At 49.8% G+C, this 140,794-nt stretch overlaps 5 protein-coding genes across 16 annotated transcripts; 2 read left to right on the top strand and 3 right to left on the bottom strand.

Annotated features, from left to right (window-relative positions):
• Positions 1–24,754: 24,754 nt before the first annotated feature.
• Positions 24,755–26,810, bottom strand: PIGM (phosphatidylinositol glycan anchor biosynthesis class M). The gene has a single exon (XM_029228839.1). It carries the CDS (start codon positions 26,276–26,278, stop codon positions 25,007–25,009), a length of 1,272 nt encoding a protein of 423 aa, XP_029084672.1. The 5' UTR covers positions 26,279–26,810; the 3' UTR covers positions 24,755–25,006.
• A 5,703-nt stretch (positions 26,811–32,513) lies between these two features.
• Positions 32,514–65,272, bottom strand: KCNJ10 (potassium voltage-gated channel subfamily J member 10). Of its 2 annotated transcripts, XM_029228842.1 has the most exons (3): positions 65,061–65,271; positions 36,828–37,712; positions 32,514–35,956 (listed from the first exon to the last, which is right to left on the bottom strand). In XM_029228842.1, the coding sequence occupies exons 2-3, from the start codon at positions 37,710–37,712 to the stop codon at positions 35,933–35,935; spliced, it is 909 nt and encodes a 302-aa protein (XP_029084675.1). In that variant the 5' UTR covers positions 65,061–65,271; the 3' UTR covers positions 32,514–35,932. The 2 variants fall into 2 exon arrangements, with proteins under 2 accessions (XP_029084675.1, XP_029084673.1); XM_029228840.1 differs by having other exon boundaries at positions 32,514–37,712; positions 65,061–65,272.
• A 493-nt stretch (positions 65,273–65,765) lies between these two features.
• Positions 65,766–81,665, top strand: KCNJ9 (potassium voltage-gated channel subfamily J member 9). 2 transcript variants are annotated; one of them, XM_029230572.1, is made up of 3 exons: positions 65,766–65,982; positions 74,982–75,888; positions 78,516–81,665. In XM_029230572.1, exons 1-3 carry the CDS (start codon positions 65,968–65,970, stop codon positions 78,845–78,847), a joined length of 1,254 nt encoding a protein of 417 aa, XP_029086405.1. In that variant the 5' UTR covers positions 65,766–65,967; the 3' UTR covers positions 78,848–81,665. The 2 variants fall into 2 exon arrangements, with proteins under 2 accessions (XP_029086405.1, XP_029086404.1); XM_029230571.1 differs by lacking the exon at positions 65,766–65,982 and having other exon boundaries at positions 74,061–75,888.
• A 529-nt stretch (positions 81,666–82,194) lies between these two features.
• Positions 82,195–89,380, bottom strand: IGSF8 (immunoglobulin superfamily member 8). 8 transcript variants are annotated; one of them, XM_029230463.1, is made up of 8 exons: positions 88,437–89,380; positions 87,324–87,991; positions 85,670–86,047; positions 84,493–84,954; positions 83,755–84,162; positions 83,127–83,540; positions 82,645–82,775; positions 82,195–82,471 (listed from the first exon to the last, which is right to left on the bottom strand). In XM_029230463.1, the coding sequence occupies exons 2-7, from the start codon at positions 87,433–87,435 to the stop codon at positions 82,660–82,662; spliced, it is 1,890 nt and encodes a 629-aa protein (XP_029086296.1). In that variant the 5' UTR covers positions 87,436–87,991; positions 88,437–89,380; the 3' UTR covers positions 82,195–82,471; positions 82,645–82,659. The 8 variants fall into 8 exon arrangements, with proteins under 8 accessions (XP_029086296.1, XP_029086295.1, XP_029086301.1 ...); XM_029230468.1 differs by having other exon boundaries at positions 82,196–82,471; positions 87,843–87,991; positions 89,143–89,380; XM_029230462.1 differs by having other exon boundaries at positions 87,324–89,380.
• An 18,002-nt stretch (positions 89,381–107,382) lies between these two features.
• On the top strand, positions 107,383–136,349 carry LOC114898643 (sodium/potassium-transporting ATPase subunit alpha-2). 3 transcript variants are annotated; one of them, XM_029228528.1, is made up of 24 exons: positions 109,898–109,934; positions 115,109–115,213; positions 115,398–115,457; positions 116,622–116,813; positions 116,935–117,138; positions 117,638–117,751; positions 118,005–118,139; positions 118,838–118,955; positions 120,647–120,915; positions 121,808–122,006; positions 122,142–122,251; positions 122,393–122,527; positions 123,255–123,444; positions 123,560–123,735; positions 127,476–127,612; positions 128,069–128,219; positions 128,308–128,476; positions 128,713–128,867; positions 129,478–129,601; positions 129,811–129,956; positions 130,162–130,292; positions 132,797–132,898; positions 132,995–133,086; positions 134,061–136,349. In XM_029228528.1, the coding sequence occupies exons 5-24, from the start codon at positions 117,112–117,114 to the stop codon at positions 134,087–134,089; spliced, it is 2,709 nt and encodes a 902-aa protein (XP_029084361.1). In that variant the 5' UTR covers positions 109,898–109,934; positions 115,109–115,213; positions 115,398–115,457; positions 116,622–116,813; positions 116,935–117,111; the 3' UTR covers positions 134,090–136,349. The 3 variants fall into 3 exon arrangements, with proteins under 3 accessions (XP_029084360.1, XP_029084359.1, XP_029084361.1); XM_029228527.1 differs by lacking the exons at positions 109,898–109,934; positions 116,622–116,813 and adding an exon at positions 107,383–107,407; XM_029228526.1 differs by lacking the exon at positions 116,622–116,813 and having other exon boundaries at positions 109,822–109,934.
• Positions 136,350–140,794: the final 4,445 nt, after the last annotated feature.

Genomic DNA, 140,794 nt, shown 5'->3' with positions numbered 1-140,794 from the left:
GGGGAGCCTGGCTCTTGGGCAGAGCCTGAAGCCCTGCCTCTCTGCATGCTTATTTCTCCTCAATCCCCAACCCGTCCCATAAGCTCAGCCTTACGCAGTGTAGGCAGGCCCCAGCACCCTGTGTTCTGTGGCATCAGGGCCACTCACGCCCTTCCCTCCCTCCTCACTTGGCTTGTTCCTGCTTGCCCTTGGAGACTCACCTTCCCAGCCAGGCCTGTCCTGCTCTGCCCTGCACACACCTCACAACTCCTGCCACCCTGCTGGGCAGACTTCTAGTCCAGCAATTGTCACTGTGTGCCAACGGTCTATTTGCTTTTTTTCCCCACCTTTGAGCTGCCTGAAGGCAGGGACCGTATGTTACTCATCTGTGTACCCAGGCCTGGCTCCATAAAGGCTGAAAGATGAAACCATAAATGAACACAGAAATGAATGTGGTAGCAACACTTCCCCCTGCCTCCCACCAGAGCCAGCCTAGTGAACGGACCTAGGAGAGGCCAGAGGGTGAGAGCCGCCTTGGTGACCTCAGTGGTGGTCAAATAACCATCACCGAGTCCTGGGATCCTGACATGATGGATGGACCTGTTCGTTCTCCACACCCCACGAGGCTCACAGTGTTTTCCGGGATGGGAGGGGCTGCTGGCGCCTGCCCAACGCCACCTGGTGGGCAGAATCTCCACTGCATTCCCCACCCAGGAGCCCAGCAAGCCTCCCCCACTACCACCCTGCCCCACTCCCCGCCCCTCCTGGGGGAACACCCTCGAAGGCCCCAGCCCCGATCGGGCAGCCTAGAGGGTACAGGCGCCACCCCCAGGATGCCAGGCAGTAGGGCGTGGAGTGTCAGAGCACAGTGTCACTGGCTGGAGAGGGAAGGCTGGAAGAAGAACCCCCCCTTCTTGCCCGCCGCAAGAGTTCCTCTGCGTCAACCAGCAAGGCTTGCAATTCACCCGGGAGGTGGTCTCCTGTATCCTCTGAAGTCCAGGTAGAGACACGTGCTTGGAAACCTCAGAGCTCCTCCAACGGTCACTGCCTGAGGAGGCAAAAGTCGATTCAAGCTACTAGTTTGTCTGAAGCACTGTTCTCTCCGCACCCCTACCCCCAGCCTGTATGAGGGGAAACGTCCAGTTCCCCACCCTGTGCCCACCAGTCCAGACGTGTGATGTCATACAGATTGCAAGGCGTTTTGGAGACCACAGCAAGGGGTAAAACGGTCCATTTATGAAGATTTGGGAGGCAGGTCAGAGGCTAGAAGCTCCTGGCTGTGAGGTCAGGAAGGTCTTTGTATGACCAGTTTTGTCATTTAAAATAATTCGTAGACGCCCACGCCACCTCCTTTACAGTCAGTCCGAGCCCACATGGGCTCAGACTTCTTCACCCGATGTCCATCTCAGGCCCCAGGCCAGTGTTTGCCCTCCGGACAGGGATTCTCCTCCTCCAACTTTCTCCCTCTCACCCAACAGTCAATTTAGGACTCCCAGAATTTGGAAGTATAACTCAGGGTTACATTACGACTTTCGTGGGCCCTAGGCAATTTGGTCTTTGTCGGCCCCTTGTTCCGTTAAAAAAAATTGTAAATTATATTTCACAACTGTCAGTATAAAAACAAATGTAATCTAGGCTGGATTCATTATTGTATATTCATTGTAATTATATTTATTTTTTATTTTGATTTCAAAAGAAATTAAATTCAAATCATGTTCATGAGCTCTCCCCCCCCCAAATATCGCGGCCCCTAGACACTGTGATTCCCGTGCCTATAGTGGTTAAATCGGGCCCCTCGGGACTGAAGCCCGAACTGCACAGGTGCGCAAACCGGCCTTTTCACCGGGGCGCCCACGCCTGCGCCCTCTGTCGGCAGCGGCCCCAGCGGACATCGAGGAAGCCCAAGTTGCTTTTTTTTAAGGGACCAGTGACCGTGACTCTAATGGCCTCTCTGCTTCTCCCTGAATACCATGGGCACCCTTCAAAGTAGCCAGAACATCATGAGTCTCATCATACCAGTCCTTGAACTGTTTGGTTCCATGATCCAGAGGTTTCTCTGACTCTGGATTATGGAGCACGCGGAGTTGCAATGGGATTCTATCATAATAAAATTGCATTTCCTTGCAAATTACTATTTGAAATCTTAGGAATTCTGAGAAACAGAAGTTAAATGTTAGTGTAAGGTGGATTTCCATAGGAAGGTAAAACGAAATTTACATTACATGTGAGGAAGAGATCCACAACACTTTGAATTATTCTTTCAATTAATAATTATCAAAGCAAAGAATATCATAAGGCCACAGATCCATGAATTCCCATTTCATTAAAGCCTCCACTTGGCAGCCTACACAGCTAGTCAGTGAATGTGAAAGTTCCCAACCAAAATCCTGCCAAATCAGTTGAATCAAAGCATTAAACCTGTGGCTGAAAAGTTATGAAACCATTTATATTTATTTATTAAATGATGTTTTGACTGCATTAACAGAATCATTAGTTAAGCACATCCTTTGTTTCAATTTTCCAGACTTGTTCTGGATTACTTTTGTAAGCCGAACAAATAGAATAAAAATTAAATTTAAAAATGAACTATTTGGCATGTTAGATCATTAAGTGAAGAATTGTTTTGCATTTCATCAGTTTTATAAATTCACATGGTGACATATCAAGTTTCCCCGAGTAGGGAGGGAAGATTAGAACCAGCATGTCCTGTTTTACATAAATAATTATATTGTGTTATGAAATTGTGAAACTCAGAGAACTACTTAGCCTCTTAAGTCCCAGTTCCCACATTTTTTAAATGGAAGCTTGGACTAGTCTGTAGTTTTCAAACGATTTTAGCTATAAAAACATTTCTATCAAGTGAAATAATCATAGTTAATAATAACAGGCAATGTTTGTGTTTTCACTTTTCGTCCTCACAACACCGTATGACCAGTGTCCAATTTATATTGCAGTTGAAGAAACAGAGGCCAGAAGAGGTTAGCTAACATACTCAAGATCACACAGCTAACCACAGAGCTAGAATTCAAACCCAGTTCTCTCAACCTCAAGTCTCATGCTCTTTAATCATTTGAAGCCCTCTCTGTGAAGCAAAGAGGGAGGCTTTGCTGACTGAAGAGCAAGCGGGGGCTCCCCAGAGCCCCACTAACTCTACTTCTCATCCTAAGAGTTCAGTTTAGGAAGTGCCTGTTTTTTTCCTTTAAAAAAAAAAAATTTCAACTAAGAGTTTTGCCTTTATATCTGGTCAAATTACTAAAAAAATTGTTCATCATGATTAAAACAGATTTTTTAATTCTCATAGCTCTCTTTGGTCATCCGGTCCCACGTCGTCACCCCTCCCCCCCAGCTCCCCCATCTGCCTTCTTCAATAGATTCAGGGATTCCCAGGAGTCTGCAGACCCGCAATTAAGAAATTCAAGTAAAATTCAGGCGGAGACCATATACAGAATATATGGCATATAGTGACATCTACTGGTAAGTTGTGGTATTGCATTCAACTTTCTCTTACCGGAAATGAGGATCCCACGGCTAAATTCTACCCAGTTGCAGATGTAAATCAAAATAGGAGAAATTTCTGTCATACAGAGAAAGCAAGGGGGAGATCTTGGAATTTCCCAGCACAGCTAAAAGTCCAAGTTATGGTCCTGACTTTGCAATCAATACGCTTGGTGCCTTAGCTCCAGGACCTCACCTTGAATCACCTGGGCTTTACCATTGTGCCCCCAAAGCACTAAGGGTACCCCAAGGGGCCATGTCAGAGAGGCAGAGCCAAGAGAGTGTGGCTCCTCTCCTCCTCCTAATCTAGGCACTTCTCTTTTTATCTCTTCATATGCTAATTTTTAAAATAATGTTCTGTTTTCAAAAAGAATTCCACATCTCTTTTCAAAAGTTTCTCAAAATTCTGTTTGTACTCTAAAGACCTGGCCAACTTATGTCGGCATTTACTGTGCCTACCACATTTTAAGGTCCTGTACTAACTCTTTATGAGCTACAACATAGGAGTCCCAGCCCGCTTCTCTTAAAGAGCTAACAGGGACTTCCCTGGTGGTGCAGTGGTTAAGAATCAGCCTGCCAATGCAGGGGGCACAGGTTTGATCCCTGCTCCAGGGATCCCACATGCCGCAGAGCACTTAAGCCCGTCCACCACAATTACTGAGCCTGCGCTCTGGAGCCCACGAGCCACAACTACTGAACCTGCATGCCGTAACTACTGAAGCCCGTGGGCCATGCTCTGCAACTGGAGAAGCCCGCGTACTGCAACGAAGAATAGCCCCCGCTCACAGCAACCAAAGAAAGCCTGCGGGCAGCAACAAAGACCCAGCGCAGTCAAAAATAAATAAATAAAATAATTAATTAATTCTTAAAAAATAAAGAACTTACAATACAATTGTGGAATAAAACAAGCACATAATCTGTTCCTTCCTTAACTAAGCATTTTTGTCAAACCAATTAGGATATTTTTTCCATGTGAGCAGAGAGAGAATTCTTTTTATAGTCAATCTTGCTGGAAGGCGTCTTTGCTATAAAATGAGTGTTTCAGGAGTCTCTTGGGAAGAAACCGTTATGGACTTGAGATCCACTGTCATTACTATGTAACAGTGTTCCTTCTCATGGGAAGTGTATCAGATTAGAGACTTGGCCAGTAGTGTGTTTTTCTTAAGAAAAGTACATAAGGCTCTGAGGTTCCCAACCCAGACAACAGGCTATATATCTGCAAATTTCCCATTCAAAGTCCATTTTCATTTTATAATCAAGTTGTTTGATTTTTAAACAGTTCTATTAAAGAATAGGGAGAAATATACTACTCAATGATCCAAATAAGGTAATAATATTATAAATTATTAGTGTTGATTAAATACTCACTCTGGCCCAGAAATTGTTCTAAGAGCATTAACTTATTTTATCCTCACAAAATCCCTAAAAACTACACTTTCTTCTTATCATCATTTTACAGAGGAGGAAACTGAGGCACAGAGTCATTAAATAACAAGGAAGTTATCATTGTCTGACACCACTGATCCAGACTTCCTGCCCTTAGGGAAGTTATAAAAGGGAGTCAGACTAGCTCCATCCTCCCCGCTAGCCCACTGGTTACTCTCAGAGGCCTTGCTGTGGGCCCCCTGCTGCACCCAGCTCTGGGCTCTGGTATTATCTGGACAGATGAAGAATCCCACCTTCTGCCCAGGGCCAGCAGTGGCATGGGCAGTGCCTGAATATTGCTTAGCATTGTGTTCAATAAGGAAAAGGAAATTTAGAAAGAGAGAGTCAAGTTTTTGGACTGTCTCTATCTCTTAGCATCCTGTATAAGTCTATATTCGATAAGATTAGATTGATCAGATCTAATCCTCCTTTAGATTAGACAAAGAGGATTATCTAATCCTTTTCAAGTTGGGCCCCCTTGGATGACATTTAAGGCAAAAAGATGAGAGTTTCAAGACTCTAATGGTCATTAAAAAATCAGAATTATTTTACTTTCCCCTTTTTCCTCTATCCAAGAAAATCCAAGAAGTACTTGATTGTAATATGTATAGTTTCCAGATCTTGGTTGAAGATGAGATTTTCTTTTCGAGAATCTGAGAACTCTCTGTAAGACTACCTTCCCTACTCTATCCTATCCTGGCCTTGCAAGGAAAAAGACCCCCAAACCAACTACAGCCAAGCCCTGTGGGCACCGTAGGATAACTCTCAAAGGGAAGTGTTCTCACCTTTTCATTATTTTCCCAACAGCAGGAACGATCAGCTGGAAATTCCCATTCATAACTCACTGACATCGCAGAGCAGCTGACTAGACAGGTCTGCTCTGATAGATACATTATGTGTCAAGCAAGGAACAAAGAAACCCATCATCGCTATGTGTTTTCACCCTTCTTGTAATATGTATAATTTATCTTCTTTTGGAAAGGTGCATATAAATTTCAATACAACTTGCTTAAGAATAATAAAGTCACAAGTTCGCTACTCCCATTTGTTTCTCAGGAGAAAGGGGAAAACCTTAACTTCATGATGAGTATCAAGGGGACTTCAGGCCCATGATGAGATCTCCCCAAAGGGGAGGCATCTCTGATATGTTACGTCCTTAAAACAATAAAAAAAAAAAATCGATGTGATCCCAAGACAGCCCCATCCTTCACACACTGACTAAGAAGCCTTAGGTGACATTGAACAAGGAGGCACATATCTCAGGATTTCAGGATTAGCGAGATGGATTCCCCTTAACAGCAAATGAAAACACCAGGCACAGAATTTCTGGAAACGAAGAGTATTAAGGACATTGTCTAACAACCTCCCATCCAGTGTATTTTTCCCTTCCACAATATCCTTGGCATATGGTCGGCCCTCCTTTTTGTTGTCCGGAAACTGAGGAAAAGGCTATCTAATTCAACATTAGAGACAAATGCTTATCTCCTGGGTGACTATAAATCCCAGGCAGCCTTCAGGCAGTAACCTGCTGAATAGGCTACAATATTCTCAAAGTGTGGACTGGAAAACAGAAGCTGCCTATCCATCTCTGTCCTCCACGCCGGGCTCTGAGAGACCTCATAGATGCACAGCAGGCCCACTTTTCAATCTGAGAGTCAATGCAAGTGAAATAGGTAGTGTTTCCAGTCCAAAATGACAGTCTGAGTCAATAAATTTAACACTGTCCCTTCATAATTCCCAGATGAAGTGACTTCTGGGGCAGAAGAGGACACTCAGTGCCTCAGTGTGACATGGACCAGAGATGAGATGAGGAATTTGTGGAGGGTGGTACCAGATTCGAACCCCACAACCTCCTTGAGAAGAGGACAGATGCTGGAGTTCTCAAGGAGGGGCAGGTGGCCAGAGGTAGGCCCAAAGCTTGTTCGCAGCACAGAAAGCCTGAGAATGGAGCAGAGGCACTGATGAGGTCTGCTCTTGGTGCGGGCCACCGTGCTAGTTGGAGAGATACAGCTGCCTTTTCAGCCTCAGCGGCCACAGAAGGAACCCTTGAGTCAGAGGTGAGACTGGCTGCCCTTGGCCACCTCTCTCTCACCCTCACACAGCATGAAATGTCTAAGGTGATTAAAGTCAAGAAGATGTAAACTTGTTTCCTTTGCTGAAGGGACACATAATCTCTAACAGAACATCTATCCTTTCCCGTATTGGACAAGCACAGACCTTCTTCTTTAAGGATGAGAACATGGAGGGAAATTACCAGATGTAGAAATAAAGGGGCCACAATGACGAGTGCCAGGCAAATTCAATAAAATAAGGCTCATGAGGGTATACTCTAAGCAAACATTGAATGTCAAAGATAAAGAAAAAAGGCCTATAGCCATCCAGGTAGAAAGCAAAACCAACGGGCTATTTATACTGAAAAGCAGCAGATTTCTGCTTTGGAAACTTAAATGCAAAAATGTCATTCGGTAGCTGAACAGATGATTCATTTGTGTAATGGAAGAAGATACTGCAGGGAAAATAAGTGTGCTTCAGCTATACCTTTGGCACAGAGGACTCACACTCATAATATGGGGCAAAAGGGGTTTCATAAAAATACAGTATGATTCTATACATGTAAAGATCAAAAATAGTCAAACTAAACACTGTATTATTAAGGATACAAATCTCAGAAGTAAAACTATAAACAAGAAAGTGAGATTACATTAACTCAAAATTCAGGATAATGGTTCCATTTGGGGAACAATTAGAAGGATGCCTTTGGAAACTTTGGGGTGTTGGTGAAGTTCTGTTGATATTCCTTAGGCCAGTGGTACCTTCATGGGTGTTTGCTTTATTATTACCCTTTAAATTGTACAAATACATGTTGTACACTATTCTGTATATATAACATGTTTCAAATAAAAATTAGGAAAAAAAATACATCTAAAATAGAAAGTAAAGAAAATGTATAAATGAAAAATTAACTTTTTTAAGATTTAAAGAATGTATCAGTTAATGCAATTTTAAAAAATGAAGCATGGGCAGAAGTAGGAATATTATATAAAGTATATTTTAAGAAAAAAGTCTGATAAAGCACCAAAAAGAGAAAGAGAGGAAGACTACAATGGATGAATCTCATTTGTGAAAAACAGATGAAAAATTCCTAATAGGTTTTTTTAAAAATAGTAAATTAGACTAAGAGGCATATTATTAAGGCTAATCTGGTACTGTTAGGTACTGTTAGACTTTATAATAAAGATATGCAAATGGTTTGACACCAGAAAATGTCTTATACTGAATTCAGAGAAATGTCTCAGGATAACAGTAGATGCCAAAAAGTCATTCAATCAAATTCAACACATTTTACTTATATTAATAAAAAGTCAAAACATCAGAGAACTATAAAAGTATACATCTTTGAAGTCAAACACTAGGGGCATTCCTACTAAAATCCAATATAATATAAAGATGTCTGCTATCATGACCATTATTCAAAATTATTAGGAAGTTTTAGGCAAGTGTAATAAGGTAAGAAAAAAGAATAAAGAAGTATACATATTGGAAAAGACAATTATCATTTTTTGCATGATGATATAATTATTTGAAAAATCAAGAAAGAAAATTAACGGAAAAATGATTAGTACTAATGAGAGAGTTCTTGTGTTGTGTTCAATTGCAAAATAAATGTACAAAACTTAATAGTAATGATCACAACCTCAAACACCTTCAGGCAGACAATAAAAATGAATGACGCAGACTGGTGGGGACCTTCTGTGACTATAGGAGACAACAGCTTCCCAGCTCCCAATTCATTCTTATCAAGAAAGAAAGTGACCACAGAGTTGCTAGATATTCTGATTTTTCAAGAGAATTTGGAAAATTATATTTTTGTATAAAATTTTCTGATTTTTTATGTATATAACTAATTCAAAAATTACATGAACTAAATATATCCATAGGCTAGATATGACCATGGGCCTCCAGTGTGCAACTTTTGATCAGCATTTTCCTATATAACTATTCTGCAAATATAATGGAGGGAAATGTGAAATGGGACAAAAATTGATTAACTTTTCAATAGCTCACCATTTGAAATAAATAAAACGAAATTTCTACTTCTAACAGCACACCAAATAAAGCCCGGAGGATAAAGATTTAAATGTAACATAAGAAACACAACAAGCACTAGAAAAAATATAAAGCTGAATATTTACATAATCTTGGTGTGGGGAAGGCTTTCTAAAACTAACAATAAATAGAGAAATTATAAAAGAAAAGTCTGACCTTGATTACATATACTTTTTAAATATTTCAGGTCTCAAAAACTAAAAAGCTGGTGGCAGACTAGGAAAAATATTTAAAACACAAAGGATCAATATCTCTTATATGGAAAGACTGGTCTTACAAATCAGTAACAAGCACCTTCAGAAAATATCAAGCACAGGATGTGGAAAAGCAAGTTGCAAAATAAGAAATGCCAACAGCCGATGAATATATGGTAACATCCCATGTCACTAGTAATCAAAGAAAGACAAATAAAACCAGTGACTCAATGCAATTTTCCCCTACTGACTTGACAAAGATTTTGTAAAATTGTTTTTGAGGTCCAGTATTGACAAAGACATTTATTGTTGGTAGAGGTATTTTTGAATACAGCTTGTAGAAAAATCTGGCAATATGTGTCAGAATGCTTTAACTCAGCAAGTCCATTGCTGGAGGTTTAGCCTAAGGAATTAAGAATATATACAATAATTCAGTTGCAAAAATGTCATTATTGATATAATAGCAGAACCCCAAAACAAACAAAAAACAGAACAATGCAAACACTAATTGAGAAATAGCTAAATTAGTACATTCATACTGGGAAATTCTTCACAGTCAATTTAAAGTCTGAAGAAGTCCTGAATACATTGCTAAGAGTTTTGGTTTTTGTTTTTGGTTCTTTTTTGGGGGGGAGGGATATGTCTTTTAAGTCTCCTTTATTTATTTATTTTTTAAAATTTTTATTGGAGTATGTTGTGTTAGTCTCTGCTGTACAGCAAAGTGAATCAATTATACATACACGTAAAGCCACTCTTTTTTAGATTTCCTTGCGAAGGGTTTTTTTAATTTATTTTTAATTACATTTAAAACATAAAATTAAGTCTATTTTTATTTTAGATTAGTGTGACTCCAAACTACACAGTGTATGTACAGAGATCAGAAAGGATATATCTCAAGATGTCAACATTAGTACTAACAGAGGTTATCTCTGGCTTGTGAGCTTATGATTATTGTGTTCCAAATTTCCTTTTTATTTTTTTTATTTATTGTTTTTTATTTTATTTTTTTGGCCGTTGGGTCTTTGTTGCTGTGCATGGACTTTCTGTAGTTGCATTGAGCAGGCTTCTCATTGCAGTGGCTTCTCTTGTTGCAGAGCACAAGCTCTAGGTGCGCGGGCTTCATTAGTTGTGGCATGTGGGCTCAGTAGTTGTGGTTCGCAGGCTCTAGTAGCTCTGGTTCGCAGGCGCACAGGCTTAGTTGCTCCACGGCATGTGGGATCTTCCCGGACCAGGGCTCAAACCCGTGTCCCCTGCACTGGCAAGCGGATTCTTAACCACTGTGCCACCAGGGAAGCGCCCAAACTTCCTTTTTTAACATTTTGTTTTTCTATAATGAGTATCCTGTTTTGATAACAAGGGGGAAAGCTTTATTGTTAATTAAAAAATAAGGAAACCTGGGGGTACCAGGTGGACTAATTGATTATTATAGTTACATAGCTATAAGTATTAGAAGGAGCTAGATAGAGTTCACATAGTTCAGTTTGCTCTGTGTGTGTGTAAATATGTATACTGTATATAATCATCAGGCTCACCTTTCTACTTATGTTTTGGTTAGACTGCTTTTTTAAAAATAAATGTATTTATTTATTTTTGGCTGCATTGGGTCTTTGTTGCTGCAGCACGCGCTCTTTCTCTAGTGGGGGCTACTCTTCGTTGCGGTGCACGGGCTTCTCGTTGCAGTGGCTTCTCTTGTTGCAAAGCATGGGCTCTAGGCATGCGGGCTTCAGTAGTTGTGGCACATGGGCTCAGTAGTTGTGGCTCGCGGGCTCTAGAGCACAGGCTCAGTAGTTGTGGCGCACGGGCTTAGCTGCTCCGTGGCATGTGGGATCTTCCCGTGCCAGGGCTTGAACCCATGTCCCCTGCATTGGCAGGAGGATTCTCAACCACTGCACCACCAGGGAAGCCCTAGACTGCTTTTAAAATAAAGTCATTTGCTAAACGTTGGTAAAGAGAGCCACCCCAGAAATATGCAAAATGCCATAAGAGAGCTTAGGCAGGATTTAATGTAACACTCTGAAAAATTAGAATTTATGGCAAATAATCCACAAAGTGGATTTTCTGCATGTGGTTTATTAGAGTTGCCTATAAGAACCTGGTTTATCCCCAGTAACTTAATGGACCTTAGACAAATATTTACAGGCCCAGAGAGAGATATACTGGCAGACTTGGCCTTCCTGCCAGGCCTAGTTAACAGTGAATTCCTGCCAATCCCTCAAACACACATAAAGAATCTAGAAATATCTTGCCAATGATTTAGGCAAGGAAAAGTGTGGAGCTGTGAAGGGTCTGACATTTACCAGATAAATCTGTAGTGTATTCATAAACAATGCAAGTGTCCAAAATAAACTAAGTGCGACATGGAGAATGTACAAATTAAAAGCCTGCACTTTAAAAACAAAATGGCATTTCTCTGACCTCACTGACCACTCCCTGTCTCCATTGCCTGTTGCTGCCCAGCTAGACTTTGTAATGTGACAGTGCCCAGGGCTCGGTCTTAAGTACCTCCCAAGTGACCTCACCCTGCCCCTTGTTGTAAGTAAAGCCTGTAATCTGGTGGCTCCCAGATGTACATCCAGCGGCCCCCATGCTTCCCCACTAAGACATCCGACCCCTCAAACTTGACACGAGATTGATCGATTCCAAACTCCATCTTCCTCCCTAAATCTGCTCCTTCTCTCAGTCTTCACAGCTCAGTAAAGGACATTACTGTCCTTTTAGTTGCTCAAGCCAAAAGCCTAGGATGTGATTTGGATTTCCCTTTTCTTCTCCCTGACCTCAGTTCCATCAGCAAGTCCTGTCAATTCTCTCTCCAAAATACAAAAATACATGCTGAATCCACCCCCTTCTCACCCTCTCCAGTACCTACCCCTTGATTCAAACCACCATCACCTCTCATCCGGATTATTGCAATAACGTCCAAGCTGGTCTTTCTAGAATCCTTTCTCTATCACCAAACTGAATTTTTTAAATGTAATTTATATGTGCTTAAATCCCTCCAGTGGCTTTCTATTGTACCTAGGAAGAAAAAACCTGAACTGCCCACAAAGGCCTACAAGTTCTGTGAACGCCCTTCCTCTACGCCCCACTCCTTGCAAATTATTCTCTAGCTACAAGGGCCTTCTTTCTATTTCTGGGATTCCAAGTTCATCCTACCAGAGGGCCATTGCACTGTTTGTTTCCTTTGCCTCAAAGTTCTCCCACCCAACTCCCACCCCATTCCCATTCATTAGTTTTTAAAACAGTAGGAAATTAAGAATATGCATTGAGGGTACATAGTGGTAACTGTCAAATAGAAGACCTGGGTACTTGTCTCCCATTATTTTCAAGGTATAACACCTACCCCAAACCAATAGTGATAAGGACTGCAGTCAGCAATAACTGAGGAAATACCTTGGCTCACGGTTTCCTCTTCTCTAGGACCAGTATCAACAGTTAGCTTCTCTCTTGGAAATTTAAAACCTGGACCCAGAGATCTGCAGACTGGAGATCACTGGAGCTGGTCACCAGCTGTGGAAGTCCCCAAACTGCCCAGTTTCTTGAGTTCCCAGATTTTCTTGTTCAGCTCTTTCTTCGGAGTTTATGAACTATCCAGTACTCTCCAAATAAGTCCCTTGGCTGACATTTGTTTCTGTAACTTACACCTGAATTTTGACTAAAATAATGAAGGACTCCATCTTAATTGCCTACTCTGCTTCCTAGAACTCAGCCTCACAGAATTCTTCTTTTACAGGTGACTATTGGCTAACCCAGGACATCCTTGGAACCCAAAATCAGCACTGATGTTGGCATACTTGGACAAGTTAATATTCATCCTGTCCCCTCTGATACATACGTGCATACACACACACACACACACACACACACACACACACACACACGATCCTGAATTCTCTCCAGGTCCTCTCATCATTCTTTCTCCGGCATCCTTGAGCATGGACTCTGCTCTGCCTTGATGTTTGCTCACAGCTCATCTCTCCACTGCATGCTTGTACATGTACATGAAGGGGCCTCATGCAAACACAGCAATAAATCTGAACTCTAAGAAGGAAACAGCTCTCTCCTAAGAGGAATTCACTTCCCTTGCCTTTTCTGGTTAATCTTCTATTTCCTTTTCCCCAGTAGTTATATTTTCATCTCCAGGGGAGTGGGCTTCACTTTTTGGAAGTCAAGGACCCCTTTGATGAAGTCTACAGACATTTCCCACAAATAAATGCGCATCACCCCCCTGCGCACACACACACAGTTTTGCGTACAACAAAAGTTATTAGATTCCTGATTGAGAACTTCACTAGGAATGGTACTTCTGTGACATTCCACAACCCCACACACACACACACCACTAATTCCTACCCTTCTCTACCAATGACTCATCCATGCCTCTGCTGCCGGAGATACTGATAAATTGAACGTGGTTCCTCCCTTCTAGAGTTTATTCTGCTGTAGGAAAAAAAAGCATGCAAAGCATCCTTAACAATTATAGGCAGTTAAACTCATGAGTCATCAGAAGCTTCCCCCTTTAGAACACTTCCCCGTGACAAACATTTTAAAATTTCCTAGATTACAGTTTATCTCACACAAGTTACATTTTAAATGCTTTCTTTCAATGAGGAGGCACTCTTGGACCCTGGCTGAGAGTAGGAGACAGCCACGTCTTATCAGCAGCACACTTATCAGGAATTTCTTAGATGGGTTATTTCCTGGGAAGATTACCACAGTAATTACTCTCATCCATTTTTTTTTGTTGCTGTCAATTTCAGAAGGTGACATTTTTGACCTTGTTTCCAGATTCTAGGGATGTTGTCAGTTTGAAACCTGCAGCTTCTTATATAGTGACTCTACCTTCTAATCAGAAAAGAGGTCTGAAAACGTTGGAGTTTTCTGGGTTGCCTTCTCCAAGCTAAATTAGAGTCTGCTGAGGAGACGAAAAGTTGGAAAAGAGAAGAAAGATGGAATGAAGAAAGACTGGGTGAATGCAGTAGAGAAAGAACCATAAGATCGGAGGCAGGTCAGGGACTGGGCAGAAGAGTCTTGTTTTCTCATTAGAGCCAGTAGCTCACGATTGGCTTCAAGCCCCTAAGACATCTCTTCAGCCTGGTTAGCCTCCTAGCAGATGCATTTACTTCGTTTGATTTCTTGCTTTTCAGTAGAGTCAACATGGTCTAGAGTGGGGTTTCTCAACCTCGGCTCTGTTGACATTTGGGGCCAGAAAAGTCTTTGCTGTCAACACTGTCCTGTGCATTGTAAGATGTTTAGCAGCATCACTGGCCTGTACCCAGTACAGTACCCAGTACATGCCCAGCACCCAGTAGATGCCAGTAACACCTCCCAGTTGTGGCCACCAAAAATGTCCCCAGAGTGGAGGGCAAAGCTGCCCCTGGCTGAGAATCACTCAATAGAGGACAGTTGCAGAGTCAGATTTAGGTTCCAACTCTAGCTCCATCCCTTACAAGCCTATGACCTTAAAAAAAAAAAAAACAACAAAAAAAAAACTATTTACTTGAGTCTGTTTTCTTGTCCACAAATAATACTTATATAAAAAGTTGTTTTGAGGGTTTCCCTGGTGGCACAGTGGTTGGGAGTCCACCTGCCGATGTAGGGGACGCGGGTTCGTGCCCCGGTCCGGGAAGATCCCACATGCCGCGGAGCGGCTAGGCCCGTGAGCCATGGCCGCTGAGCCTGCGCGTCCGGAGCCTGTGCTCCACAACGGGAGAGGCCACAACGGTGAGAGGCCCGCGTACTGGAAAAAAAAAAAAAAAGTTGTTTTGAGAATGGAATGAAACGTGTGAAAACCACACATTATTAAGTTCCCAACAGGTATTCAATAAGCATTTGTTCCCTCCCCATTCCAGCTTCATTTATTTAACAAATATTTATTGAGAATTTATGCTGTATACTAAGGATACAAGCACAAAACAATTCTTGTCCTCCACAAGGTAACCAACTCCGAGAGAAGACAGATAAGCAAACAACTATACTAGACCAAGTGCATTAATAAAGTCTACCAATCTTACAATTCTGGCCCTATTTTTCTTTCTTCTCTTAATAGTTAATGTCTCTCCATAAGCTCACCTTGCATGCCTCCTGGTAGAGGAAGAGGCCTGTGAGTTGGGTCTTAGAAAATGAATGGCAGTTCATCTGAAGAACGGGAGGAGCGCACATGGCAGAGAGACAGCATGGGCAAAGGTTCAGTAGCGCAGTCATTTCAGGAAACTATGTATTACCCAGCGGGCTAGAGTGAGGCTGAGGAGGAGAAATTGGCACAAGATGGAGGATGCTACAGAATTTAGACTTTTTCTCGCAGGTCACGCCTGGAGTCCTCTGGGCTGCTTTTATCAGGATGCTGACAGGATCAGTCTGCTTTGGAAAGCATACTCTGGCACCAGTGGGGAGGGTAAATGAGAGGCGCAGTAAAGGGTGGGAGAGATGGGAAGCACGAGGACCAGTCAGGAGCCAGATGAGAGATGATGAGGGCCTGAACTGTAGAATGGCGAGATGCCAGCAGGCTCCAGGTACATTACAAGGTAGAGCTGACAGCAATCAGTGACTGATTAGATGGGAAGGCAGGTGGCAAGGGAGGAAGAAGTAATAGGAGGTGATTATAAGATCCTAGCTTAGAAAATCAGGTGGATACCGAGGGCATTGAGAAATGACAGGCACCCAGAAACTGCTCCCTTTCTTTTTTGCAGCTGCCACCATTGACACTGGGCAAAGAAGCTCACTTTCCCCAGTTCCCACTTGACAGATTCATGTACAACTCAATTCAACAAACCTAGGAAAGTATGTGGCACACCTAACAGCTTGATGACATGGGTTACTCCCGTTCATCTTTGCTTGGTTCTGGGAAAGCCCGAGGAAAATAATATCAATGACTAAGAAATAATCACTATCCCTAGGGAACTCACAGTCTAGATAGCTCAGACACACAAATGGGAAATTACTGTGCAATGTTATCCACTCTATATAATAGAGGTACTAAATTAGAGAATGTTTCATTAAGGTAATCATTAAACTGAACAGGAGGGACTTCCCTGGTGGTCCAGTGGTCAAGACTCCACACTCCCAATGCAGGGGGCCCAGGTTCGATCCCTGGTCAGGGAAATAGATCCTGCATGATGCAACGAAGATCCCGCATGCGGCAATGAAGATCCCACAAGCCGCAACTGAGAAGAAGAGCAGACAAATAAATAAATATCTAACAAATATATATAGCTGAATTAGGAGCTGGTAAGAGAGACAAGGGGATGAGAAGGACGTTTTAACCAAAGAAACGGCAGATGCAAAGGCATGAAGAGGTGATGTGATTTGGTATAACTATAGGGTGGGGTGAGGTAGATGAAGCTGGAGATATAGGCCAGAGCCCCAACATGAAAGGTCTTGGGAGCTAAGCTAAAGATGCTCAAAAGTATAATCAATCACCTAGTGATTTAAGCAAGGGAGTTTCAAAGAAAGCCCTCAATATTTACTCAGTATAAAGGAAAACAGGTAAGGTAACAAACATCTCAGTACGTAGCGTTAAAAGATAAACCAAAGCATATTAAAACTTTTAAGAGTATTTGAGCAAAAATTGATTCGAATTGGGCAGCATCAAACTGGAAGTGGTTAGGAGGGCTCCACCGACAGGAGCTAGGGAAGAGACTTTTATAGGGAAGAGGTAGAAGCAAAGCAAAAATTATTTGATTGGCTATAGCCGTTGCATTATTTAGAAAACCTACTTGGTTGTTCATGATTTGCTGTCCCTAGGTTTCGGTTTCTTAACCTTTGAGAGGTTAAGGCTTTTTTAACCTTTACAAGCTTAGGTTTTGGCTTGCTTATGCAGGCTGCTAAGGTATTGGAACCATCTCGGTCTAATGGCCTCCTTGTTTAATTAATTTAACACTAGTATGCACCATGTTGTCTGCTAGCTTTGTCAAATGGATGGATTAGTGAAATGCTCCCAATTACTTTATTTGCTCTAGCCATTGTCACACTGAATTATAATCACTTTTCCATCTGTGTCCTCTATTAGACACTGTGAGTTCCTTGAAGCAAGGATTGTTGTCATAATCATCCTCATACCCACAGCCTAGCTGAGTGTCTGGAACAAAGTAAACCCTTAGGAAATGTTTACTAAATGAACCAATGAATGATCTGTTGGAAAACTTTTCCCCAAACTTCCTACCTTCTAGGGTCAGTATCTAAATGACAAGCGTAGTACAGAGAATGGAGTAGTAAATTTTGCTCCAGAAGATATGGGTTCTGGTCCCATCTCACGTACTAACTCTGACCTTGGGCAGAGTGCATATATTCTAAGCCTTAGGCTTCTCATCTGTAAAAATGGATTTAAGACAATCCTCAACATCTCAAAGTAACATGTGAATGTACCTTGTAACACTGCTCAACTTAGTTGTTTATATATATTTCATCTTCCTTACAAATTAACATGTGCTCAAACGTCAGGAAAAACAGGTTGAGCTCAAAGTTATTCTATTACAGGCCAATAAAAATACTAATGTTGATTGTATTTCTCAACTAGCATTCATGTTCTACTGGATACGGTAAATTAGATTCTAGGTGATCCTTGCTCACTCCAACCAATTATACTCCCCTTCCTGCTGTTATTTAAACATGCCAAGCTCTTTCCTATCTCACCTTTGCACTGCCTTCCACTCAGTAAGGTATGCTCTTCCCCAGAGAGCTGCATGAATGTCATGTCTTCGTTCTTTCAGGTCTCTGCTCAAATGCCACCTCAAGATGCCATCCCCAATGGCTTTATCTACAACAGCACCCACACCTCTCCTCACTGCCATCACTGCTTCCTTAGCTTACCTTATTTTTCTTTATGGCAATCGTCACAATCATGTGTTTGCTTCTTCTTTGCCTCCCGTGGAAATGTAAGCTTCATGAAGACAGAGTCTTTGCCTCACTCAGAGCTGCATCCACATTGCCCAGAACAATGTCTGCCACATAGAAGATACTCGGGGCATTTTGTTAAATGATTGACATTTGGTAAACAAATGAAGCCTTTCACTGTGATCACATGCATCATATGGAATTAAGGAGGACTTGCAAAATATAGAATTAGAATCAGACCTACTGTTTTCTAAGAGTAGGCCTACAAGCTGTGTGGCCTTAGAAAGTCACTTGCTTCTGAGCCTCGATTTTCTTATCTGTAAAATAGGAATAGTAATACCTTCTACTGCCCCATTTTACAAATCACAGGATTGTGGTGGAACTTAATGAGGTCTCATATGGAATTTTATTATATTAATGCTTCTGTCCTTACTGTCAGCTCTTCAAGAGCGTGGACCTTTTCTTACTCATCTATTATAGGACTTGGCATAGGCCTTGGATTTATAAATAATCACCAAAAGAATAGAGAGCAAAGAAGGTTAAAAATTCCCTTTGTGAAATCACTGAGCTTCAAACATTCATGATCCAAATTATCTTTAAATAGTCACTATAAGTGTCATTTCATTTTATATAGCAGACGTAACAATTAGCAAAGTGTCTGAGCAGCTAGAAATATTCCCATTTAGCCTGTTTTTTTTTTAGGATAATGAATATGAATGCTGTTTTGACTAAATGAATGGTTCCCCTGGATCAGCGCTGAATAAATGCTTGTGCTATTCTGATGACTCTGATCTAGGCAGAGGACATGTGCTTCCATCAACAGAGAACCAACCCTTGAATGACCCCTCAACACAATGGAAAAAAGAAGTGCTGTGTAACTTAGGGGCAAGAGCCAAACCTCCACTGCGTAGAGCCAGCCAATGTATGACAGGAATGCACAAACACAAAATTGTCAAGCCAGAACTAGACATTTAAAAAACCTGTGCATACATTTTCACGTATAACTACTATCTTCTCAGAGAACCAGACCAAAGTTTAGAATAAAGTTTATATTAACAGAAGGAATAAAGTTTATATTAACAGGTAGTTAAAACAATTATTTAGAAGGAATAAAGGAATAAAGTTTAGAAGGAATAAAGTTTATATTGACAGGTAGTTAAGACAATTATTTAGCACAAATGCAGGTTCTTTTCCTAAATCCTAGTAAATTGGGAGGAAAAGGCTTAAGCCTGAATTCCAAAATGAGCTCCTTCCTTAAAGGCTTGTAAACAGATATTAAAGCTGGGGAGGTGATAGGGAACGGCTTGTCCTGGGCCAGCATAAGCACTTTGGGTTTATTAACTCATTTAATTCTTACAAACAGTTCTATGAGTATTACATTATCATCCTCATTTCACAGATGGAATACTATTTCATCTAGATAAAAGAATTTTGTCCAAGGTTACACGCTGGGATTTGAACCTAAACTATATGAATCTGTGCTCTCTTATGCTATACTATCAGTATAGGACATGAGTTTTAACTGTATGAATGCACACTGCAGAAGGTACATTGTAGAGCAAGAGAAATTTAACAATAATCATTTGGAAATCATGGTCACATAATTTCCATAGCTTGATTTACAAATAGATGGGCTAACACGTGGTTCAGCAAGTCGGCTTCTTAGACCAGGCTATGGAGGGAAAGGGCATTGCAAAGTCAGCAGTAACAAAAAAATTATACAATTCGGTGAGAGGGTTTGGATGTGGGAGGGGGTTATTAAAGGTCTGGAATTATTAAAGAGAAAAGTTTGGGGATGACAGAAACTTGCACAACTGCAAGGGACTGCCCCTCAAGCAAATACCTAAAAGATTAAGGACAAATTGATTGGCAAGACATTTGTTAGAGTGGTGATGAGTTTCATTTATTTTGCCACAATCTTTAATCATTGCAACTGGGCACTTTAGAAAAATCCAAAACCTAATATAGTGGAAAGAATATGACATTTAGTAAGGCAAAATTTGCTTCAAATTCTAGCCCTGTCACTCATTTGTGCCTTTGAGCCTCTTTGTTCACCTTTGAAATGGAAATACAAATATCAACTCTAAAGTGTTGCTGTGAAAACAAAATGAAACCATATGTGGTAGAATAGGTACCCCAACTCATATAGTCATGAAAAGCCAGAACTTATAATCAAGATTTAAAATCAGTTAATCACCTGTTGTTGGAGGAGAGGGGTAGGTGTTAAGAATCTAAACGTGGGACTTCCCTGGTGGCGCAGTGGTTAAGAATCCGCCTGCCAACGCAGGGGACACGGGTTTGAGCCCTCGTCTGGGAAGATCCCACATGCCACGGAGCAACTAAGCCCGTGTGCCGCAACTACTGAGCCTGTGCTCTAGAGCCCGTGAGCCACAACTACTGAGCCCACGTGCCACAACTACTAAAGCCCGTGCACCCAGAGCCCATGCTCCGCAACAGAGAAACCACAGCAATGAGAAGCCCACGCACTGCAATGAACACCGAAAACAGCCAAAAATAAATTAATTAATTTTTTTAAAAAAAGAATCTAAACATGGGGAGTTCCCTGGTGGCCTAGTGGCTAGGATTCCGGGCTTTCACTGTCATGGCCAGGGTTCAATCCTTGGCCGGGGAACTGAGATCCCGCAAGCCGTGCCGTGTAGACAAAAAAAAAAAAAAAAAAAAAGAATCTAAACATATGTAACCTTTTATTTGGAAAACTTATTAGGGATGATTACCACCCTGTATTTTCTTAGGAGGGAGACAGAAAGATTTGCACAAAAAAATTGTTTGTTCAACTTTGATGGAAGGTAAATCCCTTTAGTTCTCACTTTGTTTTAAAGATCAGGGAGGGCTTCCCTGGTGGTGCAGTGGTTGAGAGTCCGCCTGCCGATGCAGGGGACACGAGTTCGTGTCCCAGTCCGGGAAGATCCCATATGCCGCGGAGCGGCTGGGCCCGTGCGCCACAACTACTGAGCCTGCGTGTCCGGAGCCCATGCTCCGCAACGGGAGAGGCCACAGCATTATACCGCAAAAGAAAAAAAAAAAAAAAAAGATCAGGGAAAGTTCCAAACTTCTTAATCATAGATTATTTATAATCTCTTTCTTTCATGGAATCTTTGAGATCCAAGAATGTCTATTCTTTAAAGTTAAACACAAAATAATTGGAGAGATTTGAAAATGGACAGGATGTTAAAATTATATTAGATAACAATATACTAGTTTTGTAAGAAAAGACTTTTTAGGAGATGCACGCTGATGTATTTAGTGCTGAAGTTCAATGTTGTTTGCAACTTTGCATGGTTCAGAAAAAAATTATATATAAATAAATAAAAATTATATAAAGCAAACATGGCAAAATGTTAATTGTTGAACTTAGATAGTAGGCATATGGGTAATGTTTAAAATTGTTCATAGTAGAGCATTGGGGGGAAAAGAAACAAACAAGAGGTTGCGTTTAGGGACTGTCCCACGTGAAATTTTCCATTTTTTCCGTTTCCACTCATTGCATAGATGGTTGAGGTAAGGGTGGTTAGAATAGAAAACAGCTGGAGAAATAACAATATATTCAGCCACAAGTCAACTAACTAAAAGACAAGTCCTACAAAACTTTTGAAACAATGTTATGTCACTTACAGAGTCATTCAGCTATATAAGTCAGTAACTGAAACAACATGGTTTTAACAAAGAGATTAGCCTTTCCAATGGACCTAATCTAGGGACTTTATCTAGGGATATGTAGGGACCACATTTTGAAGACATTAAGGCAACTACAGAAGAAAATAAGTAATGCAGTCCCTCTGTTTAGAACACAGACCATCTTGAGAACCATGCTTCATATGCTAATAATTAATGCTTATCTGTAAATGGGTACATTGATCTTAAGAGGTGGCATAAGAACAAAAAGAATCATATAGGAAATAAGCCAAAGTGCTATGCAATTTTAAAGTGTTATTACAGGATGAATAAAGAAATCAAAGGACTGCAAGTGAAAAGAAGACAAAAAGATTTTACAAAACTGGAACACAAAAATAAATGAAAAAAATTAAAAAACCCAAGAGACCAAATGAAATCATTTCTTGAGTTAATTTACTAAATGTCTCACAGCATATAAGCTATAAAATACTACTCTCTGCATCTTTTTTTTTTGTTTTTTTTTTTTTTGCGGTACGCGGGCCTCTCACTGTTGGCGGCCTCTGCCGCTGCGGGGCACAGGCTCCGGACGCGCAGGCTCAGCGGCCATGGCTCACGGGCCCAGCCGCTCCACAGCATGTAGGATCTTTCCGGACCGGGGCATGAACCCGCATCCCCTGCATTGGCAGGCGGACTCTCAACCACTGCGCCACCAGGGAAGCCCTCTCTGCATCTTTTAAGAAACACCTGCAGTTCTTTGGTAGAGAATTTCTTGTAAGGCAGGATCTGCAGTTCCCTCCAAATATCCCAACAGAACTCCACCGACTTCTAAGAATGTTAAGGGAGTGACCTAAAACATGCAAAATGTTTAACGTCTTATGATGCATTTACAACGTGAACATCTGCGTGACAGAATATTATTCAGCAATTTCAATGTAAGTAGGAAGAGTAAAGCACAACAAAGAATGTTAAAGTAAAAAAACAAAAATAATAAGGAAATGAATAAGTAAGTACACTTGTGACTATTGAAAGACTAGTCAGGGGGGCTTCCCTGGTGGCGCAGTGGTTGAGAGTCCGCCTGCCGATGCAGGAGACACGGGTTAGCGCCCCGGTCTGGGAGGATCCCACATGCCGCGGAGCGGCTGCGCCCGTGAGCCATGGCCGCTGAGGCTGCGCGTCCGGAGGCTGTGCTCCGCAACGGGAGAGGCCACAACAGTGAGAGGCCCGCGTACTGCAAAAAAAAAAACAAAAAAATTAGTCAGGGATACCAAAAAGACAATTATAATGAGATGTTGGAATTCTATTTCTGTTTCCATTTTTCCACTAGTTCTACCAGAAAAAATTTTTTTTAATTATCATTATAAAGGAATGAAGGGAAAAGAACGGTAAGAATGCCTTGGCTGGAAGGCCACTAATGAACAATCACATACAAAGAGCCCTTAAGATAATACCTAATGTGGGATATGAAAAAAGATGTTATAAGCAAGGTCACCATCCTCAACAATTAATTGTCTCTGCTGTTTTCACCCTAACAGCAATCCATACAAAGCCACCCATTCATCCCTTCTTTCCAATGGTGGGTCCTAAAAGGTATCCATCTAAGAAGTGCTGCCAGTAATAGCATTCTTAATTGTGACCTGCCTACAGACATCTTATTCTCAGAGGCTTTTTAGGCCTGAACTGACATGAAATATACTACTTCTCTGGAGGTTTTTGTTATTCTGTTTAACTGTGAAAGAACAATGTTGTTAAATTACTCATCTTTTAATATCAAAATAATAAACTCAAACTCACTCATTGCTCATGCATTTTAGAGTGTTAGGGAGTCGCCACCTAGATAGGCTATTTTTTTAAAATTATTTTTTAGCTTGCTTGTTTGAAACTCACAAAGCATTTTTTCCTAGAAATATTATAGTAATAAGGTAAATGGATCTGGCCACCAAAGCCTCATTTCCACAATCTCTCCCTCAATTTCCTGGTCTAAAAGACTAATGGCTATTAGAATGCTTCTTATGCTTTCCAGGAGCCTCCCATGCAGGCCTCCATTCCTATCATGGAATTTCACAAGTAAGGTATTTGTAAGCTGGGAAATGCCTTATTAACAATTTAATATTTTACCACCTAAAACCTACTAATCATTTTTACAACACTGATAACATTTGATTAACTTAAACTCTAAATGAAAAATGTTTTTTAGCAACCAGCAAATTAAAAACAAAGGGGTAAAAGCGAGTTCTAAAATGTCCTTACAGTGTGTGACCTCAAACATATAAAGCAAGATGCTATTTTAAAATACGTTGAAAAGTTTAAAGACGGATGAATTTAAATTTAATCCTTTTTGTAAAAAACCAAACAGCAGTCTATTACCACTGGGACTAAGCACTGAAAAACTAAGTTATAAAACAAGTACATGAAACATGACTACAATTTAAATTCTTTGGATTCTTTATCTTCTAAGCCCCCACTTTTAATACAGAATTAACTTTCCCAACCTAAGCACAGCATCATTATTTAACACTTCATATCTAAAAGCTGTACTTTAGGAACATTTTATGAGTTTTCAGTTATCAAGAAAGCTTCAGAACGAAAAAGTGGGAGTTAAAAGATAAGACAGCTTCAGATAGTACCACAGTATAAATACTGGAACAAATACTGGCTTAGAATTTTATGTTTTTTGACTTTATGTTTCCTCTATTTTCTACAAAAACCTTTTAGCATCTGATAATTTCATCAGCCCTTCTGTTTTTTTAATTGCTTTTTAATTTAGCCTAATAATTTTTTTTGGCTGCGTTGGGTCTTTGTTGTTGGGCGCAGGCTTTCTCTAGTTGAGGTGAGCGGGGGCTACTCTTCGTTGTGGTGCACGGGCTTCTCATTGCGGTGGCTCCTCTTGTTGCAGAGCACGGGCTTTAGGCGCATGGGCTTCGATAGTTGTGGTTCACGGGCTCTAGAGCACAAGCTCAGTAGTTGTGGCACACGGGCTTAGTTGCTCCGCGGCATGTGGGATCTTCCCGGACCAGGGCTCGAACCTGTGTCCCCTGCATTGGCAGGCGGGTTCTTAACCACTGCGCCACCAGGGAAGCCCCAGCTCTTCTGTATTCAAACTAGTAACCTTTACTTCCCATCATGTCCCAGATAAATGAGTCCTGAGATTTCCTAAAGGGTGGACCTCAGTTACTGAGTCCCCTTTATAAGGCAAATATTCATTTAAATTTGTTGGAATAGGGTTTTATGCTCTAAACTGAAGTTTCACTAGAGTGCTTAGGATGTTCAAAAAAATTCTTTCCAAAGCTCTCTTTGGTCCATTCATAACAATCAGAACGCAAGTTGCAGAAGAACTGGAGCATCTATCAGTCATATTTGGTTCTGTCTGTCAGGGGTTCCTCCTCGTAATGGGAAATGATTTGAATGAGGATGGAACAGTTGATAAGGAGGAAGAACAAACCAGCTAACCAGATAAACAGAAAGGTGTTCTTTCCTTGAAACTCAAGAACATAAGCAGGAGCCAGCCATAAGGCCTGCCCTATGAACCATAACATCAGGAGAACCACAGCTCTTCTCCAAGGCATTCTCACTAGTGGCATCACAAGAGGCAGGAGGCAGAGGTACCAAAGAAAGTACTGGGAGGTGCAGACTTTGTTAAATGTCACAAAAATAGACGTATGAAGAAAACAACAAAAGGCAAGGTCTCTGTAATAAGCGAAAGACACTGCTGAAAGCAAGATGAATTGCGGCAGGAATGCAGCAATTCCCAGGGAAAAACTCCACTTGCTCTCTGCGGTCAAATACAGCATGTAGAAGTATGGAGAGAAGTTGTGACGGATATCCCGCCTGGTCAGGTGATAAAGGTAGGTGTGCTCCAAAAACTCCCAACCATATTTGTAGTAAAAACCGAAGCTCAGGGCAAAAAACGTGAGTCCAGCAATGGCTACGAAGTGCAGCACAGCCCGATTACACAGCCTCTTCAGGAATTCATACAGACGAGCCTGGGAAGAATACCGGGATTGACGGAGGCCTTCGTCACTGTCGCGTTCCGGAAGCAAGTGGAGTGCTATGGGAAGGATATAGGTCACCGGATACATCTTCAAATGCACTGCGAAACCATAGAACACAGCGGCACACGCGACGAGCCTTTTTTCTATTAGGTACAGGGTCATAAGCACCAGGGAGGAGACGATTGAGTCCGCATTGCCTCGGCTGGACACCGCCATAGGTAGGGGGTTAAGAAGCCAAAAGACACAGTAACCGCAAGCCTGGCGGCGACCCAGCCCCTTAAGAAGCAGTAGCCGGTATACGAGGTAGGCGGTGAGGAGGTCGAAGCTGACGAAGAGAAACTTTCCAAAGAGTTCATTGAGATAGATATTGGGAGTGAGGAACCACCCCAGCAGCGGAGTGTAACGGTACGTCGCCCTCAGGTAAGGGGAGCGCCCTTCCGTGACGAAACGCGCGGCGTCGGTGAAGACCTGGTAGTCGATGTCTGTATACCTCACGAGCAGGGTCCGGTCCTGGAAGAGCCCATAGAAAACCAGGGCCACTCGGGCAAGAAAGGCCACACCAAATACCCCGGCGGGGGACACCCACAGGTTCAGGAACCACTCTCCCGAGGGCGTGGTCGGGCTCATGATCTGACTGCACCACAGCAGCTCAGTCCCCAGCTCTAAACTGCCTTGGAAGGTCTAACCTTAGCTGCGGTTCCTTGCTTCGGCTTGCCGGCACCACTCCCACCAGCTAGACTGCCAACCGAAACAACTGCGGGACGACAACTTCCGGCAGGAAGGCCCGCCCCCGTCCTGTTTCCGGTCGCACGCTAGGCACTGGGTTCTTAGTGGCCCCAGCGGGAGAATTAGCTTCCTTCTGGACAGGCTATCTCGCGTCCTCTCCACCTCCGGCGAGGGCGGGGTTTCCGGTCCGGCGACTTCAGTTTGCCCGGAAGGCCGGCGCTGGCAGGTATTTTCGCAGAGCCGGGCGCGTGTTATTTGTGGGTGACCCTCTACTTCCCCCGCCTCAACTCCAGTTGATGGAGACTGACCCCTGAACCGGAACGAGCTTCGAGCTTCATCCCTCAGGCCTGGGCCGGTGACCCGAGAGTGAAAAAAAATAGGAGTGAAGGAAAAATAAACCTGTGATGGTTTCTCATGCTTTACCTCGTCAGCTCGTGGGTAATACCGGGGGGGTTTGTGGGCTCGGGGGGCCGAGCTAGGATGAATTGAAGGGGGCCCAGAGTGTGTGCGATATTTGGGACATACTTGTATTTTGAAATTATTCGTTGTTTATCTAAATTTGAATTTACCTGGGCATCCTGTATTTTATCCCGCAAACCTTGATGGAGGGATGGGAAGGGAGAACAGGAAGCTTCGTAGGGTTCCTAAACTATATCACGCCCTCATGCCTCAGTGTCATTGTACTTGGTATTCTTTCTGTCAACGTTACCTTTCCCTCCGCAGTCACTACGTAACCCTTCAGGCCTCGGCTCAAGTGTTAACTCCTAAAAGTATATCCTGGCTCTCAGCTCACTTTTTCATTATGCACTGCGATATAGATGCCTTTCCGCTAACTGAGGGTAAACGAACAGAGACCGAAGGGCTCTAAGCTCTAGAAAATCACTCACACAGAAGCCCCTGCCCTTCTATGTAAATATAGAGTCCTGTCCATTGACTGCCCTCCCATTGCTCCAAAATTCCCTTTTGGAATGCATCCCTATATTATAGCATTTGTCAGTGATAACTTTTTTGTTTCATTTTCCTAGTTTTCTGTCAGGGCATTTTGAGTTCTTTGAGAACAGAGATTGTCTTGTTTTCTGTACCTCGGTATATAACACGTTACCAGACACAGGAGGCATTCTGTACAAGTTGAATTGATTTGTGAGGTTCCTCTTACCAGAATACCTCTGGAGTGGCATCTTTGGGGTGCTCCCAACTCCCAGTCCTTTCCTCTTTCAAATATCCTTTATCTATTTCAAGTTCTTCCCCCTTCACCCATCCCACTCCAACCTTACGCCCATGAATTTCTCACCAAGGACTCTAACCCATTAGCTCTTTCCCTTCTGTGGGCACTTATTGAACTTACAGTCTGCAATTCAGAATTTCATAATTTATTTTAGATTGTATTCATAATCCTTTCAATGAGATTGTAGGGTTTTTGAGGTTAGGGGTTATATCTTATCCTTAATTTTTAAAAATTACTCATAATTTATTGCAGTCTTAGGCACATGGTACATGTTCAGTAACTACTGACTTACTTGATTTTACAGATTGATCCTGCTTCCTAGGGGACGTCTTCTAAACTAGCATCTACTAGAGTAGATGACTCCATCCAGTCTGAACATGCAGCTCCCAGGACTACCCTCTCCATTCATCCATCATACAATTTACATTCATCCTTTGTATGAACCAAGTTAATCTCACACATTCCATATTCATATTCTCATATCTCTTTGTCTTTATCTGTACCTTGGTATAAGTATATGCCTTATGTTGATAATTACTTTTAACCGTTTTTTTTGCAGTACAGTAGCCATATATACAGTGGCAGCACATCATCATTCAAATAATGATGATGATTTCTTTTTTTTTAAATGCTATTCTCACATTTAGAAATCAAATCTTAAAGACTCATGAAAGCTATAGTTTGTTTTTTTTTAATTTACTTATTTTATTTATTTATTGATGGCTGTGTTGGGTCTTTGTTGCGCACAGGCTTTCTCTAGTTGTGGCGAGCGGGGGCTACTCTTCATTGTGGTGCACAGGCTTCTCACTGCGGTGGCTTCTCTTGTTGCAGAGCAGGGGCTCTAGGCGCGAGGGCTTCAGTAGTTGTGGCTCGCGGGCTCTAGAGCGCAGGCTCAGTAGTTGTGGCACACGGGCTTAGTTGCTCCGTGGCATGTGGGATCTTCCCGGACCAGGGCTCGAACCCAGGTCCCCTGCGTTAGCAGGCGGATTCTTAACCACTGCGCCACCAGGGAAGTCCATGATGATGATTTCTAATAGCCAGCTTTGTTGAGAACTTATTTGCAGTGTGTCAGTCACTGTGCTAAATACTTAACCATGTAAGGTAGATATTCCCACCTTCACAAATGAAATCAAGGCTTATGGAGATTAAGTAATTTTCCGAAGTCATATAGTCAACTAGTGGCAGAGCTGGAACTCAAAAGCAGGTCTCTCTGGCCCAGAGTATTCTTAACTACTATGTGGCTAACCTGCAAATAAAATGTTGATGATGAGTTCTAATTTCCCTCTCTGCCTCCTCTCATTGATCTCTTGTTTGAATCTTTCTGATATTTTCTGTCACTGTGATTCTATATATTTATTCTTTTCTTCTGCCAGTGATAGATAAGTGAGGGTTAGTCCCAGAAGGTAGAGAATATGGGAGGTAGATGTCAGAGGATTAATTAAGTGAGGGTTCCTCTGGTTGGGTTGGTTTAGGTAGTATGACAGAAAGGCCTCAGCTAATTTGTCCCTATAGAGCCTACCTAGTAAATTGGTGAGAGGCACCAAATTTGGGCAAATAAGGAAACAGTAAGCAACTAATCAAAAGAAACGAAGCTTGGATCAAAATGAGATGTAGATAGTGTTTGTGGGACTGAAGAGGGGACGGGAGTCCAGTAAAATTAACTGGACGTGGTATGCCAACTACTGTTGCTATTTCTAGGCGAGACAGAAGTATCACGGGGTCTAAGGACGCCATATTGAGCTTTTTGCATTGGGTGTAGGGGTTCTGTTTTCTCACTTCTCCCTGAAAGGGCTACATTTTTTCAAATGCTCAACTGTTCATTACCTCTTGAATTATTACTTACAGCCCTTCCTCATTCTCCCTTTCACTGTCTGTCTCTAGGTTTCCATTCTTTTAGAGCCAGTGGTTAGGGAAGGCACACACATGCATACCTCATCCCTAGCATCCTTAGCCAGGACCTTGGCCTTGGTCACTATGCCGTATATGCTGTCATTACCTTTTTAGATCCGTTCGCCATCTCTTCTGCCCTCTTCTGTGCATCATCACGCAGTCTCCCTTGCCCTCTGGCTTCTCATTAGAGCAAGCCAGTGGCAGGCACTAGCAGATCTTCGGCAGTGGCTGAGTTCCTCTACCTAAGGCCAAGGCTACTGCTAAAGCTGTAGCCCTCTCCCTTCAGAAACTCTCACCAGGTTTCAATGATGGTCCCTCCAGCTTTAATACTGGTAAAGGCTTCCTACCGTTGCAAGTCCCAGGGTGCTTCACAAGCCCTTGTTGGTTTATTGACCCTGCCCACACCTTTGTAAATACTCCCTTCATTAAGTCCTGTCCAATTAGCCCTTTGAGTGTACCATCTGCTTCCTGCTGGCACTGTAATTCAGTCACCTTCTTTTTTCTTTTTCTAGATCTTGCTTATATTTCCTGCTTTGTAATTTCTTTTGAATCTATCCCTAATTCTTTTTGGGCTCAGCATCCTGCACCTTAGTCCAGACTTCAACAACTCAATTTGATTACAGTATTGACACCTGTACTCAACTAGGATCTGTGGCAATTACCTTTCCCCTAAGGTTTTGCAAGTCTCTTAACTGGTTTAGTGTCTCCTGTCTCTCAGTTCTACCGCCAGATTGTTATCCATAAACAGTACTATAATTAGATGCTTTCCTTTCTCAAGCATCTTCAATAGCTCCCAAGCCTGTGGAAAAAAATAATAATTTAGACTGACATTTAATCCCTCCATGACCCTGCCTTTTCAACCTGTTCACCTAGAAAGCCCTCTGTTCTAGGTTTTTTCAATTTAATTTTTATTTTATATTGGGGTATAGTTGATTTACAATGTTGTGTTAGTTTCAGATGTACAGCAAAGTAGTTCAGTTATACATATACATGGATCCATTCTTTTTCAGATTCTTGTCCCATATAGGTTATTACAGAATATTGAGAGAGTTCCCTGTGCTATACAGTAGATCCTTGTTGATTATATTCTAATATAATGGTTAGATGGTTAATCTCTTAAATATGCCTTCTGCTTTCTTACTGTGGTACTTTTGCCTGTGCTGTCCCACCTACAAAGAATCCTATTTCTCATCACTTATTTGTATACTATTTGTCTCTCAATGCTAGGCTCAAACCTGAACTCTCTGGACTCTTCCTAAATCTTAACTAGTGGAGATGATCTCTCCCCAAAAACGTTGGTGTTTATTGTCTGTTCTATTTTTTTAAACAGTTAATTTTGTCACGCCTTATGAAATATGTTGTCTAAATCTTTTACGGTTATTTAACCAATATACCACCTCCACTGCATACTAGCTGTGTGAACTGTAGGCAAATTCCTTCCCTCCCTCTTTTCTTCCTTTCCTTCCTTCTACATTTATTGAGCATCATACATGCAGGTGCTGTGCTAAGTGCCCAGCTGTACTGGTGACCCAACACTGACAGGAATCCCAGTTACAATTACATGGCACTTAAACTCTAGTGAGTGAGGCAGACATTAGTCAAATAAATTCACAAGTAATATAAAATTGCATCTGTGACAAGTGTAATGAAAGAGGGGTACATGATGCAATCACAGCTTTTAACAGGGTTTGGTCTAAGATGGGCATACTGAGAATTAACTTGGGAGTTGGCAGGCAGTACAGAGAGTTCCCCAGAAGGAATAGCAGGTATAAAGCCAAAAAAACCCTGTACGTACCTTGCTGGCATGTGTCATGTCTTCTGTTTCTTTGTCACTTGAATGGTACATTTCATGTAATGGGAACTCCGTTGATTTTTCTTGAATCCTGTGTCAAATGTGTTCTAACCAGACCTCTTAGATTGATACCATCCCTTGCCTAGTGCCTACCCCTGGGGAATGTTTTCCACAGAGATCTCACTGTTTAGAACGTGTTGTTAATGGCATATCTGGCCCTAATGTATGCTACTTGTTATTTTATCTTATTTTCTTCACAAGTTGGCAAGTTTCTTCATATGTTATGGGACTGTATATTTCACATATCTTATATATCTCTCATGTCTTATGACTCATCCCTAAAAAACAGTGTTTCCCAAATGTTGTAGATAAGTATTCACTGACGATGGTAAGAGACCCAATTTTCTCCCTCTGTCCTTCCATTTCTGGGGAACAAGAGTCAGTGACCATAGGGGTCTGTTACTTCAATTCAGGGCTGGATATTGATAGCCAGGCCTTTTTCAGGCTATTGATAGATAAGAATAGAAGAGAAACCCACTTCTTTGTGAACTGGGCCAGGAAATGCCCAGTGATTAAATGAATAGGCATATAGAGCCTTGAGGATATATAAGGAACGACCTGCACTGTAGTGTGGCAGGGAAGTTGGGTGCATGATCACTGGCTGAAAGGGACAGTGCCTGGGTTCCAAAGCAACTTGACTTTCCTGGATTAACCTGAGCCAATTTTCAGATGTCTAGGTCTTAACTTTTTTTGTAATCCTTTAAAAACTGAGTTTAAAAGGTATTTGCTACAGGACCCTGAAGTTAATGAGGGGAGGTGTGGGAAGGGAGTTGGGGGAATGCATGATAGCACCAAAGGGGAAAGGCCTGGCTGTGTGGTCAGAAGCTCTTCCAGCACAGCTCAGTTCCACCCTCCTTTCCCAAAGGTAGGTCAGTGAGTTCAGGCCTTAGTAACAGGATTAGTTTTGTTTTGTTTTGTTTTTAACTTTTTTTTTTTATTATTATTTTTCTTTGGCTGTGTTGGATCTTCGTTGCTGCGCGAGGGCCTTGTCTAGTTGCGGCAGGCGGGGGCTGCTCTTCATAGCGGTGCGCGGGCTTCTCATTGCGGTGGCTTCTCTTGTTGCAGAGCACGGGCTCTAGGCACGCGGGCTTCAGTAGTTTGGGCACATGGGCTCAGTAGTTGTGGGTCACGGGCTCTAGAGAGCAGGCTCAGTAGTTGTGGTGCACGGGTTTAGCTGCTCCTTGGCATGTGGGATCTTCCTAGGCCAGGGATCGAACCCATGTCCCCCGCATTCACAGGCGGATTCTCAACCACTGCGCTAACAGGGAAGTCCCCAGGATTAGTTTTCATTTCTAAAAGAAGCTAGAGTGAAGAACAGAGATTCAGCCATTTTATTTAGTAACTTGTTCTGAACAGACAAGAATAAAATAAACCAAAATAACTCACATGTCTTTTTTCCTAGGTACATTTGACCTGGTTTAGTCTTTAATGCAATGAATGGAAAAATCATCCCTAGATATTTCTGCTTCAGTAGAGTTGGCCATTACTGAGCCGGAGCCCAGGCTAACTTTACAGCAAAGGTAGTGTGTTATTTTACAAATAAGCTAGGTTAACTAGCAAGGGTAAAGGACCAGGGTAGCAGCCTTGGGAGGGGGCAGTGTCCCTGGCTTGTAGCAATAGTATAACTGGCTTCCTTTCTCTTCTCGGGCCTCAGAGAGAAATCCCTGGATGGTCTTATTAGCTGACAGGTTGGGGTAGGAGGTTGGGCAGGTAATGAGGTGAAGCACAGAGTAGGGATTTCAGAAGCCTCTCCCCATCCCCTAGGGCAGCTGGTACCCGCACTCCTCATTTTCATACAGAGATACAAAGCTAAAGCACCACGCCCTCCCCCATGCTCAGATGCCAGGATTGGGACTCTTCTAGCATAGAGGGCATTCTCTTTGGGCTGCTTGCAACCATACAGAAATCTGATCCTCTGCCTTGGGAGTATCTTGGGCCCAACAGCTCTTTAGTCCTGGCATTTAGATTCTAGAGTTGAGGCTTCCCTTTAGTGCCTCCCGCACACTGAAGTGTTCAGCTTCTTAGTTGAATAGCCATCACCTCCCGGGGCTGGAGCTGCAGTTGCCCCACCCCTGCGGAAGAAGGGGAAATACAGTGTACCTTAAGAGAGGGAAACAGGATTTTTTTTTTTTAAGTGCTACAGTCACAGGACACTGCTGGGGATGGGAGCGCACAGCCTAAGTAGTAGATTCTCCTAGATTTCCTCAGATGGAGTGTCTCCCTCCTCATGTTCCTCTTATCTCCCCTCTTCCTGGTCCTGTCAGCAGCACAGGGTTTGTCAGAAACCTCATTGGAAGCCTCTTTATTTCTGAAGAGCAGCTTCCACCCCTCCCTTTCCCGTCATCAAACCTGAAAGCCTTAGTCAGGTATCTCACTTCCATGTTGAAACCAGGATCACTGGCTGTAAGTCTGGGAATCTGGGGAGTCCTACCCCCAAACCAGAGCAAGATATCTGCCCCCATGCTAAGCTCTCTGAATACTTTCTTTCTGTACATTCAGTATATTTGGTCCTATATACATCTATATACATCTCTCTACATATATATATATATATTATCTGTTTCTCTTTCTTAGATAAACCTTTCATTTATATATCATAGCTTAATTCCCTGAGCCTCCACCTACCTCTTACCTGCTAGCCCAAGTAACACTCAAGGGTTTCATTGATTTCACCAGATCCCGCAGCACCACCCTTCCTCATCTTCATACCCTGAGTATCCTCCCCCATCAGTTGTGTTGCCCGTCCTCTGAAATCTCCTCCCTTAAGATCTGTGCCCAGTGCTCTCCTGACATTCCAAGTCCATGGTTGGTGTGGTCAGGGATCCCATTTCTCATCAGACCTGGCTGCTTCTAAAGCTTGCCTGATAGCCTGAAAGATGATTTCAGCTCAGAGGAGAGGGGGGCTGTAGTCTAAAGAACCACTTAGGGTTGAGGGAGAGGGGCATTGCTCTCTGATGGGGCTTATGGGAGAATAAGCCAGGTTGTATTAAGAGGAGAGTATGATTTAAAGTGCAATTTAAAGGAAAGTGTGGAATCGTGCAGGAGAATCAAAAAGGTTAAGTCAGAAAGTGTTCTCATTTTGTTATCCAAGAATCTGAGGATTCTGGAGGCTTGGAATAGACAGCAGAGGAATGGGAAGAGAGTGTTTCCCTCAGGAGGGAAGCAGCTCTGTGCAGAAGAAACTTGATGGAGGATAACTTGCTAATGGATAAGAAGATACACACACACACACACACACACACACATACACACACACACACGTTGAAAGAAATCAAGTGAGTCTAACATTTGAATAAAGTTGAGAGCCCAGAAGCTGGCTCTTTGCCTTCTGTTCTCTGTCTCAGATTTTCAAGTTGTTCCGGTTCTTGTTTTCTTGAGAGCTAGGTAGTAATGGTGGGGTTTACAGTAAGTAGGGAATGAAGGGTCTTCATCTTCAAGATATAGTTAGTTGAGTTCAAGGAGAGATCAATGTAAGAGGATCTTGTGCAGTTGTAGTAAATGGTGACCATGGGTCCAGCCTCCAAATTTCGTGGGTTTCTCTGTGAGGCTCTGCACACAGATGCAGGTACTCATTCTGGATAAATGTGTAGCTTATAACAACTGGCTGGTCCACCTTAAATAAACTGCCACTTGATTCATACAGGGACTCTGTGCCAAACCATTTGGGGTGGGGGAGAGTGTCCCTTGGTACCTAAATGAGAACAGGAAGCACTCTTGGGATTTGGAGCTTTAGAGAAAGTTCTGGTGCCCATACACCCTTCCTGACCCCATACCACAGTCCCCATCAGGGAACAAGGAGTGGCCTGAGTCTGATCTCGTAAAGTATGCCTTTTAACTTGCCTGAAACTGGCTTCATAGCAGAGGAGAGGAGAGATGAGACTGATATTCATTTTATACTGTCTCAGGAATGGCTGAGGGAGACCATGGTTATTTGATCAGGAGGTATAATTTCCTTCCCTCCCAGCACTGCCTAACAAAATAGCTGGCACTTTTCAGAAGGGCACTGGGAGGGGTAACAGGGTGAATAGTATCTGCCAGCCACAGAGTCCTGCCTCTGCCCAAACCTTAACAAAGCATTGCCAATTCCCAGAAGCTCTATACAGCCGTCTGGAAATCGGAGAATGTACTCATCCCATTTGGTTGGTTTAACTTTCCTGGGGACTCCGTGCCCTGTGAGTCTAGTTTTAGTGGTAAGAGAGGAAGGCCCTTGCATTTTCTCCCCCTTCCTCCAAAGTTGGGTTTAGGTGAGAGTGGGCTGGGCAAGAAAGAATCAGAGAAGCCAGGGACAGTGTAATCTGGAACACCATTTCCAGACCTTTCTGTGGGGCCTGGGCGTTGGATTTTTTCCAGGGGAACATATGGGGGAAGGTCATTACTTTCATGGGACACAGGGAAACAGATCCCCCCCAGGGCTGCCTGGAGGCCAGGTTCAAGGTTTTAGACAATAGCTCTGCATTAGTCACCCCACAATGAAGAGTTCAGTATTCAGGTCAGGAGCAGGTGTGGTGGCTGTGCCTGTGTGCTTTATATCTCCCGGGTCAACTTCAGTTCTCTGGGAGCAGAGGCATCTATGTGGGAACTGGGTATCCTAAGAAAGCGTCCACTTGAGAAACTAGAAAGAGGAGAACAATGGGGACCAAGGTCCCAGGTTATAGTCAGGAGTTGCCAACAGAAATTAACTACACCATGAAAAACCCTGGCTTCTTTCAACAGGTTTTGGTAGAGACTTCAGAATAAAATGATTCTGGACTCCTATATTTCTGAGGGCACAAAACCCAAAGGGACCATCAGAGAGAGCGTCTTGCCTTAGGGAACTTGCTAAGTGGAAAGATAGGGAGGGGACTCCAGCCTCAAAGCACCAAACTTTCTGGTGGTGGTGGTGAGAGGTGGCGGGGTGGGGGGAGCCTATCCATCCAACTGCATGGTCCTCCTAATGTGAGTCTCCAGGCATGGCTGAGGCCTTCTAAGCCACTTCAGCCTAATCTTCCCTCTCCTTCCCCCATCCTGGCTTAAGGGACGTGTGCATCTTGGGGTGGAAGTGCGGTGAGGTGAAGGGAACAACGGGAGGAAGTCCAGTTGGCCTAGACTACTACAGGCCCACTGGGTTAAAGAAGAGGGAGCGGAGAAGGGTGCTTCTGGGGCTGTCCAGTAAGCCTGGGTAATATCCCTCGCCCAGGATGCCAAAAGAGGAAAGGAGACCCGAAGTGTGGGGAGGTGGGACCAAGCCGTCAGACGTTGCTGACGCGCACACTAACGGCACTGCCCTCCTTCTCATCCTGCTCCCTTAATGACTCCTCCAACTTGAGCTTTTCAGGGTCTCTGTAGCGCACACTGGCGTCACGGAGGCCACTCGGAGAGGCTACTTTCACAACTTGGTCAAAAAGGCTAAAGTCTGCTATGTATTTGCCACTGGCTGACAGCGAGATGGCGGGTGTGAACTCGTAGCCCCAAAGGATCTCCTCCGGCAGATAGGAAGTGCGCACCTGGCAGGTGGCGCTGGTGGATTCCACTGTCCCACTTAGGATCAGCACCAGCTCGAAGTCACCCTCACCACTGCGGAGGGGCAGGTCTTTCAAGGGACTGGTCTCATCCACCACATGGTAGAAGGTAAGGGGCAGGATGAGGAAGGGGCTGTCAGAAGCCGTGTCCACTTGGAAAGTCACATTGACCTGGTTGAGCCGGATGTTCTCACCCTCCTTCGTCTGGTGGGTCTGAAGCAGTTTGCCTGTCACCTGGCAGCCAATGAGGAGGCTCTTACGCATGTTGGCGACTCGGATCATAAGACAGGGCTTTCCATTGTGTGCAGCTACAACCGCATGCTGGCTGAAACGGATGGTCTCCGCCCGCTTCTTGGGCCGGGCAATCTTTGCCAGGAAGGTACCCGTGATGAAGATTTCCAGGATGGTGGTGAGCACCAGCTGGGCAATAAGAAGCACGATGGCCAGTGGGCACTCCTCACTGATGTAGCGGAAGCCATAGCCGATGGTGGTCTGGGACTCAAGGGAGAAGAGGAAGGCCCCGGTGAGCGTGTGCACCTGTACCACACAGGGGGTATGGTTGGCTGGGGGTCCCAGCTCCAGCAGGTCCCCATGGGCTACAGCTACCAGATACCACACCACACCAAAGAGGAACCAGGTGCCTGCAAAGGTTGCAGAGAAAAGCAGAAGCTTGTAGCGCCACTGCATGTCAATGAAGGTTGTCCACAGGTCCTTGAGGTAGAGGAAGCGCTTGTCAGCAATGTGCTCCATTCTCACATTGCTGCGGCCATCTTTTGTCAGGACTCTCCTCCGTCGTATCCCTGGGCCCATTAGGGGCCGGCTTTCTGTCTGAGTGGTTTGGCTGTAATACACCTTGGCAACCGACGTCATCTGCAGAGAGCAAGACAGCATAATGAGCGGTATTGCAAAAATCCAGCAACTCCCAGCCACCATCCAATGGGAAGGAAGAAGAAACATTCATTTTAGTGCCACTGATTTGTCCTCTTATTAGCAAATGTTTACTGAGCACTTGCTATATGCCAGGCACTGTAGTGCAAGATGCTGGAAGGTCAAAGATGAATCTGACAGCATCGTTGCTCGCCAAGAACTCACAGCATAGTGAGAAAGATTCATGTTCAGTAAGCAAACAATTGCAGTACAGTCTGACATTTGTGATTCTTAGGAGAAGCAGAGAAGAAAGAGTAATAAGCTCACAGTTCCTTGAAGGTGGGAGTGAGACTAAAGAGGGCTCTACTGGTCTCCATTCACCACAAAACCAGTTCCGTGAAGATCTCTAATTCTGAAATAGGATCCCTCCCCACCCTCAAGAATGGCAGCAGCAAGAAAGACTATCCTGTTGAACTCTTTCCAAGCCAGTCCCCCTTAACACACACAGGCCCTTAATTTCTCCATTCTGTCCCCTACCTCCACGTCAGTACTCACTGGTGATACAAAGATATTTGCCTGGCTCAGAAGATAGCAGAAACTACCCATTCTTCTACCCCTTAGGATGTTCTCTAAGCACCCTGCCCATTTCGCTATTATTATGATCATTGTCATTATCATTATTATTGTCATCATCTATTTGCATCTTCTGGGGAAATTAGGTCTGGGTTAGGGTCTGGGGTGGTGTTGGGAAGAGCACAGACAGAACTGAGCAAAAATAAACGAGTGATGGTGGGGGCTTCCCTGGTGGCGCAGTGGTTAAGAATCTGCCAATGCAGGGGACACGGGTTCGAGCCCTGGTCCGGGAAGATCCCACATGCCGCAGAGCAACTAAGCCCATGTGCCACAACTACTGAAGCCTGCGCGCCTAGAGCCCGTGCTCAGCAACAAGAGAAGCCACTGCAATGAGAAGCCCGCGCACCACAGTGAAGAGTAGTCCCTGCTCTCCGCAGCTAGAGAAAGCCCGTGCGCAGCAATGAAGACCCAATGCAGCCAAAAATAAATAAATAAATTTATTAAATAAATAAATAAACAAGCGATGGTGGAGGAAAAACATCAAACTGAAGCCTCCTGGCAGCATAGGAACATTTTCCCAAGGACTGGGAGAAATGCCAGGTTGTAGGTGGCAAAATTGTCTTGACTGAGTGAAGTAGAAGAGTTAGGAGTGTATGTTAGTTTGTGGCTATGTCTGCACAAGTTCAAATTCAGGATTGCTATTTACTCTGATAGTAGAAAGTGGGACAAGGCTCTGAAATAGGAGACAACTCACTTAATACAAAGTGCCTGGCACCCCTGCCCAAGGAATAACTTGTACTTTTCCATCAGAGAAAGAATTGCAATCACTTGAGCCCTTGGACTCTGGATCTGATGGCCAGACCTTCTGGGAAGGAGCAGGTGACCTCTGGGGAATTTTAGTTCTTCTTGGAGAACACAGAGTGGCTCATCACGTTCTCCATTCCGAGAAGTCTATACCACTGCATTTTATCATTCTCCTTCACCCTGCCCTTATTCTATATTCCCATGGCCTTACCCCTGGGAAACTCTAAATTATTCGGGCCCATTCATATATCCACCCAAGCAGACACTAAATTGGAAATCACCAACAGACGAGAATCCCAGAATATTCAGAGGCAACCTGAAGCCCATTTTACACCACCCACTTGGAACTTGCATACACATGAGACTCCTTGGCCAGAACTGGATGCCATCCACTTCCCAATATCCTTGGCTACTTTGGAGCAAGAGGGAGGCTTTGTAATTCTGAAGTTTGAAGAATTCTTATTTAGAGCCCAAGTGAAGCCCCATTCAGTACTCAATAGTAGTAATATTAATAAAAGAAACAACCACCACAAAGCTTGCATCTATGTACCATTCAAAGTTTACACATTAGCATGCCTTCTCATTTGACCCTCAAACTCGCGAAAAGATGTGAAACCTCTACAGGAGATTTTGAGGAACAGGGGAATCTAAAACAGATTCTAGAGAACAAAGGAAGTGCTGGAAAGTTGTGGATAAGTGAACATAATTTTAATTTTCAAAAAGAAAAATGAAGTACATTTCACAAACTACAGACAAACAGATAAGGTATCAACCGCAGGCAAGATTCTAGAACGGAACATTAAGATAGTGGATTCTTGGGCAGAGTGGGGGAAAGGTAGTTATCAGTAGGACCCAGCCTGGGGTTACTAAGAACAAGTAACATCTCATCACGCTAACTTAATTTCCTTCTATGACAAGGTTACTAAATTGGCAGATCAGAGAAAGTGCATCTAAGCAAGATTTTAACAAGATCTCAAGTTAGGTCCTTGGGGATACGACAGAGAAAAATGAACAGAATGCTTCTCTAATTAGGTGACTTAAAAAATCAGGGCTTCCCTGGTGGCGCAGTGGCTGAGAGTCCGCCTGCCGATGCAGGGGACACGGGTTCGTGCCCCGGTCCGGGAGGATCCCACATGCCGTGCAGCGGCTGGGCCCGTGAGCCATGGCCGCTGAGCCTGCGCGTCCGGAGCCTGTGCTCCACAACGGGAGAGGCCGCAGCGGTGAGAGGCCCGCGTACCGCAAAAAAATAAATAAATAAATAAATAAATAAATAAAAATTAAAAAATCAGTGTTACTGGTGAGTGGATCATGATAGCCTGGAATCAATTTTCTAGCAATGTACCACAGAGCATTATCTTTGGCCTTGCCCTAGTCGATGGTCTTAACACTAATTTTATTCAAAAATATGGAACACATGGCCATCAGTTATGCAGATGACACAGAGCTGGGACGGACTGCAAATGAAAGGTCTGAGGCAGAATTAGGATCCAAAAGGAGCCAGAGGAGTGGGCCAAATCGAGCAAAAAGGATAAATGTTGGATTACATTTGGGTCCAAAAATTACCTGAGCAAGTTCTGTGTTGGAAAGATGTGATCTCGTAAGCAGAACCATGAAAATGAAATTAGGCATTTTAGCAGAAAGTAATCCAGTGTGAGTTATCTACATGTTTTGGTTGCCAAAAAAAGCAATGCAATCTTAAGCTGCCTTAGTTGAATTAAAGTATCTAGAATAAAATAAGGATTCAGTTGATTCTGCTCTGTTGATCCCACATCTGCAGTATTGAGTCTCAAGGAGCAATCAGGACATGAGAGGATTCAGAACCAAATCATATGAGACGTGTTTGAAGGAAACGGGGAACTTTACTTGGGAGGAGAGACGATCTGAGGGATATGAAGGCTATGTGAGAATATTTGGTTTGAAGGGCTGCCATGTGAACAAAGGTTCGGATTTGTTCTTTGAGCTCCAAGGGGAACAACCAGGACCAGTGAGTTCAAACCCCTGAGAAAAAGATTCCAGACTGATATGAAGAACATTGTAACAAATGTAGAAAGAGCATCTCAAAAGGTAGAGAGTACCCTGCCCCCAGTGGTGTTCAAGGACAGGTTGGACGAGCGCTTTGCAGAGATTCTAGAGAGGAGATTAAAGTTTTGGGTGGGAAGGTTAAAGATTGTTTTTAAGTTTCCAACTACATTCATAGAGGATCAAGATGCCTGCCTCCTCCCCATCTCTACCCCGCCCCTTCTACCATGACATCCAGAGATCCCACATCAAAGCCCTAGCTTTGTTTGTGCCGAAGAGAGACTCTGTATATCTGGGGAAATGGAAGCTCTTGGGGCCCAAGGAAAGTCTTGCTTATCGTTCCCAAGATAATAGTCTATGATTATATATCATTTTACAGTTTATGAAACATGTAATTTGACCCCCACACCATGAGGTAAGTAGGAAAGGCATCATTAGAAACTAAGGTTCAGAGAGATTTGCTCCAAGTAGTTTTGGAACCAGAACTCAGGTCTTCTGGCTTCTGATCCAGAACTTTTAAATTGTAGCAACTGCTTCTGTGCATCCCAGGTTCATTCTCACAGTCTCTCGGTTTCAGGAGGTGCCTCTGTGGTCCCCTGTATAGAGGATCACAGCTGAGACAGAGAAGACAGAGCCCGGAGCTTCCAGAGCCCAGCGTTAAGGCTACAGATTCGGGGCACCGGAGATTTTGGTACTGGCTAGACCTCTTTGTTGTGATTGCCACCTCCAGCTGTGTGCCTGCTGTTGCCAGCCTTTGTATCTGCCTCCTCCAGCTATTATCTGCTGCTCCCAGCTGCTGTGCCACCTCCCAGAGCCAGGCAGCTTTGTTCTCCCCGGTAGTGAGAGTCAGCAGCAGATAAACAATCAGCCACACTCCACCCCCCGGGCCCCTGGGAAGGGAGCAGGCCAGAGTTCTGGAAATGGTTTGTTGCTGCCCCACCTGAAACACACAAACTCTCTCCTCTAGAGGGTGCTGTTTCCCCCAAAACAGTCCCAGCCAGATACCAGGGACAGTAGCTGAAGAATTCTGAAAAAAAAGCAGCCTCTGAGTGGTCAGAAGAGAAACAGACACAATCACCTTCCTTCTCCTCTAAAAATTAAACTAACGAGTCCCTAAAACAAAAGCCAGTCACACCTACAGTGATGTCCAGCAGGTTCCCTCAGCAAATAACTCTCCCTCCTTCTGCTTCCTGCCTGCAGACTGACCTAGAGCTTTCTTTCTTTACCTGAGTCATTTGTTCTCCAGAATGAATGGATTTATCAGAGCCCTTCTTGAGTACAGGACTGCTCTGCAGTACAGACACTCCTCTTGTGAGTAAAACTGATCCCCGGCTCCCCACTGCTCTGAGCATGGCACTCAAGGCCCTTCATGATTTGGTCTCTGCCTCCTTCTTGGCTTTGGTCTTGCCACTCTTCCACACGTATCGTAGACTCCAGCTCCACAAAGCACCTCGCTGTTCATCCCTTCTACCCTTGGACCCGCTTTTGCACTGGACCCGCTCCGTGCCCACCTGATGACCTCCAGCTTATTTTTCAAAACTCACTCAAGTGTTAGTTGCCCCTTTGGAAGCCTCCCTGACCCTCGAAGAAATAGCTCATCTTCTCTACCTCCCCGCCCCCAGCATGGGTTTACTAAGCATGGTTTGTACACATTCCTATTTTCAAACATCATCATGCTTTGCAATGGTTTGTTTACCACTGTTTGCCATCTGTGAGTTCTCAATTTAAGCCCACAGACTGTGAACGTCACCTGTTTCCCCAGTACCAAGTGCAGTTTGTTAAGAAAGTCTGAGTAAAGGGATGACTGGAAGCCTGATTTAGAGAGACAGAGGCCTGAGTCAGAGCTGCAGCCTTGGTCTGCCTCACGGACTCTGCTCATGTGCAAATGTTTGCGATTTCTTTTTTCTAAAGATGGGAGAGAGCAAGCCCCAAGGCACTGGTCCCAGCTCCCTCTGGGTTCGCTGTCCCCTTTGCTGGAAGATGAAGGAGGAAAACAAGCCTTGTTTGGGAATAGCTGTGGGCATAGGGGCAGACTCTGTCAAATTGAGTGACCAGAAAGGATGCTTCAGCCCCTCCGCGGGGCAGTGGTGGAGGGGGCAGGTTAGAGCTGTGCACCTTCTCCTGAAACCTGTCAGGCTGGTGTAGGGAGGGGTGGTGGGCAGGGAAGCAGCCCTGAGCAAAGAGCTTTATCTGTTCTCTCTGTGGCAAGAGCAACCTGAATGAAGAAGCTTTGGGGCACGAATCCTAAATGCATCCACCTCCACGTGTGAATGAATCCTTTCTTCTCTACCCCTGCCTCTCTTTGGTTTCGTAAATAGTTAACGGTGCCATCATCCTTTGAAAATCTAGGGATTATCTCAAACTCCCCTCCTTCCACATCTCATCTCAATATTCATTGGATGCCACGAGCTGTGGATTTGTTACTTGTGTCTCTTCCCCTTCATTTCACTGTCTTACGTTAGGTCCTTCACACCTTTTTGCTGAATCATCATTCTCCTACACATCTCCTGTCTCTATTCTTTCTCTCCCCAAATCCTTCCTACGCTACTACTGGATCACGCTTCCTCAGTTACACCTCTGATCACAAATCAGTGCACATGTATCCACCCCTTCACAAAGCACTTTCACATTTTATTCTCATGGAATTCCTGTAAGGTATTAAGATTACAATCCTTAGTTTATGAATGAAGAAACTGAAGCTCCGAGAGACGATGTGACTTGGTAAATCGAGATCTTCGGCCTCCCAAACCTCTCTGCCTCCAAACTCCACTTGTCCTTATACTGTAACTATCTCAAATCCTTCCCCAACTCAATCCCTTCTACCTTTGGGTTTAGGTTTGACAGGTAATGTGTCCACTAGCTATCAAAGAGAAGCCAAACTCAGTCTGACACAGTTGCATGGTCTGCTTCTACACCTCATTCCAGCCTTATTTCCTGCCTCATCTCTACTATGGCAAACTTCAGACAAACCAACTGTCCCCTGCTCCCTGTCGTATACACCCATGCTTTCCTGCTTTCACGTGATTGTTCATGCTTGTCTCTTTTCCCGACCTCCCTTTCTCCTTGTCTCTACATAGCCATGACATCTTTCAGAGCCCAGTTCAAATGACTCCTCTTCCAGGAAGCCTTCTCTGATCCCCACAGCCTTAAGTAAGGCCTCTCTTTTCTGAATATATGTATTATATATATCTCCATCTATATCTCTTATGGCACATCTACTTGGTATAGCATGTGTCTTCTACTACAAAGAAGCTTACTAAAATAAGGATTCAGCCATAATACGTTTTGATGAGTCTGATATACGATTAACACAATGTATGACACATAGTAGGTGCTCAAGAAGTAGTTTATGAGTGAATAAATGAGCAGAAGGGGGCTCCCAAATCACTCCAGGTGTAGGGGCCAATCTAAGAGCACTGGGAACGGACTCCATCCTCCAGGAGGACTAAGGATATGTGGAAGCTCTTGGCCTGGGTACAACAGATGGAACTTCACTCTGGTCCAGGGCCTCTCTCCCTCTGGGGCCTTCTCACTCCCCCTTCTTGTTTGTGTCTTCTCTTGATTTTTCTTATGATGTTTTCTCTTTTTCCTTGTATCCACAGAAACCCCAATAACTAATTATAGACACTAATAGATATACAAACAAACCAAATGCCCTCATCTGCAATGATGCTGCCCACCACACAGGAAGATCCATGCAGTCTCAGTTGTATTTTCATGCATTTATACAATAAACATTTACAGGGTGCCAGATTCTAAACAAGACACTTGAATTATGGAGGTGAATTAGGTGTGGATTCTGGCCTTGAGGACCTTACAGTCTATTAAGGGAGACAACCACATAACAGGCAAGAAGTGATAAGTGCCGTGGAATAGGGACCCATGAAGTGCTGAGGGACTTTGCAAAGCGAAAGGTGACATCTAGCTCAAGGGGGTGGGGCTGAGAAGGTAATGAAGTGTACTGATTGAGAACCTGTTAGGTGCTAGGCACTGGGCTAAGTTGTTGGGGATATTTTAATGTTAGCTCATATAATTCCTCAAACAACCCTGTAGGAATGTTATTATCCCCACTTATTACTAGGTTGTTATGAGTAAGTAACAACCAGGAGTTGAGTTTTTTCCTCCATACCTGACTGTCTCACTCAGGGGAGATTATATAGAGGAAGGTGGCATTGGGACTGGGCCTGAAGGATAGGCAAGATTTGGACCCTTGGAGACTGGAGTTTGGGGGTGTCAAAGAGCAGGCACCTCCAGGGAAGGGAGCAGTACAAGCAAAAGGTATAGCATTGAGTAGATTCAGGGCCAGCAGGGGATAGGAGCCAATCATTTTGGTTGAAGTGTTGGGAGCACATGAAAGACTTAACAGGACAAATCGGGAAAACAATGATGGGCTCTGATCCCACAACACCCTCCTGCCTTGTGGCCACTAGAATGAAGGGTGAGAGCCACACGGCGTGGGTGTGGAGCCCCATGCCTCCCACAGGGATCAGATGCAGGGACTTGGCCTCCTCTTCATGGTGCTCTAGCCGCATACCCTTTCACAGAGCCACTGGGTGAGTTTTCTCTTTTGACCATGGAGTACTTCTTCCTGATGTTTGGTTCAAGGAAATGGAAGAAGAGAGAAGGAGAGCAACTATCATTTACTGAATGCCTAGTTTAGACCAGCACTTCACATTTCATCTTTGCAACAACTCTGGGGAACAGAGTTTTTATCTTCACAGTTACTTATGAAACTGGGGTTCAGAGAGCCCAGGCAATGCAACATACAAGGAGCAGAGCTGAGATTAGTACCTAGTTCTGGCTGCATTACAAAGTCCTTTCCACTATAGCTTCAGGTTAGTACTATATACTGAATTTGCCTTTGATGAGCAAATTCCACACTCCACAAGCAGACAAGATGGACACCTAGCGCATGATAGGGGTCTAGCAGGAACCAGCCAGGTGTGAAGAATTCACCAGCAATGACACCCAGGGTGCATCTGATGGTTAGAGGTGATACTCTTTTGTTATGATTGTTCCATCTCAGTGCTCCTCTCCTAGGTTTGCATGGCAGGTCTTTATCCTCCTCATTTCCTTCTCTTGGGCTCTGCTCCCAAGTCTCTTCTCATCTCTTCTATCATCTACACTGCCTTGCTCGTATTTCATGCTGGCCGTTACCAAAATGTGTCTCCCTGATTCTATCCTCCTTTTCACTGTCCTCTTTGTCTTTTCACTCCCTGCACATCTGTCTGGATCATCCCTTCTTCCCCTAAGAGTTTTTTCAGCCTCCTAGAAATCTGATTTTGGAAGATGGTGATACGGAAGAATACTATGCTATCCATCAAATCGCAGCTCTGACCTTCAAATTCTGCGTCACGCTGTACCTCCACCCATAACCCGAAGCCTAGGTGCCCACATTAGTAAAGGCATTCTAAGCCCTACAACCTTCTATTCTCCCTGCTTCTTCCCTCCAGAAAAGAGCTTCTTCATTTAGGGGTTTGGAAACAGGATCAGAAAGGGAGGCAGTTTCTAGGAAGACAGGAGGTGTTCCCACTATAGCTATGAACTAATCCGATTATTTTAGGTTTGAAGGTACGGAAATACCTGAACCAGTCACTGCGGGGTAGAGATAGAAATAGAAAGTGGTAGTACCAGCTCATTCTCTGTCCCAGTAACTTCCCGTCATGCTCAAGTGCTACGTTTTGAGAGAGCCCTGCGCACAGAGGGGTTGTGGGCACGACCAGCCCCCGGGCCTGAGGCTGGGCTGGTCTCTAAGCCCACACTCATCTTAGACAGCTGAGCTAAGTACCTGTCCAAGCCTAGCATCCTGGAGATAGAACTAAGAAGGCAGCATTACCTGGTGGAAAGTGGGCTCGACTGGGAAGCAAGAGACTTAGGTGCCAGCCTCAACTCTGCCTCTGACTAAAAGTGACCTTGGGTAGGTGTCTAAACCTCTTCAGCCATTATACCTTTAATTGTGGAGAAAGGGCATTGGATTAGCTCCATACTTCTCAAAGTAGTGTGCCAGGAAGTGCTCAGAACCACAGGATTAAATTTAATGTATTTTCCTGAGCTATCAATTTTACTCAAGGGTTTTGAGGGAAAATCTTATTTTAATATTAATCAAGTGATGTCTGATAGAGTAGAATGAAAAATTTACATAATTTAAAAGACAAAACAGATTTCAAGGATGTCCAGTGTGTGGGAGCTTATGGCCCATCCCTGTGTCTTCTGGGGTAAAATTCCCTCTGCCCTTCACAACCTGTTTCTGGGTCAGGTTGGGAGGCTCTGTGCTTGAGGGTTTTCAAGGTCATTTCCTGTTTTAAATGTCCACATGCAGCCTGTGTCCCTCCCAATACAGATTCGTCTCATCCCTCCCACTGGCCTTGGTGGAGACAGGAGACTGCTACTCAGCCCCCTCTCACCAACCATATTATCTCTGTTTGGGATACCAACTCCAACTTGAATAGCGGCCTTGGAGGCCTCCAGGAGGAGATCAGCTGCACTGGGGACTGAAAAGGAGCATTTCTGGGCTTTCAAGTGTTCTTAATGAGAGAGGGGGGAAGAGAGGAGAAAGGAGAAGGGTGTCAAGGAAGGCCTGGAAGAAAAGCACTGCGGGATTATGTAAGCCCTCAAGGTTGGGAGAAGAATGGAGTCGGGTTTGGGGTTCTTTTTAAACTTGATGGCTTTGTTCATTAATCTCCCTTCTGTCCTGCCCCAAAGAAAACAAACAAATAGAAACAGAGCCAGATGCACACAAATCTTGAGGTGGGGAAAAAAAGGGCCGTGTGTGTGTGTCGGGGAGCCCTGCCTTGCCAGCTGAGTCACTGCTGCCTCTGCCTCTCACCCTCCAGTCTCCTTCCCCTTCCCTCCCATCCTCTAGCCTCGGCCTGACACAAGGCCCTGGCCCAAGGAAGAATAGGCTTTTCTTCCCTTGTGTCAACGTTTGGAAAGTTCTCATAGACTGATCAAAAGAAAGGATAAAAGCCTTCAAAGCGTTTCCTGGGAGCCTGTGACCTCCATCTGGCCCTTCTGACCCCCCTGTGTGTTTTCCGGTCAAGAGAGGGAAGAACACAGAGATGGGGCCATGTCAGATGTTTGCCTCTGTCCAGACACCACCCGTCCTGTCAGTGTGGGCTGATTAGGACCACTGCCCCTTCTTCCGCCCCAATCCCCAGGCAGTGCCTCTGTGCCCTGTGAGAAGGGAACAGTGTTCCTGCAGAGAACTGCCCAGAGTGGGTACCTCAGGGACCCCCCTTTCCCCAGCTGGAGAGGGAGGATGACTTCCTGGCACACGCAGCCCATGGGGACTGCCTCTTTGATGCACCTGCCTCCTCACCCTCCAGCCCCCCCACCCCCCCAGCACGCTCCCTCTCTGAGTCACCACAGCGGCCACAGCGCCTGCGCCTACCCATTGTGTAGGGCTGCAAGACTGCACATCCTGGTCCTGTCTGAGAAGCTTGGCACTGTGCAGAGTTCAGCTGAGGACAAAGGATGCACCACTGCCTCCTCAGCCCCAGCTCCAGCCATCCCAAGAGCCTGCAGGCCTGGCCCCATCTGGGTCCTCACCCCAGAGGAACATCTCAGAGACATTAACCCATCCCTCCTCACCTTGACCGAAAAGCCAGAAAAATCAGTCCAGGTGCTAAGACACGGCTGGAAGCGATGGCATTAGTACAAATAACTTCTGTTGTCACTGTTATTCTACTGTTATCAGTAAGACCTGCGACACTGAAAGGGTTCCCAAGCATACTGGGGGAGATTTCAGAGGGGCTGGGCTGGCGATGACCAAGGGGTCTGTTGAAGACCTCTTATTCGTGTGTCAGCCTGCTCTGACTATTTAATCAGTCACCACCTGGCCTAGGCTCCTGGATTCTCCATAGGGGAGAACCCAACTGATCCCCAAAGATACTGGTTGAGAGGATCACCCTAGTTGAGAGGTTAGAAGTATTCTTCCAGACAGAGCCCCCTAGGGAGAGTTCACCCCCATGCCCAGCTGGACTTAGTGGAGAGGGTGCTGGCAAGACTACAGATGGCTGGAGGGGAGCGGAGGAGACGAGAGGGACTCCTGCAAACTTCAAGCCTCACCGATCCTCAGCCTGGTGCTGAAGATTACCTCCCCGCCACCAGGGGGCAGGGCTCCCCAGCCCCATGGGACTGCCCTTGCCCTGGCGGCTTGCCTTCTTCCTGTCCTCTCCTGCCCACCGACCTCAGCCCACCCCTTTTTACTGTTAGGTTGAACCATATGAAATTACCAGTTTTAAAGAATGGGTCTCATGTCAGCAATATAAGTGGTCCAATTTACCAATATTTAATACCAATAAAAATAACAGCATCAGCCTCCTTCAGACTACCAGACTCTGCATGATATGAAGCACATTAGATGCAATTCCGCTTGATCCGCACAGCCAGCTGGTGGCAGTTAGAGCCGCAAGAATCTCTCTCCAAGGTCACAGCTAACCTTCCAATCATCAAAGCCAAGGGCGTTCTCTCAGTCCTCGACCCCAGCAGTCTCTCTGCGTCATGTGAGACTGATGGCCAGCCTGTCTGTTCTGGACACTCTGTCCTTCGGTTCTTATTGAGATGTGGTGGGGATCCACTGATTTTGGAGACCTTGATTAGCTCATTAGTGGCCCTGCCACTTCTAGGCTTTGGGATTTGGAGCAAATCACTTAAACTCTTTGAGTTTCCTTTTCCTTTACCTGCAAAAAAAAAGGGGCCTAATGATATCTACCTCACCAGAGTGTTGGGAGAATTAGATAAGTGCACAGACGTACCAAGAGCGCTTGGTGGGGTCAGCACTAACAGGGTGCAGAGTCTCACCATCACTCTCTGGCATGGTCCTCCAGGCTCTCTCCTCCCGGTCTCTTTAGGTTTGGTCCATCTCTCTTGCTGTGGTCTCTCGCAGGCCCTGAATTGTTGGTGTTTCTCAGGGATCCCCCTTGGCATCTCTAACCACTCTGCTCTCCCTTCCTCGGCTGTTTCAACCACTCCCACAGATTCCCCTCACCTCTGCCCTGTACAACCAACACTTACTTACAGGCTCCCTCTAACTGGAGAGTCTAGTTTTAACGTGTTCAGACTGATATCCTCTCTACTCAGAAGGGAGTCTCTCCTGTGCTTCCCCTCTTGTTCCCAGCATCACCATCCATTCAGTGCCCAGGCTGGAAACCTTAGAGTCGCCCTCGGTTTCTCTCTTGCCGCTTATCCAGCGGGTCACTGGGTCTTATCAATTCTGCCTTTGTGGGCTTCTCTCCAACTCCTTTGAGGCTGCCCTAGTTCTCTTTCACCTGAAGTGCTGCAATGATCTCCTGTCTTCCCACCCCCAGCCTCGCCTCCCTCACCTCCACCCCCTCAGCTGCCACAGTGCCTTTCAACAACACAGTTACATCCCATCGCTCTGGCTTTCAATCCTTCAAGGAGTTCCACAGCTTCTGTAGTAAAACCCAAACTTCTAGACGTGGCATTCAGAACCCTTCACCATCTGATGCCACCTTGATTTCCAAAGCCTCTCCTTTTGGTACTTTTCCCTATGGACCCCATCTTCTAGCCATATAGAATTGCCACTGGCTCTTCGAACGCAGTCTGCACCCCACTTGCACGGCCCCATGCTTTTACCAAGCAGGTCTCTCTGCCTAAAATGCCCTCATTACTCTCTCTACGTTCCTGGGACGTTTTGCCACATCATCGATATAGCACGCCTCTGTCCTTGAGAGATGGTGAGCTCCTTGAAGGCAGAGACTACACCTTAGTTCTCTTTTCAAGCTGGTGCCTTTGAATTTAACCTAATTGATTAGTATAGAGGAAGGACTTAGACATGAAATCCCTGGTCTGATTCCAGGCTAGGGATGCCAACCAACTGCGTCTGGGCCGTCATTTACCCCACCTCCTGCCCTTAACAGATATCACTAATTCATCACAGTACTTTTTTTCCTCACTGAACCTCAGAATCTTTCTCAGCATGGTGATACAGAGAGCCATTTTCAATCCAATGCAGTTAGCCTTACAAATGAAACCTATTTGTTATCCTGGCAGGTCTGGGTCACAGCCAAAGTTCCCTATCTATCCTTCTTTCCCACTATTTGCCATCCAGATCTGTGCCATCTACTTGCTATGGGAACTTCAGTCAATCTCTTCATCTCTCTAGGGCTCAGTTTCCTCACCTAAGGAGGCAATAAAACCTTCCATTGTTTGGTTGGGATTACAGGAGATAAAAGTATGTGAAATCTGTAAGGCCTGTATGCAAATATAAGATATTATTATTAGCCTACTTTGCAGATGAAAGAAAAATATCTAGCAAATTAGAGAAACTAAGGCTCCGAGAGGTAAAGTAACTTGCTGATGCTCATTTAATGGCAAAGCCGGACCCTCTGTCTCCAAGTCCCGTGGACCTTCACTCATGCTGCCTCTCCACACCCACGTGGGCTTGGTGATGCTCCAGCTACCTCCTGCCTTATTTGTCCTTTCTCCAGGGTAACAGTGATTCATGCGGTAGGACTTACTACAGCCCTGGAATTGGAGGAGGCTTCCAGCCCACCTCCTTCATCCTACCTCCCTATAATTCCATCATAATTCCCAAGGTGAAGCTCCCCCCAAAACCCATTCAACCTGCCAAGAGGTAGGAAAGGTGTTTAGTGAGGGATGACACATAGAACTCAGTTCCCACATCATGCTCTTTGGCCCCTTGCCCTCCTGCTTCCCCTTGGTGGCTCCAGCCAGCTGGCAGGCTGCTCAAAGCCCAGGATGAGGGGTAAAACACGGAGAGGTTTGGGATCGTAACTCTGAAAAGAGAGGGCATTGGAGTTCAGTTAAGTTCCTTCTTCCCCTGAAATTGTTTCCCTCTCATAGGGGGCAAATGAAAGTACCAGGCTCTACTAAAATCTGTAAGGACTGCAAAGTGTGGCCAGGGGAAAGTCAGGCTTGGGACTGGAGAGAAACAAGAACTGAGTGTTCTCCTGGTGTGCAGCCTGCAGATGTGCAGGAAGTTGTCGAGAAAGGCGTGCTGACCCTTGTTATTGGCCAGGGGATGAGTGAGGCCTAGAAGGTACCCTCATCAACTGTGGAGTACCTCAGGAAACAAGGCATTGATGTGCGGATCCTCCAGACAGAGCAGGCACTGAAGGAGGATAATGCTTTGGTTACCCAAGGCATCGGGGGGGAGGGGTCTTCCACTCCACCTGCTGATGGAGCCCTAAGAGAATAACTCACTAAGAAATGATAAAAAAAAAAATTTTTTTTTAAAGAGCCCAGGATGGCCAGGCCCCAGAAGATAAGGTTTTTGGGGTGGAGGCCAGGGAGCCACTGAGCTGTCACCAGATCTGCCACCAGAATCTGAGAAACCAGAGAGAGGCCGACCTGATGGGACCGGTTCCTTAGGGTCCTGGAACCAGTAGGGCTCCCCACCTGAGAGAAGAGAGGGAGGCTGACCTACCTCCTGGCTGAAGCACCCTTCTCTATACCTTTTCTCGTCTGTGATCTTAGAAGCTGTGTGGCTGTGACGAGGGAGGCCTTGGACCTAGTCGGTGGAGGGTCCGAGAGGCAGTGTAGGCGGCGGGGAGGCAGGAGAGTTACCCCCTCCTGTCAATGATTCTCCTGTCAATCAGGAGAATCACTTCTGAACTGCTTCCTACCTGTGTTTTGTTCATCTTTGTGACCTCCTCAGTGCCTATTATAGAGCTTTGTCTAAATATTTCTTGGCTTAAAAGAGCCCACAGTATTGATATTGTACATTTCTTTACCCTCCCTCAGGCTCCCTTTTTGGTATTTGACCTGCTTCATCCTTGGGAAGTCCTTCCTCCGAGCTTCCCATTAAAGCGTCAACCTTCAGACAGCTGCGCACACTGACTCGGTCTCTCCATCCGCCTTTACTCCAGGCTGAAGAGCTGTCTTCTCTCTAGTTTCCCTCAGTTCTCACTCCACACTGCCCTCAGCCCACTGCCATCAACACTCTCGTGTCTCTCTCTCATGAGGGGCCAGGTGGGGGAGGGCCCACAGTGGGTACTCAGTGCTTAGCACAGAGCCTCAATGCCAGAAACCCAGAGCCTTCTGCAGGGGGCAGATTCCTCTTTCATCGTGGGAAAGGAGAGAGGTGGAAAACTCCAGACCTGGACCCCAAACTGGTCCAGAGTCGGGCAACTATGGATAGAGCTTCTCCTTCTCCCTGGACCGACCAGGTCCTCCTGGGAAGCCCAGTGCTTCCTGGTGCCCACGTGACCAAAGACAAGAGGACTGAGCTTGGGAGAAAGAAAAGTAGGAAAAGAAAGATGGAGGGGAAGCGGAGGGATCCCAACTCGCAAGCCCCTAGAATGACAGGTGGGACAGAGTATGTAATAAGCTGGCCTCTCCAGCATCAGCATTCTTGGTCCTCCACCCACCCCTCACACACAGCCTCTGCCCGCCAGCTACACTAAGCTTCTCCCAGTGCTTGAACGGGCCATGCCTTCTCTTACCAACAGTTCTTGGCAAACAATGGGGCCTCTTCCGTGAAGCACTCTTCCCCTCCCCACTCCACTTGGTCGACCTCTACCCTTCCTTCAAGCCTCGCCTTAGATGTCACTTTCTCTGAGAAGCCCTTCCAGACGCCCACAGCCCCAGTGTGAGCTGCTGCCCCTCTGTGTCCCCACGTGCTGCGGACTTCCCCACCTCAGCCCTTGTGCTGGGTTTCCGCGTACCGCGTCATCCTATCCTCCCTGAGAGGTGGGTAATGCCATTGCCTTCATGTGAATGTGTGGAAACCAGACTCAGAAAGGTTAGCTGACTTGTCCAGAAGGACCACTAGTAAGGAAGAGGTGACTGCAAGTTGAACCCAGGCCCACTTAAACTGCACTTTTCATCTGGCCACCATATCATCATGGCATGTCGGTGCTGGGAGGCCCACGTGGTCATCCTGTTCAACCCCTTCATTTCACTGAAGAGGAAGCCAAGGTTTAGAAAAGTTGAGTAACTTTTCCACAATCACACAGCCGGCTTATAGCACCAGAATCAGAGCAATAACCCTGACTTTCTTCTTCATCCCAAAGCTCTCTCTTCCTACCAGATCTTTTCTTAACCCTGGGGTCCTGAAGGGCCAACCTGGGAGCATTATCCACTGAGCTCTTCCCCTCCAACCAAAGCTCCAGCCTAGGGATGTCCAGTGTGCGCCTCCCATCAGAGGGCCTCAGGAATCTCCTTGCCCCACAGCAGCTGGCCCAGAAATATGACAACAAGAAGAGCTAGAAGAAACAGCAGATAGCGGGCCCATTGGGAAGGGGCAGATTCAATGATGTTCTCTGCTAGGGGCTGTGGAAATGATCAAGGGAGTTATCTGAGACAGCTGGAAGTCCATGGCCCACAGGGGCCCTGAGCCCCTTTGGAAATGTCTCCTAGGCCACCCAACCTCTGTTCAGTAGGCGGCTAAGCTGGGCCTCTCTTTCTCATCAGGGGGAGTGAGTCTTCTACCTCTTCCCATCCTTCCCCTTTGCCTGCTAATCCCTTATACCCAGGAAATGCTTCCTGCTAAGTCAAAATTTACTTGCTGCTGCCTAAGGAATTTGTTCTTATTTTTACCCTTGGTGGAGATGGAGCCCCATAGGCACCCTGTGCTTCTGATGCATATTCGGGGAATTGAGCCACCTTCCCCGACAGGGGTCCTCGCCACTCCCTTTCCTTCTCAGCTTCCACATTTGAAGAGCAACCTCTGACCCTCACACAGAGAAGCCTGGCGTGGGGGGGTGGGGGGTCTACTGTCACCCTGGGAGGGAATCTCTCTGCCCTTCCCCAACTTTCCACTTATTCCTTATCCACATTTCTCCTTTGACTAGAAGGGTGGGGGCAGGGGTGGCCCAATGACACTGACTAGATGCAGAACTAGATTCAGAGGTGGCTGTCTCACTGTCCCCCCCACCCCCCCACCCCGAGCCTGAGTGCAGCTGGAGGGGCTGAAATTGTCCTTTGGCCAGGCCCCCTTCTCCAACAGGGGACATTTGGAAGGGCACTTGGAGTCGGAAGAATACACCAGAGAATAAGGGCTGGGAGAGGAGTGTTCCTGCATGGAGGAAGACAGATGGATGATACAGCTTCAGCAGAATCTGGCAGCCAGCGGGGGAGCATGCTAGGTGAGCAGTGGGGTTAAGGCATAGAAGGGTCCTGCAGGGGTCTTTGCAATTCTGAGGTAAGGGAAACGTCACGGAGATCGGCATTCGATAACATTTGCAGATGTGCAAACCAATATCAGCTTAGTTCTCCATCTAATGGGGTTTCTGCAACTGTGACCCCATCAACCACCCCAGGTCCCAGCACACCATCATGCAAGCAGCCCTCAAATCCTCGGGGTCCTGGTCCTGGTAAGCCCTCCATCTCTTCCCTTTTTTTTTTTAATCTTTTATTATTATCCCTTCCCTTTTTAGGGTACCTGCTCCAGGCTTCCAGAAGATGCCCCAGACCAGAATAGTAGGAGAGGCATAGACATGCCCTATAGATCCTTATACAGACATAGGATATTAACAGGGAAGGTCAGAGCCAGGTGTCGTGAAGGACTTATAATCAACAGAGATCTCAAACTCCAAACCCTGGCCAAGAAGGCCAGGGGGCTCCTCTCTCCAGTGATCCATCAGCAGTGGGAATGGGGCCCATGGGAATGTAGGAAATGAAAGGAGGTAGGCTCACCCTGCCTAGAGGCAGTCAAGGGTCAAGGTGAACTTTTGAGTTTCTTTCTGGACGCAGAATCCTGTTTAAGGTCCCTGTACCCATTGTTCTCCCCCACTCCAACCCCAACATGCCCCCACTCTTCCCAAAGAAGGTGGGCAAAAGATAACTCTGTGAAAATTCCACATGGGTTGGGTCATCTGAGTGAAGCCAAGAGGCATAGTGACCCCTCCCCCGCAAAATACAACCCAGAAAAACACCCAGCTGCAAGAGACTTCCATTCGAGAATGGAGTCCCAGTCTTGCCACCTGGATATGTCATGTCACCTGTCAGAGCCCTACTATAAAACGGGGAAATGATAACGAGGCCATCTACCTCACAGGGTGGTGAGAGGCCGTGACCCTGAGTGCACTGGGCAGATGCAAGGGCTGGTGGCCCTGGGCCGGTGCTGGGGCAGGCTGGGGTTGGTCATTCCCGCATCACTCCATTCAGTGTGTTTGGCTCCGCTCTGGGGCGGGGGTCCTGGCTCACCAAACCTCTCTGTGGTCTGTGGGATGGTGGGGGAGGGGCGGGCGTGCTCACGGTTCAGCAGAGACCGTGTCCGTGGTTAACGTATAAGCAAGTGCGGTCTGGAGCAGCGGGACATTCCCCGCCCCAGGGCCACATTCTTGAGGTCACAACAAGTGCAAACTTGTTATAACCTGTGTTGGAGCAGCAGGGGGCAGCGAGGGCACGGGGTGGGGGGTGGTCGGGGGCTGGGGCGCTGGTGCTGAGCCGCTCGAGGCTGGAGGCTGGCGGAAGGGGTGCAAAGGGGATGGAGGGCGGGTGTGCTGGTGCATATGCGAGTGGCCGGTGCGGGTCTGTGTACCTGAGTTGGCCTGCTGGGTCTGGGCACATCCGCTCCGGCGTGCGTCCGGGAGCCGTGTGTGGGGCCGCATGCATGAGCGTGTGCCTGTGTGTCTCTGCATATATGAGCCTCGTGGTGGGAGGAGGAAGAGAGGCGGGAAGGCACGGGCCGCGGCGGCCGGGCATGTGGAACCGAGGAGTGGGCAGGCTGAGTGCCCCTTCCCCTTGGCCGGCCTCACGGAACCTGCATTCCAAGTCCATCCACAGACTGCCCCACCCCCGCCCCCTGTAAGTTGGGGCCTCTCCCGGCCTTGGGCCCATCTCCCCAGCCTGCCCGGGGAGGAGGGGGGGAGGGGTCGCCTCCTGCCCATCCCCCCTGGCTCTGGTCCCACTCCCCCAAGCTCGCTGGGCCCTCCGGACACTGGGGCGGGTGGGGGTGGGAGCGGGGGGAGGCTCTGAAAGCAGGTGACTGTTTGGGGGAACTCGGGGACAGAGCCCCCATTGTGCCCGCCCCGGAGGCGCCTCAATGGAGCTCTGGGGCACAAAGGGGCTTTGACAATGGGCAGGACATTAGTATGCAGAGCCAGCCCCTCGGCCCTCTCCCTGTCCCACAGCCCAGGGGCGGGGGCTGGGGGGATGCTGGCCTCGCGGGTGGAGGCAGGGGGTGGGGCAAGGCTGATACTGAAGAGATCTCAGCCCCCGGGGGCTCCCCTGGGGACACTGCCCAGGAGACAGGGGAGGGAGACTAGACCAGGGCCCCCAAACCTGCCACGAGCCAAAAAGGGCTTTCCAAATGGAAAAAACCAGCGGGACTGGGAGGGATGGGGGAGGAGGGGCTGTGGGAGGCCAGGCCCCTTCCTCCCAACTGGACTCTGGAAAGAAGCACGTGGGCAGCCTGACCCCACCCACTTTGGGCCTCAGTTTTCCCATCTATTCTAGGGAACTGTGTGGGTGGCAGAGGAAAAACTGAGCAATAGACAGCAAGGTCTCAAACCTAAGCCCGCCCCGACTCCTCAGGCTTGACTCCTCGGGCTCGGGGGCTGCTGGTGGGATCTGACCCTCCAGAATGCTTCTGCTCAGGGTGTGTGCTTGGGGTTTGGGGTATTTAGGCTTCTGACAAGGTGGTGCCTGCAGCCCAGCTCAGGGGGGTTTGGCTGACAGGCCAAAGAGCCAGGGCTGGCTCCTCCCACCCTTGCCCCTGGTGTGTTCGTCTGTCTCCCCATCTGCCTCATCCCTACCCCCACTGGCACCCTTCCCAAGGTGCATGCACTGCCCGTGGCACCACAGCACAAAGGGCAGGGTCAGGAGCCACCGGGAAAGGGACCCAGAGCCTGGAGTGCTGGGAGACTGAGAGGAGGGAATGATCCAGGAAGGGGCTGCAGGCAGTGAGCAGGAAAGAGACACCCCAGGAGAAGCAGTGTTGCCCGATCACAGACTTCCTCTGCCCTGGGCCAGGAACCCTTAGGAGAGAGGGCTGGGGCCACTTTACAGAACTGCTCCCCACAAGGCAAGATGGAAAAACCTTCTGGGCTTAGGAATGCCTTCTCCTGGCTTGCTTTCTCCTTTTTCAGTTGCTGTTGAGGTCAGGAAGTCCCTCCCTGCTACCCGCCCTCAACTCAAGGCTTCCTGCTCTACTGCTATTGGCCCTGGATGGCACACTTGGGATTGCTGGGGGAAAGGTAAGTTCTGCTCCCCTCCTCTCAGGACCTTGGGTTTTTTTCCCCCACTGAAAAAGTCTGGTGGGGAAAGTGTAGGGCTAAGAGTTAGAACTCCTGGGTTCAGGGCCCAACAACCCTGTTAACTTTTCCTGGGACCTCACACAAGTCACTTTTCCTCTCTGGTTCAAGAAGTCCACATCTGCAATTTGGGAAAGGTCACTTCTGCATCGCACTGCCTCCTGGGCCCACGGGCAGTGGATTCAGGGGCAAGGCTCTGGTATTTAATAAGAGCTCATATTATTTAGCACTATGCTAGGCCCTTTTCTAGCGTTACATCATCTAATTCTCAACAATTCTAAAAAGTAGGCACTTTTTAAAAGCTCCATTTTATAGACGAGACAACTGAAGCACAGAGATGTTAATAATCTGCCCAAAGTCACACAGCTAGTGAGTGGTAGAACGGAGATTCAAGCTCCAGTAGGTAGTCTGTCCCCAGGACCCACATGATTAACCACTACCCCATACTGCCTCCCTAGTGAAAACATTCAAAAGACCATGGGCAGCTAAGGGAGATCAACCAGGATGTTCAAATCACCTGGGGCTTTTCCAAACTGTTTTCTGACGTTCCTCTGGACTAGTAATTCTCAAAGTGTGGTCCAGGGACCCTGGGGGGGTCCTGAGACCCTTTCAGAGGCTCTATGAGGTCAAGCCTATCTTCAGAATAATACTAATATGTTATTTGCTTCTTTTCACTTTCATTCTCTCATGAGTGTTCAATGGAGTTTTCCAGAAGCTACATTGCAATATGATATTATAACATATTGAATGCAGAAGCAGATATGAAACACCAACTGTCTTCTATTAAGCCAGATATTGAAAAGATTTGTGAAAATGTGAGACAATGCCACTTACTGAACTTTTGTTTGTCTGTTTTTAAATATAGCTATTTTTTCATTAAAGATATGTCATCTAGGGCTTCCCTGGTGGCGCAGTGGTTGAGAGTCCGCCTGCCGATGCAGGGGACACGGGCTCATGCCCCGGTCCGGGAGGATCCCACATGCTGCGGAGCAGCTGGGCCCGTGAGCCATGGCCGCTGAGCCTGCACGTCCAGAGCCTGTGCTCCGCAACGGGAGAGGCCACAACAGTGAGAGGCCCGCATACCACACAAAAAAAAGTCATCTAAATTGACATGCAAAAGGGGTTTATTGCTGTTATTTTTAAATGAATGAATGCATATTTTAAGTTTCCTCTCATTTCTAACCTATCAATGTAATCCACATGAACAAAAGCGCTTTGCAGTCTTCAATAATTTTTAAGATGTGAAGGGGTCCTGAGACTAAAATGTTTGAGAACCACTGCCCTAGACTCAGACATCCTCGCCCTTTCCTCTTGCCATTGCCCATGTCTTTTTTACAGAGGGTCAACCAGGGAGATTTAGATGTGGGGAGAAGGTGTGTGCCCGGGTCTCGTGGTTGGGAAAAGGATGGGGGTGGAGCTGAGGATATATCGCTAAAAGGTCAGGCCTAACCCGACTTGAGAGCTATGCCCACATGTCTCCCAGCTTGCAGGCTCCCACCCAGAGGTATGCTGCAGACAACGGAGCTGTCCCAGACTGGACTCTGGCCTCTGCCCCTTTCCCACTCCAGACGCCCACTGACAAGCCCAGCATCAGGCAGGAGCAGACCTCCCTGGCGAGGAGAGAAAGGTTCTGTGGATACCCACGTGGACTTTTGTATTTGGGCCAGCAGCGTTTAATCTGCTGCTTATAATCTTAGGGTAAAACTGTCTCCACAGGATGGGGAGTTTAGTAGGAGAGGAGTTTCTCTGGAGCTTCCCTAGAGAGTTGGATAATAGAGTCTTACATATACCCTAGTCTAGGACACTCCTAAACCTCTGAAGTCAGGGTCCTCCCCCAGAATTAGCAACCAGAAAGGTTTCCTACCTAGAGTCAAGCTGGTCAGTAGACAGTCTGTGCCCTGGGGGCAGAGGGGTCCAGGGAGGGAAGAGATGCCTTTGCTTCAGGGAGTCGACAGTCTGACAGGGGTGTAGGCCCCACCCTAGGGGAGCTCCTGTTATGGTAGGAGACAGGATGTCCCCTCCAACATTACCACTGTCCAGGTCATCCTGGGCAAATTCATAGACACGAAATACAAGGAACAGGCAGGATGCTGAGGAGAAGGGGTACAAGATGACAGAGCAGATAGGGAAACAGAAGGATGGAGATTTGTAGGAGGGGCAGGACTTGGAGGGGTAGGCCTGTGTGAGGGCCCAGGGTGGAAGGGGTGTGGCTCAGGGATGGCCATGGGATATGCTCCCCCAGAACAAGGTCTGAATCGATGGGGGTCCCAAAAGATAGGGGAACTGGAGGGGATGGGAGAAAGAAAGGTTGATATAAAGTATCTTGAAGACTGTGATTGGGAGTTTTCATCTGAAAACCCACAGAGACGTATGAGTAGCAAAGGGGCAAGATAAAACCGATGCTTCATGATGACAGTTCCAGGGATAATTCTGTGTGGAGTAAAGAGAGAATCAAGGAGCAAGAAAGGTGGAAGTTAGGAAGATCATTAAGGAGGCCGCTTTGGGCACCCAGGCTCACAGGATGGACAGGCCGATCAGCGGGCAGAGAAGAGACGGACTCACACACCTGAGGGGAGTTGTGGGGGAAATGCGGGCAGGGAGGAAAGAGGCAGGGCCATGGAGGGACAGGGGTGAGATGTCAGGGTAGAGAGAAGCTGGCGTCTTTGGCTGGAAGACGTAAGTCACCCAGATGGGGAAAGAGACTATTTTAGGGAAGCCCAGCAGCTCGGTTACATTTATCGAATCCAAGTTGGAGACAGCACATCTGCTTGGTGAAAACTCATGGAAAGAAGGGCCCAGGGGCGTGGAGACCCAGGCGACGCCCAGCTTGTTGGAATGAAGACAGGAACCTCATCTTAAACGACTTGATAATTCTCCCACCTTCCCAAACTCTAGAAGGGCAGAGAGACAGAGACCTAGGACAGACCTCAGAAAAGCCACAGAGAAGGGCTGCAGCAGGCCCAGGAGCCAGGCAAGATGACGGAGTAGAAAGAGTCACAGAGGTGGGAGAACCATAGCAGCCAACAACTGCACTTTTTATTTTTAACATGTTGAGCACCACTCCAAGCCCTTTACAAATATCGAGTCTTTTAATACTTGACTATAATTAGCCCCATTGTAAGGCTGAGGAGACATTTGTAGCTACTAAGCAGTGAAAGCAGGATTTTAAACCCAGGAAGTCTGACTCCAAGGCTGTGCTCTTAACCACTACGCCTCTGCCTCTCAGACGACAGAAAGGAGCCCTGAGACAGCACTGTGGGGTCTCACTTTCCCTCCAGAAGAAGCCTCTTGACAACTATTGCAATAATCCGTGCGCTTCTCCGAGCTTCACAGCTCCCCCTCACAAGCCTTAAGGATGGGCTTTTTTTTTTTTTTTTTTTTTTGCGGTACGCGGGCCTCTCACCGTTGTGGCCTCTCCTGTTGCGGAGCACAGGCTCCGGACGCGCAGGCTCAGCGGCCATGGCTCACGGGCCCAGCCACTCCGCGGCATGTGGGATCTTCCCGGACCGGGGCACGAACCCGTGTCCCCTGCATCGGCAGGCAGACTCTCAACCACTGTGCCACCAGGGAAGCCCCCAATGATGGGCTTTTTTTGTTGGGGGTGGGTTTGTTTTAGTTTGGGTCCAGAAGGTGGTCTGCCTCTCTTTCCCAAACTCCATTTCGGGTCTTTTTCCTTTTATGGACCTGCTTCCTGAAATCTAGCCTAAGTCCTTCAAGCTGCAGCCCCAATCCTTTCCCCGGGTCTTCTGCCATTGGAAGGGGAGCAGAACGGCCATATCCACTCCTTCTATGCTACACCTTTTTAGGGGCCTGAAGTGCTAATTCAGTCCTCTGAAGCCCATGCTTCTCCAGCCTCTTTCTCCAGGCCACCCAGTTCAGTTTTCGCTTCTCTCCTGCATTCCAGAGCCAGCCCCTCCCTTCTCCCCCACCTCAAATCCAGCTCCCAGCTGGCAGACACCCACGGGAGACTTTTTCCCATAATCCCTTTCTCTGTGCCCTTTCAAGCTTCTGATTTGGGGAGGGCATGAAGAGGGGCCACTCAGATGCACTGTCTCCATGAAAATGGTGGCAACACGTATATTAAACTTGGATGAAGGGAGAAAAGCATTGAACGCAGCCTGTGGAAGAGACAGGGTGATGTGGTAAACTCAGAAAGCTCTGATTCCCAAGAGCCGCCCCTGCCAACCAGCCTTCACTGGGTGCTAAAACACTTGGATTCCAGATCTCCCATCTCTAATCTTTCTGCAGTTTCATCTTAGCAGTGTGCCTTGGACTGTCCCTTCTCTCTGCCCCTTCCAGGGCCTCACCACCATCCTGGACAGTTTGGCATTAACCCGGACAGTAGCACTGACCAGTCAGGCAAGAGAAGAATCTAGGCCGGGGAGGGGAGGGAGACTGGAGCTTTTTTCCTTCCGTCCTAAATAACCCTTGGCAGGAAAGTTGAGGGGCTCCATTGCCCAACATCTCTTTCCCTCCCCACTGATGCCAGGAGGTTCGGCCTATCTTCCATCTTGTGTGCAGAAACCAAGCATTTTACTAAAAGATGCAGGGGGTCTTTTCTCCTTTGTAGAAGTGGGTCTTTCTGCATGACTCACCCCCTGCCCCCCAGAGCCCTAAATCCCTTATTCCATCAATTCGGGCATGACCCCAGAGGACTTGATCTAAGCCCACCCAGATCCAAGTGTCCCAGCCTCTCTGGTCCCTAAGGAGGACCAGGGAAGGAAGCCCCTGGGTCTTCTGCCACGCCCTTCCCTTCTAGCCCAAGCCAACCAGGCTGGAGTTATAGACGAGCTCGTGCACAGAGGTGCAGGTGTGGGGATGGGGCGCCATTCAGTGGGGCACAGGGAGGAGGTGAGGGATGCCAGGAGTTGGACAACTAACCCTCCCACACAAACGTATGTGTCCACAGACCGCATGTAGGGCAGATGTTGGGCAGACAGATTTTTTTCCCTCAGGGTAGGGGGCAGCAGTGGGATTCTGCATTAGAACCACAGAAGGATTGGGACCCTAACCCTGCCCCCGTCAGCCCTCTCCACTCAGTGGAGTCGTTGCCATTTGATATCCACTGAGACAAGTTGGCTGCTCAGCTCGGGGTGGGGGGCGGGGGGATGGCTCAGAAAACAGCAGCTTCTTTCAGGACCCAGGTTGGCAAGGGCTTTGGGAGGCTGGACTGGCCCAGATCACCCCCCAACACCCCCTCTCTCCCTCCCTCGCCACCACCACCAAAGGACTGGAGGGCGGGGAAGAGGAGTTGGCACTGCCTGGGCCATGCCTGTTGCCTCTGCAGACCAGCCCTGGCCCCTCTCCCTGGCATGATGCCTTCCCTCCCCCTCCTCCCTCGTTGCCTCCTCCCTGAAGAACTAGCTATAAGCCAGGACACTTGGCTGCTTCTACACTTGGTCCCCCGTACCCAGCCTATACCATGAGGAACTAACAAGCCCTGCACAGGATGGTACCCACCATCATGCCAGGAACACGTAACAGAACAGAAATCCTTGGAGATTAGCAACAGCGTTTCAAGATGAAACTGAATGGAATTCAGAGTAGCTTCTGGTCCCTTCTCAGACTGGTTTCCTGATACCCACTCCAGGCCCTCGTCACGCCTAAACAAGTGTCGCTCCTCACAGAAGCGCACCAAGTCTCCCATCATCATCTCCCTCCCATCCAGAAATGCCTGAAGCATTTCCTGGTGGGGAAAAAAATTTCAAGCACCGTGGCCAAGGCAGATGGGCCAGAAATCTTCAGCCAGAATATGTATCAATAAGCAACGGAATCAGGCTTTAAGCCTAGGCCTCCTTTGGGGTCCAAATCTGTACTGGCTTCTTCCGCACCCCCACTTCCCCATCTGCCTCACTGTGCCTGGGGCCCTTCATTAACAAGCATGAGATCTCAAGATACAAGAGGTCCTACTCGCACTCGTCCCCAGTTTTGTCCTTCCATGCATCCTGGGGCTCAACTCTTCTCCCTCAAATCAGGAAGTTCCAACCTGTCTCCTTCCTAACGCAGGTGCCCTTGGTTAGTTCCTGATGGGGAGAAGGGATGGGATGGGGAAGGGGCATCTCACCTGGAGGGTGGATGTTTTGGAACCCAATCTGCCCTTCGTACTCTAGCAGAGGTGACCCTGCTGCTCTCCTCCAGGTGATCTCAGTGTGAAACAGCTGTGGCGAGGGGAGGAGGGTTGTAATGGGGAGAGGTGTCTTGAAGTGGGAGGCAAGTTGGAATGAAGGGAAGAAACTGGGCGGGCAGGGGTCCCAGTCACACCAGGCTACTACATCTCCCTAACCTGAGCTGTAGGTGTTTTCTTCCCCTGTGTGAACTAGTGATCAGTGGGTGTCGCTATGTGAATGTCACATCATGGGGAGGGGGAAAGGGGGCTGGGCATGGGAGTGGGAGTAACCTGATGATCCCGGGAAGAGGGGGCACTGTCTGCAGTGCCTGTGAGGGTGCATGGTTATATGTGGTGGTCACTGTATTTAGCTGGAGGGCTGTGATGCAACCGCAGGTCTGCCCAGTAGGAAGGAGCATTAGGAAAGCCCCTTTCTTAGCTGAAAGTGCTGAGGTGACCCGTTTGGGAACGTTTCCTTCTTGGTGAGCCCTTCCTATAAGGCTCCGTTTGGGGCCGCCCCGGTGGGAGGCTGGGGAATAGGACGGTACCACTGAGGCAAGTCAGGGTAGGGACCTAGGGGCTGGGGGCCCCGGTATCTCTGGGGAGTGAGGTGGACAGGACCCCGGCTGCGGCGGCAGCACTCCTTCATCAGGGCCAGGGTCTTACCTTGGGTCCGGGGTGGAGTGGCCCCTCGGATGGGCAGCGGGACAGACGGACAGACGGGGCGGGCAGGCGTGAGGAACGGAGCTGTGCGACGGGCAGGGCCAGGACTCTTAAGCCCGGAGCCGGGATCAGATAAGGGCTGGTCCTGGGGCCGGGGCCGGGGTCGGGCCGGCCGGGGGCAGAGCTGGGCCGGGCCGGGCCGCCCCCTCCCTCCGCAGCGCAGAGCCAAACTTTGCGTGAACTGAGGGACCTGGAGGGGCCGGGCGGGCGGGGGCGGGGGGCTCCGGACAGACCAATGGGAATGTGGAGCGCCAGGCCCGAGCTGCCGGGATTGGAGGGGACTGGGCAGGGGGTGGGGCGTAGGGGCAACGAAGCAGAGCCTCAGACAGCTGGAGGAGCAGGACGGAGAGCAACACCCAAAGACAGAGACCCAGACAGACTCAGGGAGAAATAGAGAGACGATAGGCGAAGCGATAGAAGCCGAGCTGGCAAGATGACAGGGGAAGAGAGAAGGAAGAAAAAGGAGGCTGTCGTGTCAGGGATGGAGAACGAGAGCGGGAGCAGGCGGGGGCGGACCTGGGGCCGAGTTAATGAGGTGGAAATGAATTCAGGACCGGCCCAGTGGCCCGACAGGCAGCGCCGAAGGGGCGGGCTCGGGACTACGGGGTTATATCCTTCAGCACCATTTCCATGCTGTTTGCCATTTTCTAAGTGCAGGGTGAGGTCCTGGATGCGAAATGCGCAGACATCATTCCCACTTGCAGTGGCTTGGTCTGAGAGAGGGCAGAACACGCAGCCCAAGTGCCCAGGAGGTGCTGGAGGCAGCAGAAAGGGAAAGATCACTCTACTTAGGGGGTCCTGCAGATGTGGGAGGACAGACGTGACATCCATCCGATAAGGCCCCTAAAGAATGCAGAGGATTCAGGTACGGGGAGATGGCGGGGAGGGCATTTAAGGCAGAGGTAACTGCATTCACAAAGTCCTGGGAGGACAGGAAAAATACAAGTCTGCTTGGGAAACAGCAGCAAAGTGGTCCACTGGACCAGAATACGGAGTGGTGGTTCTCAACCTTTTCATCACGAAGGACTTCTTTCACTATCTGAATCCATGTTTTGAGAGGTTTTTATCCACAATCTCCCACTCTTGGCATGTATTAAGGAAGAAAACATTTATTTCCCCATTTTTGCTCGTCGTAGATATTTAAATGCTAATCAGTAGCCAGTATTACCATATTGAGTTGATATACACAGTGGGGGGAAAAAGAGGAAAGGCACTTGACATTTTAGTTCAGTTCAGCCTCTAGACGCCCTATGACGGCTCTATGTCCATTTCAAATAGCCCCCATGGCGGGGGTGGGGGGCCACTGGGCTGAAGGTAAGCGTAGCGTTTGTGGTGGGGGAAGACCTCTAGTAAATATAGAGCTGTGCCCATTCATGGTCAGCTCTGAAGGCAATGGAGAGTAAATGAAGTTTTCTGGAGCAGAGGGGAGACAAAGGTAGAGCAGAATTTTAGGATCACTAGTCTGCAGGTGAACAAAATGGTTTGACTCAAGAGGAAACATGGCAGCAATCCTAGACTTCGTTCTTCCTCACCCCATCTCCCTTATCTAATCAATGCATCTACTTTCTAAATCACATAAATCCCACTCCCTTCCTCTCCATCTCATCATCATGCCAGTGGTCCAGGACCCCATCACCTCTCACCAGCAGCCTTCTAATGCGTACCTCTAGTCTCTCTCCACTCTAATGATCTGTCAGATCATGAAATCCTTCATTTAAGAAGAAACACCAATCTCTCTGAAACACCAATCTGACGGTGTCACTTCCCGATTTAAGCTTTCCATAGACTGCCCATTGTCTATAAGTAAAGTCCAAATTCCTAACCATGGAACAGAAGGCCTCTTATGACCTGGACCTGGTGCCATTCCAGCCTCATCTTCTTCCACTGCCCCTACGCACCCCAACCTACAGCTGTTTCCTCCTCCAATACCCAAGGTTCAGTCTTACGTTCTCTTTCCATGTCCTGCTCCTGGACCCTTCGTCACTTACATGGCTCCAACTATCGTTCCTGAGTTATACCCAAATCTCTACCTTTAGCCTTAGGCTCTCTTTAGAGCATTACCTCCACAGCTCCAGTGGCTGGCAGGGGATTTCCACTCCCACCTGGACAGGCTCCAAACTGAACTCATCCTCTTCCTCCTCAAGGCTGGGAGTTCTCATGACTTCCTTCCTTACTTCTGTGTTCCTCCCAGTTGATCAGATTAAAAAGCTAAAAATCATCTTCACTCTTCACCCTTACCCTATGTTCCATCCATTGACATGTCAACAAAACCACCAAATTCTGTCAAGTCTCCCTTTGTTCTATGTCTCTAGGATATCCTTTCTCATTTCACGGCTACTGTCAGGATCAGGAAGGTCACTAGCAGCCCAGGACCTTGACCCACCCTTCACCCTTCTCTCTAGTCTCAAAGGAAGAGGTAACCTGTATTCACAATGTCAGTCCCTGTGCCCTTGGATCAAAACCCCAAACTGGTGGCCCTTGCTTGCAGGTCGCAGTCCAAACTCCTCAGCTCGACATTTGGAGTACTCCTCTGAGAGAGGAGGGAAGAAAGAATCAAAGGGCAGGAGCAGAAAGAGATACCTGGTGGTGAAGGAGTCTCTGCAGAAGTTCCTTCCAAATGGTTTTCACTCTTCTGTAGTTCAAAAAAGCCATTTACTGGAACTCAGGGTGGCGGTGGGACTGAGCAATTAGAAAGCATTTAGAAGTTCCATAACAGCAGGTGTGCAGAGGTTGTGGAAAAAGACACAGATAGCTTGAACGGCACTGTAAGTTTCTAATTTTACAAGAGTGATTTAAATCGAGCTTTTGTTCTTAAATTACGTTTTATAGCATATACACAGATATCCATCATGTATACATTCCTTTGTACGTATCAAATGTCAGTTTTTAATTTTGAAGTCTTTTTACAAAAGAAAGAAGTCCTAGAACAGTAATAGGAGCCCAATAGGAAATCAATAATAAACGGCATAGGGCATTCATATTTGTGTTTACTACGCAAGATATACATATTACTTGAGATGGAGAAACTGTGGTTCAGAGAGTTTCAGCAGCTCGCCTATGGTAACATAGCTAGAAAGTGTTCGATTTGGAATTTGAATCCACGCACGTTGAACTCCAAAGCTTGTCTCGAGGTAATACTAGAGTGATTTTGCATAGTTGAAACATAAACTTGTCCATATGAGCACACATCGGTATGAAAAATTTGCCAGGGTTGCGATGTCCAGTGTTCCCACACAAAATGGCAGTTAGGGGAACCATCTCTTTTTAAGGACACCCCTCTGTTTCCTCACTTTAGCAAGTTCTGTCTTTCTTATTCTCAGTTGCTCCTTTCTAACTCCCTCCTCCCAACTTTGGCCTCATCTCTTCTTTTACCTCATTTGTAATAGGGCAGGGGCTCCTTCAGAGCACAGAGGACAGTAAGGGGTGAGTAACTTGTTTGAGAAGGAGAATCCACAAGTGGGCAGCAGTATGAGGGGCTTCTGCTGGGAAAAGCCAGTGCGGACGGAAGGGATGAGGGAAGCTTTGGGTCAGGAGGCATGAGGAGGCTCAGAATAGGCAACATTTCACAGTCAGAGGGATCGGCTGGAAATAGAGATACTGACAACGCCCCCCACAGGATTCCAAGGGGCATTTTAGTGTTCGGGCCCCACAAGGCTGAACAATTTCCATTAGTAGTAGGGCACCTAATAGCTGGATAATCCTGACCACAGAGGAGAAATCCAAGAGAGGGACTGAGCTACACCCCCCTACCAAGTCATGAATGGATCATTATTTAGGTATACCACCTCCTTTCAGTAAATGCAATTTACAAGAACTCGCATTTATAAGACATAAGTTAGGGGATGCTTAATCACATTACCAAAGGGTTCTATCCAGAATTTCTTTAACTAGGTGGTTTCTCTAGTACCTTTCTAATTGGGTCCAATGGACAGAAATTCTATTAAAACACCCAATATACTGTGGTAGGAGGGAGGCAACAGGGAATAAAGAAACAACCAGGGACCAGGAGCCAGGAGGCCTGGGTCTTAGTTCTGTCTATGCTCTTGGGGCCCATCCCTTACCTGTAAATTACTTGGGACCCATCCTTGTCTGTAAATTGCCTGGGACCCATCCCTTACCTGTAAAGTGAGGATTAATTCTGGACTACCTCTAACGTCTATGACTTTTAAATCCTGGTCTACTTCCTCCAGTCCTATAAAGCAAGATAGACCTGTGTATGAGAAGGTTCTGATCCTTTTGCTCTCCTGAACTCAGCCAGAAGACCAGCAAAGCCCTCAGCCTCAGAAACCCAGTGGGGCTCCGTGTGTCCTGGATCTGTGCTCTGCTTCTCCCAATTTCACTCTAATATCCAGCCACATTTCACTCCTGCAAACCTATGCTCCCTCTGCTCTGAGTTTTCTAGGGCCCCATCTCCCTTGAATTTATAGAAATTGTTATAATCTATCTGATTGGCCGCCCTGCTCCATTAAGTTCATATCCTCAGCCATCTCCTGTATTCCCCATCATGCTTCCTCTCCCACCTCCAACCTTTCACCTAAGAAGTCTCATGATACTGCTCAAGGAAATCTTCCCAGATTGGTTGATCCCAAGGCTGCCACATACAGTTGTACAGTTTGTGCACTGCATTAAGGCACCCACTGAGGGGGCAAACTGAGGACTGAACCACGTTCAGTTTGCCATTCCTTGCATCATGGCTTGGAGCCGTGTCTACTGGAGGGATTCCCCTTTTAATTTTTTTTTTATGCCGAAGTACCACTTGCTACATGCCATAAGGAGTGCATATGCCCAGAGGGGGTTCCTTTTTTCTACCTTGTACCAAGGTTCTTTATAAACCAGCAATGTGGCCCCAGCTGTGCCCCTCCTGCCCTCAGCATTCTCCAGTTCCAAACCCAATCTCCCATCGTCACAACTGTACCGACATATGTCATTGACTCCTCGTAAAGTTGCTTTCTTTACTTCATAATACCTGAAAGCTAGGATCCTGCTTATTTTTCTGTATCCTGGTACCTAAGAAAACATTTTTTTTCCCTCACTCTGTTCAAGTTCAATGATAAACAAAGAATTGAGGTTAGATACCAGGCAAAGTCCAGGACCTGCCAGATCCATAAAGCAGCGGAGGGGGTGGTGTTCCCCTTTGTCAGGAAGGCCGCGCTCAAGGCAGCCTGCACTGAGGCAGGGGGCTGGCTGATACATCTTCCGGGGGACGCTGCCAGCCCTGTGATTTCCCCCTCCAGGAAATGGGGCCAGTTCTATGCAAATACGTTCTTGCCCAGGAGTTTGGTTTCTTCTCTCTGAGCTCCTGGCACAGTGGAACCAACGTGAGCAGCTGCTTGGCAGGACAGAGAAGGGCAGGCTAGCAGTCCCAAGGCTCAGGTGACAGGGCCAGGCCCAGGAGACGGGGATGTTGACTGGGGCTTTAACAGCCCTCCTGATGCCAATCTCGGGCTGAAAACTCGATATTTCCACTTGGAACAAGAAACACAGGCGAGAGGGCTGGGAGAGGAGGGCGGTGTACCAGGAGTGCCCCCTGCAGGTCTCGCTGGGTGGCACCAGCACAGAAGAAGGCGGCACAGGGTAGGTGGAGATTTCAGGAGATGCCTGGGATGAAGACCATGAGGAAGAGAAGAAGGAAGACCATAGCTAGCATCTACTGAGTACTTACAATGTGCCACCACTGCCTCATATAATCCTCATGACAATCCCCCAGAGATGGATAATACAGCTGTTCTCAGTTCTTAGATGAAGAAACTGGTCAGAGAGGTTAAGTAACTTGCTCAAAGTCACCCAGCCAATAGGGGACAGAGTTGGGGGTTGAATCCAGGACACTGCCTCCTGAGACTATATTACTCAACACCACCTTTTCCACCTTGCCAGGCCATTCCAGGAACTTTTTACCTGCTGGTATCCATTTCTATATCGTCCTGCTTCTCTAGCTCACATCTTCCTGTTCCAACTTTAAGGCAGCTGGAGAACTGATCAATATCTTGGGTATAATAATGCTGATACTAGCAACACCTGGCATTCGTCTACCACTCTCTGCTTTTAATTACTTCCCTGGGGAAAATAAACATTGAAGTATTTCCATTTCTCCAATTTTTTTTTCCTGATTTTTATCAGTATTCCTAAAGCTATTTCTATACAGTTATGATCAGTTTATAAGAATACTTTGGGGAATTCCCTGGCGGTCCAGTGGTTAGGACTCCACGCTTCCACTGCAGGGGGCACAGGTTTGGGGAACTGGGATCCTGCAAGACGTGTGGTGCTGCGGGCAAAAATAAAAAAGAATACTTTCATGTCCTGGTTTTTATGTAACAGTGTACCTGCATGCACATTTACATATATGAACATAGTAACTGATTATATTGCTTTGCCACAAATATTGCATTACCAAGGGAGCGGAGCGTGGGGGTGTGACACAGGTGTATGAGTGTGACTACTTCTCTGCCGATATCCAACTCTGTGACATTTGGTAAATCACTTAACCTTTTTCAGTTTTAATTTTCTCATCTATAAATAGAGAAAATAATACCTGTCTCATAGGGTATCGCCCAGGGTTGTTGAATAAGGTGCGTGTCTAGCTCAGAGCTGATGCTCAATCAATTCTCAGGAGTAGTGTTAGTATTCTGTGCTTATGGATCTTTCTCCCCCACTGGACCATGAGCTCCTGGTGGCCAGGGACTTATCCACTTCTGTAACCAGCCCCACCTAGCACATTACCTGGCACGTGGGCTCCACAAAAATTTGTTGAATGAAGAGTTAGTAAGCCCTAAACTAGCCTTTTCTCTCTGTTGGACATTTGGGTTGTTTCTAGACCTTTTGCTGTTAAGAAACTACTCCTCAAAGCCCTTCTATTTATATTCCCTCATTCGATCTGCACACCCTGTAAAGTAGGCAGAAAGGGCTATTTGCACATATCCACGTCTTGTGAAAGATGGAGCGACTGTGGCTGAGGGAAGGGAAGTGATTCCTATGGGTCACATCGCAAATCAGTGACAAAGATTAGAACCTCTGACCCTACCTCCCTTCCTTGGGTGGATCTCTTTTCCCTCTAGCTACCTTCTTCTGGATCAGGGTGACCTCTCCAAAAACGGAGACTGTGATGGCAGGCCTGACCCGAGAGCAGCACATGCACCCAGAAGCCCGGCTGGAGGTGAATCCCTAGGAAACCAAATGCCTTATTCCCAAACACATCAAGGCCTGTATTTTCCCAGAGCAAGGAGCTTCTTGGGAAAGAGTCAGCATGCTAGCTTTTCTTTTTTGTTTTGTTTTGTTTTCCTGAGGGGGTGAGGAGGCGAGCTCTGAGTTGTCCAGGAGGAGGAACTTTGGCTAAAAATAGCTATGGCGTATGGATCAGCCTCTAGTGGTACCCAGGACTGGGGAGGGGAGGGGGATGCTCTAGAGCTGTCGCCAGACTGGTTGCTGTGGAAACAGGAGAGGAGCAGGGGAGCCTGGGAAGTGCGGATGACACAGATAGCAAGTCCTAGTCAGAGCTGCCGCTACATTTAGGAGAAACAGCGGTGCCTGCGGCTCCCACCCTCCAAGGGGGCTGGGGTGGGGGGGGAGGCGGTGTCAGGGGCATGGACGCTACACCCCCAGGGGTCTCTGCTGCCGGCTACTCTCCTCTCCACACGCTGTGAGTTGAGTTCCAGGGGACTTGGGTTTGGGCCCCTATTTCCAAGGCAAGTGGGGGTTTGGGAAGAGCTGGTTCCTGAGGGAGTTTTCGCCTGATCCCCTTCCAAAAAATAAGCCCCCTTGCTGGCCAGCACTCTCTAGCCAGAGAAAGGGAGATCCAAGAAAATGCAGCACTGGGGTCTTCTGGAAAGGGGACACAGCATGCACATGAAATAAGGAGGAATAGGCTGGAGGAACAGGACTCTTTGGAGGGAAGGTGTAGAAATCGAGTCTTTGCTCTTGAGGTAGAGGCAACAATTTCACACCTTTCCTTACCCATTGAGAAAGTGCAGCCCGAAGACAGGAGATAAAACACAATCAAAGTGAGGCTCACCTAGATTCCCAGGGCAATGGCGGGTGAGAGAGTTCTGGGGGCCATCAGACTCTGGCGTTTCTTCCCCACACCTGGGCAGAGAAATCTGCCTCAGCAGGCAGATTGGGGGTCAGATTACCTAAGACCCTGAGAGAACATCCGAAAGCCCACCTTGGCAGAAGCTGGAATAAGTGGGCCCAGGTACTTCTCTGAATGACCTGTGATCTCTAAGCCAATCGAGGACATCGTGGGCTGCAGGAAGAGAAAAAGCAAGCTCATGGTTGGGGGAGGGGAAGACCCTAATCTGCCATTGCATTGGGGTTCCTGGATCCTGTGTCCCCTGATTCCTCCTGGAAACGTAAGGGATGCCCCTAAGCTCCAAGCCATCTCATTTTGTTTTTTCCTCCTGCCCTCTACCCCAGCACACACACACACACACACACACACACACAGAGCCTCCAAAGGTCTGGCTGCAGAACACCTCACTCCAGAATTTAAATTCGAGAGTGCTGGGTTTGGAGTTACATACCCAGGCAGTTTCTCCCCAGGACCTGGTCAAACGTCCAGGCCATCTGTGGTCCTTATGTCACACTCTTCCCCTCCATCACCCCACTCGAGCCAGCCCAGGTTTCCTTGGAGTGGGGAAAGAGGATGATTCCCAAGAAGAAGGGAAAGTTGAAAAAAGTCCTGAATTCTTAACCTTTCCTCGTACGAGCCATACCTCCTAGGGGCCCCTGGGTGCCTAGGGAAGGGCTCTGGGTCTCTCTCTCTCAGGGCAGCCTGCAGCTCAGAGAGCTCCTCACGGGGAAGAACTTAAAGCAAAATCAGGTAGGCTTCCCTTGGAATGTGAGCTTTGCGGCGTATGGAGGGGGGCTGTTTAAGGATAGTCAAGGGAGGTGGGAGGCTGGGGAGGGAGGGGTGAACTGAAGGGAGGAAGGAGGTAAAGGTGTGTGCTTAAATCACTTATCTGATTTAATGGCTCATGAAGAATAGGATACTAGAGGGCTGCAAGCCTACCTTGAACTTTGTGCTTCCTTTACCCCGGCTGTCCGTGTTGATCTCATATTCTCCCGTCCTCCTGCCCATTTGCAGGCTGTCTCCACTGTGGAAATAACCTAGGGGAAATGGGGCTGACGCTACAGCCGCAATGATCATGGTCAGTCCTCAGGGAGGATTTCCAGTAGGAATTTCCCAAGGTGGGAATGTTCAACCCTTGCCCACTGGAGATTTTTCACTCGTTTTCCACCACTTCCATTTCTCCTTCGTAAGCTTGTTGAGAGGAAGAAGATGTGGGAGGGGGTAGAGTAAGCGAGGTCCAAGGAGGGAGGAATGGGAAAGACTTTCTGTGTCAGTCTCCAGGTGAACTTCCAAAGAGCCTGGTTAGACAGCAGGTTGAATTGCGGAGACAGGGATTAGGGGACTGCCTGATATCAGCCAGGGCGGAGTGGGGCGGGGGTGGCCTTCGGGCAGGGAGGGCTCTGCACAGGAGAGGAAGATTAAGCACCTGCCTCGAAGGAACCCACAGCCTAAGCGTTTCCGGAAGCTCCCTCCTTGCCTGGGCCTCTCGCCTGGGGGTGGCCGTGAGGTGCTGTGCAGCCCAGTTAGAGCAGTGGGACCAAGACCTCTGGTACCCCGTTTCCCTGAAAACACTCAGTCGTGCAGAGTGCGATCCAGTTCATACACACTATCCCATTTGATCTTCACGGTGTTGTGAGCTGGGGGTGGGGACGGCTAGGGTTGTGTGTATTGCTCCCATTCTACCGATGCGGAAAGCTGAGGCTGACACAGCAAGGGACTCGCTCTGGGCCACCCGGCCCCTGGGCGCAGGCCCGGACGTCTCGGCCTCTCCCGCGGCTCGGCTAATCTGGCCCACCTCTCAGCCCCTCCAGGCCCCGCGCCGCCGCCCGGGCCGTGACCTCCCCGCCGCGGCCACGGCCATGGCGCAGGAGAACGCCGCCTTCTCGCCGGGGCCTGAGGAGCAGCCGCGGCGCCGCGGCCGCCAGCGCTACGTGGAGAAGGACGGCCGCTGCAACGTGCAGCAGGGCAACGTGCGCGAGACGTACCGCTACCTGACCGACCTGTTCACCACGCTCGTGGACCTGCAGTGGCGCCTGAGCCTGCTCTTCTTCGTGCTGGCCTACGCGCTCACCTGGCTCTTCTTTGGCGCCATCTGGTGGCTGATCGCCTACGGCCGCGGCGACCTGGAGCACCTGGAGGACACGGCGTGGACGCCGTGCGTCAACAACCTCAACGGTTTCGTGGCCGCCTTCCTCTTCTCCATCGAGACGGAGACCACCATCGGCTACGGGCACCGCGTCATCACCGACCAGTGCCCCGAGGGCATCGTGCTGCTGCTGCTGCAGGCCATCCTGGGCTCCATGGTGAACGCCTTCATGGTGGGCTGCATGTTCGTCAAGATCTCGCAGCCCAACAAGCGCGCCGCCACGCTCGTCTTCTCCTCGCACGCCGTGGTGTCGCTGCGCGACGGGCGCCTCTGCCTCATGTTCCGCGTGGGCGACCTGCGCTCGTCGCACATAGTCGAGGCTTCCATCCGCGCCAAGCTCATCCGCTCGCGCCAGACGCTCGAGGGCGAGTTCATCCCGCTGCACCAGACCGACCTCAGCGTGGGCTTTGACACGGGCGACGACCGCCTCTTCCTCGTCTCACCGCTCGTCATCAGCCACGAGATCGACGCCGCCAGCCCCTTCTGGGAGGCGTCGCGCCGCGCCCTCGAGAGGGACGACTTCGAGATCGTCGTCATCCTCGAGGGCATGGTGGAAGCCACGGGTGCGGGCGGGCTGAAGGAGAAGGGAGAGGAGGAAGTGCAGGGAGAGGAGGGGAGCGGGTGGGCGGGGAATTGGACCCAGAGGGGCCAGGGCGGAGGAAGCGGGGTGGGGGGTGGGGTGGGGGTGGATGGAGAGGCTGGTGGAGGATGAGAGCTGAGATGAGATGGGTTGGGAGGGGTGTATGAAAAGAGTGACCCCACCCACCCACCCACCCAGAGAGGCGAGAGAAAGCTGGGAGGAATCCTCCAAAGTGGCCCTGGCCTGGGGCCCTGGGCTGAGAGGTCTGTGTCACTGGGAATAGGAGACAGTAATGATAATAGACAACACCCAGTGCTTACTCTGTGCCCTGCACGGTTCCAAAGCACTTTACACCTCCTGGTTTATTTAATCGGAGCCCCATGAAGGTAATTTCTTGTTACTGTGCTCATTTTTCAGGGAGGAAATTGCCCCAGTGAAAGGTTAAGTTGTCCACAGTCATAGGCTAAATAAGTGGCCACGTCTGGATTGGACCCAGGCAGTCTGGCTTCAGCATTTAGGGTGCAGAGTAGGAAGGAAGGGATAGGTTCCGGGTTTTTCTCAGTACTGAGAGGTCCAGGCCCCTGGAATGTGATGGTGCAGGTTTTCCATGGCCTGAGTTATTCCTAGGCTGGACCTTAGGGAGAGGTTGATAGCTGGGCTCACTTCTGCCTCAGTTTCCCCACGTCGGTTTCCACTGACAAAGGATAGATGATCTGCACATTTCAAGCCCCTTTCCAGAAGGAACTAGCAATGTACCTCTGATGTCAGAACCTCCAACTCAGGCTTATACAGTGAAAGGTTTGGGAGCAGGTAGGATAAGACCAGTGCAGGGGCAGGAAATGAGTCCTTTGGGACTTGAGATCCAGAAGTGGAGAAGAAAAGTGCAAGTGGGATAACCAAAGGCCCAGCAGGGGGCCCCGCAGTTCCTGCCACTGTTGCCAGTGTTGCCCTCTGCTGGCTTCTCCCAGACTGGTGCCATCAAACCCTTTTCCTGGCCCTTCAGGCTGAGCCTCTACTTCACCACTCTTTGCCTCAGTGTTCCCCACTCCTTCTCCCCACCCCCATACTCCCCTAACTCCTTCCCCCTCCCCCATGCACCCTGCTTCCTTTCCTCTCATCTCACCGGCTGGCACATTTTTGCTGGTACCTGAGAAGTCCCTGCCCAACCCTCTTCTCCCTTTGTACCTCCAGCCCTTCCCTTTCTTCCTTGCAGCCCCTCTCCCCAGTGTCCCTTTTGCCTCTTCTTCCCCTCCTCTACCGGACATTTCCTACGCCAGTCTTCACCAAAGGAACAAAGGAATGTCCCCAAGTTTGCTCAGGGCAGGGCTTTCAATGTTGAGAGCCAGTCTCTGCTTAGCTAATGTTCACTCTTCCGTTCTCCCTTGTTCGGAGGTGCATATGAGCTGAGGGGTATATGAGAGATCTCAGGGTAGAAGGAAAATCACTTGCCCCGGTGGGTGTGCCCACCCCACAGAGAAAACAGGACACAGGCCCACAGCAAGGAGGACAGGGGAGGGTGAGGTGGAGGAGATATGGGGAGGGTGGGGTGGAGGAGATAGGGAGGGGAGCTTGTTGGATTTTTCTAGAGAGACAAAGCTGGAAAGGATGGTAATATTTTGGGTGAGAGAGTCAGTATCCAAAATGCTTCTGAAAAGCAAGTAAAATGAGCCAAAATCCAACAAGATGACATTTAAAACGAATAAATATAAAGTTCTACATTTAGGCTTTAAAAAATCACTTATGTAAGCACAGCATGGAAGAGCTCTGGTGAAAAAAGAATTGGAGGTTTTAGTTGGCCACAGGCAATGTGATACAGCTTCCAAAAATGTTTATGTAATGTAATCTTGGGCCCTATTAGCTAAAGCATCATGGCCAGAAGAGAGAGGTGGCGAGCCCTCTCTTATGCATGGATCAGGCCACAGTCGGAGTATTTATCACACTCAGAGTGCTTAAAGGATCCTCCTTGGCCACTCTGGTTTGCAGTCAAGAAAGTAAAATTTTTGGAAGCCAGGTCACATCAGGAATGGTGGAGGGACACAGGGATGTTCAGCCTGAAGGAGAGAAGACATGATGAAAACTGAGACTCCTGCTTTCAGATACTTGAAGGGGTGTCACATAGCAGGAGAGTGAAAATAAGGGTGGCAGATTTTAGCTCTGTATAAAGAACAACCCAAATATTAGAGCCGTCACACAAAGGAGTGGGCTCCTTGTGAGGTGGTGAGCTCTCAATCCTGAGATGTAATCAAGAGCAAGCTAGTTGCCCATTATTGGGAATGCTCCAGTGGGGAGCCCTGTATGGAGAGGAAAATTGGGCTAGATGATCCCCAAGGTCAGTTTCAAGGTTAAGCTTCTCTGACTGGCATCTCCAGTGGAGAGGAGGGGAGAATGTGGGCTGGAGGTTAAGAGGAGTTGGGGCAAATGGAGAGGAGGAGGGGGAACTGGACAAGTACAAGAGTTGGGAAGGAAGAGAAAGCGGGCTGGACCAAAGTGGGTGGGTGGGGGTCCTTGAGGAGGGCTCCAGGGAAGGGTTCTAGGAATAGGGTTGTGGAATGAGGCAGGGGAGGGAAGGCTGGGGCCGGGATCCCCCTTGACCCATGCCCTTACCCCCAGGAATGACATGCCAAGCTCGGAGCTCCTACCTGGTGGATGAGGTGCTGTGGGGTCACCGCTTCACGTCAGTGCTGACCCTGGAGGATGGCTTCTACGAGGTAGACTATGCCAGCTTCCACCAGACCTTTGAGGTGCCCACACCCTCATGCAGCGCCCGGGAGCTGGCCGAGGCCGCAGCCCGCCTTGACGCCCATCTCTACTGGTCCATCCCCAGCCGGCTGGACGAGAAGGTGGAGGAGGAGGGGCTGGGGGAGGGGGCGGGCGAAGAGGCTGGGGCTGACAAAGAGCAGAATGGCTGCCTGCCACCCCCGGAGAGTGAGTCCAAGGTGTGACCAGTTTCCTCCAGATCCCTGTGGCAGGGCCAGACACAGGTACCTGGGGAGCTGGTTATGGAAGGTGGAGGAGGGCGCAGGCAAGGTCCCTGGGAATGCACTAAAGCTGGGGAGCCTCCTCAGAATCTCAGGTCTGGCATCCAACATGGATGGGAGAGATCCTGATTTCAGGAGAATGGAGGGTGGGGAATGGGTAAACTTGCCAGCCTGTCTGTGTTTGACCTTCACTTCTGTTCACGCGTGGATGGATGGACAGAAGGATGGACCTATGCGGGTTGGATGAGAAGGTGGAAGCAGAGAGAGACAGCCAGGATAGGTGAATGGGCCAACAGACCAACAGACAGGTGGCGTGCTCAGGGCTGCTGCTGGCTCATAGAGCATCTTGGTGCAAATTCTAAAAAGGCGGCTTTTTCCTCCAGACTGACACTACCCCAACCTAGGGTGCATGGCTTGGGGAGCAGAGTGTGGGCTGGATTTTAGTCCCCACTCACCTCCTCAGCCAGCTTCCCTGAGTCTGGCGTACCTGTCTCACTGGACACAGTAGCCCAAGCTGACCCAGAGGTGAGAAAGCTGGACGGAGGCGGGCAGAGATGAGGAGGGTGCCCTCCCAGCTCCACCCCTGCCACTGTGACAGGCTGAGAGGGAGGGTGAAAGGCTGCAGGGCGGCTCAGCAGGGTGTGAATGACCTTGTCCATGTGTGCAGGGAAACCGGCGATGGGGGAGATGCCAGAGCTGGGGCCCTGGGGCAGGGCCTAGTAAAGGCGAACAAGGGATGGCTATTTTCTGACAGTGAAGTGAGGTCTCGTGAGTACCACTGCAGGGGTGGGAGGGGATAGAGAGGTTCTGAGGAGGAAGAAGGGCCAGGGAGAGATGGAGAAACATGAGTTCACTAGAGCTGGGACACGGGGTCCTCAGGAAAGCAGAATCAGTCCTAGGGCACAGTGAGAGGGAGTCATTCACGTGGTTCACTGGGTGCCCGTTGGGTCCAGAGCACTGACCCAGGCATGTGTGGGGAGGACAGTCAGAGACCCGATTCCTATTCTAGGAATACAGTACACGTGGGGAAAACAGAGAAATATGCCTGTGGCAGCTGTTTCAAACTGAGAACCTGGGCGATCTCTCCAAGCACGGGGTGGAAGGGCTTGGTAATCAGAAAGCTAGGGATTGCGTCAGGCCTGGAGAGTGACCTGAGCCAGCAGTCACGAACTTGGGTGGGCATCAGGGTCCCTTGGAGGGCTTGGGAACACATATGGCTGAGTCCCACTCCCAGAGTTTCTGACTTAATGGGTCTGCGGTAGAGACCAAAACTTTGCATTTCTAACAAGTCCCAGGTCCTGCTGACGCTGCTGGAACAGGGACCACGCTCCGAGAAGCCCTTCCCTAAGCAGACTTGGGGGTCCTGTCAGGAGGTGGGCATCAAGCTGAGGAGTAGCTGAGGGTCCTTGGGGAGGAGACTGAAATATAATGGGTATGGAGAACTGCGGTGGGGGGAAAGGAGACCGTGAAACCAAGGCTGAATTGTCTGACTCTGGGCCTAGGGACTCACCCGTCAGTGGAAATAGGGCTGTGACAAGCTAGAAATGGTGTTTGGGCAAGATGAGTAGGCAAGATAGATGGGACAGAGCAGTCACGAAGGCTTCAGGGGAAGTGCTGCCAAGGTGGTGGCGAGCTGAAGTAGGAAGGGCATCTGTGGCAAAGGAGAGAATCCCACGTAGGACTTAAGAGGCAGGATTAAATGTGGGAGAAGATGTGAGAGAGAAGCTTGAGTCCAAATGTCTGGATGTGACTGTGACCTGCTGTCTGCCCAGCTGGGGCAGGAGCCCCTGGAGAGGTGTTCCCATGCCACGTGCACCCCCTTCCTGGTGTCATCGCGGTCACCAGGGACACCCCCCACCCCAGGATTGTGAAGGAGGAGCAATGGCGAGTCGAGAAGGGGCAGAGGTAGGGGGACCTGCCTCTGGGAGAGACGTGTACACACAGGCAGACACACCCTCCCACCACACGGGCCCAGCAGTGACCTCCAGCCCTTGGCCCTGGCTGTACCCCATTCCTGTTCTTTAACAAAAGTCTGAGCCCCTTGCGGGGAAGCACCCCAGTGTGCTGCATTCCAGGCTGGGAAGCTGGGGTCCTGGGGGATGCTGTGCCTCCTGGAAGCAGGAAAGGGGGCTGCGGAGGGAGCCCACGCCAGCTTGGGTCTGCTCGGAGAGAACAGCTTTGCCTCAGGTCACATGGTGACTTGGGTCACTATCACCCAAAGATGAGGTCCCTGAACACTGGTGCTGGCTGTTCCCAAAGAACAAATGTTGGGGCATGGGGTAAGAAACAGTTCTGGTTTAATTTGCTGAAACATCTGGAGTCTAGACAGGAGGGAGCGGGCTCTGGGTGTCCACACTCACTCACGCAGTAGTTCACCCATTGCAAGTGAACCCACCGTAGAGGAACTGAGGCTGGATGGAAGGCATTGAGACCCCGCCACCCCTCTCCTTGCCACTCAGCGACCACTCAGGGCCCCACTGTGTGCAGTGCAAGGAGTCTGGGGACCTGGGTTCTAGGCCTGACACTGTCACGAATTAGTTCTATGACTCTGGGCAAGTCACATCACTTCTCTGGGCCTCAGTTTCCCTATCTGTAAAAACAACACTTGGTAAACTGGTAATGCTCAATAAATGTTTAAATCACTGAGTTGAAAGAGGTAGACTGCGTGCCTCTCGAGGTGCGGTGCAGCTAAGAATTCTAGGATCCGAGAATCCTTAGGCAGAGACAAATGCAGGGAGCCCCGGGGGCACGGGAGGATGGGTGAAGCAAGGGGGCTTGCGCGCAGGTGGTGGGGCGGGTGTATGCAGGGGCCCCTCTGACTGCTGGCGTCCCCGTCGCCTAGGTGGCTGTGTTCTGGGCCTTCCATTCTGCTGCTGTCAGGCAGAATAATGGAGATCAGGAGGAGAAAGGCGGAGGCCCCAGGGCCTGGGGGGAGGAGTCAGGTCCAAGATTAGCCTGACGGAGAGAATGAGACTGCAGAATAGCGTGGGGACTCAGAAAAGGGCACCGGGCCCTGGAAGACCCTGCCCTGCAACCTAGGAGACGTCTAGGGGCAGAGGCCGTGCTCAACTGGAACTCATCCCCCTTTCTCTCTCCCTACCCCAAGGAGGAATCCCAACAGGAACTGGCTCTGCACTGACAGCTCAGACAGCAGATGGGACCCAGGTTTCCCCTCCCGGGGTAGGTGGCACGGCCCATGGTGGCCAGATGGTGTTTCTGGGGGGGAAGAGAGGTGCGGGTCGTCCAGAAGAGGCTGTCAGCCCCCAGTAGCCCACCTGCCACGCGCCCCTGCCTCTTAGAGCCTCATAGCGGGGAAGACACAGCCAGCCCTGCATTTTATAAAACAAGTTTATTCACATTTTAGAAAAACTAATTCTAGGACAGGGAACGGCCTCCCGTTGGGCTATGTATGAGATCATGAACAGAAGGCCAGAGGGAGGAGCTTGGGAAGGAAGGAGTGGGGCATGGGGGCCGTGTCCCCCACTCTGGGTGGGAGTAGGTCAAATAAATTAAAGGAAGGGCAGGCAGAGGGAGAGGGTATTCAGACACCAGAGGTGGGCTTGCGGCTGGGCTGGAAGATAGTCACACCTGCAGGAACGGGAGAACGCACGTGGAGGGGGCTAAGGAGAGTGTGAATTCCTCCTGGCCCTGGCCCGCAGAGCTGAGAGGGGCTTCTCCTTCTCCAGCTGGGACCAGGGAGGGAGCTGCTCATCTCAGGACTAGGGAAGACAGGGATGGGGATGGGGGTCCTTGCCCCTCACCTGGGGTGTGAGGGATCACCGTTTCCGCAGCCTCTTCATGAAGCAGCAGGTGATGGAGCCCAGGATGGTGGCTCCGATGGCTAGGGCAAGCCCTGCACCCACCAGCAGGGGCACAAACAGGGTGTCCAGGGCTGGGCGAGAGAGGATGGCTGTGTTCAGTCTGGGGTGTCACTGCCCTCCACCCACGTGCCAGTACCTTCTCGGTCAGGCTGTCCATACCACCTCCTCCCGTTCCCACACAGCTTTCCCCCACCTGCTCCCTGCCCGCTCTGCGCTCAAGCCAGCCCCTACCACCAGGACACCGGGGCAGCCGGGCACTGAAGGGCCGAAAGCCGGACTTTCAGACTTTCCGTGTGAAGCAAAGAGGAAGAGAAAGAGGAACCAGAGGGACCACTAGCAGGAGGATGAGATGCAAAAAGGAGAACAAGAGCATGGGGGTGAGGGGGGCTGGGGGCGCATGAGCAAGGGGGGGCACCACTCACCATGTGTGTACGGGTAGACCGTGACAGGCCCTGAGCGGGCACTGCCCGCCTGGTACCAGCTGTAGTCAGCGTGCTGCACCCAGGCGCTGGGGGCACAGTGGTACACGCCTTCGTCCTCGGGCCCCAAGCCGTGCAGTCTCAGCCGATGGCTTCGGGGCCCCACCAGCTCCACGCTGACGGGGCCTCCTCCGGGCCGGACCCCCAGCTCTGCCACACCGTCCTGGCCCACGCCACCCACCAGCTGGGCAGGGGCAGAGCTCAGCTCCCCGTCCTCCAGCCTCTCCACCCACCAGCTGGCAGCCAGCCGCAGCCCGGGGGGGCCGCCCTGCACAGAGATGTTGCAGAGCAGGGAGGCCGTCTCCCCGCGGTACACTGTGCCTCCCACTAGCCAGGCCACAGCCTCCAGCACCACACCTGCAGAACAAAAGTCAGAAGGTGAAAGGGGCATGGGGTTAGGACTGCTGTCCAAGCAACACCCCAGAAACTCCGGGTGTTCCCACAATCTTAGAAGAGGAGTGTGAGACTGAGACACGGAGGCAGCCGATGGAGAGGGAGAGAGGCACAGAAACAGAAGGGAAAGGTTCTGCAGACCCCATATCCTGTCCAGGGCCAACCCGCCCCCTCTCACCTTCCTCACGCACGTGCACGGGGAGGGGCCGGGAGCGGGCACTGGCGGCTTCCCGAAGCCGGGCCCCAGACCCTCGGACATAGGCCTTGGCGAGGCAGCGGTAGGTGCCCGCATCCCCAGGCCGGGCAGCCTCCAGCCGTAGCCGGTAGGTTCTGGAAGCCACCTTCTCCATGGCAATGTGCCGGCCCTCGTAGCCAGGGCCCAGGCTGCCCACACCCTCCGTGTCCAGCTGGGCAACCAGGCGGCCGGGCCCAGGTGCCCCTGCAGGTGCCATCTCCCAGCCCACGGAGTAGGCGGCATGACGGCCTGTTGGGGGCAGGGCCCCTGACACATTGCACAGCAGCTCCAAGGGCTCCCCTGGGCCGATCCGACGTTCCCCAGGCCCCACTGTCACTGCCAGCTGGCTGGCTGAAACACAGGAGGGGAAGGGGTGTCAGGGAGGCAGGAGAGGGCACAGAGCACCTGTCCTTCCTTGATAGCAGCAACTTCGAGGCCACCCGTCTTTGCCACCCAGGGGCCTGGCTCTCACACCTCAGCCATCGCCCTCCCATCCCCACACCCAGTTTCTGAGCAGAGAAAGCCCGTCATGGGTACAGGTGCTAACAGGAAGCGATACTAATGGGACTTCACTCTAGGGAAGGTGGGCTCCCTGGAGTCAGACGATAGCCATCTAGTGCCCATGGTGCCTACTGAGATACCAAGGCTCCCAGCTGGCACCATGGGACGCGTGGCACTCACACAGCGTCTGCACGTCCACATGGGCCAGGACAGCCCTCTTCTCCGCAATCTGGGCCCAGCTGCCATCGGGATCCTGAATCCACTCAGCGGCAGTGCAGTGGTAGGTGCCTGCGTCGTCCGCCTGGGCGCCCCCCACCACCATGCGGTAGCGCTCAGTCCCCTCCTTGCCCAGCCGCAGCTCCCCTGCCGCCAGCCGCTCAGCATAGGGAGCTCCGGCCTCCACGGCCGTGTCAGGCCGGAGTCCCACCACTTCCTGCAGAGTTGCTCGCCCCACTGGCGCCTCGGGCACAGCTCGCCCAAAGGACACGGCTAGGTGTGTGTGCTTCTCCGTGCTCGTCCGTGCCAGGCAGCCCAGTGCCAGCTCCTGCCCCTCGTGCACCATCAGGCGAGGGGGTGAAGTCGGGGCCTGACGGCCCCGGGGCCCTGGGGGGGCAGCAGACACCTGCAGCATATCTGGAAGAACTGGAGAGAACAGCTGGAGTGAGGGAGGGCTGGGAGCTGTACGGTAACTAACCCTTGGCACTGTTTCCTACCTACAACCTATTTCCCAAAATAGGCTGTGAGCTCCTAGAAGGCAGAGACTTCATGCTGTATTATTTCTTCTGTAACGCAATGGTGCCAAGCACAGTACTGGGCACACAACAGGCACTCAACACTTGTTGAATTTCATAGAACCAGCCCATCGCCTACTGACCCTTATGTTTGAGACTGACCCCTGTTTGAAATACTCAGAAGAGTGGCTCTGTCTTCCCTCTCAGAAGACAAAGAAACTTGAGAGCAAGAATGTCATGTGGTCTCACTCCTCCTACCCTGCCTCTATTTCCCCCGCCACCCCCACTCCCCCAGATCTGGATCCTGGAATCTCCAGGAATGGAGTCTGTTCACCCTATCAGGCTCCTCTACCCCATCAGGGAATGGAAAGGTGCTGGACAGCTTAAGGACACTTCTTCTCTCCCAGGAAGTAGCTTGACAGAATAAGAGCAGAGCAGTGGACTGAAATGAAGGGAGTTAACCCAGAGTTCTGGGTTAGAGTCTCAGGCCAGCCACTAACTTGTTGGGTGACTTCATGCAAGTCACTTAACCTCGTTGGGCCTCAGGTTCCTCTTAGGTCCCTGCTGGCCCTGACTTTCTGCCTTTTGGGAGGGCACGGCCCTGACCCCATCCCAGGGCCCAGTACCTCTCAGTTCCACTTTGCCGCTGTAGCTGCCCAGGTAGTGGGCATCAGTGGAGGGTGTGTAGCACTCGTAAATGCCAGCATCCTGGGCCTGCAGGCGGGCAATCTTGAGCACCACGGCATCACCCTGCAGACGCTGCACCTGTACCTCACCAGCTGCCACTCGGGGCCCAAAGACAGCATAGGAGAATCGGGTATCCCTGGTACTGACAATGCCCAGGGCAGCCTCTGGGGCCTCAGGCCTGTACAGGAACCACTCGAAGTCCTGCTGGGCAGGGCCCTCGTAGCCAGTGACATTGCAGGAGATGGAGATGGCTGTGCCAGCCACGCGATACAGGGGCCCCTCAGGGACTAGCACCTCCCGGGCACAGCACCCGACTCCTATAGGGAAGGACAGGAGAAGTTAGGGATGCCTGGGTCCCTACTGCATCCCCCCACCCCCACCCCCGCATCACTCTTGACCTCTGCTTGTGAAAGGAAAGGAAACCTGAGGAAAGTTGGTATACACTTGGGCCCTGTTCCAAGAACAGGCAAAGGAAGCTGGGAGGTAAGACACCTGGGTCTCAAGGAGGTGGTGGTATAGAGCCAGGTTTGCCTCAGACCCCAGAAACACCCCATTACTGGCAGGCCAGAAGCAGAGCATCTAAGGTCAGAAAGGAGTGTATCTGCTTCCTGATTTAACCATTCCCGATTCCGGCTGTGCCTTAATTCCCCCTCCACCCCGTCTCCCCACGTTTATGCCAGTTGAGCCTTCTAGCTAAGGGATCCTGAGACCACATGTCCCTGTCCTTTGTTTGAAGGGAGCTGGCAAAATCTTGATCAGAAGGGCTGGTTCGCTCAGCTGTGTCACCTGGGCCAGGGGACTCCAGACAATGGAGCCAATGGCCGGAGCAGGACAGAGCACAGGCCCAGTCAGTTCTCACCACACAATCCCTCCCCACTCCAGCTGTGCCATGAGCTCACTGCTTCTCTGCCCCACAGGGCTGCCGAGGCAGCTGAGGCTCATGGGGTAAGAACCAGCCTCTGCCCTTTGCCTCTGGAGGCAGAAGCTCCCCTCCCCCACCAGTGCCTGCCAATCTTCCTGGGCAGGCCCAGCTGACAAACAACCCTCACCCCACCCCCTCCAACTCCCTAACAGAAGCCTTCATTTGCATATGGTGTGCATTTATTTACATCCCCGCTCCCTTTCAGTAGGGCGGCAATAACCCCCCAGCTGCCCCTTCCCATCTTTCTCTCCTCAAAGAGGCCAAAATTCTTCTTCACCCCACCCTCACCCCTACCCTGCCCTCGCAGATACTCCCGGTGGCCTTGGAGGGCTCAGCTTCTTCCTTCTCTCCTTCCATCCTTCCACAGCCCCAGATCACAGAACCTCAGAATGTAAGAAGGGCTGGGTCAGCCCTCTGCCTCCATTTTACAGATGAGAAAGTTAAGGTACAAGAAGTATAATGTCTTGGCCAAGTTCCTACTATCCTTGGCTAGCTTCCACACGCCCCTGCAGAGGGACAAAGCCAGAGAGGCATGGGGAACTCCAAGGAGAGGCCTGAGGGCACTGACCTCACCAACCAGAATGTCACTCCCAGGGGCATAACCGGCTGGAGGAAAACACCTAATCTGTAGTCAAACTGTCCTCCAGCTCCTCCAGAAGCACTACCCTTACCTTTCCCTTCTTCCTGCGGCTGACTCAGAGGGAAAACTTGTGGTTGCTCGGTTAGAGCACAGGCTGGGATCAGGAGGTCGGGTTCCAGTTCCAGCCCCAGCCCCATCCCCATCCCCAGCTGTACCGCTTGGACCAGCCCCTTCCACTCCCAGGCCTCAGTTTCTGGAAGAGAGCTAAGAGTTTCCACCCTGACAGTGAGTGAGCCTGTGTCTCAGCAGGGCCCTGCCCGAGGATGTTTCATAATCAGAGTGATGGCGGAGACACCGAGCTGACACCTTCCCTGGGCTCTGGGCAGACTCTGCTCAGGAGGGCCCCCTCCCATCTTCCTGGCTCCACAAATGCTGATGCTTGGAGATCCCCATGGGAAAGTCACCTCCACTGCCTTGGGAAACCAGCTGCCAGGCAGCTCTCTCCCCAGCCAGGTCCCCTCCTCTGTGTTAGCGGAGAGGGAAAGGAGAGCAAAGAGACCTGCTTTGGAGTCACGTGGGAGTGGTTTCAAATCCAAGCCCCAACACTCACTAGATATGTTCTCTGGGGCAAGTGACTTCATTTCCTCATCTTCAAAATGAAAGTTAAGCACCTACACCCAGGGCGCTCACATCTCGGCAAGCTCTTCTGTCTCTTTGCACCACATTTACCCTGGGCTCCTCTCTGCTCCACGCTGCCCACTGGGGAAAAAGGGCCAAATACTAGGCAGCCAGGCCTCACAGCTCCTTCCTCTGTATATCCTCCTGCCTCCCACCCAGGGCCCCAAGGAGAGGACTCATTCTAGTCCCCCAGGGCCCAGGGACCTATGCAGCACAGGGAGGCTCCTTGGCACCACGATGGAGCTCTGGTCTAGAAACAGGCGGCTGGAGCTACGTCAGCCTCTGCCTTAACTATGGCAGCTCCAAATCCTGGCACCAAAGCCACCCCCTCACCACCCTGTATTCTTACTTCAAGGGTTTCAGTCTCCTGAACATCTGTACAAGCAGTCTCATTGCCTCGATACCACACTCCTCCCCAGACCATCCCTACAGGGAGCCCTCCCATTCACGCCAAAAACATTTCACTGTCACGGTCCTCATGCATCCATGCAGCGGTGGCCCAGAACATCCCACCATGAACACCCACCACAACAGGTACAGGGTGCTTGGAGATCTCAGCATCAGTCTCCATGGAGCCTGGTTTCTCCTGAGGCAGGGAAGCTGGGACTAAGGGGGTGTGACAACCAGTGGGAGGCTACAGAGCCAAGTGCTGCTATCTGGGAGAGGGAAAGTGGGAGAAAGACCCAGCCCAGAATGGAGATGGAACTGCCTCCAACTTCAGATGATGAAGGGGGGTGGTAGGGGGGTGCAGTTAGGGTAGACGTACTTCAAAGATTGTGGGCAGAACCGGCCCCTGGGCCTCCAGCCAACTTGGGCAATTATAAAGATGGACAGGCACTGCCCACCAGGGCGAGCACGCAAGGCTGGGCCTTAAGCTAAGTGAGGCAGAGAGGAGTCGCAGCATTTGTGCGCAGCGACCTCAGGACCTGAGTGTGCCGGCTGAGAAGTGGGGCCTGGCGGTTCCTGGGGGCGACATCCGGTGGGTCCTCACTGTGCCCCAGCCCGGGGCCTAGAACTGGGGAGCCTTCACCGCTACCCCACCCCCGCCCGCCCCAAGACTGGCCCGGAGCGCGGCCACAGACAGCAGCTGGGCGCCAGGCCCGGGAAGGCTGGGGGAGCCCCTGACGGAGAAGGGGGTGCGAGGGGCTCCGAAATGCTGGAGAGGAGGGCAGGGCTGGTCACCAGGTGGCAGGCACCTGCCGGGCGGGGCTGGGAGCCAGAGCCGGGCTTACCCAGGATTAACAGCAGCAGCAGCGGCGGCGGCTTGGGACCGAGGGCGCCCATCCTGCGCAGCCGGCTCTGCGAAGGCTCTGGGGGTCGGCGCGGGCTCTGGGTGGCCGGGGGTTCGGGGGGCGCATGCCCGGGTGGGGGGCACGAAGCGGGGCAGCGAGGCGTGGGTGCGCGGAGCGAAGCTGAGCGAAGCTGGAGCTGCCAAGTCACGGCCCTCTTCCCTCTGCCCTCTTCCCTCTGCCCTCCTCCCTCCTCCCCTCTCCCGTCCTCCTCTCCTCCGCCTACTGTTTTCCCTCCCGCCTTGGCAACTCGGAAGACCATTCCCGCCCCGCCTTACCCGGGCCCCGCCCCCGCCCTGGGCTCCCGGCCCCGGCCCCGGCCCCGGCCCCACTCCAGTCCCCAACTCCGCCCTGACCCCTCGAGACCTTGGCCCTGCTCAAGTCCCCGGGTGTGCCCCAACGGGGTCCTGGACCTCGGCCCCGGCTCCCCCCGCCCCTGCTCCCCCCGCCCCTGCTCCAAGCTCCGCCCGGACTCCAGCCCTAGCCCCGCCCCCTCTTCGGTACCCGGCTCCGCCCCGACCCCCACCCGGGCCCGCCCCCCTCAGCCCTGTCTCCGCCCCGACCCCGATCCGGGGGCGGGCTGCACCTGGTCTTGGCCAAATCCCCGGCAGCTCCGCAGAGGGCACAGGTACCCTGCACCTTCCAGCTTTTCCCTGCGAGTTGGGTGCAGGGGCCCTGGGGTCGGCGAGGTGACTGTGGCTTCTCACTTTGAATCCAGCCACTTGCTCTAGGCCTCTAGGCCTTACCGCAAACCCTGCTGAAGTGGGAAAGGGCGGGATCTAGGAGTTAAGGAACGAGGAGGTTCTGGTCTGAAGGGAGGTTCTGGTCTGAAGGGCGCTTCAGGGCTCTGCAATGTCACTGGAGACCTGTTTGCCACCCCCTCGGGGCAGAACCAGAAGAAGTGAGTTAGGAGGCTGGGCCGTTTGGATGCTGTCACTTCCTGGTTGGCGATCCTGGTCAACTTGCTTAACCTCCTCCACCCTGTTTTCTTGTTGGCAAATTGAGGTGGATGACATCCATCCCAAAGGATTTTTGTGACGTTAATTGAGATAATGTACAGAAAGTGCTTGGCACAGAATACACTAAATAGGAGATGGGACCGGGGGATAAATTATTTAAACTCTTTGCTAAGAGGTTTAGTTAGGACCTAAGGAAAGGGTGAGCCTGGGTTTAGGTGAAGGAGTCTCTAGTTCCAGTGAGGAGAAGTGGACAACACTCTGCACTGGGAGGGGTGGGGTGTGCCCTGGAGGTTGGAGACAGGAAAAGGCATCTTTCCTAGGCACTCTGTTTCTTTCTCAACTATGGAGAATGTGGGGAGTGGGGAGGAGCTGGAAGGGTGGAGCTAGAACCAGGAAAAGGGACAGCCAGGTCTGCAAGGCTAACCCTGTCAGAGTGGCCATCCGTAGGAGGTGACCCCAGAGCTCATCTAGCACCTCCATCCTCAAACTTCCGTCAGTCCCCACTCATTCCCCCAACCCTCCCACTCACTCCTCACTCCCTTTTACAGAGGAGAGAATGGAGGCCCAGAGAGGGGAAGTGACACAGGCCAGACCAGACATTCCTTGACTTTGTCTTCCCAGAGACCGGCACAGTGGCTAGATCAGAGGAGGTGCTCAGTTGAAGCCACATTCAGGAACCCTGGAGAGACTGGAGAAATTCTGAGACAGAATGCTGGGGACAGTTGAGGGAATCAGAGGTCCAACCCTCCCCTCTCAATACTTCCAGTTCTGGCCCAGGAACAGGGCAGCAGGGTGCCTTTTTCCTCCTACTTTGTCATATCCACAGCCTGATATCTCCAGATTCATTCCATCTAAATTCATCCACAGGCCAGATTGAGCTGTGTGAAAACTGAAATGTATAGGGAAGCTTTCGGAGGAAAGCCACTCTCCCTTTATTGGGGAGAGGAGTGAACATGATGCCTTCCTGATGCTTGAGAGATGAGAGATGTTGCCAAACATCATCATCATCATCGCCATCATAGATGCAGTTTATGCGACGTGTTGATCTTAAAAACAACGAGGTCTTAAGCTAGCCAAAATGAGTTTATTCAGGAATAGCAGAGGAATTACAATTTGAGAGAAACAAACTATGGTGAACCATAGGCATGTCAGAGGAGACAAAGGGAAGGTCAGCTTTCGTTAGGTTCTAGGAGGAAACTGGATAGGGCTGTGGCAGTTTTCTTTTTTGTTAGCTGCAACTGGTGAGCAGCTTCTTGCTGCTGAGTCAGAAGGAACCCCTTCTTCCTGCTGTGATCTGTAAGCGGCAGGGAGTGATTTGTGTGTGACAGCCCTCTCTTCATGGCTTCCTGACTCCATTTTGATTTAGGTTTCCTTTGTTCCTTTTCACATTTTCCCCTTTTGATCAAAATCTTTCCTTGAAAGCATCGTGTTGAGTCAACATTCTGTTTGGTGCATAGTTTCTGCAGAGGTTGGGCAGGCAAAGGTGCAAAAATTTAAGATTATACAAAGCAAATTAAAAGTAATATGACTTTGTTTGTATGATGGCTTTAAGTCATGATCCTAAAGTAGTCAACTAGCAAGTGCACTTGTTCCCTGTTCTCATGTAATTGAGTTCCTACTTCTCCAGAGGCGTTTACCCATATGCAGCAGGTGGTATATGCTAATGCCACCTGGTTCAAAATCAAGGCTATTGCTTGTCTACAACTACTTTAGCCAAGGAATCAAGTGATCATTGTCAGCCTGCAGAATCAGCTAGCTCTTCTAATGTTAGGGAGAGATTTATGTTCATATTCTCATTGGAACTTTGACCCGAGGGGGAAAGCCTCTCGCTATGGAGGCAAGCCCGGAGTCATGTATGCCCCAGGTAGTTCCCATTTAAGATGCTTACGAAGATATAATGGGGAAGATCAGTGGGAAGGTTCAGATTTATTATAGATGTTAACAGGGATGGTTAAATATCCCAGCAAACACTGGCCTCCCATTTACCAGCTGTCCAAACATTCATAGGCTCATTGAGAGTTTCATTTGCCACAGACAGGGCTAAAGCCAGGTGGTGCACATAAGACTTATTAACAGTGTCACTAACTGGAATTTACCAGTTGGTCCTTTAGAGCCAAGAGTCAATGACGTTTGGGGAATATTTAAGAAGAAAACATTCTGTTCTGTGGATTTTGTCCCTAAAGGCTGCAAAGAGAGGGGCTATTTCGTTACATCAATCAGACTTAATACCAGAGGGTCACCACTGTCATGGACATATCGAGGTTTCTGGTAACATATTCAACAGTCAGAAGGTTTCCCCCTTTGGCAATGGATTAGGAAATATGGGTAAGAGCATTGTCTTTCCAAGAAAGAGAGGGAGAAGATAAGGCAAGAAGTAAGAGTAAGGAAAAGATATACAGGCCGGTCATCATGGGAAAGCTGTTTCCTTAAGCTACTGTATGCTTCAATTCTTGCACATCTTTACTTTTAGGTCACCAGTTGGGATGTAGGTCCAGTCAGGGTTTGGTGCTTTCTTTAGATGTGATATATGGATCCAAGAGCCTATTCCTTGGAGTTTCGTGGCACAAGGGTTGGTTAACAGTACCTGATAGTGACCTTTCCAGTGGGGTTGAAGAGAGTGATGTCTTTTCCAGTAGACAACTCTCCAGGTTGTAAGGTATGGTGCTTAAGGTCTTCATGTCCTGGGAGCATGCCATGGAAAGATTGTTCTAATATATGGTTAAGCATAGTTTGTGGGTTCCGAAAGGAGTGGCCCTAAGGTTCAGAAGGACCAATGGCAATGCTTTTGGCCAGGGTATCTGAAGGGTCTCTACAGATTTTTCCTGTTGGGTTTTGATGATGCCATTGGTACATTCGACTAGTCCTGGAGACTGGGGATGATAACTGCGGTGAAAACGTTGCAGAACTGGCCATATGGCACAGACTTCTTGTCACACTTGACCAGTAAAGTGGGTTCCCCTATCGCTATGAAGTTTGGGGGCGGCTCCCTCAGGTAGGAATGATCTTTTCCAATAGGTTCTTAGCCACGGAGGAGTCAGTAGCCTGTCTACATGGAGAAGCTTCAGTCCAGAAAGAAAACATGCAAATCGTTGCCGAGACGTATTTACGCCCGTGAGGTGGGGGAAGCCGTATGAAATCCATTCGCCAAGGCTCGCATGGTCCATCAGGCAACGTAAAGTGCCTAGAAGCAGTGAGGACAGATTTTCCTGGGCTGTATTTTAGGAATAAACATCATCCCTGGATCAACGTCTTCCACGCAATGCTGCATAATTTTGGTCTGCTATCATCTGTGGAGAATTCATTACTTGGGAGAAAAGCAACTTTAAAGTCTGCACACTGGTGTTAAAATTCACGATATGCAACACTTTCAACAGGGTGCCAACCTGCTCTCTCACTTTGTCATCACCAGTCTGTTCGGTCTTGTTCAAAGGGCACTAAGCATTTTTGATGCAATGGTTTTTTTTCTCTTGACTTGTTGAAGTTTATCAGAGATCCCCACTATATGAATCATTTCAGTATTCTGAAGCAGGGGCTGTTTAATAGTAGCCCCAGTGGAAAGTCATTCCCAGCCTGGAGAAGGGTTGGGGAAAGCCCCTGTGATTCCTCGGAGTCCCATCATTGGGATGTGGAAGGACATTGGAAAGATTGGTTGGGTGACTGAAGACTCCTGGACCATTTAGTTTATAGCAGCCTTTTTTTCACAGTAACTTCTCACAGTAACAACAACAACAACAACAACAGTAACACAGTAACAGTGACTTCTCACAGTAACAACAGGCCGGTCTTTCAATGCGTTTTAATCTTCTTGTAATGGTTTATTCACCCCTGTCAATTTAGAAAGGTTTTTTTGTAAAGCCTCAAGATGTCAACTGAAATAGGTATCCCATTCAATTTGTTGTATTTTAGAGTTTTGGTCCTCAAGTTTAGTTCTGAGAGAAACAAATTTGGGGAGATTGAAGCTTCGCCATAATGGCCACTGAAGTTCTAAATTATCTTTGGTTAGGTCAGTCCATTTCATTAAAAATGCAAGTGAGGAGGGACCATAGTTTTTAAACACAGAATGGGCCAGGGTTCCAAAGGAAGGGCCATCCTGAGAGTGTTTGTGGGATCCCATAATGTTAACTTAGAAGTTCAGAAAAACAAACAAGTACTCACCAAAAGGACAATGCCTTCAGGAAAACAGATCCTGAATAAAGTCAGAGAGCTCAGCCAAAAAGAGGGAGCTCGAATCTGAGAGGAGGCTTGTGAACCGCTAAGAAGACATCTCACAGGAGTAGAGGGCATGCAGTTCCAGGGGGCTTCATCTCCTTCAGATCCCTTAATGGTTGTCATGAAATGTCACCATTAAAGATGAAACAGTATTTACAATAACCAGGACATGAAAGCAACCTAAGTATCCATCGACAGATGAATGGATAAAGAAGATGTGGCACATATATACAATGGAATATTACTCAGCCATAAAAAGAAACGAAATTGAGTTATTTGTAGTGAGGTGGACCTAGAGTCTGTCATACAGAGTGAAGTAAGTCAGAAAGAGAAAAACAAATACCGTATGCTAACACATATATATGGAATCTAAAAAACAAAAGGTTATGAAGAACCTAGGGGCAGGACAGGAATAAAGATGCAGACGTAGAAAATGGACTTGAGGACGTGGGAAGGGAGAAGGGTAAGCTGGGACAAAGTGAGAGAGTGGCATGGACATATATACACTACCAAATGTAAAATAGATAGCTAGTGGGAAGCAGCCGCATAGCACAGGGAGATCAGCTCGGTGCCTGGTGACCACCTAGAGGGGTGGGATAGGGAGGGTGGGAGAGAGATACAAGAGGGAGGAGATATGGGGATATATGTATACATATAGCTGATTCACTTTGTTATAAAGCAGAAACTAACACACCATTGCAAAGCAATTATACTCCAATAAAGATGTTAAAAAATAAAACAAAATAAAAATGAAACAAGGTCTTAAACTAACCAAAATAAGTTTATCCGTGAATAGCACAGGAATTGCAATTCGGGACAAGCAAACTATGGTGAACCACAGGCAAGTCCAAGGAGACAAAGGGAAGGTCAAGTTTTACTAAGTTTTAGGAAGAAATGGGAGGAGAAGAGGGCAGGCGGTGGCAGGGAATTTTCATTGGCTGCAAGTGGCCGGCAGCTTTTTGCTGGGTCAAAAGGAAGACTTCCTTCTTCCTGCTGGGATCTGTAAGCTGTGGTGAGCAATGAGTGCATGAGAGACCTCCCTTCATGGCTTCCTGACTCCATTTTGATTTAGGTTTCCTTTGTTCAGTTTCACACATGCGTGTACAATAAGGCCTTTTTGGACATTACTTCCAGTCTTTACAGCATATTGTGCCAGGTGGTGTCATTTAACAGATGAGAAACTTGAGGTTCAGAGGGGTTAAGCATTTTGCCCAAGGCCACACAGCTTTTAAGTGGCCAAGGTATGATGAGCTCAGGCCTATCTGTCCCCCAAACTCTAAATCTTCCCTCACCTCACTGTCTCTCTTCCCAAGCCTCTTCACCCTATAACCTTTTCATTGAACAAATACAGACTGGAAATAGATAACTAATGAGGACCTACTGTATAGCACAGGGAACGCTACTCAATACTCTGTAATGACCTATATGGGAAAAGAATCTTAAAAAGAGTAGATATATGTATGTGTATAACTGATTCACGTTGCTGTACAGCAGAAACTAACACACCATTTAAAATCAATTATACTCCAATAAAAATTTTTCCAAAAAATGGACGTGCTGTGGAAGCACACACGCACACACAAAAATACCGATTGGGCCACACCTCATGCAGGGCACTAGAGATGCAGTGGTAAACAGGCAGAAATGTTTCCTTCAGGGAACATACAGTCGTGCCAGAGGGTTGTACCATAAGCAAGTAATAACCAACCCCCAGAATGAGTGTCATGAGAGGGACTCTCAAGGACCAGAGAACACCCTAGGGCTTGGGGCTGGGAGGGAGCCGAGGGCAGGCAGCTGTCGAGGGCTGAGCTGGCCTCTCCAGTGGGAATGAGGCCCTGGGAGACCCGCTCTCGCACGTGCCCTCCCCAGGTTGTGAGTTCCACAGGCTGCCAGCAGGGGGAGCCCATTGCCCAGGCCTGAGTAGCCCCTCAGATGCTTATGTAACTGGGAAAACTGGGGGAGGAGAGCAAACCCCAGGCAGAGGCGCGTCACACAGTAGCACACGCACGTACCTACAATAACACGGAGAAGCTTCATACAGAAAGACGTCACACCCCCAACAGAGCGATGCACAGACACACAGCACACCCACATGCTGCAGAGGAGGGATATATCGTCGGGAGTGGAGAGGTCTCCTGAACCCTCCCGATGTGGTCCCTAAAAACTCCACCCAGGCTTACCCAGCACCGAGGCTGATGCCTGAGGTGGGGTGAGCAGAGAAAGGAGGAAGGCGGCCTTTCCATGAGTCTTGGGCCAGCCTCATCAGCCATAAAGGAGGGAGCCTGGGGTTGCAGAGATGTGAGTGAAGCGGGCGGTAGTGATCATGGGGGGCTGTTGTCACTATGCCATCACCAGCCAACTCGCCCTCCTTGTACCACCAGGGGTGGGCATACATCAGACACCAGGCCTATGTTTCCCCGGCTTATTTAACTCACTTCCCCTAAGATGAAATATATACAAGGCACTGAGGTGTCCTGAGTCCTTAAAGATAAGACCCACGCTGTGCCCTAAAGGAATGGATAATCTGGCTGAGATGTCACATTTTACGAGTCACAACCGTGGAGACATTTTTCTCAGAGAGGCACATTCACAGATGGGGCTGTTGACATATTCTCACGTGTGCCAGGTGTATAACATGATCTCATTTAATCCTCCCAGCACCTCGTGAGATGAGTGCTATTATCACCCCCGTGGGGAAACTGTGGCTTACGGGAGTTTAGGAACGTGTCCAAAGTTAATGGATTAGTTACTGTCCAAACTCAGATTTGAACCTCGGGTTGTCTGAGGAGCCAATGCTTCTTCTGTTAAACGGCTTCTTAGAGGCAAACGTGGACCAGCATGTGTGTGCAGACACACACCCCTCTATGGATACAGACAGTGCCTTGGGGACAGAGTGACAAACACATCCAAGAAGCGAGCACACGTACCCACCAGACAGTAGACATACAGAAGAGCCACAAACACACTCACAGTCCTCGGCTTTCTTTCTCTTAAATGTGTATAAATCCCAGTTTAGTGGGAGCTAAGGATCACACACAAGAATGTCCTGTGATTTGTGTGTGTTTATGAAAGCCTTGACCCATACTGCCCCGATGAGCCATATTTTCCCACCCTCCCAAAAGGGAAAATTCCCTCTGCTGGCTTGCTGAGAGGCTCAAGTAAAGAGACAAGACAGAGATGGAGCAAAAAACCTACCTTTACCCTGACATCCAACTCATGCAGAGACACACTGAAACGGAGATGCAGACACAGGGACCTGGGTGCACCAAAAGAGAAACACACAGGCAGCGTGCACACCCAGAGCCACCCACACAACCACAAAGCTACCTCCCACACCCACACACGTTCACACCAGACCCTCTCCCTCCTTCCTTCCTAGCCAGGCATCTGCACCCTCATGGGGGATCGTGTGTATGTGTGTGTGTGTGTGTGTGTGTGTGTGTGTATCTACTCCCTGAACCCTCCTCTAGCCCTGGCTGAGCCCACACTCCTCCCCCAGTTCTCAAAGCCTATGCCAAGGGGGCGGCACATCTCTTCAGGAGCAGGGAAGCCACGGACTTCCCTGGCGGTACAGTGTTGAAGACTCCGAGCTTCCACTGCAGGGGGTGCAGGTTTGGTCCCTGGTCAGGAAACTAAGATCCTGCATGCCACATGGCGTGGCCAAAAAGAGGAGAAGACGAAGAAGAAGAAGAAGAAGAACAGAGAACCCACAACGCCATTGCTGGCCTAGCCCTGACTCCGGAGGAAGCCCTGCCATTTCTAAAGCCAGGATTAGTGCCAGTGGCCGCCCACTTTGGAAGGCTGTGGATGGATCCCTCTCTGCTGGAAGCCCCTCCCCCCCCACAAGTCCTTTGGTCCCCGGTCCCATAAGGCTGTGTGCCTGGGCTCCACCGCAGGTGCTCCCGCATCTCTCTCCTCCATTCCCAGCCAGCTGAGAGGGAGCTGCCGGTGCAGACCTATATGTCTGGAGAGTGGCAATGGGGCTGAGGCAGCTCCCATTGTGTGACGTCACTTCTTCCCCATCACAAGCAGCTGGGGTGGGGCAGTGGGCAGAAGATGGCAGCGGTATGGCTAGACAGAGGTCTGTGGGCTGCGTGTTGTAGATGAGACTCCGGGGGCAGGAGGTGGTAAGCGCCTGGTGACTGCCTCTGAGTCAGTGAGCGGGAGACAGGTTTAGAGAACAGGTCGTTCCAAGTTTGCCCACACCCAGCTCTGAGCAAGGTGAGGGGGAGGCACCGGCGATTGCTAATGCTTCCTGAACACCTGCTGTGCGCCAGGCACTGCTCTGCGCACCCCGCACACACGCACTCCCTCCCTCGGCCCGGTCCTCACAACAACTACGAGGGCTGAGTCCTGTTGCCACCTGATTTGCAGATGGGAGCAGGAGGCCTGGAGAGGGTATATCCCCTACCCAAGGCCGCCAGGCTAGCACATGGTAGCATCCGGATGCAGGTGCAAGCCGTTTGTCTCCTGAACTTAAGCTGCTAACATTCTTCTCCCTCCTGCTACCGTCACCCTCACACACTTGCTCATATACGCACATGTGCACGCACGCACACACACACGCACGCACGCACTCCTGGTGTCTATACAACCTCTTGAAATAACAGTCTTTTCCCACGAGTGTATCTCCAGCTCCTGGCACATAATGGGTGTTTAATAAATATTTGTTCGATGAATGAATGCAGTGCTGAGGCTCAGGAAGAGAGGAATCAATAAGAGGAGTGTGTGTGTGTGTGTGTGTGTGTGTGTGTGTGTGTGTGTGTGTGTGGTATGGAGGGTGGGGTGGGGGGAGAAATGGGCGAGAGGAATTTCACACACGTGCACACACGCACACATACACAGCCCTCTAGAGTTGCCGATATCAAAGGCTCACTTCTACCTCTGGGGTCCCAGCCCTTCCAAGCACGCTGGGTGGGGAAAAAGGACTGAAAGCGGGGTTCACAGGGCTCCCTGAGATGGATGGGGGCCTTAACTCTCCCCTCCAATCAGAACAGAGGACGGGGGATATGAGGCAAGCTCTGGGAAGAGGGTATGGGAGCATGCAGTCCCTGCTTGTCACCATTCCCTGCCCCGGTGCTGCGTGCTCTCCAAGCCTCCCTCCCCACAGCCCTGGCACCCCAATGTCCACACCTGGACTCTCCAGGAACCTGGCACCCCTTGGTTCTCCTGGCCAAAGAGTAGACAAATGTCCTTTTCCCTAGTCCAACTGAAACAAGGGTGGAATTTTTCCAAAGGCTCTCTGTTGGAAAAGAGAAGGGAAAACAAAGCCAGAAATAAAGACTACAAAAACAAAGAAACAGAGTGGATGGTGAGGGTGAAGGAGCTCGCCCCGGGGGGGTGGAGCGGGCCTGGGGTCCTGATGCTGACGTGCCCTCCCCTGCTCCCACAGCACCTGTCCTCAGCCCTTTGATGGCGTTTTCCACTCTGCATTGTTGTCCCAAGCCTGCTTTATATTTGTCTCTCCATCCTGGCTGCGAGCCGCTCAAGCCCACCGTTGGCTCTTCTTTGCTCTGCCCCCATGCCTAGCGCAGTGCCTGGCAAGGAGGAGAAGTGCCACAGATAAGTGCCAAGCAATTGAGGAAGCGCGGGAGCAAATGAGTGACGGAGAGAGAGGGAAGCTGGGTCCTTTCTCTCGTGGCCAGATCGCCTCCACGGTGGGCACTGTTGCCCCCTCTGGAGTTTGTCTGACACTCCGCAGACAAACAGACCATCCACAGCTGACAGAAAGCTTCTCCTCTTATTTCAGAGCCCTAACCTTCCATCCCTCAGCAGACAACCCAGCCTGGCTTCCTGGGCAGCCTGGGAAGGGCCGAGCTCTGTCCTCTGGGGAGGAAGTGTGCTGGAGACTGGACTCAGCTAAGGAAGAAACTGCGGTCCCAAGACCAGGACATGGAAGAGCAAGGGCAGAAAATATAGCAGCGAACATGCATCGAGCATTTGAATTCTCAAAATAACCCTGTGAATTAGAGCTGATAAGGAAACTGAAGCTCAGAGAAGCTAAACTTTTGTCCAGTGAGTGGTAGACTAGGGTCTCTTACCCAGGCATTCTGACTCCACAGTAGTTCCTGACCACGTTGCCGTGCAGCTTCTGCATAGGACAAACGGCAATCCCGAAGAGCCAGTGTCTGGGGGAACGGCAAGGGTGCGGGTCCAGCCAGCTGGCAGGACAGGGTGATGGGGATCCAGGTGGGCAGGACTGCCTGCTCCAGAGGGCACTGAGGCACCGAGCGCTGGTTCTGAGGATGCCAGCTTCTGAACTAGATGTCCCTGGGGGCAGGTGACTAGACAGAGCAGACCCCTACGTTGGGGAATGAAGCCGGTTAGCTTTAGGAGTTCAGGCATATGAAGTAAAACTTCTGTGTTCTCATCTTAGTCAAAAACTCTGGGGGCCTCCCTGGTGGCGCAGTGGTTGAGAGTCCGCCTGCCGATGCAGGGGACACGGGTTCGTGCCCCGGTCCGGGAAGATCCCACGTGCCGCGGAGCGGCTGCGCCCGTGAGCCATGGCCGCTGAGCCTGCGCGTCCGGAGCCTGTGCTCCGCAGCGGGAGAGGCCACAACAGTGAGAGGCCCGCGTACCGCAAAAAAAAAACCTTTGGGGCTGGACTTCTCTGGTGGCGCAGTGGTTAAGAATCCTCCTGCCAATGCAGGGGACACGGGTTCGAGCCCTGGTCCGGGAAGATCCCACATGCGGCGGAGCAACTAAGCCCGTGCACCACAACTACTGAGCCCTTGTGCCACAACTACTGAAGCCCATGCTCCACGACAAGAGAAGCCACCGCAATGAGAAGACCGTGCACAGCAACGAAGAGTAGCCCCTGCTCACTGTAACTAGAGAAAGCCCATGTGCAGCAACAAAGACCTAACGCAGCCAAAAATAAATAAATTTATTTTTTAAAAAAATCTTTGTGGCTGAGATTCGAGAATCAGACAACATAGGTCTGGCTGAACCTAGTTTTACTCGCTGTGTTGCCTCCATCCTGTTACTGACTTCCTCTAGCCTTGGTTTCAGCGTGTGGAATGTGAGAATTAGTAGTGTTGACCTTATGTTTTTTGAGGACTATTGTGAAGATAAAATGAGAATATAGGCATCACGGTGCCTGGCTATGATCAAAGCTAGGGCACGTGGCAGAGCAGGACCTGCAGCAAATAGAGGCGGGGAGATACTTCTAAGTGAGCCGTGTCTGTCCCCTGGTTCCCACCCCCTCTGCTCTCTGTTTCCCACTGTCTTTTTCCCTCCACTTCCTGAATTCCTCTTGGAAGAGGGTAATCTCCACGCCTACTTCAGTTTCCATACACTCCTTATCCCTTCACAATTTTATCTCCAAACTCCACCCTCTATGGAAATGGTTTTCTCAAAAGTCACACCAGTAACTTCTGAGTTCCCCCCAAAGTGAGCAGCTTTTATTTCCCCTTGGCTTCCTGTAGCATCTGAAGCTGTTAGTTCCTTGCCCCTTATAACTTTTTCCTCTTTCGGTTTCCAGGCCTCCTACTTGGTCTAGTTCCCCCATCTCTCTGGCTTGTCTACTTCTCCATCTTCTGGATCCTCCTTCTCTACACCGGGTGTTACCCAAGGTTCTGTCCAAGATAGTTGATGCTCCTGGTTCAGTGACCACCTCTGTGCAGGTGACTTCCACAGCCTGCCCTCTCTCCCAAGTTCCAGTCCCCAATTCACCACCCACTGAGCGCCTTCACCTGGAGACCCTGCCAGTAACACCTCAAACTGAATATGCCCCAGGGCAAATGTGCGTCTTCTGTCTCACACAACCTCCTTTCTTCCACACCCTTCTCTTAGTCCACTCTGCACCGGTATCCTCCCCCATCTCCAGCGCCTTCCTCTCTCATCCTGACGTACAATCAATAGACAAATCCTGAAATTCTACCTCCCAAAGTCCCTTTCTCCTCATTGCCATGGCCACTCTCTTGCTCCAGACCCTTGTTACCTCTTGGCTAAATTTTTGCCATAACCTCCTACTTGTCTCTCCCTTCCAACCCAGCACCTCGGTCCATGTACACACACCCCTTGCAATCAGTGGACCTTCCGAGAGCATCACTCCCCTGCTCAAAAATCTGAAGTGGCTCCATGTTGCTTATAACAATATTTTTCAAAGTTGCTTGGCGGTAAAAATACAGATTCCCACTCTCCACCCCTGCCCTTATGGATCGGAATTTCTAAGAGATGGGCTTGCTCTCCTGTATTTGCAATAAGCCCCCGAAGTGATTATTATCATCAGAGCCTTTTAGGAAATACTGGCGTTTAGAATGGCACTTAGTCTGGTGTTCGAGGCCCCCCCATGAAACGGCTCCCACACCCATTCCCGGTATCAGCTCCCTTGTTTCTTTGCACACTGGGTGCTTCAGGCTTCTGTGCCTGTGCCTATTGTGTTTCCTCTACCCAGAACACGCTCTCTCTGGTTCTCTGAGCCAGAGGTGGATCCTACCTATCCATCAAGACCCAACTAGAATGCCACCTCCTCCCTGCAGGCCTCCTAATTCTTCCAGCTGAGAACCATCTCTTCCTTCTCTGAGCTCCCATCACCCTCTAAACACAACAGTGCGCAGCCAGCAGCCAGCTGTACTGTTCCTTCCCTGTAGCTTCTGGGGCATTCCTCTCTCTCGCCATTGCAGCCTGGAGGATTCTGCGCGTGTGCTCCTAGGGATAGAGCAGCTCCTTCTCTGCATCCTTATAACCCAGAAGTTATATGTGCAGGTTCTAGAACCAAACTGCTTGGGTTTGAATCCCAGCTGCCTTACTTGGGTAAGCATCTTGGGATCTTCATGTCTCAGTTTCCCCATCTATCAAAGAGTTGCTATGAGAATTAAATGAAGTAACTCATGCGAAGTGCTTAGCACGGTGCCTCATTAACTGTTAGCTCTGATGAGCTAGAGCTCTTAGACATGATTGGTTCCAACTCTGCTTGCACATCGAATCATCTGGGAGCTTTTAAAAGTTACTGATGGCTGAGTCCCACCTCAGACCAGCTAAAACGTGATCCCTGGGGTGAGGCCCAGGCATGGGTTATTAGTATACAGCTAGAGGTGAGCTGTGTACTACCCAGTACACCCCCTCACTCTATTGATGGGAGGTAAAGGACTTATTCAGGTTCACACGTCTAGTTCATGGTGGAGTGAGTCCTATCTGGCAAGCTTCTGCTCTCCCTCTGGTCCAGCCCAGGGTGATGTCTAGTACTCCATGGCCCAGCCTTTGCTCCTGCATCTTTGGGATGGGAGAATCGCCCAGGTGGGAAGCAGAGCCCAGGCCCACGCAATCTCACTTAGCATAAATGAAAGTAAAGAAGTGAGGGGAGCTAGAGGAAATGAGGCATCCCCGAGGGCTCAGAGCTGCCCTTGGGAAGACCAGATCAAGGGATGGGGTAAAGGGATTTGGTGACTAAAAGGCCATGAGATTCTTACAACAGGACCATGAGGGTGGGAACCTTATTTGCCTTGATTGTAACAGTCTCTCCAGTACCTTGCACAGAACCTGGCACACAGTAAGTGCTCCAGAAATACTGGGAGAAAGTCTGAAGGATGCAGTGGACTGACCGTGAGCCCACATCATTGACTGAATTATCCGTGGGGGCACTTGGGTTCCCCAAGGGACAAGGCTGAGAACATCCAGACAGGAGCACAAGAGTGAAAGGATCCTGGACTTGCAGAGAAACCGAGGCACAGTGGAGGCCGAGCTCCACAAGGTCCCAAGGAGAGCTCGCTGTGTGGCGCAAGATTTCGGCCCTGTGTGCCAGATGTTTGCAGGGCATCCTGTCCCAGCCGGGTGTCTGGAACGCCAAAGGGGACAGGCAGACAAGCAGAGCTGTATTCTGGGCCAAGTGGAAGGGGCCTGGTTAGGGAAGAAGGAGGTAGAAAGGAGGAGGCTAAGGGGGAACCGGGCTGCCTCTTGATAGGGGGAGCAGGGAGGCGGGGAGCTCTGGGCCGGTGGCTGGGTCAGATCTCGGGCCAAAGCAAACCTGCCTCAGGGGGCTGGGGGCCACTCCCTCCCTGCCCAGATGGAATCAAAGGCAAACAGGAACCCTAGAGGGCCCAGCTGTGACCCCTGCCCCCCACACTCAGCGGGGCCCATTAACCCCATCCTCCCCATTACCCCTAACAGACTTTTCCCAGCCTGAAGAATCTCTGGAAACAGACTCATCTGTTGTTTGTGGATCAAATGCCAGCCAAGAAGTGTCAAGTTTCTCCAACCTCACTCCTAGCCCTGCCCTTCTCCCCAAAAGACAGCCAGACCCTTCCCCCTCTCACACAGGCTCTCTGTAAGAAACCAGGGTAGACTTTGCCCAAACCCTGAGCCCTTCCTTGCTTCTGTGCCAAGAGTTGAAGGGATCAGACCCATTTCTGGGGGTCACACTAATAAACAAAATAGGAGTGCCTGCCCCCTTATATCTCCTTCTGAACCCTGGTCTCCAACGGGTGGTTGGTGATAGAACCACAGGTAAATTTTCCCGTTTCCCTGAGCTGAGCCATGAGCTGAGGAGGAAGTAGCCTGGAATTTGGGGATCATCAGAGCTGCAAAAGGACCTCAGAGATTTTCTAGCTCTACTCCTCGTTATTCAGATGAAGAAGCAAAGGCAGAGCGGGGATGCCTCCTGCCCAAGGCCACATGAGTTCTCCCACTGAGACCAACCTCGCCGGCCTGTCTTGCAGACATGTGCCTTTTGCATTGGACCATGGTGTGGGCCGCAGGTAGGACAGTGGGAAGGCAGGCACGGAGCAGCTCTGGGCCATCGTGCTCAAGGAGGAGGATTGACACGCTCCCCCTGGGCCACACCCAGGTCCTTTCCTTTTCCTCCCCAGGACTTCCACTGTGCTAGGACACAAGCATGGAGCTAACCAAAGCCAGAGAGCGGTAAAGAGGGCCAAATGAGGTGGGCATGGAGCAGAGGCAGAGAGATGCAGGAAAATTCTTCAGGGTGCTCTTTTCTCTATTTTCTGAATTCTTTTCTTTTTTTTTAATTTCAAGAGTTTATTTGAGCAAAAATCCATTCCAATCCACCAAATTGGAAGTGGTTAGGAGTGTTTTGCTAAAAGAAGCTAGGAGAAAGACTTACATAAAGAAGCTGCGGAAGAAGAGGAAGGAAATTATTTAATGACCGTAGTTTAAAGCTTAGAATTGGTTATCCTTAGCATTTTGATTTCATGATCTTGAGGCATTTACATGTTTGGGTTTGGATTTTGGTTTGCTTACATAGGCTGCCACCTCAATCTAATGGTCTCCTTGTTTAGTTACTTTAATATGACAAACTTAATGAAAAAAGTAAATTCAATCAGGAAGCATAATTTTATATTGAATCAAAAGGAAGAGAGACACTTAGTTATTTTTGTTTCCTTGTTACAATCAGACACGTAACCCGGGACTTCCTTTTGTGCTTTGGATTGTATCCTCACCCCGAAGGACTTAATTCCTGAATTTATCTCTGCCTCTTCTGAATTATCAGTTTCTTCTTCTCCACCAGATAATTACCATTGACATACAAACATAAGCCTTCATACCAGCCACAGGAAACCAAAGTACGACAGAACACCAGCCTCCCATTTCTCTAGGCCCACACCCCTGAACTCTTTATAATGTGGTTTTAACAATAAAAAAGATAATAAGAATAATCTGGAGGAAAAATTAAAGATGACAGGTTTTTAGAACACATTTTGTGTAGATTGAAAAGGAAGACCGAAAGAAAACAGGCGCAGATGTAAAGGGGGGAGAGCAAGTGAGAGAGAAAATCCAACGTGGTCCTTGCGGCCCAGTGGTGAAACTGAGGCAGCAGCAGGACCTGGACAGCCACTCTGCCCACCACAGGGTCACTGCAACCTGCGGGAAGTACAAGGAGAGAGGGCTGGAGAGGAAGAGGGAGGAAGAGGTACCTTTCCTGGGATACGTGTCATGGCCACTCCAGGCCTTCCCAGCCTCCCCATATCACCTCAAGACAGCCTCCTCATGGAAGGAGACACTTTTCCACTCACTCCCCCAGAAGGCCCTGGGGGCCTGGCAGTGGTGACAAGACCACAGGCCCTGAAGAAGAAGGGGAAAAGGGATTCAGAGGGAATGACAGGGGGGAGAAGCGAGGCCGCCCAGAGCGGGCTGGCAGCAGGAAAGGAGGAAGAACCAGAGCAGGACCGGGGAGCTGGGCCCCGATCGGGGACTGGGGCAGAGAAGTGGGGTGAGGGGCAGGCAGAGGGCCAGAGGGGCGGCAGTGCTTCCTGCCCTCCCATTCTCCCTCCCTCGCTCTCTTTCATGATCTTGAAACAACCTTCAAGTCTGGGCTGGAGGCCCCAGGAGACCAGTCACTTAGGAAACAAAACTGTTTCTTGGAGACCTTGAAAGCCCATCTGCAGCTGAGCGGCGTCCCCACCCCCTCCCTGTGCACATACACATTCTCCCATGGCCTCTCACGTACACCCACCCGGTTCCACACGTCCTCCCCACCGGCCGCACGTGCACACGCACGCACTCACGCACACACGCACACACACACCGGGGTACTGACATGCGCTGGTACACAAAGAACTGATTTTTACTACACTGACCACACATCCCCCTCTGGAGTTACCTTGGTTCCTTCCCACGGTCTCTTCCCCACACACAGGACCCCACACAGTCACGCCCCCCTCAGCCAATGACGAGCACACAGGTGCATGCGTGTGCACACACACACGCCAGAATATGCCCTCCTCTGCCTCTCTCTGACCTTCTCTCGGTCTCTCTCTGTCTCTGTCTCTCTCTCTCTCTCTCTCTCACACACACATACACACACACACACACACACCTCCCTCCCAGATCCTCCCATACCAACCAAACACCTGATTCACAACCGGCCACCCTGCCCTTTGTGGACCCCCTATCTGATCTATGACTTTCTCTCAAACCCACCCCCGAGCCCAGTCCCCCTGGCCTTTCCACCTCCTACTTTTAAGTCTTTCTCACTCTCTGCTTTGCTCTTCTTACCCCAAGGGCTTTGATCCAAGCTGGCACCACCGGCTGTGTTCAAAGGAAGCAGGAGCCCGACCAGGCCCCCCAGATCAAAGGACCAGGTAATGTCTACACTGGCTGGTGTCCTGGAGCCTGAGGTCCACCGTGGAGGAGGTAGACCCCCAGAGCCTCCACAATGTCCCGGGCAGGGAGGGTGGTCAAGGATGCACGACACGGGTGAGGAATGGGCCCCAGGTGTCCTGTCCACCCTTTCCTTTGTCTGAGCCCCAGATGTGCGTGCACCAGTGCCCTTGGAGCTGCACACTAGCCCAAATGCAGGGCGAGGCGGGGACCGCCCACTAGGCTGTGTGGGCAGAGGAAGGGCACAGCCCCTTCCAGTGTTGGGCCTGGCTAGGGGGACCAGAGCCAGGGCCTTGGAAAGACTGGGCAGTAGTGGGAGGTGCCGGGGGGTGAGGGTGGGGAGTGAAAACTAGGAGAGCCCAGTGCCAGAAGTCTACAGACCCTCAAGTTCCGGGGGGCCATGTTCTACCTCACCTTGTGTCCTGCAGAGGGCAAGACAGAAGATAAACCAGATACTTCAACTTAGGAACCGAGGAACAGGTGCTTCCTAAATCCCAAGTCATCTCTCATCCACCCCTACCCCAGGGCAAAGCTGCCCTCTGTGTGGAGCCCCACACACGTGGGTCACTCTTCTTCAGGCAGTCTCTCCTGACGTCTAACCACCAGCCTTCTCGTTACATCTTCAGCTACTTCTCTCGCTCTCCCCTCTACACACCTGGGCTTGAACTGGGATCTGTTTTCTCCTCGCTGTTTCCTCCCACTACCTGTTCTCCCCAGGTCCAAATTCAAGGTCAGTCGAGGGGCCCATGTGGAGAAGGTGTCTACCCCATTCCACCCACCCTTCCTGCTGCAACGCAGGAGGAGAAGGAGGACAGATGCAGGGTGTGACCTACCGGATCCCTGTAATGGAAAATCCCAACTGCAGGCCTGGAGGGGGCCAGTTATTTGGGGAGTTCAGAGCCTTGTGCCCTGAGAGTGGACTTGCTGAGGAGAGGTTGATAATCCCTCTGTGGGGAGTTCCCTCTGGGGTCAGAGAGGGACCAGCCCAGCCAGCAGAAACCTCAGGCCTCTGGCCCAAGGGCCCCAAGCCCACACTCCTCTCCTCCTAACTTCCTTTCAAGCTTCCCAGCCAGGGCTCAGACCTGCCCCCTATCGGCTGGCTTCCCTCCACCAGGAGAACCCTGTCTGCTGACTGCTCCCAGGAGAAAGCAGGCACTGGATTTTTTCTTCACTCTCTGCCCCTTCTGGTTCCCTGCTTCCTCCCTTTGTCCCGATTCTTTGGCTCTTTTAACAAGCAAGCAGCAACACCACCTCTAGACCAGAGGGTCCTTTCCTGGCCATCTCCTCTACCACTGTTTCTGGATGGTGTCAGGTTCCAGACCCCCTTCCTGCCAGAGGTGAGGGCCCACCTCTCTCCCCAGGCACTTCCTCAGTTTCTCCCATGCTTCCCTGAAGAGCGGCCCCTTGTCTCCTACCCTCCATCCTGCCGGCTGCAGACTTGCCTTCCCTTCCCCACCAGAAGAAGGAAGCTTGTAGCCCTCCTTTCTAGTTCACAGGTCTGGTACTTGGTATTGATCTCCATGTATCTCTTAGAAGCTCTGAATTTGCCTCTTTTGGGGCTTCTCCCCACGCACCCACAAACCCCAGGCATAATTTCAGCCTAGAGCTCCTCAACTAAGGGAGTGGCATGTCCTGCCTGTAACGAAGGTGAACGAAACCCAGAGATATTATCTGGGAAGCCTGCTGGGCTGTCTCCTCTGTGCCCAGCCTGTCCCTCCACCAGCCACCTCCCAGGCCCCAGGAGTCTTGATTCTCAAACTTTGGAAAGGCTACATCTGGAGGGCTTGGGAGACCCTCTCCCCTCCATCTCCAAGCAGACTACGTGCTGCTCCTTGAGCTGCCTTTGACTCTCACCTGGGCCCCCTTCATACACAAGGGCTTGCCTGGGGTTCCAACACTACCTTTTCCTGGCTTCAGTATCCCCACCACCTCTACAGTTGGAAGGAACAGTCTCTGCTTCTTTCTCTGGGAGATTGGATGTAGACTCAGGAGACCCAGATTCTGACTCTGTTTTATCAGGTCAAATAGTTCAATCTCCCTGAGCCTCAGTTTCCCCAACAGGAAAACAAGAAGAAGGGTCAGATCTCATGGCATCTGGCCTCTGGGATGCTGAGGGGACTGCTCCCACTCGGCCTGTCCCTAAGGGGCATGTTCCCAGCCCGGCACAGCCTCTCCCTGCTCTCAGCAGTGGTGGCCCCAGGCCAGGGCTTGGAGGGTGAGGGGAGCCCAGGGGGGGCACTCAGCAGGGACAAACGGACCTTCCACAGGCCTGTTGCTTAAGGGGCGGGAGGGGAGGAGTCCTCAGAGATCCTGTTTCAACAAACGTTTCTTTCCCGAGAAGGGGAAGGGGGGGAGGGGGAGAGGGACCTATTTAAAGCTACCCTGGTGCTCACTGTCTGTCTGCTGGGGTCTCTGGCCACCCCAGGCTGGTGGTGTGAGCTTGGGATCCTCCCGGTGACCTCCCCCATCTAGATCCCTCAGCCACTCTGCCCCAAGATGGGCCGTGGGGTGAGTATCCCCAAAGAGCAGGGGCCTCTCTGGGGGGAGCAGTAGGGCTCTCTGGACGGTGAGGGAGGCTGGAGGGAAAGGATGAGGTGGAGATGGGATACGGAGGGAGGAGCAGTGGGCTGGTTTGAACTTGGAACTGACAGTGTCCCGGCTACGACTGTGTGCACAGCCCCACGGCACAGACCCATAGGGCACAGACCCATAGAGCTCAGCCGCCCAAGCGCTGTCCTTTCCACCAGCACCCCCAGCACGAGCCCCGCAGCCCACCACTCGCATCCCCTCCGGCCCTCCCTCCTCCACCCCCTCCCTCGTCTCCGTCCCTGCTCCTCCAGCCACATCTCCACCGTTCCTCCTCTCTCACCGCATCCCCCAGCCTCCCAGCTGAAGGGACATTTGGTACTGTTAATCCTCCCCGCCTTCGCCACCCTCTGAAAGTATCCATTCCTCTGGGAGTCCCAGCCTGAGAGGATGGGGGTCCAATCTGAGGTTGGAGAGAGGGGCAGGGGCCATCCACTGCAGAGTCACCAAGCAGTTCCGGACACCAGCTCCAGGGGCCCTGAGCTCCAGGGACGGCTGGGCGGAGGGTGTGGAGGAAGAGTGATGTGCCCCCAGCCCCCCGTCCAGCGCCCCCGGATGTCCCGGGCAGCATTGTCCTCTGGCTGCAAGCCATGTGCTTTGAGGACTTTCCCAGAGGCTGGTGAGAGCCGCAGGCACCCCCCCTCAGTCCACCCCAGCCTGTGGCATTCTGCAGCACTGGGTATGCCAAGGGGAAGATTAACAACTACCAGGGAAGGGGGGTGGGGGACAGGGCCAGGGCTTTGAATGCTTGGAAATGAATTTTCCATATGGAGAAAAGTGACCCAATCCCTTTACATCCTGCGCCCTGGCGGCTTTCCTTTTGTGGAATGCTGGCAGAAGAGAGCAGGGAGGGAAAGGGCCTGGGGAGCAACGGGAGGGTGCTGAAGAAAGAAGGTGCCTGTGGGGAGCTGTAGGGCTCTTTGGGCCTAGGGGGTCAGGCAAGGACATGGTATCACACTGAGTTTAGCAGCTGAGAAAACCCGGAGCTTGGACACCAGGGCTCCTGAGCTAGGGTGGGAGCTATAAATAGAACTGGTGTGTGAGTGTGTGTGTGTGTGTGTGAGTGTGTGTTTTCATGTGTTCTCCATAGGCTGCAGTTGATACAGACATTCATGGGTGAGCACCTGTGTTTGTGTCTCAGGAGACAAATTTGCAAACGTGCAGACCTTCAAGCATGAGTGAGCATAGATGTCACAGTATGAGGGCGCGTGAGGTCTGTGAAGAGCTGTGTCTGACGTGTGGGCCTCACAGAGGAAGAGCTCACAACCACGGGAAGATACTGTCTGGGGACCTTCAGCTGCACCTTGACATCTTTTGTTCCCCCAGGGAACGGGAGTCCCCAGCTGAGGCGTAGGACCTCGAACCTCTCCCCTCCTTCAACTTAGCACAGGGTGGACCCAGCTCAAGAGGTCCTGCTTGAGAAGTGATTTGACCTTGACTTCTTCAGGGGTCTGTGCTTCTCCCCCAGCATCCCTGAATTCCCTTCCCATCCACTCCCAGTAGCGAGTCAGAGAGCAGGTCTGGTTCTATCCAGACTGAGGCTGGGGAGAGTGGGGGGACTTAAGGGGGGAGCTTGGAGTTCACCCAGCCAGGAGACCCCTGAAGAGGGAAGGCACCCCCCCCCATCCAAATCCTACTTTTCCCTGCAGAGCAAGGGCTCACTGTCACCTCATCACCCTGTGACTGTGAAGGGCAGCATGGGAGTTGGGGGAAGGGACAACCCCGGTGGGAGGGAGCCCGGCCTGCTCCAGCTGCCACCGAAGGGCAGCGGTGGGGGGGAAAGTTGGCCGATTTCCAGCTGCCCCGACTCTGTCCCAGCCCTGGGCTTTCTCAGAAAGAACTCTCTGTTCTCCTTCAGCACTCAAGGCCCAGAGAGGGGGACTTGTGGACTTGTGGATGGGGGAGGGAGGAGGGGAGGGGAGTGGTCCTGCTTCCTCTCTTTCTTTCTTGCCTGGGCAGCCCGCTGGCCCCGAATCTCTGCAGGCTCCTGGCTGCAGAGCCTGAGATCCCTGCCAGGACAGGAGGGGGGACGGGGCAGTGTGTCCCCAGCTCTGTGCCTGCCGGCAGGAAAGCAGGACGGGCACTTAGGGAAAGGGGCTGCTGCTGAGAGCTTCTTTGCTTAGCCACCATCTGTACATGCCAGACGTACATATGTGGGCTGGGAAATTTTTTAAACCATGCCTTTGATTCTAATTTTCATGAACTTCATGCCTGTATGTACAGAAATTCTCTGGGCTCTGCTCCTTGGCCCCCAGGCACAGCCCCCTCCTCTGTGAATGCCCAGAGGGTCACATGGAGGGTCGCATTGAAGCTTATCCACCCCGGTCTCTGGCCTCTTGTCTCTTCGCTGCTTTTCATCCATTTCTCAGTGCTGTCCCACCAAGGACAGAATCCAAAGCATTAGATTTGTGAATCCAGGACGTTTCAATCCATTCAATTAAATGAGCCCCCCTGAGTCACCTGGGGAAGCGAGAGGTAACACTACTCACAGCCCTTCCCCACTCCTGTTGGGCTGCTTCAGTCTCCCCAGGAAGATCAGCGTTCAGGAAGCCAAAGATAGCCTTGATCCGTAGATGCTTCACGTGGAAACAAATGCAAGATTTACTGATCACCTTTGCTGGGAAGAGCACTTCTGAGTAACACAGCCTGCAAAGAGCTCATATCCTTCTAGATCATTAGTGTCTGGGTGATAACGGTGTCCACCTCTCTCTGCACCTCCCCCACCCCAGTTCCTGATTTCACTGGCCAGACTTCTGTATCTCCAGGTGCTAGATTCGTTATCTCTTGTGATCAGGGCAGCTGCCACATTCCTTGGATGGCTCCTCTTTGATGGAAAAAAAATGTATCATCCCCAAGCACAGTGGATTTTTAGGGCAGTGAAACTACTCCGTATACTATAATAATGGATATATGTTATTATGCATTCATCCAAATCCACAGAATGTGCAACACCAAGAATGAACCCTAATGTAAACTGTGGACTTTGAGTGATAATGATGTGTCAACGTAGGTTCATCCATTGTAACACATGTACCACTCTGGTGCCAGATGTTGATGGTGGGGAGGCCGTGCAGAGGCGGGTAGAAGGTATATGGGAGCCTGTAATTTTTGCTCATTTTTGCTGTGAACTTAAAACTGCTCTGAAAGAAAAAGTCTGTTTTTAAAAAATGAATTATCCTGCAAAAAAAAAAAGGGGGGGGGCAAGCACCTTGACTGTAGATCCCACCCAGGTGTTCCCTCTTTACAGTAAAAAAAAAAGAAAAAGAATTTCATCACAGTATAGAAAAGCTCATTTGTGAAACCCTGGCATGGCCCTTAGGGTCCAGTGGAAAAGTGGAGGCACAGGACAGGAACTGAGCAGTGCCTCTGTGACAAGGACACAACATCCCGAGGGAGGTGGGAGGAGAGGAGCCTGGGGAGGTAGAGGGGGCGAAAAGGCACTTGTCACGCCACCCCAGGCCTCCCCAGCCACTTCCTATCCTATCACCCAAGACCCCTTGGAAGGATAAATTCCCCACCTTCTCCCCCAGAGGGCCCCTGTGAGACCCTGGAAGCCTGGTGGGGGCAAGGAGACCACAGGCCAGTAAGAGGAGGGGGAGATGGTAGCCTCACGAGGCTCCGGTTAAAATGTTCACCTGACTTCACTGAAGGACCCAGGAATGCCTGGACCTAAGAGTTCCATGCATTTTCAGTTTTAGATTTATCCTCAGAGACAATTTCTCTTTTTTTTTTTTTATCATCTTTATTGGAGTATAACTGCTTTACAATGGTGTGTTAGTTTCTGCTGTATAACAAAGTGAATCAGTTATACGTATACATACATCCCCATATCCCCTCCCTCTTGCGTCTCCCTCCCACCCTCCCTATCCCACCCCTCTAGGCGGTCACAAAGCACCGAGCTGATCTCCCTGTGCTATGCGGCTGCTTCCCACTAGCTATCTATTTTACGTTTGCTAGTGTACATATGTCCATGCCACTCTCTTACTTCGTCTCGGCTTCCCCTTCCCCCTCCCCGTGTCCTCAAGTCCATTCTCTACGCTCAGAGACAATTTCTTATATTTTTAGACAAACAGGGCCCAGTTCCCTCCTCACCCCATTGTGCTCTGGGGCTTCAAGTCCTGTGAATTGCCTCTTGCCCAGTCGCAATTTTTTTTTTTTTTTTCAGCTCTGAGGTCAACTTTTATTTCTTGGCTGACAGGACTTGCAGACACATGATCTTCCCAGCACCTTTTATCCTGCCCAAGCAGCGGCAGCCTAGTACTAAAAGTGTCATGGCCAAAGGGGTTGGGGAGTCACTCACATTCCAGGCTGCAGGCGAGGGGGGCTTAGGGGTACTCCCCCAGAAACCTTTGCCAACAAGAGGCCATGATTCACCCCAACCCCAAATCCTGCATTCTGGTGGGAGGTGGCGGCAGGATGGAGAGGGCTACCAGGACGCTCTGCGCGCCCATTTCCTGGACGCACTTGTCCTCCGACTACTGATTTCTCAGTCCGTGAGCCCTGCTCATCCCATTTCCACACTCCACCACCAGACCCTGTGGTTCCCCTCCTCCTCCAGACACTTCCCTGCCCTGACCCCTGACTCCCCAAAGACTCTTAACTGCACCCCCATTCCTAACTGTCTCTACTCCTCTCTGAGTAAAGCAGCCACGGTGTTGGAACAAAGACATCCCTACAGGGTACTGCTCCCTCAACGAACCCCCAGCCCTGTCCAGTCCCTTCTACAACTCTAAATAGTGTAGGATGGTGGTTTTTAAGGGTTTTGTTTACTTTGCTTTAAGAGCAGCGTTCTTTCAACAAATAAAATCTTAGCATGAGCCCAACTACGCAAAAGCTAAGTGGGTTCCTGAGTCCTGAGCCCCTCAGCCTTTCCCGAAGTTCAAATGTAGAGCCCTGGGGCTCTGCTAATCGTTTTCAAACTGAGGGCCTGGGGTCCCCGCCACCCTGCAACCCCCTTTCCTCCCCTGGGATGACCACTGACTTTGAATCCACTGCCCCCCCCACTCCCAATGCCTGGGATCCCAGGCTATCCTGTGGGAATAGAGGCTCCAGCCTCCGTCCTCCCTGACTCCCTGGGCTCTCCCTTCCTCTTGCAGGCCGGCCGCGAGTACTCACCTGCAGCCACCACTGCGGAAAATGGGGGCGGCAAGAAAAAACAGAAAGAGAAGGAGCTGGATGAGCTGAAGAAGGAGGTGGCCATGGTGAGCCCCCAGCCAGGCCATGGAAAAGGGCTCCCATGCTGGGACAGCTGCTCCTCAGGGAAAAGCTCGTGCCCACCCCCCCATGCTCCTTGCCTCACTGCTGTGCTCTCAGTGCCCACAGATGCATTCTAGACACACACAGTCTGCCTCCTTCCCCAAAGCAAACTTGCTTTCCCTTCTCCAGGATGACCACAAGCTGTCCTTGGATGAGCTGGGCCGCAAGTACCAAGTGGATCTGTCCAAGGTCAGTGAAGGGGCTTCTAGGGAGGGCACCAAAGAGGTGAGAGAACCACGCAGCCTCAGGATAGAAGGGGCCTTAAAACTCAAAGCCAACCATCTTTACAGTTAAGGAAACCGAGGCCCAGAGACAAGGGACTAGTTGGTGGCAGGGCCAAAGCTAGAACACAGATCCCCTGCTTCCTGGTCTACAGCTCCTTCCCTGAGTGCCTGGAAGCCAGAACTCCTTAAAACCCAGGCCCTGGAGGGCCTCTGGGCAGGGCTGTATCCCAAGCAGCTTCAGTGACACACCTTGTCTCGTGGAACTGACATACATGCAATAGTGGGGGAACCCGTGACTATTATCAGAGTAACGCGTTGGGCGCTGCTATGCATGTAGCGCTGGGATAGATGCTTTACGTACTTTCCTCTGATCCTTACAACAAGTCAGGTTGGAGACCTGTTCGTTAAAACAAGGAGACTCAGAGAGAGCGTAGCTTCCCACGTTCATATCAATGGTTAGTGGCACAGTCACATTGCCAAGCCCATCATTGTGAAAAGTAAAATAAATCGTTCATCAGAAATGTAATGGGTGCATACCTCCTCCTGTAGGCCTTCCTTGACTGCCTTTTTTAAAATTCTACACCCCCTTCCTTTACCTTACTTTATTTTTTTAAGTAACACTTTTCACTATCTGGCAGTAATGTCTATTATAGTGTGTTACCTCACGAGATCATAAGCTGTGCAAGGCAGGAATTTGTGGGTCTTGTCCATCTCTGGATCCCCAGCACTGACCATATTGCCTGGCATGTAGTAGGTGCTCAATACACATTTATTAAATAAATGAGGGGACAGAGAGAAAGAGAACTAAGAAGTGGCCTCTGCATTCAAGGGGCTCAAAGCCCAGCAGCAGAAAGGAAGGCAAACAGAATTCCAATGCCATATAGTGAGCACAGCTCTAGAATCACACCTGGGACACAATGGGACCCAGAGAGGGGGCGTGTGAGCCAGCCTGGGGCTAGGGCAACAGGGTCAGGCAAAGCTTTCTGGGGAAAGAGATGGATGGTGACCAAAGCTGTGTGACATTCATGGTCAGTAGTGTAGGACTCTTCTTGAATCCTTGGTGAAGGGGGGGAATCTGAAGGCAGAGAGTTGGGGTGGGGGGTGGAGATCGATTGAGATGTCTTTCCAGGGAGTCTTATCAAGGCTGCCTCCAGAGGAGATTATTGTGGCCCTAACCAAAACGTGTCTCAACCCAAGGCTGACCAGAGGTGGGGGGACCACAGCCAAAATCCTACTCAGCCTTCAAGTCCTCCAACACCCATTGCAAATGCCACCTCCTCCGTGTGGCCTCTCCTGATGGGCCCCTACCCCTTCCGACCAGGTGGGATTTTTCTCTCCACCTGGACATTATTCTGCTGCCAGGGAGCTGGTGGGAAGTGATGAGGGGCCTGGCTGCTTCCAGATGCGAGCTCAGCTCCCACACCTCTCCTTGCCTCCCTCAGGGCCTCACCAACCAGCGGGCCCAGGACATTCTGGCTCGGGATGGACCCAATGCCCTCACCCCACCCCCGACCACCCCTGAGTGGGTCAAGTTCTGTCGCCAGCTTTTCGGGGGCTTCTCCATCCTGCTGTGGATTGGGGCCATCCTCTGCTTCCTGGCCTACGGCATCCAGGCTGCCATGGAGGATGAACCGTCCAATGACAATGTGAGCCAGCACGCCTGACCCCTGTACCAGCCCATGATTCTGTCCTCCAACCCTGAATCTCCAGTACAGTGGGTGGGGGTCAGGGAGCGAGACCTTCCTGTACAGTCTGACAGCCCCTCTGCTCTTTAGGCTGAAAGGGGGTGAGACTTCTGTACATATCTACAGACACTCCTCCCCCAACACAAACATACACAATCATTCACGATTGAGACAGCCCCTCCCTGTTCCTTCACACTTGAGTGGGCTTGTCTGCATCCCTGGGTCTTTCCCCCCTAGAGAGGTCCTAGTCCTGGGAACTCCCTATGATTTTCCCCACCCCCTCCAGTCTTAGGAGGCTGGGGTTAGAAGGTTGAAGGAGAGGTTGGAGAGAAGGACTTTCTTCCACCACTCTCACTCCCAGGTGCAGACAAAGGGGGGCACTGAATGCTCACCCTGAGTGGCGGCTGCCCCTCTCGGGTTGGGAAAAGGGCAGGTCCCTCAAAACCTTTCTCCTTACCAGCTGTATCTGGGCGTGGTGCTGGCAGCTGTGGTCATCGTCACTGGCTGCTTCTCCTACTACCAGGAGGCCAAGAGCTCCAAGATCATGGATTCCTTCAAGAACATGGTGCCTCAGGTAGATGGCGGAGCTGGGCTCCAGGCTGGGGCATAAGGTTTCTGGGAGACTCATCTCTTCAACTCCTTGGGCTCTGAGATGGAGGCTTGGGCAAAAAAGACCCCCCAGCTCTTCACTCCAGGACCTATTTTGTTGCTAAGGGTGCAAGGTCTGTCCTCCTTGGTGGGGTTGGAGGTGAGGTGGGACACCAGCAAAAGAGGAAGGTAGGGGTAAAGATGAGCATCTCCTGAGATTCCCCGGGGCCTCCCCACAGCAAGCCCTCGTGGTACGGGAAGGAGAGAAGATGCAGATCAATGCGGAGGAGGTGGTGGTGGGAGACCTGGTGGAGGTGAAGGGTGGAGACCGAGTGCCTGCCGACCTCCGGATCATCTCTTCTCACGGCTGTAAGGTGAGGGGGCCAGGCCAGAGCCACTGGCTGAGTCCACAAAGCAAGCTGGGTAAAGCTGAGAGGGGCCCGTTAGAAGTTTGAAGTTTGGGAGGCCCAGGTCCAGATGTCAACACCTGCCCCACACTGCCCAGCCACACCTTGTTTAGCATATTACACGTATGCATCCTTGTATCTGTGTGTCATGAGTGCTCTGCACCCCCGGTGTTTCTTTGATATCCACTTTATAGCAATCATGTATTGAGTATTATTATGTGTCAGATGCTTTATATACATTCACATAGGCTACCTAACTTAACTCTGCAAGAATGGTATAATCGTGCCAGGTGGTTGCATGTGGCCACATAAGTCATGCCATGCACAACCCTAGACGGTGCCATTTTCATTGACTACGGTGTTAATGGCACCCCCTGTAGTTGTGCAATGCAGAGATTCTACTTCCATTCTCCATTTTATAGATGACTAAAGGGAGGCAATGTTGGTTAAATAACTTGCCCAAGGTCACAGAAGAAGTCAGTGAGAGCCCAGATTCCAAACCAGAGCAGGGACAATAGCTGAGTAATGCTATAAATATGTGATGAGGGCAAGTGTAATTCTGTCTTGGGTGTCGTGGAGACTGAGTGTGGCTGGAGTCAGGACACAGCTGTGCGTGCCTGAATGCGTCTGCCCATCTGATGACTCCACACTGCCTTCCTCCTCAGGTGGATAACTCATCCCTAACAGGCGAGTCGGAGCCCCAGACCCGCTCCCCCGAGTTCACCCACGAGAACCCCCTGGAGACCCGCAATATCTGTTTCTTCTCTACCAACTGCGTGGAAGGTGAGAGGCTAGCCTGGTGGGGAACCCCTGGTCCCAGCATCAGCTCCAGGCAGGACTGGGGGCTATGTCTGTACTTACTTGTCAGAAGCCCGGCTATGGAGGAGGGAATTGAAGGGGCAGAGAGCCCTGAGTATTACAGAAGTAGCCCCCTCCAGAGAGCAGGGAATTGGCTGGGGCGGCATGACTCCAGGGAAAAGTCACCTCCCCACAGAAAGATCTCTGTTCCGTCCACCCCAGGACAGCGCAGATTCCCAAGCCTTCAGATATGGGCCAAGACCCGTACACACATACACATGCGCACACACGCGCATGCGCACACACACGCGCACGCCCCAAACCATCCTTGATTCCTAGAAGTCTCTGGTTTGACTGACGGCTTCCATCTCTCCTGGTTCTGGGACTAGTTGCTTCATTCTCTGACCCTTGCTTTGACCAGGGCCCAGGCTGGGGGAGGGACAGGAAAGCTTTCAGTCCAGGTGAACATTCAGGCCTTCCTTCAGGCTGCATCCTGGCCTGCGCGTCACCAAAAGAAACTGTTGGTCATGCACAGGCTGCCCGGTGTGCCCCACCACTGCTCTGTGTTCTAGAGATGACCAAAGGCCAGGAAGAGCTCCCAGAGCTGCCGCCACTGAGTGGCCAGAGTCCAAGCACCACCGAAAGCCCTGCCCTCTTTGGTTGTGCCAGTGAGCAGAGTCGGGCTGACTCGGAGAGGGAGGCCAGGGCCAGAGCTGGTGGGAGGAAGAGCCGGACTAGACCATGGGCCTCAGAAAATGGGTCAGAGGAGGCCTTGCCCCCACCTCCTCACACATACCTTTCCCTTCCCGTTTCTCATTTCTCTTCAGTGTGTATTGTTTCTCTGGGCTTTCCCCCTCCTTCAGCAAGTTAGAATCATAGTGAAAATCACCACACATTGTTTCCTAAATTCTTAATGTACTGAGATTCTGAAATTTGCTCTACATTTCCCACAATTGATAAAAAGGCCTAGTAAAACATGTCCATTGCTTACTCTGAACTGGCTTTGAAGAGAGGAGAGGAAATGAATGGAACTAACATTTGTTGAGTGCCTACTATGTGCCAGGCACTGCTCTAGGTGTATGACAACACTGTCTCATTTCATTATTAAAACAATCCCTAGGTAGAAATTCAAAGATGGATGCAAACCCAGGTCTGGCTGGCTCCGATGCATGCTCTTTCCACTCCAGCACACTTCCTCTCCTGAAGACCCCTGGAATGTCTACATAAGGGCTAGAGATTGCCTAGCTTCTTCTGTAGAGATTCGTGCCTAGTGTTGAGAAAGAAAAACGTAAGACTACAGGGAAAATCCATAAGCCCTTTACTTTGTGTTTGTAATATATTTTTGGACGATAACAAGTATGAGATTGATTTTACTGAAATACCACAGGCAATACTTTTATTTCATTTACTGAATCTCCTCAGTTTGAACCTTGAGTTTATTTGCAAGGTTCCTCCCCAGGCCCAGGTATAAGAGAAGATAATTTGCTGTTGTGTTGAGTCTGGGATTGGCCATCTATGCTGGGAGAGGAAGCCAAGGGAGGTACAATCTAATGACAGTGACCCACAGTCTTTGGCTTCTTTACTCTGTGATTGTTTTCCTCTCCCAGGAAGTAGGATGAGACTTCAGTTCCTGGGACCCCAAGGCATCCAACCTCGTGTCCCTTCCTGTGTCGTAGGCACTGCCAGGGGCATCGTGATTGCCACAGGTGACCGGACCGTGATGGGCCGCATAGCCACTCTGGCCTCAGGCCTGGAGGTCGGGCGGACACCCATAGCCATGGAGATTGAGCATTTCATCCAGCTGATCACGGGGGTGGCTGTGTTCCTGGGGGTATCCTTCTTCGTGCTGTCCCTCATCCTGGGCTACAGCTGGCTGGAGGCGGTCATCTTCCTCATCGGCATCATCGTGGCCAATGTGCCTGAGGGGCTGCTGGCCACTGTCACTGTGAGTGGCTCAGGCCAAGGGGCCTCCAGGGGAGGGCTTTGCTACCCTGCCTCAAAAGCGAGAGAGGCTATGGCTTCTCTGCAGTTCTTTTACTTCCAGCCCCTGAAATCACATATTCGATTCTCCTTTAAAACATGGCTTAGAATGTGAGTCTGAAAAAGATCATTTAATACATGGCTCAGAGTTTGAGTCTGGAAGGTTTTAGGTTGGGCTGTGCCTTCCCTCTCAGTTTCTCTCCCAGAGCTTGTCCTGGTCGCCTTTTCTCACAAGCCTTGTACTAGTCATCTCCCCACTGCCCTCTGGAGCTCATCCTGGCTAACCCTCCCATCAAGGCTCTCTCCAAGGTCACCAGTGACTAATTAGCAAATCCAGTGACCTTTCCTCCGCTCCCATCCTTAACTCTGCTGCTGAAATGGATACTGCTGTCCACCCTCCTAGCATTCTCTCCTTCGTTGCTGACTGTGACTCATCACTACCCCGGTTCTCCTCTCCCCAGTCCCCTGCACTGTCCTCTTCCCCACCTCCACCGATCTTCAGTCCTCAGTGCTCTGCTTTCCTCCTGATGCCCCTGAGTAAGCTCATCTCCTCCCAGTTTCTGGTGCCTGTTCGGTGTTGATGACTCACACATACCTACACCCTGTTCTACTCTGGCCCTCTCTGGAGCTCTGGCCAAATATCTTCAACTCCCTACTGGACATTTCACCTAAATATACACTCATGATCTCAGCTCAACACGTCTAAAATGGAACACATTCATGACTTACACCTAGGTCTCTCTCAGTGTTCGTGGAGTAGGATCAAGGGAGGAGGGACAGAGCCATGGTCTGGGGTAAAGACATGGGTATCTCCAGCTTCAGGCTGAGCCCTTTTTATTGCCCTCTCTCTCCACCAGGTGTGTCTGACCCTGACAGCCAAGCGCATGGCTCGGAAGAACTGCCTGGTGAAGAACCTGGAGGCGGTGGAGACGCTGGGCTCCACCTCCACCATCTGCTCCGACAAGACGGGCACCCTCACCCAGAACCGCATGACTGTCGCCCACATGTGGTTTGACAACCAGATCCATGAGGCCGACACCACAGAAGATCAGTCTGGTGATTGAGTGCTCTACCCAGAGTGGGTGGAGGGGACCGGAGGATGTTCAGGGCACTGGAGTGGTGGGACGGGTGGGGTGAGATAAGAGGTCTAAAGGAGAGCCAAGCTCCTGCTTCTCTCTCCTTTCCTCCCAGGGGCCACTTTCGACAAACGATCCCCCACGTGGACCGCCCTGTCCCGGATTGCTGGCCTCTGCAACCGTGCTGTCTTCAAGGCAGGGCAGGAGAACATCTCTGTGTCTAAGGTAGGGGGTCGGGGGATCGCCACAGCCCGCCCACTTTGCTGACGCCCAGCTTCCCCTCTTGCACCCTGTGGCTGCCTCGGGGATGTCAGTGCCCTCCCTCCTTGGTCCTCCACTGTGACACTGAATTCTCCTTGTTGGCAGCGGGACACAGCTGGTGATGCCTCAGAGTCAGCTCTGCTCAAGTGCATTGAGCTATCCTGCGGCTCCGTGAGGAAGATGAGGGATAGAAACCCCAAGGTGGCGGAGATCCCTTTCAACTCAACCAATAAGTACCAGGTCTGGTTTGGGTGCCAGGTCAAGGGAAGAGGGAGAGATGGAAGTGAGGGGCACACAGAGTCGAAGGGGAATCAACAGCAGGAAAGAGAGCGTCTGAGCACCCTCTCACCCCTGCATCATCCCCCGGGGCAACGTGGGTGACCAGATGTCTGGTTGCAACGACCAACCCCACACCCAGCTCCCAAACCTTCATTCCTTTACTACAACCTGTCACTTTCTCAACTCTTCTTCCCAGGGCTCCACATCCTCTGGCTTCAGTCCCTCAACCCTTCCATCCCATTCAGCTGAACCATACATCGGAAATTTCCTTAGGGTATCCCTCAGCCTGCGGGCATCTGTTAAATGCCAAGAATGCAGTCTCAGCTATGTCCTGTAAAAGCCATAGGGGTAAAGCCCCCCTAAGGCCAGTGTGGTGATGGGGCGTGCTGATGACAAAGCCACCTCGCCCCTAGCACAGTGCTTGTCCTAACTGATTGGAGTAAATATTTGCTGAGTGAATGAATGTCCTATGGGAAGGTGACTCTCAGGTTACAGGGTTAGGACTATGAGGTCCAAACACCCATCCACACACGGAGACTCTCCCTATGTTGACAGTGGTTGATGGATCAGGGGGTATTTTATTAAGGGAGTTTTCCTTACCAGCCTCTGCTCTGTCCCAGGCCCCGTGCTGGGCACTGGAGCTTCAAGACAAGTGTGGCCCCTCTGTAACTGCCTTTCCTCTCTCCAGCTGTCCATCCACGAGAGAGAAGACAGCCCCCAGAGCTACGTGCTGGTGATGAAGGGGGCCCCCGAGCGCATCCTGGACCGGTGCTCCTCCATCTTGGTGCAGGGCAAGGAGGTCCCTCTAGACAAGGAGATGCAAGACGCCTTCCAGAATGCCTACCTGGAGCTGGGAGGACTGGGGGAGCGAGTGCTAGGTGAGGGGCCAGAAGCAGGGAGCAGGGCTGAGAAAGGTTTCCGTGGGATGAGGGCCTCTGGGGGCAACCCGGCAGCCACCTTGCTGCTCTCACTCCTCCCTTCTGTCCCCTTCAGGCTTCTGTCAACTGAATCTGCCCTCTGGAAAGTTTCCTCGGGGCTTCAAATTCGACACAGATGAGCTGAACTTTCCCACGGAGAAGCTCTGCTTCGTGGGGCTCATGTCCATGATTGACCCTCCACGGGCTGCCGTGCCGGATGCTGTGGGCAAGTGCCGGAGTGCAGGCATCAAGGTACTAGCCTCACTTCGTCCCTCCTCCCAAACACCAAAAGTCCAGGGGCCGCAGAGGCTGCTGCCCTGGGGAGACCTGGGCCACTGTTGGCCTCCTTCCTGCTGACTGAGACGAGAAGCCGTCCATCTGCAAGGAAAGGTCGGTCCCTGCCTTGGAGCTCTCACCCTTGTCCCTTTTGCTCAGAGTGACCAGTCTCCCACACCCAATCCTCTCTCTCTGGGGCACGGCCCCTTCCATTCTGGTTTCAAGCCGATCAGCCACCCTTGTCTTGGAGATCCGGTTGTCCTCCCCTTCCCAGCTAGCGCCCACTCTCTCTAGCCGTTTGGGATGAGATAGTAGGCTCTCGCCTGCAGCCACTCACCTCCACCCCATAACCCCGTAGACTAGCTCCAGTCCTCATTCCACCAAGCATACCTCTCCCACGTTCTCTTCTCCAACTACAATTGCTTCTCAATGACCACTCCCTTCTCTGTACGACATTTGTGCTTCCTTCAACAAATATTTATTGTTTACTGAGCACTGTTCAAGGTGCCGGAGTTCAACGAACAAACAAAAATCCCTTCCATCTTGGTTACTTTCCTGTATCCAAGATACAGCCCTTTACCGCTCTTAACCTGTCCAGTTACCAATTCTGATGCCCTCGCTTGTTCCTCCTTTTGCAACTTCTCACCTACTTCCAAATCAGTTCAACTCAACCTGTCTACTGGGGGCCAGGGACTGCACCAGGCACTGGGGATACAAAAGACAAATAAGATACAGTGCCTCGCCTCCGGAGCTCATGACCCCTCAGGGGAAACAAACGCCTTTAAGTTAATCACAGAACAATTTTAACAGACAGGGTCTTTGAGCACCCGCTAAGGGCCAGATATTCTAATAATAAAAAGAGCCCATTGTTTCGTGAGGCTTTATATGCATCAGGCACTATTCTAAACACCAAACCTGTATGATCTCATTTGATTTTCACAACAACCCTACAAGTAGGCACTAGTATTTTCCCTTAGTTACAGAGACAAAAACTGAGACGCAAAGCGACATGCCCAAGGCCACAGAGCTAGTAAGTGGTAAAGCCAGGATTTGAACTGAGGTATCTGCTTTTTTTTTTTTTTTTTTTCTTTTTGCGGTACGTGGGCCTCTCACTGCTGTGGCCTCTCCCGTTGCGGAGCACAGGCTCCGGACGCGCAGACTCAGCGGCCATGGCTCACGGGCCCAGCCGCCCCGCGGCATGTGGGATCTTCCCGGACCGGGGCACGAACCCGCGTCCCCTGCATCGGGAGGCGGCTCCCAACCACTGCGCCACCAGGGAAGCCCTCTGCTATTTTTTAACCATCACACTAGAGGGCTTATATGTATATATGCACATATATGTGACTCCTGAACCCTGCAACCACTCTGTCTCTAAGGTAGGCATCATTATCCCCATTTAAAAATAAAACAAGCTGAGACTCAGAGTGGGTAAGTAGCTTTCCCAAAATAAAACGGCTAGTAAGAGGGAAACTGGCTATAGGAAGCCTGGCCAGCTCATCCGGAAAGCCCGTGCTCCCCTTCTCGCCAGGCAGCCTGTTACCATGATCAGAACAGTCACCGAGGCCTGGGGAAAGCATGTCCAGGGAGCTCAGAGCAGCAGGGAGCTGTTAAGCCCACCTCGGAGAACTGGACAATGTTTTACAGAGGGCATGATATTTGATCTGGGCCCCGAAGGGTGAAGAGCATTTTGTAAGGCGGGGAGGGAGCGGAAGGCGTGTCAAGAGCGGGGAACAGTGTGTACCCAGCGGTGGCTGGACTGCACGGGGCGTGTGCGCGTGGCGGTGGGAGGTGGCCGAGGAGCACCGGAGATGGAGACTGCAATCAGGGCCGGGGCCAGTTGGAAGGATTTTGCTTAAATGCCAGACTTGGGCTTTATCCTGAGAGCCACAGAGAGCCGCAGGTGTCACAGGGCAGAGCTAGCCCTTAGGAGGCTCCCTGGATGGAGGAGGGGCTGGATTTGGAGAAGAACTGGGGTTGCGGAGACAGCATAAGAGGCTATTGCAATACCAAGATGATGGCAAGATGATGACCCAAATGAGGGCAGTGACAAAAGGAGTGGAGTAGTTACTTTTGAGAGATGTTTTGAGAACTTGGTGAACAAACTCAAATGGGGAGGCGAGAAGATCCAGGAGATAAAAGGACTGAATGAATCGAATGGATGGTATCTCAGGTGGGGAGCAGAGGAGAAGGTTCCGTGGGGGTGGGGAGTAGAGATAAGGAGCTCCCTTCGCCCTGAGATCGGAAGGTCTGTAAGATGCCCAGGGGGAGATGTTTCAGGGAAAGCAGGAATATGGCTGAGAGCTCACGAAAGCGGGCCAGGACAGGAGAGTTCAGTCTCGTTCCCATGTGAGTACAGATTAAAGACACGCTAGTATGTTTGATTCTGTTGCTGAGGACAAGAGCAGGTGTGAAGAAAGGGGAGGGGAAGGAAACCCTGGGCCACACCAACAGGAAGGGCAAGTGGAGGAGGAACCAGCGATGAGGGGGAAGGTGGTGACAGGTAACCCTCAGTGAGTGTCCACCTAAGGCCACTAACTCCTCAAGACGACCCTGAAGGAAAGACTCATCATCTCTGTTCTGCTGAGATTTAGTGAAGGCACTTGGGGAAGGTCAGTGTTTCACCTTAGGTCTGCTAGGCGACACCAAAGCTGCTTCCTCACTCAGGTGGGAAAGACCACCTGAAGAGGGATGGAGGGCAACTGGGAATGAAGGAGTCCATGGGGGCCAAGGGAGGACAGGGCTTCAAGGAGGGGGTGGTAGACAGTGCCAAACCCCTCAGAGGGTTGAGTAGGATGAGGACTGCAAAGATGCTTTTGTCTTTCAGCTGGGAGACCCATGTGGCTTTTGGGGGTGGAAGAGAAGGCAGCGGGGCGTGAAGAGGCTTCCTTCTCAGTATGTGTGGGATTTGCCCCACAAACCCCCACATGCAAATGATCTCCTAAGCCAGCTCTGACCTCCTGATGCTTGCAACATCCTCTTTACCAGCCTCTCAGATGCTAACCACCTTCCCCATCCAGCTCCATCCATTCTGCTACAGCAGCAATGAATATCACGGTTCAGTCAGGAATCACCTTCTTGCCACACTGTGAAGGGATGTCAGAGGCAGAGGACAGGTGGTGGAAGGCAGCAGGGAGGGACGGGAGGGAATGTCTCCCTCCCGTCCCTGCCCTGTCTGACTAGGATGTCGGCGGGCATCACACTGGGCACTAGGAAAACCATGTCCGTTCTGGTTCCCTGGGACCCGGAGCAAATCATGGGCCCCTTGCTAAGCCTTTGTTTCCTCATTGGTAAAATGAAGGAGATGTTAGGGGTCCTTCCAGCTGTGACAACCTCATACCCCATGAAATTCAAACTCCTAAACAATCCTGAGGCTGCTCTTCCAAGGGACCCTCATTAACTTGTTACTGTGTCAGAGAGGCTTTCCTCCAGTTAGGCAAACTATCTCTGATCTCCTGAACACAGCTTGTTGTTGTCTCTTCCCCTCACCCACTCTCTCTCTCTCTCTCTCTCTCTCTCTCTCTCTCTCTCTCTCACACACACACACACACACACACACACACACACACACACACACACACAGAGTTCCATTATTTTGGCTGGGATCTTCCAGTCCCACCATCTAGTGGTCTAGCTCTTCCGACTTTGGGAAAGGAATAAAAGGAGAAAAGAAAAAACCTTAATGCTGCTTTCCTTTTCTCTTTTCTCCTTGCTGCCAGGTGATCATGGTGACCGGGGACCACCCGATCACAGCCAAGGCCATTGCCAAAGGTGTGGGTATCATATCAGAGGGCAACGAGACGGTGGAGGACATTGCAGCCCGGCTCAACATTCCTGTCAGCCAAGTCAACCCCAGGTGAGGCTCCGTAGGAGCCCTCCCCCATCAACTCAGCCTCTCCCACTGGACACTTGAGCAGCCCCTGAGGGTATCTGGTCCTAACTGCCGGTTCCCTGGTCCTGAGCCTGTGGCCAGACTGTGCCACTGATCAGTTGTGTAACCTCGGACCTGTCACTTTACCTTCCCGAGCCTCCATTCTCTCAACTTCAAAATTAGGGTAGTATCCACACTGCTGGTTTCTATAGGAGTGAGATACATATAAAGGAAGTAGCGCCTGGCCCAGCACACTGTACTGACGACTGTGATGCTGCCACGTGGTGAGGACTGAGCACCACCCCCTCAAAGAGAGAAATGGGAAAGACAGGTCACTGAGTGTCAGGGAGAGGAAGAAGGAAGCTGTTGGGGAAGACCCGGCAGTGGCAAGGAGGGGTGGTGGGGTACCAGGGAATCAACCAGCTCTGCCTCTGCCTCCAGAGAGGCCAAGGCGTGTGTGGTGCACGGCTCTGACCTGAAGGACATGACGTCAGAGCAGCTGGACGAGATCCTCAAGAACCACACAGAGATTGTCTTTGCCCGGACGTCTCCTCAGCAGAAGCTCATCATCGTGGAGGGCTGTCAGAGGCAGGTGAGCAAGGGGGTAAGGGTCAAGGTCAGGGCCAGGGCCAGGCACGTGCAGGGGCTGCACCCCCAGCCTGGCTGTACCTTCTCCCCAGGGAGCCATTGTGGCGGTGACAGGGGACGGGGTGAACGACTCGCCCGCGCTGAAGAAGGCAGACATCGGCATCGCCATGGGCATCGCTGGCTCTGACGTGTCTAAGCAGGCAGCCGACATGATCCTGCTGGACGACAACTTTGCCTCCATCGTCACGGGTGTGGAGGAGGGTGAGGGGCTACACGGGCTGGGATGCCATCCAGGATGTCTGAGCTGGCACATCTGCTTCCCTGCCTTTTACCCCAATTACAGACTCAACTCAGGATCTCAGGCATCCACCGCCTGCTTTAGCTTCCCTCTAACACAAAATCTCCCTTTGTTGGGTAGACAAGCGGCCCATGCTTCAGGGGCTAGGGGTGGGGAGGGTCCCTCTGATCTCCCTGATGCCCTCAGAACCTCCCCACAGGCCGCCTGATCTTTGACAACCTGAAGAAATCCATCGCCTACACCCTGACCAGCAACATCCCCGAGATCACCCCCTTCCTGCTGTTCATCATCGCCAACATCCCCCTGCCTCTGGGCACTGTGACCATCCTCTGCATTGACTTGGGCACTGACATGGTGAGGCCATGGGTTGGAGGAGGGGACAGGCAAGGCAGTCGTGGGGGTGCAGTGGGTAGGGGTGGGCCACAGATGGAAGGAAAGGTGCATCAGGGACAGCTGAGCAGGCTGTGAGGGTTGCAGAGAAGATGAGCACAAAGCCTGGAAGATGATAGAGTCTTGGATCTCTTCTTTTTTTTATCTTTTTTTTTTGACTGCGTTGGGTCTTCGTTGCTGCGCACGGGCTTTCTCTAGTTGCGGCGAGCGGGGGCTACTCTTCATTGCGGTGCACGGGCTTCTCATTGCAGTGGCTTCTCTTGTTGCGGAGCACAGGCTCTAGGCGCACGGGCTTCAGTAGTTGTGGCTTGCGGGCTCCAGAGCGCAGGCTCAGTAATTGTGGCGCACGGGCTTGGTTGCTCCACGGCATGTGGGATCTTCCCGGACCAAGGATCGAACCCGGGTCCCCTGCATTGGCAGGTGGATTCTTAACCACTGCGCCACCAGGGAAGTCCAGGGTCTTGGGTCTTTATAAGTGTTTGAATTGTGTCAAAGATTCTTCACTGTTGATCATCCCCTGCTCCCACCCTCTCCCTTCAACTGCCGTCCTCTCCCCAACTGCCCCCTTGCACAGGTCCCTGCCATCTCCTTGGCCTATGAGGCAGCTGAAAGTGACATCATGAAGCGGCAGCCGAGAAACCCGCAGACAGACAAGCTGGTGAACGAGAGGCTGATCAGCATGGCCTATGGACAGATCGGTGCGGCCGGGCCCGGGGCTCAGGGGGAACCCCAAGAAGACGCTTTTCCCAGGCTTTGGAGGGATGATCCCCCTGAAAAATTCCAGGATAGGGGCCAACTCCCCGAGGGTCAGGGATGTCCGTCCTTCTCTGGCCCGTAGGGGCTGGTCCCATCCTGTTACCTTCTATGACCCAGGCCCTGCCCTTTGTCCTTTGCCCGCCACCCACAGGGATGATCCAGGCGCTGGGTGGCTTCTTCACCTACTTCGTGATCCTGGCAGAGAATGGTTTCCTGCCTTCACGGCTGCTGGGAATCCGCCTCGACTGGGACGACCGGTCCATGAACGACCTGGAGGACAGCTACGGACAGGAGTGGGTGAGTGGGGCTGTGGAAGTGCAGATGCACACATATGAGAGGGTAGGGCTGAACGTCTGGCAGGAGTGGTCAGTCGTGGCCAATGGGATTGGGGGCTAAGGGTGGAGTAGGTGCCCAGGGTTTAACATCTGCCCTGGACCACGCTGCACCCTGTTCCTACCCTTTCCTCTCACACCCTCACCTCTCTCTGCCCGCCCTCCCCCAGACCTATGAGCAACGGAAGGTGGTGGAGTTCACGTGCCACACGGCCTTCTTCGCCAGCATCGTGGTCGTGCAGTGGGCTGACCTCATAATCTGCAAGACCCGCCGCAACTCGGTCTTCCAGCAGGGCATGACGTGAGCACCGCCCACCGGCCCTGCCCACCAGGCGGAGCGCATTCAGGGCGCACTCACCCACCCACATCGGCGGGGTCTCTGACTGTAGTCGCCCGGCTGTAAATCCGTAGCCTTTTTGGAAATAGATGAGCGAAGAGGAAGGAGGGTTATGACTCTTTCTGATGAGTTTTAATTTGCTCCCCAGATCTCCTTCATTATGGTCTCCTTCCATCATCTTTCCTTTTCATCTTTTCCCCTTACCTCTCCCCTCCCTCCCTTCTTCCTTCCTCCCTTCCTTCCTCTATCTTATACTCTATACTCACCCCCACCCCTTGGCCCAGCCCTAAATACAGGGTCCCCTGTGCTCCCCTCCACTCGGCAGGTAGCTCTAGTTCACCGCACTTGCCTTGTGGTGGTGATGTTGTCCTTGTGGGAGCTGTGAGCTGCTCAGGGTCAAGTTCTTATAGTGTGAGTTACGCCTGCCAGTCACTGTGCTAAGTGATTCACAGACATCGTCAGACCTCACAGTAGCTCTGTGAGGGAGGTATTATTTTCATTCTGTGGATAAGAGACCCCCGCAAAAAGTTAAATGGTGTGCCTGGGGCCACCCAGCTGGAAATAGCTCAGCCAGCTCTCTTTCTGAAGCCCAAGCTCGTGACTACTACCCTGGGTGGCTCACCTGTCACAGAGCCTGGCACCTGGGGGGTACCCAGTGATTCCTCTGCAGCTCAGCCTGGATGGTGGTCCGTGCCGAAGGTATCACTCCCATTATCTTTCTTTTCTTCTACGGCAAACAATGGGCACAAGTCCCCACGTGAGTTTTGTCACAATTTCTTAGTTTGAGAAAAAATATATATATACCAAAACTCCAGTGAAGTTAACAGCATTTGAGATCCTAGGGAGAGGAAAGGGAAAAGTCTGTTAGATGAAGGAAGGAGATTCCACTGAGCTAAAAACACTAACGGGGACAAGGCAGTGAGCGGAGAACAAGGAGCAGAGGGTCTAAGACACTGGGTGACCGACTGTGCAGGGCATGGGTGAGAGAGCAAGCAGGGGACATGACCAGACAGGTTAAATCCTGCACATCTGAGAGGCAAGTGGAAAAGAAACTAAACAAAATTCAGACTGGGACAGGGAAGGAGTACTAATACCAACAAGTAACCTGGCCCGAGGCAGCCTTAGCACCTTATGCCCCACCCTGGGGTGTCTGGACCCTCAGGGGTCCTCAGAGATGCTCTGTGCATTATTCAAACAGCTTTATGGAAATTAAGCACTTCCTCTAAGAAGATTCCCAAGCTTACCAAAGTGTCATTGTCAGGCAGAAGCCTGAGTATGAACTATAGCGATCACATGCTAATGCGCAATTCTCTTTGGAAGCCTTGTGTATTGCTAATTAATTTTCTAATTGGGAAAATATATTCATTACTTTTTTTTTGGCCTCGCTGTGGAGCATGCGGGATCTTAGTTCCCCAACCAGGGATCGAACCCGTGCCCCCTGCAGTGGAAGCGCAGGGCCCCAACCACAGGACTGCCAGGGAATTCCCTATATTCATTACTTATTAGCAAATGCAGCTGGAGAGACAAAAATCAATTAAAATGTGGCCTTCTTAGAAGAAAAATAAGAGGGATTCTTAATGAGTGAAAAGTTTGGGAATCACTGGCTTAAGCCATGAAGAGGTGCAGTGCATGAGATTATAAAATACAGCTAAGAACGTTCCACGTTCAAGAGCTCTCCACGCATTATCTCCCATAATCTTCCCACCAGTCGTAGGATATAGAGGTACTATCTCCTCCACAGAAGGAGCATGAGACTCAGAGAAGTTAAGCAACATTGTTGCTTACAGCCAAAAGCTAGTAAGTGGCCCGGCTGGGACTAAACCCCGCCTGTACGACTCCACTGTCCTCAGAGCCTTATTCTTTCCTGCTCTTCAGTTCTGATGTGGTGAATATATATTCAGCACTTTTTATCCAGTGAGCTTTCCCTTTCTGAGTACTTTACAAACATTCCCTTCTTTATTGAATATCTATGACCAACAACTACCTGGGGCTGTAGGAGACACTGAGAGGGTAGAAGACATAATTGGGTCCTGAAGTGAAGGAACAAGCATCTTGCTGGGGAGATGACACCTTCAAAGGCCACGTGCCTGGAGCAGTAACAAGATCATAAGCTGCACGAGGGCAGGTTCCCGGGTCTCCAGAAGGAAGCTTGCATTGACCACAGCATCTCCAGCACAGAGCGTATCACCCAACACATAGGAAACATGTATTTGATGACTGAAAGTAAGTGTTATAGACAATAATCGGAGGTAAAATCAGTAAGCAGAAAAATTAAAGACAATCTTTCTTTGGTTACATTTAGCATGAGAAGAAGCATTTGAAGAAGGCATGGGAAGACGTCATGTATAGCCTTTCCCCGGCGTTTCTTCCCACCTCTTTCCCTTCCACCACCAGGGGTCACCCTGGATCTCTGCCCCTCCTTGCCCTCCCCTCCAACACTACCTACCATCTTTTCCTTGCCTTTCCAGGAACAAGATTCTGATTTTTGGGCTCCTGGAGGAGACAGCACTGGCGGCCTTTCTGTCCTACTGCCCGGGCATGGGTGTGGCCCTGCGCATGTACCCGCTCAAGTGAGTGTCCCTTTAGATGGGCCTCTGCTAGGATCCAAGTTCTGGTCCCTTTGAAGCAACCTCTGATGCTCTTGACGCTCTCCTCTGTTTCCTCAGGGTCACCTGGTGGTTCTGCGCTTTCCCCTACAGTCTCCTCATCTTCATCTACGATGAGGTCCGAAAGCTGATCCTGCGGCGATATCCAGGTGGTAAGCACCCCCGGCGCTGCGCCCCGACCCCAGCGAAGTGCAACTCCCCACTGTGGCTACCTACCCCTGCAGGGCTCCAAACCCGAACTCCATTCCTACTACGGATCCTTGCTCCTTTTCCTCAGTGCCCTCGGATCCTCGGGTCCAGGGTCCTAGGAGCCCTGACTCTGCTGAAACTCTTCCTCCCAAATTCCCGTCCCACCCAACACACAACTGGTCTCTGAGGCCCTCTGCCTTCCACCTGAAATCACAGAACATGAGAACTAGAAGGGCCCTCCGAGGTCATCTAGTCCCACCTCCACATTTTATAGACAAAGAGAGGGGCAGAGGTGAATTTATTCGTTCAGGGTCATAAAGCCAGAAGCAGCAGAAGTGGCGCTACAACCCAGCCCTCCTAATTCCCAGGCATCAACCATGTATTTTTTTTTTTCCCAACAAGCATTTTCGATCACTTACTGGAGGTTGAAAATGGGTGGCCCACAAGCCAAATAGGGTCCATGAATGTTGTTTGGTTTGGCTGCCCTATCTTGTACGGGTGTTTTTTTGTTTTTTATTTTTCAATTGGCCTAATATCTAAAACTTAGGGACTTTCACATAGAATCCAAGTTTCTGGCTTCTCCTGAAAAATCACAGGCGCTGTCGATCCCAGGGCCCCATTTCTGGACAGCAACAATGCACGGCTGCCCCTTTAGAAACTCACTCGTTACCTGAACAGCCCCTGTTGCCATTTGTATTTTCACCCCCAACCAAACCACTCCGGGCCCACCGTCCCCTGTACTAAATGCAAGTCTCTCCTTTCCCCTAATCCATGGCCTCACGGAGTCCCCTCCCCCACTCCCCTTCCACAGCTGCTTTCCTCAGCCCCTTCCCCAGGCTTCCCTTCTGCCTGGCCTCAACCACCAAGCCCCTAGGGCATTTATCTCTTGTCTCCTCTAAACTCACCCTGCAATCCCCGTGCCTAATCTCTCTAACAGGCTGGGTGGAGAAGGAGACGTACTACTGAGCCCGTTGGAAAGAAGAGCCAAGCATGGGAAAGACGGGGGGTGGGGGTGGGGCCCTGAAGGTGTCGCAGGGATGGCGTTGGGGAGGGGTGGAAAACAGTGGGGTGGCATTTGGGGAGAAGACTTGGGCGAGAGAATGAGGCAACTCAGCAGGTCGAGTTGCAGGGAGTGGGTAATTCAGCTTGGGGTGATTGCCCCAGAGGCCTGTCTAGGAGCAATCAGCCCAGACACTACGTGTCAGGGGTCCCTCCCCAGGTCCTGCTCTGCTGCACTCCACGTGCTGTCTAACTCACCTGAGGACCCGAGGGGTACCCCAGCCCTCCCCGGTCCCTGTTCCTTCACCCCCACCTCCCACTAGAACACATCAACACCGAAAGGCAGGGGTCTGTCTAGACCAGGAGGGGAACTGTCTCAGATCACCAGTGTCCCTTTATCTCTCCAACCTCACCCCACTCCCCACATTCACCCCTCATTTGCTTCCTGCCCAACTCTGTCCCCTGCTTCCCCCTCAGACCTGGAAATCACAAATGGTGCCTCCTGGTGAGTGCTAGGGCCTGAGGCCAGAAAGGGAAGCCAGCCGGTTGGAGAAGCTGGCCCGTCTCCCAGTCAAAGCCATTTAGGAAGCGCCAGAGGAGAGCTGGGCGGACAGGTGGGAGAGGGGGTTATGGCGGAGCAGGGGGACAGGAAAGGAGAGAGAATGTCAGTTCAGGATGTCTGACATAGATCTCTGGGCTCCAGCTCTGTGACCTGCCCTTCAGAGCAGCGGTCTCCAACCTTTTTGGCACCAGGGGCTGGCTCCGTGGAAGACGATTTTTCCACAGACGGGAAGGGGTGGTGCAGGGGAATGGTTCAGGAGGTAATGCCAGCGATGGGGGGCGATGGGGGGCTGCGGATGAAGCTTTGCTCGCTCACAACCACTCACCTCCTGCTATGTGGCCCAGTTCCTAACAGGCTGCGGACCTGTATCGGTCGGAGGCCCGGGTGTTGGGGACCCCTGCTTTAGAGCACCCCGCCAGTAGAACCAATTCCAATGTCACCAGAGTAGCAGCAGAGGCAGGACCAGGAGGCAATCTGAGGGGCTTCACTGAGATTCCACACCCGTGTGCCCATGGTGTTCCCCACTGACCCTTGGTTTGTGGTCTGTTGGTCCCCGAGACCTAGGTGTCACAGATGCTCCAGTCCTCTCCACCACGTGTGCTTGGTAACACCCCGCCCTTTAGAATGCTAAGTCCTCAGAAGTTCCATGTGGTGTTGAGAGGGGGAGCTGCCAGCTCATTCCCTGCCCCTCCCCACTTCCCCTTCATGCCCATCTGGATGAACCTGCGTCACTCCCAGGCACTGCCAAGCCAGCCCTGGAAAAGGAGGTCCCTGGCCATAAGCTGGAATTGGGGTTGAGAAGTTCCCAGAAATGTCCTCTCTTCCAGGGACATGCAGAATCAGCTTAGGTCATGGGTGTGGTTAGGACCTCTGGACAGCAAGAGAGGGCATTAGGAGACCTACCTTTGACCTTAGACAGCAGGGCTGCTCCTCCCAGACCAACGCCCTTCACGCTGATGATCACTGTGCCCAATTTCCCCTGAGATGAGGAGTTGGTTTCAGGTTCCTACAGGAAGATGCTTTTCCCTCCCTAACCCCCTCCCCACCTCCACTTTGCTCTGCAGGCAGCTCTGCCCATTCTCTAAGCCTGGCTTAGAGGGCTTAGGGAATGTCCTGTAGAGAGAATCCTAGATGAACCAAGCAAGTGTGAGAGACACCTAAGGAAAATAGAAGACCTAAGGCAGAAAGGAAGGAAGCAAAAAAGACAAACCTCAGGCCCGTAAACAACCTCCCAAACGCTATTACTTCATTACACCGGAACTTTACTTTATCAGAGGTACCTTGAAATAATGAGTCATTGCCTTGGGCTTGGAAAACTAAATGGGAAACCATGTTAATTTGGGCCTGGTTAATTTGAGATTTATTGACCATGGACAAAAGTTTATCTTTGCACAATCAATAAAATGGCATTTGTTTAGTAAATTAAGAGCATAGGCAATATTGCTAGGGTGGCATATGTAGTCTCCTAAAACAATACTTTTGGGGCACTTTAGGAATATCCATTTAGAAATAGTGAATGCATGGGCCAATTGTCATCAGTTCTTATGTATTTGTTAAGAAACATTCTACAAGACCTTTACTTGGTGACCTTTTGTAAGACATTAGTTTGAGGCACTACGTATGTACTTGAAAATAATAAAGTTGCATTTCTTTATGAAAGAAGAAATCCCTTCCATAATTCAGATTTCTGTCCTTAATACTTGCCTCCCTCCCAAACTGTGGTATTGAAATGTGTGCTGTGGCAAGATTTGGCTTGCAGAGGAAGCAATACAGAGAGGGCAGGAGATAAGGACAGGAGGGAAACAATCTGGGAACAGACGATGTCAGTGGAGCAAGAGAGAGGGGAAGAAATTAGGTTGCAAAACAACCTAGATGAAAATACAGTGGGGCCTTCCTTCCTCGCAGGTGAACCCCCCCCCCCAAAAAAACCATAAAGGTTTTTCTAGCACAGGGAAAGCCCATGAATCTATGGGCCCAAACCCTCAGGGCCACTTCTGCTTTTCTCTGTCCCAGACCAAAATCAGGCCACTCTCAATATGAGCAGGTAGGGGAAGGAGATGGTGGGCTGAGGGGGCCCCGATGGCCAACACCAATTAACAGTCTATACTGTTCTGGGTGCTGTCTTTAGCGGGGGATGGAGGGAAAAGTAGATGAAATCCTTGAAATTCATCAAAGTAGCGGACATCTAAAACCTTCACGGACAGGGTGTGATGGGCAGTAAGGAGGAATGCTTCTATGCTGGGGATGGAGGGGTGGCCGGGTGGTGTGCGTTTCTCCCTAATAACTGGAGAAAGGGAGACACCAAACTTACAGCCCTGTGACAGGATCTTGGAATACCCGTCAGGAGTCAGTTCTTGGCCCCTTTATTACAAGTCTAGCAGTGGTGGTGATGGTGATTGTAATAGGAGTTTTAGGAGAATTAACTGCAACTCACTCTGTGCCATAACTACGTCAGGCCTTTAGTTGTATAGTCTCATTTAATCCCACCTCAGGACCTTTATTCTTGATGGTCCCTCTATCAGGAGGGACCTAGTTTCCCTAGTGACTCACATGCCTGGCTTCCTCGCTTTACACAGATCACTCCCTAAACATTACCTCCTCAGCAAGGCCCTCACAGACCTCACCAAATAAAATAGCACTTCTGACACCTTTTCACCATTCTCTTTGTTTCTAGTCATAAACACTAACTTCCTCAAATTTAGATAGATAAGTAGATATCGATAATATATTAAAATATATATTTTTAATTTTAATATATTTCATTAAATTTTTATTATATTTTATATTTATTGAATATAATTTTAATGTATTTTTATTTTAATTTAATATATATATATAATTCATATGTATACAAATATATACATATAGTATTTTGCTTATACTTTATTCGCCTGACTCCTTCTCCAGAATAAGTTCCACGTACACAGGGATTTTTTTCTATTCACCACCTTTATTTACCACCTAAAACGATGCCTGACATGTATTGGGCAATTAATAAACGTTGGTTGGATGACTGAAAGAATCCTCTTAATCCAGTAAGAGGGAGACTATTGTTATCTTTAATTTACAGATGAGAAAACTAGGGCTTGGAAAGGCAAAAGTATGCATTCACCTTCAAAGGTGGTAAGCACCATAATCAGGTTTCAAACCCAAGACCAGTCTGGCTACAGGGCAGCCCTCTTCACCACCATGCCATACTTAGCGGCAACTGTGGGAACAGTCAACCTGTGGGCACGGAGTGAGCCTGATTAGCAGAATGGTTTAGCGAACTGGGGAGGCTGCAAGGGGAACCAGGAATCTGTGGGCAATGAACATTTGACCAGAGGGGGTGGGCAGACCCAAGTGATTAGAACCAAAGGGAGAGGGCATGACCTTAAGGATGCAGTAGGGGATTAAGAGTCAACCATCTTAGAGGATCTTACCGAAAAGGTGAGAGAATCTTACTATGGGATATAATGTTAGAGGTTAAGGCCAGCCTCTGGCCCAGGCAGACATGCTTTCCATGCCATTTCCTTTTTACCTACAGAATAGGAAATTTGATCATTCATCAGAGACAGGCGACAAGCTAAATATTCATAATGCTAAGAATGCAGGATGAAATAGAAAAAATGATTAGATCAATGTTCAAGGAAGACATTTAAAATAAAATGAGTCTTTCAAAGACATCCTCAGCTCCAGTGAATTCAGTGGAGAATTTTTTCCAAATACCTCAAAGAACATTCTTATATTATTTCAACTGTACTACAATGTAGAAGAAAATTTTGTATGGCCCAGCCTATTTAATGAGACAAATACAGTTTTGATAGAATTTAACAAAATAAAAACAAATATATATATTTGCTTATATATACATTTGTTTATATATATATATATATATATATATATATATATATATATATATATATAACTTTATTACCAAATAGTGAAATTCAAGGACGGTATATTATACAGAAAACTAACCACGAATATTCACTAGAAAAATGATTAAATAATCATTTCAAAATTTGTTAGAAGGTTATCAGTAAAATTTAACATTTAGGGGCTTCCCCGGTGGCGCAGTGGTTGAGAGTCCGCCTGCCGATGCAGGGGACACTGGTTCGTGCCCCGGTCTGGGAAGATCCCACATGCCATGGAGCAGCTATGCCCGTGAGCCATGGCCGCTGAGCCTGCGCGTCCAGAGCCTGTGCTCCGCAACAGGAGAGACCACGGCAGTGAGAGGCCCACGTACTGCAAAAAAAAAAAAAAAAAAAAAATTTAACATTTATTCCTGATTAAAATGTTGGAGGAAAAAGCATATAGGAAACTGTAATCATGTTCAGAGAAGCAAGGAAGGGATGCATAAGTCTAGAAAACAATAATAACAACAACTATAACAAAAGCCATAGCAGCAACATTTGAAATCTTGGATAAGAAGTTGGTATTTATATGGTCTAAATAAAGAGACAAACTGGAAGAAATAAAAACATACGTTTTTGGTACAGGACATGATTAAATACCTAAAGAAATCCATGGAAGTCAACCAAAACAAAGCAACAGCAGCAACAACAAAAAAAAGTCCTAGAAGTAATGAGTTCAAAGTTACAGGGTACAAGATATCGATTTTTTTAAAATCAAATTTATCCCTAAATATTAGAAAATACAATACAAAGAGCTTTTATTTACAACAGAACCAGAACAAATTATACTCAAGATTTAGTGTGTGTGTGACATATGGTACTTATTAAAGAAGATTAAAAGCACAATGAGGGACTTCCCTGGTGGTCCAGTGGTTAAGACTCTGCAGTCCCCATGCAGGGGGCCCGGGTTCGATCCCTGGTCAGGAAACTAGATCCCGCAGGCCACAATTAAAGATCCCATGTGCCGCAAGGTAGACCCCGCACGAGGCAACGAAGATCCCACGTGCCGCAACTAAAGATCCCACATGCCACAACTAAAAAAGATCCCGAGTGCTGCAACTAAGACCCGGCGCAGCTAAATAAATAAATAAAATTAAAATATTAGGAAAAAAAAAAAAAAGCACAATGAGAGTACTAAAAAATATATATATGGAGGGCTTCCCTGGTGGCACAGTGGTAGAGAGTCCGCCTGCCGATGCAGGGGACGCGGGTTCGTGCCCCGGTCCGGGAAGATCCCACATGCCGCGGGGCGGCTGGGCCCGTGAGCCATGGCCGCTGAGCCTGCGCGTCCGGAGCCTGTGCTCCGCAACGGGAGAGGCCACAACAGTGAGAGGCCCGCCTACCGCAAAAAAAAAGAATACATGGAGAGCTAAACTTAACTGCTGTTTGGGAACATAGAATGTAGTAAAGATAAAAATAAGTTGCTATAAAGAGCCAATCCAGTATCAATTAAAAGCCTCATTGTATTTTTATAAAACATGACATGTTGGTTGTGACATTCTGCAGCAAGTGTGATCAGGCAAGAATATCAGAGTTTTTTTATAAGTGATTATGAAGCAAATGAGTAGATAACTGTGATGCTAGCATATTTACCCTAATAGGTTTTAAAACATAGCAGACCAAAATGATGGGTATCAAACCTTATAACATTAAGATAAAACCTGAAAATTCATCGTTCAACTTATTTTTAGGAACTATTTGTGGATGAACCACTCTGTGCTATTCTAAGGGCTGGGTGTAAAGCCATGAATAAGCCTGAAAAGGTCCCCACTGTCGTGGAGAAACAGACAAGAAGTCAACAGATAAATGGGCAGGATAATTTCAGAGGGCAAAAAGCGCAGTGAAGCCCACAAGTGATGGATTGAGGGCTGTGTGTGAGAGTGGCTATTTTGGATTTAGCAATTAGAGAAGGCCTCTCTGAAGAGGTAGACTTTTGAGCTAAGAACTGTGGAACAGAACGGGGTTTCCAAAACTAATTTCACTTGATTTTATGTCAATAAAGTTGCCTTGAGGGATCTCCTATGTTCAAGGCTGGGCTAAATGCTGTTGTCACATAGATGATGCATAGATTAACTTAACAATTTTAACTTTAATTCTAACCTTGCTCTTAGGGATTTTATGATCTATATTAAATACAAAGGCTGGGAGAAAATATTTGCAATGTATATGAAAAGGCATTGGAACCCCTTCAAACACATCAATAAGGAAAAGAAA

Source organism: Monodon monoceros, unplaced genomic scaffold (genome assembly GCF_005190385.1).
Source record: "Monodon monoceros isolate NGI ecotype Baffin Bay Population unplaced genomic scaffold, NGI_Narwhal_1 Super_Scaffold_18, whole genome shotgun sequence".
In the NCBI taxonomy this organism is placed as follows: Eukaryota; Metazoa; Chordata; class Mammalia; order Artiodactyla; family Monodontidae; genus Monodon; species Monodon monoceros.
The sequence above is the reverse complement of the archived record's forward strand: the minus strand, read 5'-3'. Positions and strand labels throughout refer to the sequence as shown.

Coding starts and splice junctions, on each gene's coding strand:
- PIGM (XM_029228839.1), bottom strand. CDS start 26,278: ATGAGCCCGACCACGCCCTCGGGAGAGTGGTTCCTGAACCTGTGGGTG.
- KCNJ10 (XM_029228840.1), bottom strand. CDS start 37,712: ATGACGTCGGTTGCCAAGGTGTATTACAGCCAAACCACTCAGACAGAA.
- KCNJ9 (XM_029230571.1), top strand. CDS start 74,865: ATGCGGAAAGCTGAGGCTGACACAGCAAGGGACTCGCTCTGGGCCACC. Junction 75,889..78,515: donor GGGCATGGTGGAAGCCACGG/GTGCGGGCGGGC, acceptor CCTTACCCCCAG/GAATGACATGCCAAGCTCGG.
- IGSF8 (XM_029230462.1), bottom strand. CDS start 87,435: ATGGGGATGGGGCTGGGGCTGGAACTGGAACCCGACCTCCTGATCCCA. Junction 86,048..87,323: donor GCCGCAGGAAGAAGGGAAAG/GTAAGGGTAGTG, acceptor CCTTCCCTATAG/GAGTCGGGTGCTGTGCCCGG. Junction 83,541..83,754: donor CGTGCACGTGCGTGAGGAAG/GTGAGAGGGGGC, acceptor TTTGTTCTGCAG/GTGTGGTGCTGGAGGCTGTG.
- LOC114898643 (XM_029228526.1), top strand. Junction 118,140..118,837: donor TCTCTTCTCACGGCTGTAAG/GTGAGGGGGCCA, acceptor CTTCCTCCTCAG/GTGGATAACTCATCCCTAAC. Junction 129,957..130,161: donor ACAGCTACGGACAGGAGTGG/GTGAGTGGGGCT, acceptor GCCCTCCCCCAG/ACCTATGAGCAACGGAAGGT.